The sequence below is a fragment of the Acinonyx jubatus genome, chromosome B2 (assembly GCF_027475565.1).
Source record: "Acinonyx jubatus isolate Ajub_Pintada_27869175 chromosome B2, VMU_Ajub_asm_v1.0, whole genome shotgun sequence".
NCBI classification, from domain to species: Eukaryota; Metazoa; Chordata; class Mammalia; order Carnivora; family Felidae; genus Acinonyx; species Acinonyx jubatus.
The window spans coordinates 68,532,296-68,676,474 of record NC_069385.1 but is presented as its reverse complement, the minus strand read 5'-3'; the positions used below and the strand labels follow the sequence as shown (position 1 = coordinate 68,676,474).

Below are 144,179 nucleotides of genomic sequence, written 5' to 3'. Positions count from 1 at the left end.
TGTGGAACTGTAACACTGACACATGAGTGGCCTCCCTTTTCAGCAGCTTCCAAACTGGCCACAATCTCATCAGCATGCAGAGATGACAGAAACCAGTCCCTCAGGAAACCCCCCAGATATGTCAGAACACTAGATTCAGGTCCACTCTTTTGTTTTCCTCCTGAGGAAGGAGCCCTAATGTGGGAGGTTTCCTGTTGGCTGCTCCCAAGATGTTGCATAGAAGGTAAAGTATGACTGGGTGAGCCAAGTGTCATAATTTTTTCTTATCCATTTCATTGTAAGCTCTTCTTGGTTTTATAACGGCCTATGTGCTGAAGCTACTCAACTAGTCTCTAAAGTCTTCACAGAAGTATTCTGGTCTGTTTATGTTATAAACCCTGTGTCTCTGTGGGAGAAAGAGGACCTGAGCCTCTTAGCCCAACATTTTGCTGACCTGATTCAAAAATACTTCATTACATTTTGATTTTGTGTACAGAAGACTGTATACTTTGCTACATTCAGAGTGGCATTTTTAATAGGTTTAGGTTATTTGATTTTTACTCATTCACAAGACCAGGAAAAATATCATGAAATAACATGAAACCTATTTCTGGGTTCCTTTTCATATTAAGAAACTATATTGCAGAATTACTGAGGCCATGGGTTAAAGAACTTTTAGCTTATTAGGATTATATACTTATATTTACAGTTCATTTTGAAACTGTTCTTAATTGAACATAAAGGGATTTTCAGATTTGATATATTATAAAATGTGTTGCATTAACAGTTTCAAAATTTCTTTATTGCTTTTGGCATGTGAGAAATTGCCGTGATGCAATGGTAGCCCTCACATGTGTTATCAGGAAAGCTATCACAGTGAAAAGCAAGGAATAAAAGAGAGGGGTAAGTTACAACACTTAGGGTAGGGCAAAAATGGGTAAGGAATACATGACTTAAATTTTCAATCTCTCTCTCTCTCTCTGTCTCACACACACACACACACACACACACACACACACACTCACGCACATGCAAGTCTTTTTCCTCAGTGGTGTGGTCATGAGTACCAGAGGTGAAGTTTGAGTGAAAGATCTCAGTAAGATGAAAAGTGCATGGGGCCAATGATACACACTTGCTCCATTAGAGATATACATGGATAAGTAAATTGACAGGTAACTGACTGAGTAGGTATGGTTTTAATAGGGAGAGAATTGAAGGAGCAACAATGTGTATTTTTAATGGAAGGCCTAATTAAGATTTCATGAATATTGGGTGTCTAGGGAATTGCATATGCTCTATTGTATATAATGCATATATATATATATGTGTGTGTGTGTGTGTGTGTATAATTTATATATTATATCATGAGTACATGAATATTTGGTGCTTCATGCACTTTTAGTGTATCATGGATATTTTATTTGATCTTTCCATCCATATCTATTTCAGACACATGCCTTTCTTTATCAATGCACATGTTTCACAAGTTACTAACTTATTTACCTCTTATCATCTTTTATTTTTACTTATCTCATTTGTTTTTGTGACTTCTATAAATAGAATTTTATATTGTCAATAAATACCATAAATGTGCATTACACATTTTTTTTGGTGGCAAGAGTGGTGGTAGAGGTGATGTAACCATGTTTATTCTAATTCCCAAAGAACTAGCTACAGAAATAATTAATAAGGAAAAGGGTGATTTCCATAAGTTCTTATACATCATCAGTTAAGAAATGGGACCCAGAGAGGAAAGTACCATGACCCCTCTTTTTAAACATTTCTTTTCAGACCCCTCTTTGTCCTATATTGGCAAATTATACTCTTCTTCTTACCCAACCCACATACCTTGCCTCATCTTTCGGGAGCATATTCTGGATCTGAACTCTGGCCAGACTTGTAGCCCTAGTCACCAGGAACTTAGGATGTAAAATGAAGGGTGAGGAGAGCTAGTGGTTGTTAAATGGCTATAACTTGTCAGTCACAATCTGGTAATATTGCCTTGTTAAATCTTCACAACTAGTTAGGAATGGGCATTTTTTATTCCATTTGTAGGTTTAAAAACTTTATAAATTTACTTGCTTGAGGTCACATAATCACAAAGAAATTTAGCAAATTTTATTTGTCATTTTTAACTTAAAATTTTTTTTTTAACATTCAGCCAATTTTGAAGCTAGAAGTCACTGATACCAAATGCTATGCTCTTTCTGTTTTCTTTTTCCAGATTTCTTGTCTGTTTTGCCAAGGGTCTATGTTGAAGCCCCTGGCTTTAAAACTGTTTTTAACAGAAAGTAACCATTACTCTACTCAGACCTCCTTTACATCAAATTAAATTAAAGTGGACCACTGTGTGTGCCATTTCTTCAGTTTCCCCCTTCCACTCTGCTAAAATAGATGGTAATTAAATATGTACCCTCCTGATAAATTATTTAATGTTCTTTTTTTCCCTCCAAGGAAACATTAAAACTGATTCCAATTGAGGTTTTTCTAAAGATGATACAAATACAGGAATTTAATACAAAAAATCATATATATATATATATACACACACACACATACATATGTATATATATATACATATATATACACACACATATATATATATACATGTATATATATGAATGTGTTTGTGTGTGTATATATATATATATATATATATATTCCTCTTTAAGGAGACCATTATCACCTTTGGGTCAACATACCATGCAGTCTGCAATTTACTGTATCTTACAAAAACTAACCTGGACACAACCTCTTATCCTTTATAAGAACACACCTGAACAAAAATAACAAAGCAAAATATCAACCCCTAAGCCCACCCAAAACCAAAAGCAGTGAGTGTGAGCCTAGAAGTTCCAAATTCACTTGTTCTCATTGAGATCTACACAACAAGAATCAGAAGATCCACCCCATCTGTCTCACATGGCTGCTGTGAGATTCCGAAGAGATCATGTGAGTGAAGGTAATTTATAAAGTGTAGATTACCACAGAGAAATAGAGTACATTTCTTATAAGCACACTCACTGCAACTCTTTCACTTCCAGGTAGATCCCACAGGTGACTAGTTACCATCACAATGTTTTGTGCCCTGGGTCTTGGAATGTAGAAACATTGTTTCCACTCTAATTGCATTTGATCAATGCCATCGGACCTCCATTCCAGCCAAACATGAGTCTCCTCTTAAAAAATATGTCTATCATACTGTTAAATACCAGTCATTCTAGATGTTCATTTTTTTTTCCTTCAGAAAAAAATAACTCCTCTTAAAGTCACAAATTAAAAAAAAAATTGAAATGTTGATTTGGGTCAGTAACGATCTTTGTGAACACTACATTCTCACCTATTAAGTAACGAATGCATATAATGTGTATCTTCTTTGTGCCAATTTCTGAACATGAAGAAGAAAGAGACATACACCTGTGTAGAGCTCTTTGTCTAGTTAAGGCATGTGCTATTATTACCCATTGGAGCTGAACCATACCAACCCAGGAAGGGTCAGGGAACGAAAGCCCTTTGTAAACTGAAATTCTTAACCCAGCCATTATGGGTTCACTGACAGAAAGTTCCAAATTCCCAAATCCTTAAAAATAAAAAAAAAATGTTTTTAAATGTCACATACCATTCATCATTCACCCTTGTACCCCAAAGCGGGAGATCCTTACGCTCACTCATTCAGCAATCATGCACGGAATACCTGCCACATCCTAGTCTCTGATCTAAGAGCTGGGAATAAAACGAAGCACAGGTTACATTCTTTTGTTTTTAGAAAGGTCATAGTTTCACTCTTTTGTGAAAAAGGAACTAGCAATGAGATAATGCATGAGAATGTCTGCTTTTCAAAAAGTGTAAATTTCTATATAAATAGAAGGTACTGTTATGATTAAATAATTGAGTTACGCAGAAGTTTTCACCCTTAGAATTGGTTATAATCAGATTAGCAGAAAATATGTTTGTGGAGGGAAAGGAAACCCAGACATTACAATAGCATTTATTGAAATATCTTCTACTCTTTTGTTTAGCCTTAGATCTTAGTTAAGATTAAAAAGCCTTTGAAAATTATCCAAAATACTTAAATGTTGAGAGCAGGGAGACTCAGGCTAAATTGATAAGCCTGGTCAGATTAATTACTATAAAAGTAAACCCAGAAATCAATCATTTTGTGAAAAATAAATAAACTTCATTTTTAAAAGTTTTATTGGCCGACTCAGCTACAAACCACTTTAGTTCTAAAGGTGTTTACTGACAAATTACTTTCTTACCTAACTTTAAGCTTTTAAAAAGTGAAAAGACTCTATTATACTGCCATTCAGTGTGATTTAGTGATCTGTGTTTCCTACTATAAGTAATCAACATCTCTTTTTGGCTTGTTTGCTTTCCTTTTGGGGTGAATTTAAATTCAAACTATGCATCTCTTTTTTATTATTCCATATGTGTTCACAGAAATCAGCTACAGAGGCACTTGCTGTCCAGATGCATGGAGAATGCGTACTGAGTGCTCCCGGCCTTCCTAAACACTGCTTAGGTGCAACATTTAATTCTGCCTGTGGGGGAAAATGAACTTTTGGTTATTTCCTGATGCCTCATCATTGTCACTGTTAACCTGTCACATCAGATGGATACCTACCATGGCTGCATAATCTTGGAGAATATAAGTTCCTTCCCACATCCCATCACTCGGAACGACTTCTTGCAATAGCGTCAGGGTACTAAAAAGCCTAAAGTGCCCGTCATCAAGCGGGCTAATACCCTGCCTAACAATGACATTGAAATGGTGTCTGAGAAAGCATCCTGTGAGTGGTGGTCTCAATTCCCAACGCAGCCATCTTGCTGGTCTCCCTGGAATGTGGCTCTCCGGAAACACTAACGGTGCTGCTGCAGATAAACTGTCATCGTTTGCTTCAAACTCAATTCCTCCTGGATGTTCTCCTGCTTTCAGACATGGCGACAGGCGTTCTCAGGGGCAGTCGGCTCTGGCCTCCCTCAATCTACTGAGCACTTCTGTGTATTGTTTCCTCCACCTCCCGTGTATGTGCTACTGCATTTTCCTAGCTGCCACTTTGTAGTGCATGTCTTCTAGATAGCTATTTAGAACCTGAAACTGCAGTGTGGTAGTAAGTGTAAATTAATAAATGCAGTTTGGGACAAGGCTAGCCCTTCCTTCGAGCACTACTCATGAGGGCAGGAAGTTAGGTGTGGACACAGAGGTCAGAGAACAAAAGCAAGGTGGATCACACCTGAGAAAAATAAGTATACAGTGCACACAAGACAGTACATGGTGTCTTTCCATAATTTCAAAGCTTATTCAAGTACTTGACTTAAGATGTTAAAGATCTCTGATAAAACATTTAAACCAATCTACTGAATGTGTGCAGCCAATAAAAGCCTTTCTATACACGAAGTCTGGACATTCTAGCAAGAACAAACTCAGTAAGTATATATCTGGTTTGGATGCTCACTAGAGAGGGAGATGGGCTGGTTGTGGCAGCCTTGAGAGGTAAACAGGCATCTGGTGATTTCGCAATAAGGGGGGGAGAGAGTTGAAGGGTATAGAATATGAAAATTATATGAAAGATTACAAGAAGAAAATGAAAAGAGATTATTTTAGCCAAATTAAAATAAAAATTTCCATTTATATCAGTATGTCAATAAGCATAAGGTATTGTTTCCAAATTTCTCCACAGGTTTTGATTCATGGTTCCTTACTGCGAATTTTATTTACAGATCTCATGATCAGTAAACAGACAAGGATGGGACCAGGGTGGGAGCTGAGCAAATTGTAGAAGCAAAAGCAGGTGAAAATAATAGGTAACATTTGGCAAGCCTGAGTAACAACAAAAAGCAGGAACTAATTTCAACCTGGGGAAGGTCTGTTAAAAGCTTCCTCCAAAATTTCAGAGTAAGATGAATGAGTGGAATAGTGGCCAGTGGCTTTACTGCAGATTAGGTAGTTTGGACTAAATGTGATAAAGAGAAGTATGTTCTCCACGGCCATATGGTACACAAACTATGTTATGGAAATAATTTTGTTTGGATCCAACTACTTATCAGGGGAAATAGTCATGTTAACATTTATAACACTCTAATACTATCATACTGAAATCAAGATGCTTATGAATTTCCTTGCGACTGTTCCTCCTTATTGCCATACAAAGGTGTGGGGGAATATTCATTGTGTCAGAGTCAACGAATCTGTAAATTGCTTTGCTTCTTAGTGCATGAACTACAAGATTCCATACACTTTTGTATTTTGTTAAAGACAGTGAAATGTTTGCAATTAGTTTTCTGATATCTGTGACATGGATAGAGTTAAGAAGAAAATAGCCTGGAATCAAGATAGTCTAGTAGGATTCCATTGCTTAAATATATTTTTGTGCTTTCATATTTCAGAGAGGACTGTCACCCAAGGAAGCCCTTCACACAGACAAGCAATAGGGTCAAGGTGAAAACAATAGCAACTCTCAACTGAACTCAGGAAGGTAGGTTAATTTTTGCACAACTGTATGGTATATTGGTATTTCAATAAAAGAATTGCTGAGTTTGGACTTTCTCAACTGAATTCTGAAGTTGGATTGCCATGATCAATTTCTCAGAAAAAGAAAAAAAAAACATCTTTATAGACGTTTAATGCAGATTGATGCATGGAACACCGAAATAGATCTTCACAGAATTTCTCATCCTCCTTGAGCTTCTATAACCAAGAAGAGAGCATCTCCAGTGGTAAAAATAAAACAAAATGCAAATTCATCATGGGAACAGTAGTTTTATATACAAATCAAACTGATTTTAAGTAAGAAGAACATCTGTGCAAACAAGGTTGGAAAAGGTAATTTCAAGGCTACAAAGGAAGAGAAATATGTTGATTGGATTTTAAAACAGAAATGTTAAATGTGTTAAATACACCTACTGTAATGTGAGGTGTATGGTGTAATTTAACACATTTATTTAATGATTTTTTTTTGAGAGAGAGAGAGAAAGCACATATGAGCAGGGGAGAGGGGGCAGAGAGAGAGAGAGAGAGAGAGAGAGAGAGAGAGAGAGAATCTTAAGCAGACTCCATGCTCAGCACAGAGCCCAATGCGAGGCTCAACCCTTTAACCTGGGATCATGACCTGAGCTGAAATCAAGAGTCAGATGCTCAACCAACTGAGCCACCCAGGTGCCCCCAGTTTATTTAATAACAATTTGCAGTAAGCCTAACTAGAAGAAACATCTATTTTTTTTCTTACTTTTTCAATATTAATGTTAAGGAATATTTGACAAGTGAGGAAATAAAAAGCACATTTTTTCAATTCACACATTTATCTGAGAGCCCACTATGTGGCAAACACTGTACTAAAAGACGGATTTTACTATGTTTGACTCCTGTCCTACTAGAAGTTATAATAAAGAGACATATAAGTAACTTACTGTACTAGAGGGAAAGAAGAAGCCTTGAGTTCACTCAGAACATAGTCCAGGGATACTCAGTGCAAATGTAAAGACAAAATTGGAGGCAGTGGAGGTTCCAAGCCAACTGACACTGATGTTTAATGAACATTCAGCAAAGAAACCAATGAAGGCCGTAAAGAAGGAATGGCCAAGGAAGTAGGAAGACAGAAGAGAACGACATCACAGAAAGTAAGAGTAGGTTAAGATTCAAAAAAGATGGAGTATGCCAACATACTCTATAGCACCATGTGCCAACAAAGGCCAAATGAGTAAGGAAAGAAGATCATAGCTGAAGATTAGACGTCAGTAGTCACTGCTGGCTGTAAAAGAAAAGTCTCAATGGAGTGAGTACTGGTGGACAAGGTTAGATTGCTCGCTATCGGAGAGTGGATGGTAAGTGAGAAACTGGAGACTTAAATTTGGGTGGTAATGAGATCGGTCAATAGCTGTATAAGAAAAGGGATTTGGGCATGTTGGTATAATGTGGGGACCAACCAGAGAGAGGAAAAATATAAAATACAAAAAAGAGAGAAATATTAATCCTCACAGATGCAGGAGGGGATAATATGCAATGTCCACCTGGAAGGGTCGGCAAAGGCATGGGAGCAGGAACTGCCCTTTCACTTAGATGGGAGGAAGAGATAAGGGGCAGAGGGCAGATGAAATATATCTGCTGGAAACAGGGAAAACGATGTTTTCCCAAATTCGAAATTTAACACATCAAACAAACATGCACCTTACTACAACACAACAAATTCCGGACACTTCACTTTTATTCTTTTCTGCACACTTCATTTTTTGCCCGATTGAATAACGAATCATGACATCAGCTGACCTGTACCTTGTATCTGATCTTTGAAATGTTAGCCTTTTTCCAAATGGCTTGTAGCTTTTCCTGTTTGTTCTCAGACTCGTATGTTCAAACATAAAAATAGCACAATAGTCCTGTCATGGTGAAAATAAAGACCTGCATTAAATTTTACCTCTTTAGTATAAAAACTGGTGCCATGCTAAATCTTCTGGGACTGTGTAAACTGGATATATATTTTACCTGACAGCCCCCAATCCATCTGCCTATTCCTGGAGCACCTCTGCCTATAAGTTTTATTCCTAGCAACTTTTCTGCTGAAAATGATCAAATGAGAGCCCATTAATTATCTAAAATAAATAAATCAGTATAATTCAACACATAATTTGAAATACATTCATATTTAATGCATGCCAATAACATAGCACAGCATAGTCATTGTAGACTAATGAAAATCAAATGAATTTTCATTAGTATTTACTAATTATAATTTTTAATATAAACGTGTGAAATTTTTCATTAGTAGAGAAGCTTATGCAACAAAGAACACTTTAAAAAGGAAAAATAGTAAATTTATTACAAAATGAAGTGAACATATCTTCCAGCAAGTCTCTGATAATCTCTCCTAGAGTTAAGTAATGTTCTCCATGAGAAATTTCAAAGTGATGAAGGAAGGCGTTCTTGTTAATACGTACTTCTTACACTTAATTTATTTTCTTTTGGCAGCATAACTTTTATGTATAAAGTTCAACAAACCATGCTGAATCATGGAGATGGTTCAACAAGTCATAGACCAACAAATAGGCAAACTCTATTTAGAAAACTGATTAAAACCTCTTCCAAATGCATCTAAGAAACATCAGGTCTCACTTTTCAGAGTTGCTTTGACTCTCTTCAGGGCAACGGAGTTCTCTAAAACCATACAACAAAAACCAAAAGGAACATGTATCTCAATATTTCAATGAATATATTAATTAATAGTTTTTCTTTTAAAGTTATGTGACCTTGAAAAAGTAAATTATTTGTATCTAAATCTTCAATATGTACAGGGAGGAATTGAATGAGTCCCTTCATGGACACTTCCATTCTGCAATTAAATGGACCTTTAGTGTGTAAAATATTTGCAATTCATGTTAAGGTGGATTTCATGAAGTGCAAGACACTTGAACAACTATAAAGGAGGAATCCTGAGCAATGTGCCATCTACTTGTGTCCCCTGTGACCTGCTCTTAGCTGTTTTTATCTGGTTACCAATAGACACAGGGTGTTACACAAATCTTTGGGTTTGAATTCTTTTAAATGATTTTTTTAAGTTTATTTATTTATTTATTTTGAGAGAGAGAGAGAGAGAGATGTGGGAGGGGCAGTGAGAGAAGGAGAGAGAGAGAATCCCAAGCAGACTCCACACCATCAGTGAAGAGCCAGCTGTGGGGCTCAAATTCATTAACTGTGAGATCATGACCTGAGCCAAAAGCAAGAGTTGGTCGCTTAACTGACTGAGCCACCAAGGCGCCCCTAGGTTTGAATCGTTTTTGTAGAGTTGCCAGTGTTCTCAGAGTAACAAAACTGTTAGCTGAATGAGATCATCTAGCTAGCTCTACAAAGGCTTATGTAATAGGGAGCCTGGTCAGTCAGGTAGAAAGGGAAATGGAGGAAATGAGGTTGGAGAAGTAAATAAGATGCAAATTACCCACGTGTGTGGACTCCAATTTCAGGGGAAATAGTAATCTAATCAGTTGTGTGAATTTTTAGGAAGGCTAACTCTATTTCCAATTCAATATACACAGTGAGCAAATAAATTGACTTTCTTTCCTTCCAAAATCTCACTAAATGATACTGCAAGTGTAAACAAAAAGTAATGAAATCATAACAACACTAAAAATAAGAAAATAATAGAATGGTAGAAGGGAAATTTAATTAATTTTTGATGGGCAGAGAGCAAATGAGATCATATTTATAGAAAAACTAGGATGGTAATGGGGTATGGATATTATCAGGTTCATGAAAGAGCAGTTCACAGAATAGCTAGGACTGCTGGTCTCCTTTCTCCCAACTAAAGCCTTGGAAAACTGATTTTAAAGCAGAGTTAAATAATAGCCTTGGGGAAGCCCCTGATGGAATATTTGGTCTGATTTAAAGAAACCCGCTTTAATTTGTCTTGAATCATTACCACAAACCCAATAGGAAAACATCAGAAGTACCACCACCCAAAGAGTAATATTTAAATATTCCATTTCCAGATAAAAATCCTGTTTAATTTGGCATTTGTGAAGTAATATGAATATAGGTAATCTCTGACCATGCCTTCTAAAGGGAAAATTCCCTGCTATGAGACCCATCTATTTGTACCAATCCCAGAGTGTGCTCTCCCATGGAAGGGGAAAAAAACAAAAATGCAAACAAAAACAAAAAACTTCTGAGTTTAAGAGAAAAGAAAAATAAAGAAGGAAGGGAAGAAAGAAAAGTAGTAATGATAATAATAACACTTTATATGCTGGCTACTTAAACTAATTCAAAGATTTTGGATAAGATGAACTGTTAATCCTGGGTACTCTACTATTTGAGAAAAAAATAACAAGAAAAAGAAGACTCACTGAACAAAGAGAACAGCTCACACCAGAAGAAATAAAAATAATATAAGAAACTGAATAAACGTTAGAACTCAATTCCTCTGAGTATCTTTAGAGGTATATAATAGAATATTACTCTCATGCAAAAAAAAAAAAAAACCTAATAGAAGACATCACATGAATTAGATACAACGAAAATGTTTTCGGAAATTAGTCAAACAGTTTTAAAATAAAAATAAATGACTAGTAAACCAAGTTGAATACCAAGTTAATAATTTCAAAAAGGACCAAAATAAGCAATTGCTAATACAAATCAAAATGATAAAGAGATGGAATGTGACTAAAATATGCAGAAACATTTAGAGTAAAGTCAGAAAATCCAAAACATATTAATAGGAGGTATTAAGTGAGAAAACAGGAAAAGTGGGAAGAGAAATAATTACGGTAATATTAGAAGAAATAAATCCTACACAAATAAAAGGCATAGGTGTATAGGCTGATAAAAATCACTATGCCAAGCATGGTGAGCAGAAAGAATACATGCCTTGATGATACATCTTGATGATAGCTGAGAACTCCGAACACAATGCAAAAATCCAAAAAGCTTCCAGAGAATCAAAATGAGATTGACACCAAGCTTTTCACTGGTGATTGAGATGGCAAGATGACAATGAAACAAAATATTAAAATTCTAAGGGAGAAGTTTCTAAACCTAGAATTCTATTCCCAACTGTGGCAAGTATGCCATATAAGTCTTTTTAGATTCTTTAGGACCATTTGTAGCCATCATGGCTGTCACAGACAATATGGGAACCCACAGTTATCTAAGCCAGACAGATCAGGCAGGCCTGCCTAGAGTTTTAGCCTGTCCATCATTCTCAGACTTGAATAAAGGCAAAACGTCTGCTTTCCTCAGCAGCTGCCTAAGGAACTATGCAATAGAACCCAGAAGTATAAGTGAATGATCTTCCCTGAGGGCAAATTTTGACTAATTGGAGAAAGGAGACAGGAGAAAGAGCCTGAAGATAACACTGTCCTCCTTCTTTCTTCCAGTGATCTGTTTTGGGTCATAGTTTGATGCACATGCAAAGCTTTTGCTGCTAGTTATGATGCATATAGATTTGCTTTTCATTCCTCCTTACCTCATTCTTGCTGCCTGGGATGCATTTGCACTTAAGTCTTGCCTCAGGCTCTGTTTTCTAGGACACATACCTGTTAATCTAGTGTGACATCACAAAATTGTATACAAGAAAGTGCCCAGAGTTTTGTTTCACGTTTTCTTTTTTTAGAGAATGCTCATGAGAAAGAACTATGCCAAAATACCAATAGAAACAACAAAAATCAAAGAAAAAATAATCTATATTCAGGAAACAATAAAAATAATTCTGAAATGCCAAAGAAAAAAATACCAGTGAATTAACTCCACTATTTACATAAAATGCATTTGATATCAATTAGAGCAGGAAGTAGAGGAGTCCATGAAAAATGTCTTCAAGAAGAAAATATGTTTAGTTATACAAACAGTATAATTAATAGTCTGGAAGATTTTAGTAATAAGAAGAAAGACAGTTTAAACTTGAAGATTAACAAAAATCTGTACACGAGTCCAGCTTTATGCAACACAAAAACGACATAGTTTTGAATAATGGGTGGGGTAGACGTAAAAAATATATGTTAGAACCTGATGTCTAAAAACATTCTTTTCAAATAGCACAATTTTGGGTTCATGGGATTACATTTACTTCACTTTGTGCCAAAATATTACTTGAGGTAGTGTATACGATAATACATCACATGCTGTTTACTATCCATTATTTTAGAAGGACCCAAGAGAAAAAGCATAAAATAAGGGATGACAGTCACAGAAAAGAAATCAAATATGGAGAGCTCTGAGAATGTTAAGAAAAAAATGGTATACCAACGAAGGTGAGAAAAATATAAGGAAAAACGGAGGTAAAAGTGCAGGCATGCCAATTTCCATCTGACTCACAGCAGGTACTTTAACCAGAGACTCACAAGTTAAAGTAACCAAAACATAATGAATCAATACATTAAAGAATAAGCATCTTATTTTCATGTTTAAAGACAATACAATGAAGAACCAAAAATAATAATACAACAGAAAAATTAGGAGTGGAATGTGAGAAAAGAAATTAAGTAGTATGATTTTGCTAACTTTTTCATTTATAAAAGTAGAAAACTAATATTTATAGCTTAAAATGATAAATCAGTAAGCAGGTATATACATTTTTTGTTAACATTTATGGTGATTATCAGAAGAAGACTAAAATTGAAATTGCCATAGTCACTTTCCTAATTTAGGTGACTTTTCTTTTAATGAAATAAAAAGAAAAGTTAACTCTCTTGGTCATGTGGAAAATGGACTTAAAGAAAAGATTCAAAGATAAGAGATGAGGTGGGGCACCTGGGTGGCTCAGTCGGTTGAGCATCAGACTTCAGCTCAGGTCATGATCTCGTTTGTGGGTTCGAGCCCCGCATCGGGGTCTGTGCTAACAGCTCAGAACCTTGAGCCTGTTTCAGATTCTGTGTCTCCTTCTCTCTCTGCCCACACCCCCTCCCCCCCGCGCCATGCTCATGCTCTGTCTCTCTCTGTCTCTCAATAATAAATAAACATTAAAAAAAAAGTTAAAAAAAAGATAAGAGATGAGGTATAATGTTATTTCAGTAGTTAAGGTAAGAGATGCTAAATGCTAAAAAAGGAAGTAGCAGTTATTTATCAAAAAATAAGAAATGTATTTCATATTAAAAGATGACACACTTAATCTGAAGCTGGGAATACAAATGAAGCATCTCAGGATACTTCTCACTTAAAGGTCTCCATTGCCATCATTTTCGATAAATAAAAGGATTAAAAAACAAGAGCATATATCGATGTGTTGAGGGTAATTATAAGAGTTGGAGGATGGAAAGAGCTTAGTAAGTTTTGTCATTTAGAGCTTGAAGTGTCTGGGAGTATTTCAGTGAAAAAGCCATAGGATTTATGAGTCTGGAGACCAGATCTTATTTTAAGATGTACATTTGATGCTTACAGAATATTAGTGGAAGTTAAAAGCCATACTAATGAAGATCACATTTAGTGAAGATATGATGTAGTCAGGGCAGTCAAGTACAGAATCCTGAGAGACAATGACTTTGAACATATAGGCATTAAAAGAGGATTCTAAGGGCACATAAACTTTGAAGTAGTAATCATCGAACAAAACATGGGGTCAGAAATGACTGGCTTCAACACTTACAGCAAGGAAAGATCTTTGAGAAAGAGTAGTTAAAGTCACAGGGAGTTAACTAAGAAAAAGAGTAGAAAATATCCACTGGCTTTGGCTTGTTACTGATGACTCTAGCATGAGGAGTGCCACTGGAATGACCAGATATTCCTGAGTGCAAGACAAATGTGTGCTGAGGTAGTAAATGGGAAGTACTCAGAGAGCTTCATTTTAAAAATCAGAAATTAGGGGCGCCTGGGTGGCGCAGTCGGTTAAGCGTCCGACTTCAGCCAGGTCACGATCTCGCGGTCCGGGAGTTCGAGCCCCGCATCGGGCTCTGGGCTGATGGCTCAGAGCCTGGAGCCTGTTTCCGATTCTGTGTCTCCCTCTCTCTCTGCCCCTCCCCCGTTCATGCTCTGTCTCTCCCTGTCCCAAAAATAAATAAACGTTGGAAAATAAATAAATAAATAAAAAATAAAAATCAGAAATTAATAGAAATAATAGAAATGCTTATCTATTAATACACTGAGGGAAAAGGAACTAATACTGACTTGAGAACAAGGAATTGAAATTACACAAGTGAAAATATGATAAAACAAGGCCTATAAGAGACCAGAAAGATGACATTTAGCCCACATCTAAGCATCACCCTTTGGCTCCCACATCTAAGAATCACCTGTGACTTCTTTTTCTCTGAGACTCCTAAGAAAAAAGTATGGATATTATTGAGTGGGTAATACTTTATCGTTTTTTAATTTTATGTATCTCCAACAGCCTAAATTTTCTTAGCACTGCTGAAGATAAGAACAAGTGCTAAGCCATAGGGAAGAAGTAAGGGATAGAAATTATTGGAATAACTTGGTGATGGAGAAATGATAAATGTTTGGAATAGTTTCTCTGGGGAATGAGAGATGAAACTGCCCAGTGTGAGGTCTAAAGAGCTCAGAGTTAATGAGGACCCTGCTGGGATCATGGATTCCATATTGCTAGTGACAGCTTGACAGATAATGAAATTTCATGACATAACATTGCATAGTCCAGCTGCAGGGGTGGGGAAGGTGGATGGTTAAATTGTTCTAGACCCTGACTTGATGGCTTACTCCAGTGTGGTAAGCAATCAAGGAGGCAAAGGAGTTAAGGATACTGGCAGGAAAGAGGTTATGTGAATGCATTGTATGTTTTAGTTTGAAGATGGATGATAGCCAAGCGAGAAATGATAGATTGAGAGGGAAAAACAAATAAACAGAGTTGAAGGACTGAAGAGCTTCTTTAAGCAGAAGAGGGGCTGTGGTAATAAGGAATTGAAGGCTAAAAAAATCTGGTGAAAGCATGGAATATATGGCATTTAATATTTCAGATGATGAAGAGTATTTCCAGATGATGATAATGTTGAGGAAATTGTCAACAGGAGTGGGTAATAGAAGTTCAGTGGAGATTAATTGAGTTAGAATTTGAAAGTGAAAGATTTTGAGATGGCTGTGTTGGACATGTTTTTTACCAAGATGTTGAAAGTTCCCAAGATTTAAATACACAATACGTATGCAACAAATAATCTCTTCAATATGATAAAAAGACTTTCAAGTATTAAATTGCACCAGGTATTAAATGTTGTAGGAACACACATTAGTTGCTACAGATTAAATATTTGTGAACCTCCAACATTCATATGTTGAAAACCTAATGCCCAAGGTGGTGGTATGAGGAGATAGTGACTTTGGGAGATGATTAGCTCATGCATGTGGTGCCCTCATGAATGGGATTAGTGCCCTAATAAAAGAGGCCCCTGAGAGCCACCCTGAATGAGGTATTTCATTATAGCAGCCTGAACAGACTAAGATATTAGTCTTAAGTATACTAATAACAATTGAAAAAATATATATATATACATATATATATATGTATATATATATATATATATATATATATATATATATATATATATATATAAATCAGAGAAAACCTCTATATATACCTTTTCAAACTAGAGTGGAAAGAACAACTATGTCTAGAATTTGTTTGGAGAAATGTACATTTTCCCTAAAATTATGTAGACTGGTATTTCCAAGACTACCCAAGTTTTCTACCTATTTTAAGTGTAGAAGGTGATTTTAATTACATTCCTAAGTCTACCTGAAATCAGTGGAATTTTATTCAAGTTGCATTGGCTATATTATAATTATATTGTATTTTTTCCATTAAATTGAAATATGTCTTGTTACTCTTTTCCACTCAGAGATATTCTAGGAAGATTGAGAAATTATTGAAAAAAAATTTCAAAGGTTTTATAAACTAAACCGTTACTCTATGTGTATCCTTTTCCAGTATTTCACATTTTACATCTTTACATCCTTACATTTTACATCTTTTCTACTGCCGTTTAAAGCCATTTTTCATTCATCCATATGCTGATCATTAAAACGTGTGCTACATTCTAATAATTATCCCTTGAATTCTTCAAGTCAGAGGAATAGAATATTAAAATTAAAAGTTATATCACAGATGACAACATGTATTGCCATAAAAGTTTCAAGTATTTTTTTTATTCAAGCTTATAATTACTTGACTTTTACCATTTAAATGACAATTGAGAAACTGGAGTGGAAGATTAAAAATGATCTGATACATTTATACTGCTTAGACAACAAACAATTCATATCGTTCAGTAGAAAATTACACCTGTCTTAAGAGCAGACTAGGTTCATGAATTATTCAGATGATGGGCTTGACGCTGTCATTGGATGGTCAAAGCCTGCATTGAAGGTTTTCAGATAGAGCCATAGAGGGTAAGGGATCATATCCAATAAGGATACTATTATTAACAAAGTAACATTCACCCCTCAACTTCTTCTACTCCTTTACTTCCACTCTGACACATCAATTCATCACACCTTCCTTTATCTGTTAGATTGTGAGAATTTTAGTCCCAAGGACAATTTTTCAAATGTTATCAGTGATCGAAAACAAGTGGTTATAATGAGAGTAGATTTGCAATCTTCAGTGTAGCATTTACAGCTCTGAATGCTATAATTATGAAGCTATCCATGTGTGTGCTTTCATAATATATTATGACAGAAGATTAAATTCTAAGTAAAGATTATTCCCCAGTACAGTAGTGTAAAATACGACTTTTCTCCCTTTTTCTCTCCACAATATTCCAATTGGAGTTTGGCCAACCGGAAGCCAATGAGGACTTAAAAAAAATCTCCATGCTTGTTAGCACTTTCATGTTTCCTGATGTGTTTCTCCACAACGTTAGTCATTTATAAAAATGTCTACCATGGGGTACATAGGAGGTATGGTAGTGAAGTAAGGGTCAACACTCCTAACATAAATTCATCAAGCACCCACAACATGAATGCTACTATAAAGGTGAAAAATTGTATTATTGGGCCCTTTATCCACCAGACATTTTAAAATGTGGCATTTTTTTTTATCATTCCATTTCACACCTTTAATCTAGTAACAAGCATTGCCAAATGGAAAGTGCAGGAGGACTGCCTTAGGGCTGGTAGAGAACTGTCATTTCACAATGAGACATGGTGGGGAAAGTGGCTGGTGAGTAGCTTCTTTCTCATTGAACTTTCATAAGCAATGATCACGTACATTGCCTTTTTAGTCGCTCGTAGGTTTAAAAGGGGAATTCAAAGACAAACTTAATCATCAAACCATCTGGTATAGAGTGGATTAACTCCCAGACAGGTTTTGAAATTCCCATGCGCCCAAATGTTGGAAAACATTGTATTATTAATTTGTTTGGTGCTCCCCCGCCCCTTAAAACTTTTTGATGAAATGCTCTGGGGAAGAATGAGGAGCCAAACAGTTTAAAAGAGAGAGAGAGAGAGAGAGAGAGAGAGAGAGAGAAAAAGAAACTACATACTTCACTGAATAATAGTTCTATGTGCTAGATTTTTGTAGCACAGATTTAGAATTTTCTTTTTAAAAGGAATCTCTTCCATACAATATTTTTTACCTTGGGAATTTCCCGATTTTCTTAAAGAGGATGTATGTACGATACCTGCCTGTCTGTGTATCTGTTCATTGTGTTCACTATCCCTTGCAGTGATCCGTATTTTAATTGCTTCCAAACTTTGTACTAATAAACAAATGAACCATGTGGTGGTAGCGTTGAAAGAAGTCCAAAACTGAAGAAAGAAAACTTCGGTTAGAATCTCATCTCCATAATTGGGAAAACCCACCTTTCCCTTTGCCCACCACAAACGCTCCCTTCCAGGCTCTCCAGAGCACTCTGTCTTCTCTCTTCTCCCAGTTTTCCTCATAAGGTCACCACACGTGCAAACCCAGCATCCTGAGTGTCCCCGGGTGGGCTGTACCATCTGGTGTCATTAAGAACAAGGAAGCACTGTTCATCCGGGAGTGCAATCAGACACTTTATGTTGCTGCAGCTGTCATCCCAGCACTGTGGCTTCCTGCCATCATGGCTGCAGGGGCTAACTTTGGCTCTGGGAGGACTGGCGTCCCTGGAAGAACGCACCTTGCATACACAACCTCCCCCCACTCCTCGCTCTGGACAGCTGGTTTCAACACTTGGCAGACGGATACAGATCACGATGAGGTGTAGGCAGTCGACGTTATTTCTCAGTTTGAGGGATTATGGTTCTTTAAATTTTGGAAACGTCACCAAAAGCTGTTTGATCTTCTTGTCCCTAATGAACTAAGTCACTGATGAATCACGGATTTTCTAAGGTTTGTTGAATGTGTGTTGGCCAGACCCATGTCAAAACTTCAGTTCTCCCCTGGACCCAGGAGCCCCAGAGTCTGCTTAAGCTTTGGGGAAACCCTGCTGTCCAAGGAGGCCCTAGAGATTTGGAAGAGTCCTAATCCCTTGGTTCGAGGACTTCCTCAACTATACAGAATAAGGAGGAAGGCACAGACATGGAAGTGGTGCTTAAGGAAAATAGACTTAAAATTCCCACCACCTGGGCAGCTGTGGACACAATCTTGGTTCCAAGAGTGCAGAGTGGAAACTTCCACAATGGATCACCTTTAGGCCAGAGGATACAACGTTTAGAAGATAAGATCATTTCTTTGCCAAAATGATTTGTTAACAGCTATAATTTTTATAGAGCTTTTCGCTTGTTACTGATTAAGACTCCAGCCTAATCTCTGTGACCTCACTTTAAAAAAATAATATACAAGTGCTGGCTATCGCTACAGTCTTAGAATCCCTATGGAGTAATGGTACTTGTTCAAAGGCTCTCAGCTCCATGGGGCTCTCGCATAAGCTCTTCAAGTCCCCTCATTTCCGTACAAGAATACTGTATTATTCTAGACTCCCCAGGGATGATGTAACTGTATAGCCCTTCGGAGAAGCGTTGATTGCAAATGAGGCCACAGAGTCACATGACACAGACGCTGCGTGTTAGATCAGTACACTGTCCCCATTCCAGAACTATAGATTACTGCTAAGAAGAACTAAGAAATACATATCTGAGCATCGCTGCCTGTTTATGTGTAATGCTGTTATATATTTTGTGAATACCAGTTGTTTTATTTGTTGCTTATAGCAGACAGGGATATGTAACTCGAATAATGTAAAAACTGTCAAATTGCTTTATATATTAGATATATGTGGATCTTGTTAATTAGACATAAAATAAGTAATCTTTCACTTCTGGAGTCAAATAATATTCATTTCATGGGATAGGGAAGACAGTTGATATTTCTTTTGTCTTTACTTTTTAGATTGTGAAGCAGTTAAGAAGAGGCTTGATATGTTCTATAAGGCTAATTTCTGGCTACATAATCTCAGGAAGCAGGATCATTTTCCTTCAGATGACAGTTTAAGTAATTGGGAACAAATTTAACAATTTTCACACTAAAACTGGATCCTGAAAGGGAAAAAACAAACGGAAATGAAAACATTTTGGTAATCCTAGTGTTTGTGACAAGTCCTGAGCCACACCGCATATGTTGTGGTTTTCTGGAAATGTTGGCTGTTGTGCAAGACAGCAGTTTTTATGCTGTTTTTTGTTTTTTGGTTTTTGGTTTTTGTCCAGTGTAAATGTTGGCTTTTCTACCAGAGTAAATTATGTTAATATGTAGGTACTCTTCATCCACAATGTCCAAAAGGTACTTCCAGAGAATTTGAATCTCATAGCTTATACGTTCAACTTTCTGTCTGTGGCACAGTGAAAAAAAGTGTGATTATGGATACAAATAACACTTGTATATAAACCCAGAGCACCCCCCCCTTTTTTTTTTGCACTCATTATTTGTACCTTTCATTTGAAACTCAAAAATGACTTTTCTCTGCTAGTCAAACTTCTAGATGGGTAGGTAGAATATCTCCAACCAGTAATTTTTTTGGAAAACAATATATTTTATTCTTCCAGTTTTCTATACAGTGGAGGATATAGCAAGCAGATAATCCGATTATTTTAAATTAATTATTAAGGTATACATTGTTGGTTAAAGGAAGATTTGGTAAACGGAGATTGGTGTTCATTTGGATTCCCACATACTAACAAAAAAAAAATTCCAAATGTTAAACCAGTGGCAGTAGCCTAAGCAAGACAAACAAGTGAATAAAATTTAGAAGATGTCATTTTTAAAAATTATGAAGCTACAAGCGTCTCTCCGAGAACATAAGTACAGAAATGTGGTCCAGACACTTAGCAGGAATGGGATAATATCATCAGGACAATAGGCAATCATTTTTTTTTCTTTATTTTTCATTTCTTGATCTCTTTCTTATGTGCTTTATTTTCCTTTCTTCCCATAAAACAAATTCCTCTGCTTCTCATTCTCCATGACAAGCAGGAGATAATCACTCTACTGTTTTCAATTTACTTCTCCTTTCAAGAAGCCGAGACAGAATAAACTGGAATACCTTAGCTCAACTTGAAATTCCCCCGATAAGGAACCTGGGAGGTCTGCTTGGATCAGAGATCTGAGCCTGGTGACTGAGTGGGAGGTGTATTCAAGGTACACTAGGGAACCTCTGCTTGAAGAGGCTAAAGGGAACTGAGCCACATTGTCCCCCCCTCCTCAAATTCCCTTCACTTAAATGCCAAACACCCTTCCTTCCACCAGGTACAGTTCATTTCATTAAATGGAAAGGTGGCTAAATCACACTCAAATTTATGTGAAGTCACTAATCTTAACTTGACTTTCTCGGTTTTCATCTAAATAGAATGGCAAGCAAACTCCAGTAGAGAACAGAAGCTAGCATTCTGGTCAACGGCTTCTCTCTTTTTTTAAAATCACATGGACCCACAGGAGGGGCGCCTGGGCCCCCAGTCAGTTAGGCATCAGACTCTTGATTTCACTTGAGGTCACGATCTCATGATTTGTGGGATCAAGCCACATGTTGGACTCTATGCTGATAGCATGGAGCCTGCCTAGAATTCTCCTTCCCTTTCTCTTTGCCCCTCCCCTGCTAACACATGCTCGCTCTCTCTCTCTCTCTTCCCGTCAAAAATAAATGAACATTTAAAAAAAAACAACACATTGTCCAACAAATGAAACTCCTCAACATTAATCACTTCATGCAGCATATTTTTATTCATTTGTTTTATTTTATTTATTTATATAGTTATTTATTTATCTGTTTATTTATTTATTGGAAACAGAGAGCACAAGCAGAAGACAGGCAGAGAGAGATGGGGACAGAGGATCTGAAGAACACTCTGTGCTGATAATAGCAAGCTCGATGAGGGGCTCAAACTTAAGGAACCATGAGCTCATGAGATCGTGACCTGAGCCGAAGTCGGACACTCAACCAATTGAGCCACCCAGGTGCCCCATCATGCATCATATTTTTAAAATCAAGATATCAGTCTCGTTTAAATTTAGCTTAGCTTAAATTAAGATGTATACTTTTCTTTTCACTTTAGTATCTACTGAATTATTGACAAAAAGGGCACTTAGAAATCCGCAATAGTATTTCCTATAGTAGTTACTATGTGTGAAATATAAACAATTTTCCCTTTCTAGCTCCATTATATTTTTGCTTATTCTCTTGTCAAATAATTCATTGCACCTCAAATATCCATGAGGCACAGTGTAGGGGACTCAGAGTTTAAAAATTGACAAAACAAAGACCACATCTACATGAAATTTACTTTGCAATGGAAGGTGATGACAATAAAAATAAAAACATGTAGAATTGATTGAACATGTTAGTTGGTGATAAGCATGGTGAAGAGGCAGAAAGCAGGATTTAGGGTAACAATGTGGGCGAGGTGCCCACACCTCAGAAACAGACTAAGGATGTTATAAGGATGTCAGGAACAGCTTCTCTGAAGAGGTGGCCTCTGGGCACAGATCTGAGGGAAGCTGGAAGGCTCGAATAGTTCCTTGACATCCTCATGGGCAAAGGCCCTGGAACAGGACAGTTTCTGTTGTTATGAGGAAGTGTGTGAGACCAGTGTGTGAGAGTCCAGTGAGTGAAGGGAGAGAAGAGCTATCAAAAATGAGGGTTGAGAAGAAGGACAGGAAGGGGGCCAGGGTCAGCTTTTTGGTACATGTACAAGAAGCCATTAGACAATTTGGGGTGGAAAGGATACAATATAACTACTGCTTGTAAAACAGCCTTTAGTGGGGCAAGATTGAATGATGGGTGACCAGCCAGGTCATTACACTATTTCAGGTTTGCAGGTTTGAGGTGCTAATGGCTTGGAGTAAGCTGGAAGGAGTGAAGGTTGATAGCCATCGTTATGTTCAGATCAAAAACAGATCTGATAGGTTTGTGTAGAGTGTGAGAGGAGGAGAGGACACAGGGATAGGACCAAGGAATTTAGCCCGAGCAACTAAGAAAACAGAAATTTCTCACTGAGATGAAACAGACCGGGTAACAAGTGGGTTTGGAAAGTGGGAAGCATGTTGGATCACAAGTGGCACTTAGATTTGAAGCAAGTACATACACATCTACTAACTTGACATGAGAATGAACTATCTACATCTGTAATGAAAATTTGTAGACAACACAACTCAGTACTATAAATAGTAATTAGTGTTGACAGCTATTAGAAAAATAAATTAGGATTACTTTTTTTTTAAATTAAGATTTAAAATGTTATCTGTAATGCCACTGCTTAAGAGGAAGGCTTATGAAGAATGAGGAAAGTAGTGGTTATATTACATCTAGGGACCTAATAAAATATTAATTTTTAAAAATTTTTTTGTTTTATCTTCTGAACTCTACAAATATTATATTTTTCCTATTGGGGCACGTTTATTTTAATGTTAACTTCTTATTGTAGAAGACTTCTCCTTCAGAGTGAACCCAGCCTGTCTTTGCTGGTTCTTCCCAATGCCCCAGGCTTTAAATCCAAGTGGTTCTTGGGACCAGGGGCAGATGCCCACTGGTAAGAGCAGATGAAGACCCTGAGAGAGGCAGGAAGGTGTGATGGCACATCTGGTGAACTGTAGGCAGCTAAAAGGTGTAGTTGCTATCAGTTTTAGCCCATTATTGTCATTTAGAAAACGAGAGGACATATTATAGCTAGTCCTTTGACATTTAAAAGAGAAAAATAAACCTACCTATTTTAAGAAAGCATATAAAATATTTCAATATTTAAAGGTAAGCTGAATTTTTAAAACACCGTAAGATCTAAGCCAAACATGATAAATTCAATTCCTAAACAGTTTGCAGCATCTGCTGTAAATTGGTGCCCCTACTCCCTCAGAATGTTGATTTTTCTGTGTTATTAGTGTCCACTGAACATTAGATTAAAAAAAAAACTTACAAACTAAACATATTCTCATTAATAGGTGGATGGTTTATCCCTAGAGGAGAAATTGCTCCTGTTATCCCAGGAAGATAATGAAAGGAAAGAAATACATAAACAAATAGTTAACTATTCATTGAACAATTTTATGTGTCAGGTACTACCATGCTGATCTTACCTACATTATCTCTTATAATCCTTAAAATTAATGAACCTAAAAATTAAATGGCTTTCCTAAAGATATGTGGCTAGTAAGTAATAGGCTGGGCATTGAGTACAATTCGTTTAATTTCAAGTCTCACATATGTAACTACTATGCTGTATTGCCTCCAAGAGATTTAAGATATCCAGTTTCCATAGTCTTTTGGCCAAGTTATTTCATGTAACAAATGATCTATTTTGGACTTAACAACAACAATTTTATTATTAGAGTGTATGTTGTTTTTCTGATACTAATTTTCCCCAACTTTAGCACCTCCTAGTAATGTACTAAGGAGTTGGTCTGCTATAACCAGAGGCTAATTTGGTGGGACAGTGAGTACCTTCCAATCTGGGAAGGGCTTGAAGAGGTTTCCAAACCAGCTGCTTTGATTTGAGACTTCCAAGCAGTCATTTTAATTCAATATCACCTCAGAACGTATGATGTCAATAGAGTTAGGGTTTTAACTTAATGGGCTTTTCTCCCCTGCTTCCTTTTTTTTTTTTTTGTAGGTAATAAATCCTACAGAACAAATTCTTTGGCAGCTGATGTTGCTTGATTTTGTTTACAAGTAAGTAAGACTGTTTTCACTCAGCTTTTGAATTTTGACTTTTCTAGTCAAGTGAAATGTGGAACAAAAATGTGGAATTTTCCCTTAGGTAAGAATGTATTCTTCCACACAATTTTTATAGTTGTTTTGAAATGCATTATTATACAAAATTCTACATAACACATATATGTAGGCTTAAAGGAATTTTGAATAAGCATGGATAGGCACCCACAACCTGGCTTAAGCATTGGAGATTACTAGTACTTGGAATCCCCATGTGTGCTTAAACAATTACATCTTTCTCTTCCCCAACTACTGTACTCATTCCCTAATAGATAACCACTGTCCAGACCTTCATGTTAATCTCTCCCTTACTCTTTATAGATCTGTAGACTATGTAGTTCTAGATGATACTTTCGCTTTTTGATTGTTTACTTTTGCCAATTTTTTGAAATTTATACAATGGAATTATTTTTCATTCATTCACTTATGTCTTGCCATTTACTCATTATCAGCTTTGGAGATTAGACACGTTGATGTATGCAGTTGTACTTCATTTACCTTCATTGCTTTATAATATTCCATTGTATGGACCTATATCCATTGTATTCTAGATGGACTCTTGGGTGATTTCCATTATTTTGCAATTGTGAACAATGCTGTTAGGAACGTATATGCATATATGTATGCATGTATATGAGTGTGCATATATCCAGAACACATGTGCAAGAATTTCACTAGTTTATAGAAATGGCAAAATTTCTAGGTAATAGTGTTCACAGAGTGCATGAGCCATATGCTCTTGCCAGATATAGGTATGATTTATTTTGTTGTATATTTTCACCGGTATTAGGTATTTGCCAGTTTAGCGGTTGTGAAATGATACCTTATTTTGGTGTTAGAGTTTCATCTGGTTACTAATGAAGTTAAAGATAGTTTTAAAACTATCCATCAAAAACCATTTCCAGGGTGCCTGGGTGACTCAGTCGGTTGAGCATCCAACTTCAGCTCAGGTCATGATCTCACAGTTCCTGGGTTGGAGACCCGTTTTGGGCTCTGCGCTGACAGCTCGGAGCCTGGATCCTGCTCCATATTCTGTGTCGCCCTCTTTCTTTGCCCCTCCCCTGTTCGCGCTCTGTCTTTCTCTCTCTCTCTGTCAAACATAAACATTACAAAAAAAAACCAAAACATTTTCTTCTACCTAAATTACATTGTTTAGAATTTGCTTTAACAAACATTTCAAGCATTCAAGCATTTTCAAGCAAGAACGTGCTTACAAAAGCATTTCATTCTTTACTTATCTGAAAATTACTCTACTCTTGTTATTGAAAGATAATTTTATTGGGTATAGAATCCTGGGTTGAAATTATTTTCACTTAGTGTATTTCAGAAGAAATTCACTGTTTCAATCTTCTTCTTTCATTATTTCCAAGTTACTACTAACCTGATGGTGTTTCTCTGCGTGGTCTATTCTCATTTATGTATTTTTAAGATAGTTTCCACTTTATTGATGTTGTACATTTTCATTAATGTGCAATGTACAGTGTGCATTTTTTATTATTATACTGATTGATTTTTTGAATTTTGTTTGTTTTGAATTTGCTATTAAAAATTCCAAAAACTTCCTTGCCAATTACCTTAAATATTATCTTTGAAGTTCTATGATCCAATTTTAGAACTTTAATTATTCATATGTATTAATGTATAGAATGTATTAATCTATCCTTATGTTTTATAACCTTTATTTTATTTAAAAAAACACTTTGTTTATCTCTCTCTACTGCATTCTGCAGAATATTTTGCATATGTGTTCTCATTCACTGTGTAATCTATTGGTTAATGTGTTCATCATATTTTAATTGATACTATCATTTAAAAAATTAAATTTTTTATTTAGTTTTTTTTCAAATGAAACCATTTGGTTCTTTTAATAGTATTTTGATCCCTGCTTATATTTTCAAGCTCTTAAATATTTCTTTAAAGTTCCTAAATTTCTTATTTATTTTTTATGTTTGCTAATGCCAGTTATCTGTGGTATTTAAGAGTCTGAATCTGCTGTTTGCTGTTTCTACTGTTTTTCTCTAATGGGGATTTATTGTCTTGCATGTTTTATCCTCTTTAATTGTGTGTTGCTTGTTTTCCTTGGACTCTCTTGCATTGGTGTTGAATTTGTCTAGAGAAGGTGTGCCTTTTTTTTCCAAAATTACTTGATACACTGCCTACCCAGGACCATTTTTAATTAAAGTAGGCTTGAAATTGTTTATTTCATGGTTGGTAGGGATTCACAATGTAAACCTGTAAGTTGACAAGCTTGTATATTCTCTTGGAGAGATATTTTCTCCCTCCACCTAGGACCAAGATCAGGATCTGCAGAAGGTTGAGGTAACCCTGTTACAAAATTTAAAAAGTCCTGGAATGGCTCTGAGACTAAATGCTTCCTTAAGAGAGGTGTCTTGCTTGCTTAGTCCCAACCCGGACCAAATCAATTCAGGAAAGTCACTCTAATGTCCCTTCAGTGTAGCACAGGTAAGCTTGAGGCTTTATCTTCTGTTTTCTATGCCCCATGCAGCCACTAACACAAATATTCAAAATCTCCAGAGTCACCTACAACCCTCCAGATACAAGCCTGCTTTAAAAACTGCTTACTGTTCCAAAAAAAAAAAAAAATGCTTACTGTTCAAAGTTACTATTTTCACTTTACATTTTGCTCTGATTCTAAAATATATTTTTAAATAATATTTTAACAAGCAGTTGTTTCATTTAAGGTTGCCATTTAGGCTATCCAGTATGCCATAGTCCCAGAAATAAAAATCACATTTTCCTCTATAAAAGTAGTTGGATAACTATATTTTTGAAGTTATTCTTAAAATAAAACACTAACAAGAAATATTACCATACACTTATCATAGGATTGAAAAAAAAGTGAATTTTTTACATTCAAAGGAATTTACTGAACACGTGTCATTTTCCCATGGTTTAATAAACAAAATCATTGTCCATATGAATAAGACTCAATCTGTTTTTTAGAACATTCTTAAAAGTAACAAAGTGGCTATGAAACACAGGTCTGCTCTATGATTAATGAAAATGATTCTTCCATTTACCCTTTCAGGAGGTTTAAATGCATTTAAAAATGAACTTGCAAACCAAAATGAATATTTACTTGGAAAAAATATGTGAAAGCAGTTATGCATGAAGTTGGACTAATTCCAAGTGCCCTGAATTTTGGGGACGTCTTTTGTATCCTTTGATATTGTGATTTACATTAAGAAATATATATTTGGCCTTTGCTCTGTTGTTTCTGGCACAGAGCTCCTAAAGCCCTTGGATTTCTTAAGTGATGAGAAAAGGTTCTTTTGTTATGTTAATGAGATGACTTTTGGAAAGCTCCTGGGTAACTTGAGGATGGGGGCCGGTTGCCAGGAAAAGTGACCATGTGATTACAGGGTTGGAAATTTTAGTCCCACCCCTGACCTCCAGGGATGGCAGAGGGACTGGAGATGGAGTATAATCACTAATGGCCAACGATTTGATCAATCATGCATACATAAGGAAACCTCCATCGAAACCAAGAAGGTTAGGGTTCAGAGAGCTTCCAAATTGATGACCGCATGTTGGTGCTGGGAGCCTAGTGTACTCAGAGAGCAAGGAAGCCGCTTCCCCTTTCCCCATCCCTTGCCCTAAGTATTTCTAACATCTGGCTGTTCCTGAGTTATATCTTCTTATAATACAATGGTAATCTAGTAAGTAAAATGTTTCTCTGAGTTCTGTGAGCCATTCTATCAAATTAATCAAACCCATGGAGGGGGTATTTAGCACCTCCCATCTGTAGCTGGTGGTGAGACGCGCAAGTGACAACCTGGACTTGTGATTGCTGTCTGAATTATGGGAGTGGGGAGCAGTCTCATAGGACTGCAGTGAATCTTGTAGTGGAATCTGATGCTATTTCTGGATAGTGTCAGAATTGAGTTGAATTGTATGACACCCAGCTGATGTCGCAGAATTATTTGTTACTGTGAGGGAAAAAACCTTGACATTGGAGCTGGAATTGGTGATCAGAATAATAGTCCTCATGACTATTTTTCTTACCTCTCAAATTATTCTTGTTGAAATGCCTGAATGAGCAATGCAGCTTTCTTAAAGTAAATAATTCCTTCCAATCTTTGTGTTATTTTGCCGACAAGAGGCTAGTGTTCTAATGGTCTTCTGACTATGGGCTAACAAATCTTAGTCCACAATGCTAGTCTTAAATTATTGACATGTTGATATTTAAAAGGAGCTGATATTTCAGACATAGAAAAACCAGTTACTTTGTTTGCCTAATTATAAAGAAGTTTACTGTATAAACTAATTATTTATTCTTTAAGGCCAGCGTGGTGAATCTTCATAGGGTCTAAATAGTTCCTTTGGGACTAGTAAGTATTAACATATCTTCAAAAGTTTTCTAAACCATCAAAAAACATTGGCACTCAAAAAATCTGTCTCATTATTTTCCCAAATACGGAATATGCAAACCTCCTGCATTTTCCTATGTACTGTAGCTATTTTCCACATATGTGTGTGTTTAATTTGCTTAAAGAGTAAATAAACTTCTTCTGTGTTTCCTTTTAAGACGGAATCATGACTGCTATGACCATTCAAAGGTTCTCTCAACCACTGCCTAAGGCACAAATGTCCCAAAGCCCTTCGATCCCCAGATTGTCAATACACTAGATCTAGTCACAGTGAAGAATCCACAAGGCTCATCCTGTGGCCTGATTTTCACTAAGGGCAAAGAGCAGGTGCAGGGCTACATTTCTGACTGCTTGGCACCTTGTTATTATTTTTATGAATAGTCAGTGCATCAGGAGCTCTACAGGGATCCAAGCCTTTCCTTGAGCCCAATCAAAAGATTAGTGTGATTCAGGCAGAGATTGAATCTGCGTGGAAAATTGTCCATGCTGAGTTCTATTAGAAGGCACTGCGGAGTGAGATTTGTTACTAATCACAAGGCAAAATTACAGTCTCTTGAAATGAGAATCCAGTAAACAAAATAATAAAAGTCATTTTAATTATTAAATGACAGTGGTACAAATTATATGCCATTTATCAGTGGCATAATGAAATACAGTAAATAGAAAAAATCCATATGGTCTGTTCACTATAATTTAATTTTGCCTGATGTATTATTTTAATGATTTTTAAAATGTGACTAATTAACAAGCTGCTAATCCCCCTCAGAAACCAATATCTATATTTTGATACAGATGCACCATTTTTATTAACCAGTGCTTTATGTTGACGGAAGACACTGAAAACTCTGGAAGGTCTTCTTAACACAGTCCAAGTTATCGGTTCCTAATGATGCTAAGTGATGAATTGCTTCAAGTTTAATAGAACAATCAGGGCTTAGTGTTTCCATTATCCTTGCCAACACACTTCCCATCCATGCTATTGTTGTGCTGATTAGCCAGCATTATTTGTAAAGACTTTGTAAATTGTAAGTCGGAGATAACAGGTGATTCTTTCTTGTTATTTGAAAACCAAACATGTTTGATAATTTTTCAAGTTTGCACAAACTATTTAAATGTCAATATCATTTTACCAAAAGAATGATGAGCAGTTCCACTCAGTAAAATTGGATGCAAAAATGGCTCTTGAGAACTGACCAAGTGTAAATTTTACGTGGTACTTGCTATTTGTGGTTAAAATCTGTTCAGTTTAAAATTTTATCTATTATCTTCCTATCCATCTATCTATCTAGCATCGTCTATCTGTCTTGTTAGGCTCTGGAAATAAAAACTTCCAACGTGTATGTAAATTTTCAGGAAATAGATTGTAATTAAAAGTGTAAAATGACCTTTTGGTGATTAGTATTTGTTATCTTCATGCTTTCTGTGGCACACAGAAGAGGGTCATTAGAAACATATCTCATGTTTCCAAGGCTTTAGTGTTTAACCAAAACACCCCTTACATTAAATACACCCTATTCTCCTCTTCATATTTTAATAAACACATATTAAATGCCTAGCACATGGTGGGCTAAAGTCATTTCTACAAGATGAAAATGCTCAATAAATACCCAGAGGAATACTCCAAAGAAATCTGGTTTTTCATTACAACAGAAAGATTCCTTGTCCTAAAGAAAATCATTTTAGTAAGAAATGTTCTAACACTATTGCATTTTATTAGATAATCCAAGAGATTAATTCAGTACCTTCTCACTGCAGGATGTTTTAGAATAGATACGCAGGGAAGAGTGTCAAGTGGTAATTGTTATACTCTCCTGAATCCCCATAAAGTGCAACATTCCATTGTCAATCTAAGACATCTATTTTTGGTGGGGATAATATTTCATTGGTGTTGCTCAGTGTTAAGGCAGACTGACAAGTAGAAGTTCTTTTTTTCTTTCCTTCTTTTGTGTTTCTATATCCTAAGAAGACAGCTGATGATTTTTTTTTCCTGTTGAAAACTCTTAAGAAAAGTATGCTGAAGAGGGAATTGAACTGAATTAAGTAATGGGGAGATGTTTATAAAGAAAAGGCAGTATTACTGTCCCATTATTTAGAATGTTCAAAGCACATTTTAGAGTTGTTGGAATCTTCTTGTAATCAAGGCACACAATGGAATTAACATAACTGATTCACCAAATAAAGTCCCTCTTGCTTTTCTTTTACACAAGAAAGGGGAAAAAAATGTTCTAGGCTCCAGAAGTGAGGCTGAGATACAATACTGTGAGAAAGGGAGATGTTGAAGTGAGAAAAATGGAAAGCAGAATGCAGAAGGGGAAGGAGGAGAAAAGATGACATGATTACTGCAAGTTATGTGTAAATTAAAACATAATTTCTGCAAACTGACACTTAAGAAAAAATGTACAAGTTACACACTGGAAATGAAAAACTGGCAGGGCCCAGAAATATTGGCTGTTATTAGTTCATAATAAAGGATTTTATTCAGATTGTTTTTATATTTGCTTCAAATAAAATTTAGAATCGTTTATTTTTGCAGTTCTGTCACCGAAACTATGCACGCAAACGATTTCAGTGGAAGTGTGAGCTACTTTTTATTTCTTTTTGAAAAATCAGCATTATCACTAGTTCTTTTACTTTGTTGAATAGTTTATAAGAGAATTCATGAACATTGTTTTCTCAAATCATTCTAAAGATAATTTTACATGTATTAGCTTATACTTTGCCTTTTAATTTTTTTAAATTAATTAATTAATTTTTGAGAGAGAGAGATTTTGTGAATGGGCAACGGGCAGAGAAAGAGGGAGACAGAGAATCTGAAGCAGACTCCGGGCTCTGAGCTGTCAACGCAGAGCCCTATGCAGGGCTTGAACCCACAAACCTTAAGATCATGACCTGAGTCAAAGTTGGACGCTTAACTGACTGAGCCACCCAGGCGCCCCTATACTTTTAAAACTCATATCCAAACTGCAGGAGTTTAAATTTCTTTATGGCATTCTATATTTATATAAATATAATGTCTGTGGTTATATGTGAATATGTATCTTTGGATATTTTTCTCAAGGAAGCTTTTTTTTGTAAGTCTCTTGTCTTTTATAAAATTCCTTTTGCATTCTCCTTATAACACCTGGAAAAAAAGCTCTTAAAGAAGTATGATATTTCAATTACTTTAAGTACATACAACTTAGATAATGTGAACACGCGCTGAGATGGCCCCTAACTTGAACTACAGGGTTCTAGCATTGTATGTGAATTGCCCAGAGGGTAATTGCCATCCCATTTTGCGGACACCAAGAATTTAGATAACTTGTCCAGGTCTCATTGCTGGTAACTAGGCTGGCACGAAAGTAGTTGTTTTTTTTTTTGTTTGTTTTTGTTTTTAAGATCTACTGAAGTATAATTGACATAAAATAAACTGCACATAGTTAAAAGGTACAATTTGATAAATTTTGACAAATGAATGTATCTGGGAAGATAATGCCAGTTTCCACCACTCCCAAAAGTTTCCAACCCTATCTCATTGTAATCCCTTCCTTCTACTCCTCATGAACCCCTCCCCAACTTCTGTGCCCAGGTAATCTCATTCACTTACTGTCATGATAAATCTGTTTCTGCTTTCTAGAACTCTACATAAATGGAATCAAAAAGTGTGTACCTTTTATCTTGCTTCTTTTATTTGGCATAACTATTTTGGATTTATCCATGATGTTATATTAATTGTTCGTTTATTTATATTTATGAGTAGTATACTCCAGTGTTGTTGTACCCATTTGCTTGTTGATAGTATTTGGGGGTTTCCAGTTTTTCGCTAATAAAAATAAAACTGCTTCAGCATTCTCATACAAGTCCTTTTTATGAACACATGATTTTATTTATTTTGAGCAAATATTTAGGAGGGAACAGCTGGATCATACGGTAGGGGCATATTTAACATTCTAAGAATCTGTCAAATTGTTTACAAAAGTGGTTGTACCATTTTACTCTTCTTACCAGCATTGCATGAAAGGTCCCGTTCTTTTACTAACACTAGATATGGCAGTCTTCTTACTTTTAGCTATTCTAGTAGTACTCATAATATCTCACTATGGTTTTACTAGCATTTAATAGTGAGTGATGGGGCGCCTGGGTGGCTCAGTCGGTTGAGCAACCGACTTCGGTTCAGGTCATGATCTCACAGTTCGTTGAGTTCGAGCCCCACGCCAGGCTCTGTGCTGATGTCTCAGAGCCTGTATCCTGCTTCTGATTCTGTGTCTGCCTCACTCTCTGCCCCTCCCCCACTCAAGCTCTGTCTCTCTGTCTCAGAAATAAATAAACATTAAAAAAAATAGTGAGTGATAATGCTATACATTGTTTCACATGCTCTTCTGTCAATATTACTTCTTTGGTGAAGTGCCCGGCTCTTTACCTTTGCCCTCTTTTTTTTTTTTTTTGATTGCATGTTTTTGTAATTTTGAGTTTTGAGAGTTCTTCATAGATTCTGATATCCCATTTCGTCCTCAGATACATGATTTTCAAATATTTTCTCCCAGTCACTACGGTTTTGATTTTCACTTTATTAACAGTGTGTTTCAAAGTAGACATTTTTTCCTTTCAATGAAGCCAATTTATCAATTAATTCTTTTATAGATTATTCTTTGGTGTCATATATAAGAAGTCTTTGCTGAAGCTAGGGTCCTAAGTCTTTCTCATATGGTTTTATTTTAAAGTTTTATAGTTTCATGTTTTATATTTAGGTCTAAGACACATTTTGAGCCAATTTTTGTATGCAGTATATGTGGATACCTAATTCCTTTAGGACATTTGTTGAAAAGAAGATTCTTTCTCAACTGAATTCCTTTTGTATCTCTGTAGAAAATCAGCTGTTCATGTATGTATTTCTGGATCCCCATTTCCATATGTCTATTTGTCTGTCTTTACTCTGATGTCACATTGTTTTGATTACGATAGCTTTATAATGAATGTTTAAATCAAGTAGTGTTATTTCGATTTTGTACTCTTCCAAAGGTATTTTGGCTATGCTAGGACCTTTGGCTTTCTTCATATAGATTTTACAATATTTGTTACACATATTTGAAAAAAATCCCCCTGGGTATTTGGCTAGGATTACATTGCATCTATATGACATATTGGGAAAAATTAAAATCTTTACAACATTGAGTGTTCTGCACTACAAGCATGGCCTATCTTTATTCAATTCTATAATTTCTTTCAGAAATTTGTTGCTGCTTTTAGTATAAAAGTTTTTCCCATGTCAGATTTATCTCATTTTGTACATTTTGATGTTACTGTGTGCAACATTTCAAATTTAAATTTCTGATTTCTGTTGTCAGTATTTAGAAATACTCCTGATTATTACATAGTAATTATGTAGCCCCAAACTTTACTGCACGTAGAAATTAGTGCTTGTAGCTTTTTTTGTGGTTTCCATCACATTGTCTATATAGACAAACGTTACATCTGCAAATAAAGACAGTCTTATTTCTTTTTCTTTTCTAATATGGATGCCTTTGTTTCTTTTTCCTTGCCTACTGAACTGGCTAGAGGCCCCAGTATGGTGATCCAGGAGACTCATGGTTTTTATTCAGTCTACTGAAGAAGTAGGAGTAGCTGATGTTGCAGGTGAAGTCTGAAGGTAGACTACTGGAGAAATCTCTTGCTCGCGGGAGGCCAATGATTTATTCTGTTCCGGCCTTCAACTTACTGGATAGGGACCACGCACACTATGAAGAACAACCCGCTTTTCTCAAAAGTCCCCTGACTTAAGTGTTAATCTTACCCAAAAACACTCTCACAGAAACAAACACACAGACTGTTGTTTGACCAAATATCTGAGCCCCCCACAGCCCAGCCAAACTGAAACATAAAATTAGTCATCAGAAATGATCTAGAATAAATCTTCTTAAGGCTTCTGCAACACCAATCCTCTTCAGCTTTGTGTTAGCTGACATACGCAACCTGTATAACAACTCTGGCACTCCACTCCTCCATTTTTCAGCTCACTTTTCATGTTGTATGTACCTACTGTTACTTTCTCTGTTTGTGACTTCCTTATTGTGTTGTCCAGATTCTTACCACAACGTTCCTTTCTGAGAAGACAGATGATTTGCACAAAAATCATTTAGGTAATCCAAGATGTTCCTCATAAGTTTACCCTATTAAAGACATATACAGTGAGTGGGAAGGCCCTTAGAAATTACTGGTCATTTTTGAATTGTGGAAGGCAACTTCATTTTAAACAAGGATAAACTTTTGGGTGCCTGGGTGGTGCAGTAGGTTAGACAGCCAACTTCAGCTCAGGTCATGATGTCACAGTTCGTGGGTTGGAGACCCGTGTCGGGCTCTGTGCTGACAGTTCAGAGCCTGGAGCCTGCTTTGGATTCTGTGTCTCCCTCTCTCTCTGCCCCTCCCCCGCTTGCAGTCTGTCTCTCTCCCTCTCAAAAATAAATAACGTTAAAAAAAATTTTTTTAAAAAGGTTAAACTTTTAATTTGCTCTTTTTATAGCTACTCATTCGGAAATGTTTGAATGAACCTAGTAACCATACTTTTGGAATTAAAATTTAACAAAAAAAACTGAGTTAGTCAGGAACTCGGCAGATATATTGTTTCTCAAAATTAAGTGTTTGGGGTGGGGGGAATGATGTAACTTAATCGACATGGAGAAATTTTACTACCTGTGAAAATAATCATTTAGATATTATAGCAAAGAACAAAAATAGCAAAGTCATCCTCCCCCAAATGGGTTGATCACTGTGGTAACAGAAACACAATTTTTTCCAAAAAGGGAATTTATTTTCTGTCTCTAGACCAGATCACTGCTAGCAATGCTGATAGATGTACATTTACAAAACAAACAAACATAGATATTCAAATTGTATACAGTAACTTCTTATGTTTTGTGGAAAAAATGAAAATTTACATCAAAATATATCTCAATGTTCAGAATATCTATATATAAAAAATATCTTATTGGTTCTGTTTCTCTGGAGTACCCTAACAAGAAGAAAGATATATATACCATATGCCATTTTCTTCCTTTATTGTTATATATATATATATATATATATACATATATATAAAACTAACTATATATATATAACAATAAAACTATATATATATATATATATATATATATATATACACACATATGTGTGTGTGTGTGTGTGTGTGTGTGTATAGCTAGTTAGTTACTTAGTTAATGTGGCTATTGAGGCTGTAAAGTCCCAAGATCTGCCAAGTGACTTGGAAAGCTGGATACTCAGGAAAGTCAATGGTAGTTTTAGTTCAAAAGCCAGTAGGGTCGAGAACCAGGAAGAGCTGATATTTCAATTCAAATCTGCAGATAGACAAAAGCTGATGTCCCAATTTAAAGGCCATCAGGCAGGAATAATTCTCTCTTACTCACGGAAAGGTCAGCTTTTTTATTCTATTCCGGGCTTAAACTGATAGATGAAGTTCAGCCACATTACGGACGGCGATATGCTATACTCAGTCTACTGATTTAAATGTTAGTTTCATCCAAAACACTCTCACAAAAGCACCCAGAATAATGTTTGATCAACTATAAGCATAACTTCAGAGATATTGTGGGTTTGGAACAAAGTGAATATCACAATAAAGTGAGTCAAATAATAATATTTTTGGTTTCCCAGTGCATACAAGAATTGTGTTTACACTGTACTGTAGCCTACTAAGTGTGCAATAGCATTATATCTAAAAAAAACAATGTACACACCTCAATTTAAAAATACTACTAAAAAATGCTAACCATCATCTAAGCTTTTAGTTAGCATTATGTTTTTTCCAGCGGAGCATCTTGTCTCCATATTGATGGCTGTTGAGTGATCAGGGTGCAGGCTGCTGAAGGTTGGCATGACTGTGACAATTTCTTAAAACAGGAAAAAAAATAAAGTTTGCTACATTGGCTGACTCTTCCTTTCATGAACAATTTCTGTGTAGCATTGATGCTGTTTGCTAGCATTTTACCCAGGGTAGAACCTCTTTCAAAATTGGAGTCAGTCCTCTCAAACCCTGCCACTGCTCTATCAACTAAGGTTATATAATTTTCTAGATCTACGTGATCATTTCAACAATCTACACAGCATCTTCACCAGGAGTAGTTTCCGTCTCAAGAAACCAACCTCTTTGCTCATCCATAAGGAACTCTTTCTATGTTCAAGTTTCATCGTGAGGTGGCGGCAACTCAATCGCATCTCCAGGCTTCCCTTCTAAATCAACTTCTCTTGCTATTTCCACCACATCTGCAGCTACTTCCTCCAGTGAAGTCTTGGACCTCTCCATGTCATCCATGAGGGTTGGAATCAACTTCTTCCAAACTTTTGTTAATGTTGATATTTTGACCTCTCCCTATGAATCAGAAATGTTCTTAATGGATCTAGAATGGTGAATCATTGCCAGATGGTTTTCAATTTACTTTGCCCAGATTCATCGGAGGAATCACTTTGTATGAAAGCTGTGGCCTTATGAAATAGATTTCTTAAATAATAAGACTTGAAAGTAGAAATTACTCTTTGATCCATGGACTACAGGATAGATTTTGTGTTAGCAGGCATGAAAGTAACATGAATCTCATTGTACATCTCCATCAAAGCTCTTGGGTGATCAGGTGCATTGTCGATGAACAGTTATATTTTAAAAGGAATCTTTTTCTGAGCAGTAAGTCTCCACAGTGGGCTTAAAATATTCAGAAAACCATGTTGTAAACAGATGTGCTGTCATCCAGGTTTTATCGTTCCATTTACAGAACATAGGAAGAATAGATTTAGCATCATTCTTAAAAGCCCTAGGATTTTCAGAGTGGAAAGTGAGCACTGGTTTCAAGAAAGTCACCAGTTGCATTAGTCCCAAACAAAAGAGTCAGCCTGTCCTTTGAAGCTTTGAAGCTGGGCATTGACTCCTCCTCTCTAACTGTGAAAGTCCTAGCTGGCATCCCCTTCCAATGGAAGGTCGTTCCTTCTACATTGAAAATCTGTTGTTTAGTGTAGCCATCTTCAGGGGTTATCTTGGCTGGATTTTCTGGAGAACTCACTGCAGCTTCCACATCAGCACTTGCTGCTTCACCTTGCACTCTTGTATTATGGAGATGGCTTGCTTTCTTAAACCTCATGAACCAATCTCTGCTAGCTTCTTCAGACCTTTCTTCAGCAACTTCCTCACCTCTCTCAGCCTTCACAGAACTGAAGAGAATTTGGGCCTTGCTCTGGATTAGGTTTTGGCTGAAGGGAATGTTGTGACTGGTTTGCTCTTTTATTCGGACCAATAAACTTTCTCCATATCAGCAATCAGGCTGTTTCACTTTCTTATCATTCATGTGTTCACTGCAGTAGCACTTTTAATTTCCTTCAAGAACTTTCCTTTGCATTCACAGCTCGGCTCTCTGGTACAGGAGGCCTATCTCAGTTTTTAACATGCCTTCCTCACTAAGCTTAATTATTTCCATCTTTAATTTAAAGTGAGAGACAGAAAACCCGCTTCGTTTTACTGTAACTGTTGCAGGCCATCACAGGATTATTAATTGGCCTAATTTCAATATTGTTGTGTCTCAGGGAATAGGAAGGCCTGAGGAGCAGGCGAGATATGAGGGAATGGCTGGTCGGTGGAGGAGTCAGAACACACACAGCATTTATTGATTAAGTTCACTGTCTTCTTCGGGTGCAGTTTGCAGCATCTCAAAGGAATTACAATAGCAACACCAAAGATCAAGGGTCACGGATCACCATAGTAAATGCATAATAATGAAAAAGTTAGAAATATTGCAAGAATAATCAAAACATGACACAGGGACACAAAGTGAGCAAATGCTGTTAGATATTTGGCACTGAGAGACTTTTCTCAATTCAGGGTTATCACAAACCTTCAATTTGTAAGAGCTCAATGTCACTAAGCACAATAAAGCAATAAAGTAAAGTATGCCTGTGGTCCGGCCCATCACGCTGCCTTTGCGACGCAACTGTGCTGTTCCCTTTCCTCATGAAAACACAGCTCCATCAAAACAAAATTCCAGGCACTCAAATAACTATGTAAATAGGAAAAATTTTGAACAAATTTCCTCATGAAAACAAAATTCCAGGCACTCAAATAACTATGTAAATAGGAAAAATTTTGAACGCAAATCAGAGGATCCGGATTTTAGTACTATTGTGCCATTGACTACCTCTGTAACATAAAGAGAACTCATCATTAGACCACACCCACAGCTTTTATGTTTATTTGAGTGATAGAACACTTGAAACCGTCCCGTGGTCTAAGGAAAATCATGCTTTGTAAAAGTATTAAATTTAATTCCGCTAAATAGGAGCTCTTTTTTTCCAACAGACAACATGACTCTAGTATAGGTTGGCAAGTCTGTCACTGCCACAAGCAAGCAAACCCCAAAATAATCACAATATTGAAATACATATTCATTCTGGTAGAGTTGTGTTATTGGATTTTGCTGCTTGATAATTTACTGTTTACTAACTTACTAAAAGACAGTACTAAAACACACATGATAGATGTGTCAGACAGGTACTGAGTGTTTAAGGAAATAAACATGGGAGAAAAGATAAAATCGAGACTATTTATTTATTAGCTCTTTTCCCCTTACATATTTGGAAAAGACTATTATTTGAAGTGAGAATATCTACCTCAGCCCAGCTCATAGACCATTTGGAACTTAAATTGAAAACAATAGAAGAGATGATTTGTGAGTTATAGTCTAGTCCTCTCTCTTTTTTTAATGTTTATTTATTTTTGTGAGAGAGAGAAAGAGAGCATGCGCGCATGAGCGGGGGAGGGGCAGAGAGAGAAAGAGGGAGACACAGAATCTGAGGCAGACTCCAGGCTCTAAGCTGTGAGCACAAAACGTTGAGGTCCAACTTTTACAGTTAAATGAATTAATTAAAATGATCTTTACCCCAAACTTCCGTCAATTCGTCGATTAATTCAAAGTATGTTTATTGTCAGAAAGGGTTCAAATACAAGGCACCAATAAAAATGCAATAAGTGTATTTAGTTCGTTTATTTTCTCTCTGGTGTACATTCAAGGAGTAGATTTAGTCATTCTGAGGTGAAAAAATATCATCATGCTGGTAAGCACTTTCAGCTTTTCTATCAGCATCACAGGCTACAACCACTTAAAGCTGAGGAGTAATCCTCATGTCTATTGGACTTCCAATTATACCCAGTCCTATCCCATTATGTACAGCTACTTATATGTGCCTAATCCCCATGACATTGTCCTTGGCCCATGAGCATTCAGCAAGCACCATGAGGCTTCTCAGAATACTCTTTCCACTTATTCTCAGGGTGCTTGGAACACTTGAATTCTTTACAGCCTACTCATGGGTTTCCAGCACTGACACAGATCTTTTTGCAGCCTCTGTTCTTCCTATGAAAAATATTTGCCTGCATCGAGCTCTCTTCATGATCTGTGATCCATCACACCCATCACTTGGACCGTCCTTCCTCCTCCTACCTTTCATTTTGCCACTCAAGGATAGACAACGTCTACTTTTAGCTGGATTGTTTGATTTTGTTTTGCTTTGCACAAATGTCTCTCTTTAAGGAAAAAAATTACTTAGGAGTTTCTTTAGAAAGCAGCATTTAAATGAATAGTATAGCTCAGAATTAAAATACACAAATCAGGGTCCAGCTGGTACAAATAACAAGTTCCTGATGGAGAAATAAATGTGGAAAGCTGTGCACTCAGTTCTCTCTTACTGGTGAACTAAATTAACGGTGCTCAGGTTTGCTGGCCCTTTTCATTCCTAAATCATTCTTTAAGAAACCCACAAATGGAGTTATAGCATCTTCACAGAAGTCCAGCGGAGCCAGCATGCTGTCTGAAGTAATGTTCTCACCTCTAGAGAAGGGAGTGGGCTTTTTGAAATTAGCAAGGTTGGCTTTGATATATTCTCCTGCCTGCCATAAAAGACTCCACTTCATCTGGCTTGTGTTCTTCCTGCCTGCCTCTGATTGATTTCATGTAATCCTGATGTGCTCTTTGTCATTGCCTTTCATGAAGCCAATTTCCTGCAGGTGGTAGTTCATTGCTTTATCATAATACAATGATATCTTGTGGTATCTTTTTTTTCTCCAGTCAAGCTGAGGCATTATCTGCAGAGATAAAAAAAAATATATATATATATATATATATTTTTCCCCCCTAGATAACATTTTAGATATGTCACCTCATTAAACCTCTCTAAGCTCTTTTGATAGGTTGCAAATGTTACCTTGTCCATTTGAAAAATTGAGAGATTGAGACTTTGTAAGTTGTACAATTTGCCTTTAAATTGAAGAAAAAGTGTCAGGGATTGAAATAGTATTCTGGAATCAAATTCCAACTTTATTTCCCTTTTCCATTTGGTCAAGGCCAGAAAATTTGTTCAGGAAATTAGTCATTGCTCTATGACAGAAGACACTGGATATGTACTAGTGTTCCCACTTATTCATTAAGTCAGCAAAATTTTCTAAATTCTACCAACCTATATAGATTGCTTCTGACCCATCATGACTCCAAGATATAATTTTTCATAATAGTTTATTTAGTACTCTTGCTTATGGAAAACACAGCAGCCCATACCTGACATATATGTATACACAAATTTGCTATATAATTCACATGATTATCTTACACTTGTGAAATGAGCATAAACAGTCATATAATATTAATACATATGTCTTAGGCAGAAATTCTCCTGGTAGTATGGTAGATAACTTGAAATTCTGTCTCACCCCAAATTTTCAACACATGAACGAAATATAATTACTAGTTTTATAAGATATGTAACTGGTATATGCTACACCAACCCAGTCACTATGGGGACAACTGGTTCACTGTGAGACCTGTTACCTTCAGTTTTCCTATTAAAGCTGTACAATTTATTTTTTTTCTCCTAGTTCTACTGAGTGAAGGCTAGTAGAAAAGCAATACTCTCCATCAAAAGCAAACTACTTATTCTGTTAGCTAGAATTTATAGAACCTAAGTGGCTTTATTACACTATCTCATTGAGTCTTTCTCCTAGAGCTCTAATATTCATAACTATGGTATTCTATGAATTCATTTATCAACACATATTTAGAAGCAAAGTTTATGCAATTTGGTGTATAATCTTAACAATTGGTTACATCAACAGCAACCGAGAAAAAATATAAGCTTATATTTTTGTTGTACTCATTTCCATTTTAAAAATAAAAAAAAATTCCTTAATTATTATATATGTCTATATATTACCCTAATACTAATGACTCTGTTATGAGTCACCCAAACAAATCTTCATCCTCATGGAAAAATTTTGATTTGCCTCTGAAACATTAGTTATTGATAAATGCAAAGATAATACAAATGAATATTGTTACTTCTCTCTTTCATGTGTTGTTTGGTTGGTTATATGTTTTCTACTGGATTTGATCTATTTTATTATTTTTTAAATGCCAGTTTTTTTTTTAAGTTTAAGTTTATTTATTTATTTATTTATTTAGAGAACGAGAGAGAGCGTAAGTGCACACGTGCCTATGCACAAGCGTGTGAAGGGCAGAGAGAGAGAGGGAGAAAGAGTGGGAGAGAGAGATAATTCCAAGAAGCTCCACACTGTCAGCGTGGAGCCTGATGTGGGGCTCAAACCCACAAATTGTGAGATCATTGTGAGATCATGTGAGATCATGACCTGAGCCAAAATGAAAAACCAGATGTTTAATCCACTGAGCTAACCCAGACACCGCAATTTTATTATTTCTTATAATTATGAATACACTTACACATTACCAAAGGTCATTTAACCAATCAGCCAGTGTAACATCATCTGATAGAGTAATATATTTGGATACATTGGATTTTTTTAAAGATGAATTTTGAGGGCTAATAGTATGCATTTATTATTATTATGAAATATCAAAACAGTGCTACTAGAAAGTGAAGGACTTTGTTATTTCATATTTTAATTTATTAAGTTTATTGCCTATTATTAGAATATCTATTTTAAGAGAAGTTGAAAATGTACTAATTTCCATTTTTTTAAATTACAAGAATAAATAAAATTCTAATTTAGACTATGAGAGGGTATTTTTATTTGTTTTTTAAATTTTTATTAAAAAATTTTTTTTACTGTTTATTTTTTATTTTTTGAGACAGAGACAGAGTATGAACAGGGGAGGGGCAGAGAGAGAGAGGGAGACACAGAATCTGAAAGAGGCTCCAGGCTCTGAGCTGCCAGACAGAGCCCGACGTGGAGCTCAAACCCACCAACCATGAGCTCATGACCCCAGCCGAAGTCGGACGCTTAATCGACTGAGCCACCTGGGCACCCCTGGTTTTTAATTTTTTTAATATTTATTTATTTTTGAGAGAGAAAGAGACAGAGACAGAGAGACAGAGAGACAGAGTGCCAGCAGGGAAGAGGAAGAGAGAGGCAGACACAGAATCTGAAGCAGGCTCTAGGCTCTGAGCTGTCAGCACGGAGCCCAACGCAGGGCTCGAACCTACGAACCGTGAGATCATGACCTGAGCTGAAGTCAGATGCTTAACCAACTGAGCCACCTAGGCTCCCTGAGAGGATATTTTTTAAAGAAAATTTGGTGGAGGGAGGCAATCATGAATGCAAAGAGGGTAGAAGAAATGGGGAGAGAAGAAGAAAAGGGAGATAGGTTGAGAGAAAGCTCATCCAAAGGAAGTTCCTTTTGCTAGGTAGAAGGAAATAATTTATGAGATGAAGTAGCAAAGGCCTAAGACTGTGTCAGCCAGAAACGGGTGTGCATTCATTCTCTTGAATGAGAAAAGACTGTCAAAGATCATTTAAGAATTAGAAAAGAAGGATGAGTTAATATTAACAAGGTAGAGAAAAACTTTTATTTCCCTTATTTGGGTCGAACTGAAGGAGACAGAACAGAGGTAGGAAGGATGGCAGAGAGAGAGAGAGTTCCAAAAGGTCAGATAGAAAATGTGTGGCATTTTTACTGTGTATTAATAATAACAAATATGACCTAGATTCTCTGTGGTATGATTTTATAATAAGATAGGGGTGAAGTATATATTAGTAACTCCAGGGGATGAAAGAGCAAAGGTTATAATAAAAAGAAATATTGGTAGACCAAAAATGAAGAAATTCCTCCTTTTGTTTTGTTTTGCTTGTTTGGAAAAGGTATTATTGAATAGCTGCTAATTAGCCTCAGCCACTGATATCCATCTGCAAACATTCTCTCAACTATTCCACTAGGATGTAGACCCAGAGATGAAGTAGAAGAGAGAACAGACACGAAATATTCCAGAAAGATAAATCTTTTCCAGTCCTTCCAGCCAAAATATCTTATAAATTTGAAAGCATCAAGATTGATTGCCCTTGATCTTCAGCCACTCGCCAGCATAAAGGATATCACATTGAATTTCAAAGCCTCTCAAAGCTTGTGGAGCCACAGTATTCTCCTTCCCACCCTTTCAAGGACTTGTATTTACGAGAGTCTATTATCAAAGGAAAACATGCCCTCAGACAAGCGCAGGGAAAAGGCACCCAAGTGACCAGGCAATTCCCCATCTTTCTCTTTGAGCCTGAGATGTTAGCTCAGAGCTTGAGGAAACCTCTGTGCTTTCTGGGAACGTAGCCTCTCTGGGTAGTTCATTTGTTTTCTGCGCTAGCCTAAGCAGACCTACCTCTAGCAACTTAACCCACTAAAAACAAAACGAACAAACAAGCAAACAAAAAAAAAAAATTAAAAAAAAGAAGACAAACACAATCTGTACCTAGTTTTTACGTATAAATATTTTCACCTAAATCCTAAAACTCGATTCTAAACCTCTCACCATTTTCCTGCATGCTTGGTTAAGATGGAGGTCAGGCACTAACTGTTTAATTTTGATTGGCAAGGCTTGCATCCATTTTTGCTGCTTGAGGATAGATTAGATGACCAGGAACAAGATGAAGAGAATCATATGGGGCCAGTCCTTCAGTGTGTCGGTGGCAGAGAAAGGCGGCAAAGAACCTGATTGCTCATGTCTGATTACTCAACTGTTTTAATCTCCTTAGATTTCTAAATTAAATGCCACTCACTTCCTAAAAAATTGAGATCTGTAATTTACAAGTTAGCAGAAAAGTACTGTTTTGTCTTAATTGTTTTTAAATTATTCCCAAATCCCCTCTGGTTATTAAACTGTATGCTTCTGAATTTCTTTCCATCTTCAAGATATGTAAACTAATTCTAGTATGTTGGAATTGGGCAGCTATGATCATATTTAGCTTGTTCTAGGTATTTTTTATAGTGTATTTTCATCATGGAAGGTATCTTCTAGGCTTTGTCATCTATCTTTCCATAATTGTCTTCTCCACCCATCCTTTATTTAACACAGTGGTTTGCTTTAACACAATGTTACTTTATCAGTTTCGTTATAATATTCTCAAGGAAAAATTAGCAAACTTATACATGGAATTTCTTATGTTAAAACATCAGTTTTGTATATAAAGATAGAATAGTGTGGTCTGCTGAATCGCTACTAAACATTTTGAAAAATTCTTATATCCGGCGGAAAAAGAAATGACACAGTGCATGAGCCATTCTATAATTAATTACTACCTGGTGAGATACCAACCAAAAGACCAATTATATTTCTATGTTAGTTTTCTAAGTTCTAGCTTATAAATGTACCATTTTGGTCATCATAATTTCTATTTTGAAATATGGTATGTAATCTATCTATGTTAACTGTAACACCTATAAATTCAAACAACATATGAAAATAAGAAGGTCTCTTTTTCTCTGTAATAGTATTGATTTTTTTTCCTAAGGTAAATAAGAGACTTTCTAAAAAAAAAAAACAAAAAAAAAAAACCTGTATTTTAAAGGGAAAGAGAGTAAGGTTTATAGACCTGCAATAAATTGATCTCTGAAGAGAGACACATGCTCTTTAAATACTTTTCTACCATAAAAACAATTCCCCATAAGAAAAATTCTGTAATTTTTTTTCGCAAAAAGAACTATTGTCTCTGCTCTTCCTATTAAGAACACAATCCATTATTTTTGTCTTACAACCTTCTTTTCATCTCAGGTAGATGCAGACTGATTTCATAAGCCATCATTTGAGTGTGGGCATTATAATCTTCAGTACTCTGATTTTACCCATTAAGAGTATGAAAAACCTGTGGGAAGGCTTTAAAATACTTTTTCTTCTTAAAAAAATCTCTTGGAGTTCACAACTCAGCAAGAGCTTAATTAAAACCAATAGGGAAAAATTTTTTAAATGTTTAATGCAAACTACTAGTTTTGTCTTTCTAAAACTTCTATTTCTTCACACCCTTCTTTTCTTCAGGAAGCATCTCTTAAGAGTGTACTATATGTGTGGCCCAATATTAGGCAGTAAGTTGTGTTGTTAAGCAAGCAAACTATGAATCTAAAAGTGATATTAAAACCAGGCGAAAGTGACCTGCTTTCTCAAGGCAAGTCCATACCAAGGGGCCCCAGGACTGCTGCTCTTGAGCTGGCAAACTTGAAGCCACGTGATTACTGTGGCTGTAACAGTTATTCCTTACAAGCTATAAGTTTCCTTTCTCACATCTCCACATGGTTCTTCATCTGCAATAAAGCACTTATTTTATTACATCCATATTTGTCTCAAAAAAAAAAAAAACAGATGTTTTCAATACCATTATTGGATAAATTTTGGCTAAACGAAGCCAAAACAAATCCTGCCATTGATCTCTTGTGAACTTCTGGGCCAAGGTCACAGTGCTCTGGGGTTTATCTTCCTGGTACAAGGGTATGAGCTCATCTTTCAGAGTGTGTTAACTTCCTTTAGGGGTGCAGAACACCATATGGCACACAGAGAAAGTGCTGAAGGAGTGACACATAGTGAATCTGTGTTTCTAAACCTTGTCACTTGGGAAGACTCAAAAACAGATTCCTAAGTCTCTCCCAAATGGCCACATCATAATCTCCTGGGATGTGTCCACAAATCAGAATTTTTTTCAAACTCCCCAGCTGACTAGATTGATCAGGCATGCTTGCAAAATACTACAGTACAAGCAAACGAGAGAAGTTGTCTTAAATACTTTCTGGGGAAAGCATACTTTATAAATAAAAGTGTTAAAGTTTGTTAGAACTGACACACCTCGGATTGGAAAGGTAAGTTTAGGCTTGAATGACCCCAGTAGGATTTTAGCAGCTTGAAACTGAGGTAAAGTCTATACTGAAGTTTCCCATGAAATAGATTAGTAACAATCATTATACGTTCACAGAACTGAGATACACTGCCGTCCTCTTCCCATGTCCACTAAAGAGGGAGGGGTGTTGGGGCACCTAGGTGGCTCAATCAGTTGAGTGTCTGACTTCGGCTCAGGTCATGATCTCATGGTTCATGGGTTTCGAGCCTCGCCCTCAAGTCAGGCTCTGTGCTGACAGCTCAGAGCCTAGAGCCTGCTTCGGATTCTGTCTCCCTCTCTCTCTGCCCCTCCCCCACTTGTGCTCTGTCTCTCTCTCTCTCTCTCTCTCTCTCAAAAATAAACATTTTTTTTTAAAAAGAGGGAGGGGTATAGGTTTGTGAGGGTTCCACAATTTAATGTTTGTCTCCCACAACTGAAAAGAAAAGGTGACTAATTCAAAAATGATGAAAACCCAAAACACATCTCATCTGATGCTGTGGGCTAGGTGACAAAAGTCATCTCTGGTAAATATTGTGTTATTTTATTGTGGTAAAACTTAAAAATGATTTATAGTTCAGAAAATGATTTTGCAAGATACATGGATAGAACCCCATATCACACACCCAAATCCTGCCAGGAAGAATGTTTATCTTGCTTAATATAGTTATGGCATATGTCCTTTAATGAAAATCATTTGGTCCCTTCTAGACAGAAAACTAAAAGAGGGGCTCCTGGGTGACTCAGTTGGTTGAAAAACTGACTCTTAATTTCTGCTCAGGTCATGATCTCAAAGTCTGTGAGACTGAGCCCTCAGCGTGGAGCCTGCTTGGGATTATCTCTCTCCCTTTCTCTCTGCCCCACCTCCTCTCTCTCTCTCTCTCTTTCAAAATAAATAAACATTAAAAAAAAATGTAAAACAAAAGTCCCAGTCTACTCTCTAGATAGAAAACTCAAAAAGTTTGTTGACATCACTATAGTTTGCTTATAAAATATGTACTTCCTAAACAAATTCCTTAGAGATGGAAAGTATCAATTTTAATAATTCCTTCTTTGAAAAAAGTTAATAATTGCTGAGGCACAATACTTTCAGCTTTAGAACCATGTTCTATCATAGTTGGTTATACCCAAATGCATCAGATAAAATTATTCTTTTTCTTATATGTTTTGAAAAGTATTTATGACTTTCTATATGCACTTTGTATTTCCCACTGTACAAGATTTTATAGTTTAATAACTTGGTTCCTATTTCTACTATCAGAGACTATACTTTTTTATCCTTTCACCTTTTTATTATTTTCCTAGGACTATATTAAATCTGCCAGTCTTCAATTCAGGAACTATTTATTGAGGTTGTGTTAAGTATCACAACATTGTACTAAGGCCTTGGGACACCGTGATGGGTAAAACCAACCTTTAAAGTACTATCTTGATGATGCTTCAAACTGAGAAAAAATATTCCATGTTCAAAAGCTTTTGGCTTAATACACCTCAAAAACCTCATCATTATAGGAACTTAGCATTAAAAAGAACTCTTAATATCAAACACATGAAACCCACATTCACTCTGGACCATTTGTCCAACCCAGGCTTGAAGATTTCCTTCAATAGGGACTCCTTATTTTAGAAAACCTCAGCTGTTACAAAATGACTTTTAATTCTGAACTATAATTGATTTCCTTAATATGCTGACCATCGATAATAGTTGTTCTTTTCAAGTAGCATAGGAACAAGATCATCTGTCTTCAATAACCTTTATGACTTCATAAGCATGTTCCAAAGCATTTCCTTTTATCACTTACTGTATTAAACTATTATTATTATTATTATTATTATTATTATTATTATTATATTTTGCTTCTTTCTGTCACTTTCTTCTACTTATTTTGAGAGTTACTGATTGTTAATACTGTTTTTCTCCTTCATTTCCTGTTTTCTAACATCTGTTGGAATGAATAATTATATTTTATTAGTCATTTTCCCCTTTACTGGTTTGAAAGTTGTATCTTTCAATTTTATCCTTTTTTTTTAATTTTTAAAAAGTTTATTTACTGATTTTGAGAGTGAGAGAAAGACAGAGAGAGAATCCCAAGCAGGTTCCGTATTGTCAGCACAGAGCTCAACATGGGGCTCGATCCCATGAGCCATGAGATCATGACCTAAGGCAAAATTAAGAGTTGGTTGCTTAACTGACTGAGTCAACCAGGTGTCCCTCAATTTTATCGTTTTAGTGGTTATATCTCTGTCATGTGTGAGCTACATAAGAGAGGTAGAATACACTGCTTCAAAAATCCATGATCCACCCTGCATTTCCACTAGCATTTTTCTTCTACCTTATTTTAAAATGCCTACTTTAAACTAAAAAGCAAAGAAAGCAACAGAGTGGAAAGGCAACCTGAGGAATGGGAGAAGATATTTGCTAACCATGTATCTGAAAAGGAGTTAATATTCAAAATATATAAGGAGATTTTACAATTCAATAGTAAAAAAAAATAAAAAGTAACGAGTAGATAAATGGGCAAAGAACTTGAATAGATATTTCTCCAAAGAAGACGTATATGAGATGTTACATCACACCTTTAGGGTGGCAATTATCAAAAAAAACCAAAAGGTCCGTGTTGGTGAGGATGTAAGAGATTGGAACCCTTGTGCATTGTTGGTGCATGTAATATGTGACACATGGATAAACCTGGGGAACAATATACTAAGTGATAAGCCAGTCACTGTAGGACAAATACCGCATGATACCACTTACATAAAGTATATAAAATAGTCAAACTCATAAAAAGGAGAGCAAAATGGTAGTTGCCAGAACCAGGGGGAAGAGGGCAATAGGGAATTGTCGTTCAAAATGTGTGAAATTTCAGCTTGTGTAAGGTAAATATATTCTAAAGATCTTCTGTATAACATTGTGCCCATAGTTAACATAATTTTCTGCACTTCAAAATTTTAGAGGGATGATCTTATGTTAAGTGTCCTTACCATCATATATATACATATATAATATATGTACATATTATATATATATGTACATATATTTTATATATTTTTTTGAGAGAGAGGGGGGGTGCATGTGTGACAACATGACTGGGCACATGAGCAAGGGAGGAGCAGAGGGAGAGGGAGAGAGAATGTTAAGCAGGCTGTACCCCGGGCTTGATCTCAAGACCGTAGATCATGGCCTAAGCCAAAATCAAGAGTAGGACACTAAACCTACTGATTCCTCCAGGTACACCATAATATATATTTTTAAGCTACAGATTATCATTTTTAAAAAAAATATTTGGTAACTGATTTCATTTAGAAATGCTTATCTTTTTCTTGTATACCATCTCATTTGTTTTTCTTTTTATTTTTTTTAAATTATTTTTTACATTTATTTATTTTGAGAGACAGAGCACAAGTGGGGAGGGGCAGAGAGAGAGAAGGAGACAGAATCCGAAGCAGGCTCCAGGCTCCGAGCTGTCAGCACAGAGCCTGACACGGGGCTCAAACTCACAAACCGTGAGATCCTGAGCCGAAGTAGGACGCTCAACCAACTGAGCCACTCAGGCGCCCCTCTGTTTTTATTTTTCTTTAGCAGTTCTTTCAGATAGGGTATGAGACTAGTAAAATATCAATTTTTTGTGTTTGAAAATGAATATTTTACCATTATTGTTAATTAATGTTTTGTCTGGGTTTAGTATTTTAGGTTGGTCTTTAATGCTTCAAAATATTAAAGGTATTTTTCATTGTCCTCTGGTATTTTTACATTGCTGAAAAGCATGCCATTGTTCTAATTTTCATTTCTGTGGAGCCAATGGAACATTCCCTTTGAGGCCCCGAGGTAATTTTTTGTTTGTTTTTGGTGTTCTCCAACTTCACAACAGGTATTTGAATATTGATTGTTTCCATTTACTCGTTCAGGACTCAGTGTTCTCCTGCAATTTTTCTTTTTAAATGTTTATTTATATGTTTTGATAGAGAGAGAGAGAAAGAAAGGGACAGAAAGGGAGGGAGAGAGAATCTCAAGCAGGCTCCACACTGTCAGCACAGAGCCCTATGCTGAATCTCAGAACAGTGAGATCATGACCAGAGCTGAAATCAAGTCAGTTCCTTACCTAACCAAGCCACCTAGGTGCCCCCTTCTGTAATTTATCTTACTTTTCAATGATCACTCCTAGAAAATTCTCAGCAATTTTCTTATCAAATATTACCTTTTCTTTGTTTTTTCCTTTTATACATTCTCTTTGACCTTTGTTACATTTTCTCAGCCTTCTCTTACATTTTTCTTATATTTATGGTGCTTTATTCTGAGTGATTTTCTTAGAACTATTCTCTAGTTTTCTAGTTTCTATCTGCTTCTCAGTTGGCTATTTGTCTACTTCACCATTTTGCCTTGACTAATGTTATATTCATTGTTTTGGAAGAACATTTACAACATGCCTGTAGTATTTCTCATATTTGCAAAGAATTTTGTTCACAAAGTTTCATAATTTGCCTTTGACAATTCTTTCAGATAATTAATAAAGTTGGAAACATTCAAGAGAAGACCAGACGTTGACCCAGAGATCATTAGAGGTTTTATTTATAGTCTATATATGTTAGTGAGGTTTTTGAAATAATTATGGAAGTACAGGGAATTTATTTAGGGTTAATGCTAAATGTATGTTCCCTGCTAGTCATTAACCCTCAGGCAATATCTCACTCCTAGGTCATTAATGTAATTATAAGACAAACATATAAAAACAGCATAGGTGTACTAGTATATATATTTTTGTACTTAGGTGGCATTATCATAATTGGTGTGTGTAGGGTATTTCTGGGAATTTGCGATTAACTCATCCCTTAAAAATCAGTTGATTAGATTATCTTTCATTTTCAATTCACGTTATTATAATTAACTTGTGCTTATAAGTACAGTTCGAGTAATGTGAGAGTATCAGAAGTTGTTTTCAATTATAAACTTCATATTGTAGTTAAATTGGAAGTTTACTATTAAATTGAAAACGCATATTATTAGGACCATCTCATTCTGATGGAGAAAACTTCAATGTGCCATTTCTGCTAATCATGTGGAGGTACAGATGTTAAAGAGGAAAGAAATTGTTCTGATAGTTCATACCATGTGTCCCAGTAATAATATCTTAACTTGAAATTGTTTTAGATATTTTAACAGCTGCTGGGTCTCTGATTGGGTTTGAAGCTCCCCTCTGACTCCTGCTACGATAGTTCAAGCCGAATGAAGTCAGTAGAACCTCCCCACAGCTTTTCTTTTAAATTGCATTACAAGGCAGAGAGCTGAATGATTGCTGTATATAAGATCTATCACTTATTCCCACCAAATTAACCCTCCACCCCCACCTTCTGCCATTTGGTCTGTGCTTCTATTGCCTTCTGATGGATAATGTTTAGCTTTTCTCTGACTTTCAGTCTAGTGTTTCCTGTGGGTATGCTGGTGCGTATGTTTGCATTCAGAATTTATTACATATCTTTTTAAATATTAGTAGCATTATCTTTTAGTTGATTTGTGGTAATTTAAAATAATAAATGTTTGTTTTTTATTCAAAATGCCATCCAAGGTAAATGATGTAGGTCATAGTGGTCAACCTAATCACCAAAAGCATTGACTTGATGATCCCCTGAATGTAAACCATACACTTAGAACCTGGTGGCTCAGATTTTATTTGAACTCTGTCTATTTTGAACTCCACAATCATAAATTATCAAGGAAAACCAGGAATTTAGAAGAAACCTAAAAGAATGCCAAGAAAGGCCAACAAATTAAATCTACTGGACAAGAAGTAAAGGCTACTAGACAATTTGGCTAGCAGAGAAAACAAGGTGCACTGCATGCAAAGAGCTTGTTCACCAAAGTTATATATCCACAGAAAATAGAGACAGAGAGCATGTAGTAAATAAATAGAGAAAATCAAGGATATTTCAAAATTGTCTCTGTTTCAGATTTGAGAAGCTTTGCCATTTTGGTTTTGTGATTTCAGTCTTGGTTTTGTGCATTTATTCCTTAAACCCATGGGACATAGTTACCTTGGTTACTGGAAGACTAAGTTTCTGTCTACTGCCCCATTGAAAATAAGCCCAACTCCCAGGATCAATGAATTCATACTGTAAATTGTGCTCTATGTTCACAGAAAAACAGAACAAGTTGATTGTGGTAAAGACCAACAGATTTAAAATATGTTGACCTCAACTGGAATCCTGTTTCTGCCACCTACAGTCTGTGGGATCATGGGCAAATCACTCAATTTTTTAATTCTTTCATACATAAAATGGCAATAACAGATAACTTGTAGAACTCTTAGAAAATTGATGAGATGAGGGGTGGTGCCTTCTGAACTATAAAAATACATGTATAATTACACACTTTATGAAATAGAAGGGCAATCTGTGGAGTAAAATATTTAGTATTCTACAAATAGAGGAAGTAAAAGCGTTGTTGCACATTGCACACATGAACTTACAGAAGCTTTGGAACCATTTTCTCTGCAGGTCATGAACCAGATGGTAAATCACCATCTGTTGGGGATGGTTTTAATGTGGCAAAGCTAGAAGGAAAGGCTAGCTAATTTTTCAGATTCTTTTCCAGCTTTATATATATATATATATACATATATATACATATATATATGTATATATATATATTTAAATATTTAATAGCATAAAGGTATTTTAACTTTTCCTCTTTAAAGGTAGCTATTATTAGAGATTGTGAATTAATAAATACCTTAGTAGAAGTGCTTGGTAAAAATAATTTCTAGAATGTCATTTTTTTTCCTTTTGTTTTCATATATAAGTTTTACTTAAGAATAAAAAGAATTATTTCCAAAATACTAAACTCTATAGATTGCTACATAACAAGTTAGGGTAGACAGTGTCTTTCTCATTGTGATCACAAGTCAGAGATATACATTAGCTAAAGCATTACCCTGGCCATTACTCTGGATATAGAACTTCAATAAAATTGAGGTAACACAATGATAAGAACAGATGTGTCCAAGTATCTGTCAGAGTCATGCTGAAATCCACAGCTCCCCAAGATGCAAACTACAACTCTGCATAGTTTTTTCCCAGAAGAATACCAGCTTAAGGATCTGGGGTGTGGTGGTGAGGAAAGGGACATCCATACTTTATCCAATAGTATAGTTTACAATACATACAATATACAGTATGAATATTAAATGTGTCCCAATGTTTTCAGCTTGAGTCCCAGTGATCCCAGTTCCATGACAAGCATTATTTCTTCTCCTGGTGCCTCCCAACTGCACTGATGCTGCTACTGCACCATTTCTGCTACCACAGTGCCACTGCCATGGATACCTTTTTGGTCAATTCCCAGGCTGATGTGGGATCCCTAATTAGACATTCACCTTTCTCCAGGATGCACGAGGTCTTCTGTCCAACTTTCTAGAGTCCCCATGCTATGGTTGGGTCTTTCCTGGATTCTGGGTGTTCTATTGGAGTCAGCTCATGGAATTTTCTTGTTGAGCTTCTATCTTGTGCTTTTGCATAAATTCTTGGCCCAACAAGGTAAAAAGTCTTTGGGAACACAACCCCCAAATTTTAAGCTCCTTTTCCGTATTCGTTCCTCTGGAGAGTATTGGTGGGATCTACTTCCCTTTCAGTCCCCAACATGGATTAAGAGCTTTTGTCAAGACTTTCCTGTCCATTACAGATTTTCTCCATAGGGTCTTCATATTTGACTCCCTCCACCCCATATCATCTTACAGCCTCTTGTGTTTAGGGTAACTCTCTTTACATATATATCTATTTACCCTAAAAATTTATCGATTTGTAGTTCTACATTTGCTATACTACAAATACCTTGTTTACTACCCACACATGATATCTAATTTATCATGTCCTAGTTTCTTCCCAGGAAGATTTCTGCAAGACCCTGTTGGAAAGGTGTTCCTTACTGATTTATTAGTTACTATTTTCTGATAAAATTTAAGAATGACTTTTAGGGAGCCTGGGTGACTCAATCGGTTAAGCAGCCAACTCTTGATTTTGGCTCAGGTGATGATCTCATGGTTCGTAGGTTGGAGCCCCACATCAGGCTCCACTGACAGTGTGGAGCCTGCTTGGGATTCTCTCTCTCCCTCTCTTTTCCTGCTCCTCCACTGCATGCACACTCGCTCTCGCTCTTGCTCTCTCTTTCTCTAAAAAAAATTAATTAATTAATTAACTTAACAATATTTTTTTAAAAAAAGAATCAATTTTAAATAATGCAATAGATGGGGCACCTGGGAGGCTGAGTCAGTTAAGTGTCTGACTTCAGCTCAGGTCATGATCTCTCAGAGCCTGAGTTCAAACTCTGCATCAGGCTCCATGTTGACGGATTGGAGCCTGGAACCTGCTTTGGATTCTGTCTCACTCTCTCTCTGTCCCTCCCCCACTCACACTTTGTGTCTCTCTCTCTCTCTCTCTCTCTCAAAAATAAATAAGAATTTAAAAATAAATTAAATAAATAACAGTAGAAATTATTTTGATTGTATTGATTATTAATTTCATAGATATTAATTTAAAACCTACCAAATGTTAGGTACTAATTCAGAAATATAAAATTTTTTAAAAAGGACCCTGTTATCTTTCCATAATGTAATTTTATAAAATTAATGAATCCATAGTTCTAAATAAAATCTTTAGTCAGGGGCATGTGGCTGGCTCAGTTGGTTGAGCACCTGACTCTTGATTTTGGCTCAGGTTATGATTCCAGAGTCATGAGATCGAGCCCCACGTCAGGCTCTCTGCTGAGTGTGGAGCCTGTGTAAGATTCTCCCTCTCTCTCTCTCTCTGTCTCTCTCTCTCTCTCCTCTCTGCCTCTCTCCTCCACTCATGCTCTCTTTGTCTCTCTCTCTAGAAAAGTAAAACAAAACAAAACAAAACTTTAATCAATGGGATTAAAGTCCACAGTAAGTGCTTCCTCCCATCCTCACCCCGGAGCACAAATGTCCAGTCATAACTGATATTTTTAGGTCTCCACTGACACTGTCAATAGTTAAATGCCCCTTACCTGGCATTTGCAATTACAATCTGATGAAGTTCTGGAGTTTCACTAAATTTATTACCAAAATTGTCATCAAATGATTAATTGACTGGTTCCTTCCAAAACTTATTTTTTGCTCACAGATCTACTGTCCAGAATGGTAACAAGTGGCAAAATAGGGTAGGGCAGAAAGAAGCTAAGGGTCTGGGTAATCCACACAGTTGGACGATTACTCTTCATATGGTATCAGTCTGGGATGTGATAATGCAATTTTGCTGATCTCCCAGTTCTATGGAAAGAATAGTTCTTATTATTGGACTTGACAATCTGTTCCTCTTTTCTTGCCAAAATATACACACAATTTCAGGGGTGGGGGATATCTTCAGGAACATTCACCTTAACATATAAAACTCATTTCATTTTCATTTTTATTTTCTGAGTTGCTTTTAGAAGTATTTAAAAGTATTGGAAGTACTTAGAAATAGTTTCTGTGCTTAGTTATTCTACATTATTTTGTTAGCTTTTCTCATTATAGTCTAAAATTTTTGGACTTGCCCTGATGGCTATTCCAAATAACACAATTTGCTTGGTATTACAGCTCTATAAAATTGCATGTGTTTTTCTTCTAACAACATTAAAACCATTTCTCTATCAAGTCAGTATATGATATTAAAGAATTCTGAAAATTAGTTTCTATAAATCAGTTTTCATCAGTTTGCCCTCTCTATCCTCTGCCTCTGGTTTAAAAAAATCACGGATGTTTGGGGTGCCTGGGTGGCTCAGTCCGTTAAGCATCTGACTTCGGCTCAGGTCATGATCTCACAGTCTGTGAGTTCGAGCTCCGCAACAGGCTCTGTGCTGACAGCTCAGAGCCTGGAGCCTGCTTCGGATTCTGCATCTCCCTCTCTCTTTGCCCCTCCCCTGCTCATGCTCTGTCTCTCTCTGTCTCAAGAATAGATAAAAACATTTAGAAAAATTAAAAAAAAAAGAAATCATGAATGTTTTAATATGTTTGCTTGTGATGCCATGAACAGTGTCATTTTCAATGAACACAGGAGTCACTGTAGTATGCAGATTGGTTATATTTATTTAAAGAATGAATCAATTATTCACTGTTCTACAAAAGTATAAAATAAAGTTTCTGCTAATAATTTAATGACTGACAAGGTACATACACGTACACACAAACATGCCCACCTCTACACACACCCAAAGATGAGGCACTTAAGTTTTTACCTGAACACAGAAAGAATTAATCCAGGTCTCTGAAAGCAAAGAAGCCCATGGTGAACTCCATTACAAAAGCCACATTATTCTAACATAAAATAGAACTTGACATTTGGCCTAATTATACTCTTCAAGTCTTTAATATTCTGCTTATCATTATGGATATTTAAATAAAGAAAACTCTGATACCTTTTGCCCTTTTTATGTTTCACAGTCTTCTTTGAATTAAAGAGGAAATTAAAGTTTTCTCAAGGAAAAGTTTTAATAGATAAATGAATAATATATAAAATTAATAATGCTAAACTTCCTCCTAATATTTTAGAGCAAGGAATTTTTCTATTTTAAGAAAAGCATCTATTACCCTTTCTCAAATATCTTTTAAAGAGAATAGAGTAACAAATGAGTTCTTAGGATTCCTTGCAACTTTGAACTTTGACTTATTCAATCCTAATCATCTATACCAATTCTAGAACTTTCTTCATCCTTTTTCTAGATATGGCTTAGTATTGTTTTAATGGATTTACACAAATCAAAGAGTAAAGTGCTTTCCAGTGATTCATCTCATTGGACGTGGTTAAGTGCGCAGGGAAATACTACATTTCAGACTGCCAGTTTGATTTATATAAAAGAACATAGAATCACTTACTTAGGTGTTACATCAGTGAGACAGCCAACTGAGATCAATGCTTTTGGCATGGTAGAATTCTATAATAATTCTAAATTTCCATAATTTATTTTAGAGTTATTGAAATAAGATTTCTTTTTCTTTCCTTTTCCAGATTTGTTTTTATTTTTTTACCATATGATTTTATTATATACCAGAGCACTCTTCTATAATATTTTCAATTTGAGTAATTTTTATAAAAAAATAATTCAGATAGAAAAAACATTAAGTGACAAGTGGTTTGTATGATTAAATTGTAAAAATTTTTCTTTACACATGGAGAAATTATTACAGTAAATAAAAAGTTGGTAAACTTTTTATTGATGGGTTCAACCAAGGTACGAGTGAAGAGTGATTTTTACTTCAGGGGTGTAAACTAAACATAATTATTTTAATTCACACCCTCTATAATTGGGCAGTTATTAGTTTTAATGCAGAGAAACAATAGATTAGTATAATTTCTGCTAGATTCTGTTTTAAAGTAAAAACATAATTCTTGCCCTGGGGAACTCATTCTTTATCATAGTTTAATTATTTAGTTCTCTATTATGTATGCCCATACTAATTGTTAATTATTGATTATAATTTGATGATTTCTAAGTTAGCTTTTCTTATGAAAATTGTACCTTAAACTCAGCACATCTACCATTATACTCATCATCCTCTGCTACATATAAAGCAATATCTTCTACTGCCTTCACTGTACTTGGATGCACTTTTGTGTTCCTACCTTCTATGCCTTGAAACCTTACAATCAACATACCTCTCCTGCAGAGAACATCTACAAAGTTGCTGAGACTTACAAAATGTTTCTCTGATCCATCTCTCAAATGTATTTCCTCCATCCACTATTCCCCTTTTCCCTGCTTCTTCTTTAGTTTCTTTTTCCTTTGACTAAAGCAAAGAAAATTAGTATTCCCAATGTTGGCTTTACTCCACTATATCAATTCTATATTCCACCATCAGATTAATATTCCTGAGTCATAGTTCAGATAAGTAAATATCCAATTCATTTGGGTCATGATGGCTATGCTCAAATTTACACACTTTTATGTGGCTTGTACAGCCACTATCATAGTCCTCCCGCATAGTAGACTAATTATAAATACACTTGAAATGAATAAATGAAGGGATGAATGATGGAATGAAACCTCTCTTCACACTAACACGTTTGATTATATCATAGCAATAAGTATATTACAGATACAATTATATAAATGCTGATATTATAGAACCTCTTAATGTTTGGGGGTTTTTGGTCTTGTTCTCTGTTATGTAGCCCCACATCAAACAATGAATGTTAAATGTTTCGTATTCTTCAAGGCTCAAATGAAATTTTTACCTTCTCCTTGATGGTTTCTAAGATGATTGCAAGTAAAGTCAAACTTTGCACCCTTGTATTTCCCTTGCCATGCACATCATCACTGTCTTCCTTGAAGAGTGATTTAGGTATGCAATCTGAGTGTTCTGCTTCTACTACTTTTATACATAGTCATATTGACAATAGCTTCTGGATTCTACTCCTGAGTGCTTACCTCACCACCACAAAAATGGGAACCTTCCTGCAAAATCGCTATTCCCAATGCATTTCTAGATGTCCCCAAAGGTATGCACACCGAACTTACTAAATCCAGTTCATTCCCATTCCCAGACAATATTTGACATGATCTGCCTTTGCTGGTTCAGCTTACACTTATTACCACTTAAAGAAGCCCACTGTTCATGCCCATTTTGAGAAAAATACTGAGTATGTATTTCAACTTCTCAAGGCTCTCAAAGTTTCTGATCTCCAGAGGTCAAATTAGTGAATGGTCTAGAGCCAAAAATGGAAATAATGATCTCCCCCTAACTCTAGGCCTTGCCCACATCTGAACTTTAATAATGCAGTACTGTTCAAGTATGAAAGCTCTAGTAAAAAAACAAACATACTTTTATCTTCTAGCCCTAACCCACTCACACCAAGAGAACACTCAGCCCAACAAAGGCAAGATTAGCTGAGCTTTTCCTAGACCAGATTATTTTGCAGGACAAACATCTCATGGTCTGCAAGCTATCAGGGCTCATGCCAGCCCAGAGCCTGAAGCTCACTGAAACTTTGCTTCCCTAATTTTCTTTCCAGAAGATGAGGCTTTCATCTCCCTCTCACAGCATCAGGTTATTTCAGGATTTTTCTTACGCTGACTTAATCAGTCAGTTACATCTAGGTAGCGTAATCCTTAACTTAGTAACCTGTTTCCCATTTCCCCTTATCTTGATCTTTTTCTCTAAAGACTGTGTGTGAATGGATGACTATTTCTAAATGAATTTATCATACCTTTGATATATATTTTTCTGTATTGTTCATTCTGCCCAGCCCTAGACCTTCCAAATTTCTCCTTTCACCATTTTACCAGTATTTTTTGTCTCTCATTGTTCCCCAGTAAACAACGTTTTCACCCGCAGTAGTCTCATTGCTCAGTCCATAAAAGGTAAGCATCTGTCTCTACTCTCTACAATTCTCCAGAACTTTGCGAATGCTCTTTCTCTTGCTACAAATGCTCTTTCTTCTTCCTCCTTCCTCCACTCCACCCAGAGTCTGTTCATCCTTGATGATATCCTTGATATGGTACTACGTATCATCTTCTCTGTTTTGCCTCTACTAAGCCACTGAATGCTTTTGATTTCTTATCATAACGAGTGTATTTTTTATTCAAAATAAAAAAAGAAAACTCTGTGGCAGGGTTTCCACTGTATGCCTCTTTCATATTGATTATGACATGATGTGATGACAAATGCTCGTTAAATGGAATGGGGCCAATCCATAATAAACTTATTTGGGAAGCTATCCTAGGATGTGATGTTTAAAAGTTTGTAAGCCTAGACACTTGTGGCAGGACAGAACATAAGGGATGTGACCAGAACCTGGGGAAGTAAACTCAGGAGAGTATTCCTGGTATTAGATGCTGATTTGGATGGAAGTTGGAAGATCATAAACAGTTTAGGCCAATGGTTGGTTGTAAGAGGCCCAGGATAATAGCAGGGGATGCCCATGGGCAGGAAGAAAGGGAAAATGACCCTGCGGCAAAAGTTCTCAGAGGTCCTGGCACGGAAAGAGGAAATTCACTCCTGATGCATGTGCTTGAAAAAGACAAGCTGTCCCTCTTCTTCAAGTTTGAAAAGCTATCAAATCAGAAGACTGAAGAGAAGAAATTATTTGAATTTTCATTTCCCTCACAGGCCCTAGAATCATATAAGACACTTACTAGGAGCATTGAGAAATGTCCTCTTTTGAGACAGAAAAGCCATAATTTTAAATTTTAAGTTCCTAGCAAGAATTGTTTTTTGCATTTTAGGCAATTTTCCATTAGATCACAAGGTGTCAATATAGTTATTAGAAACCAAATATGCAACCTAGATAGACGAATGGATTCTATTTTAACCCTGATCATTCCCTCAGGAGTCTGGATAGCTCTTCCGAGGAAAGGTTACTTCTTTTAATTATATTTAGTTTTAGAATTAATATTTTGGAATTACTTCTGGCTTCTAGAGCCTATTCTACCTTAAAACCTTATGGGTAATTCTTATTTCATAAATAAGGTGGAAATCTTGTAGCATCAAAGTTAAGGAAGAAAATAAAATCATGGAACCTAATAGCATGGCCAAAATGTAGATGTGCTTATTGTATTCGTTTTCTAGACCTTCGATACCAAAGCCTCACAAACTAGGTGGCTTAAAACAACAGAAATGTGTTGTTTCACAGCTCAGGTGGCTTGAAGTCTGAAAGTAAGGTGTTGACAGAGCCATGATCTCTCTGAAACCGTAGAGACATCCTTCCTTTCCCCTTCCTAATTTCTGGTGATTTGCTGGCAATCTTTGGCATCCCTTGGCTTGTAGCTGCATCAGTCTTACCCTTCATCTTCACGCACATTCTCTCCCATATCTCTTTGCTTTCACATAGCCATCTTCTTCTTTTTTTTTAATATTCATTCATTTATTTATTTTGGGGGGTCAGAGAGAGAGAGAGAGAGAGAGAGAGAGAGAGAGAATCCCAAGCAGCCTTCACACTGTTTGTGCAGAGTCCAATGGGGGGCTCAAACTCACAAACCGTGAAATCATGATCTGAGCCAAAACCAAGAGTCTGATGCTTTAGCCGACTGAGCCACCCAGGTGCCCTTACATGGCATCTTCTGATAAGGGCACTGGTCATCTTGGATTAGGGACCTACCCCACTGTAGTATGATCTCATCTAACTTAACTAATTTCATCTGCAACAACACTGCTTCCAAATAAGTTCACATGTTGAGGTCCTGGAGGTTAGGATTGCAATATACCATTTTTCGGTGGACACAGTTCAATTCACAACAATTAAAAATCAATGGAGCTGAGTGACCCACTGTGTTTACAAAGCTACAAGGTTAATACTGATATGAAAGTTCTAAACATATTCAACATTTTCAGCAGCAGATACAAAGGCTGTAGCTCTGCAGGGGAGGGATGTTGATGGAAATAGGATTCTTTGGGATGAACAAGCTTTCAAATTATAGAAAAATTTTGGAGAATAGGATGTTCTATATTTTAGCTATCTCAGTGCTTTAGAAGGAATACATATTCAGTAAATTATTATTTAAATGATATTTCTTTAGTTTCATATTGACCATATTTCTCATATTTCTTTTGGGGCTTAAGAAAAAAGAAGTCATGCTGAAACTATGACATCTTCTGCCAGAAATAACTGCATATAAAATCTACAAGGCCACCAAACAAGAGGTTACCATGGGAAGATAGGCCAAAATAATAAGATTCTCAAGCTAAGAATAAATGAATAACATCTATGCTACTTTCATTACTTTTGTTCCCTGTGACAAAGATAAAGTTAATTATTCAGAGATAGCAAAGAAGAGTGTTTATTAAATGTGGCATGCTAGATGCAGTTCTGGATTGCAGTATATGGTGATACTAAAGATCAAGCAACTTTTAATCGGAATCAAATATAATTTTTAATTGAGTCCATTTATTGCACACGTGAGCTGTATTGAAAATTCTCTCAAACCAAAAACTCAGTAAAGATTATTGCAGTTAAAAAATGAATCTAATAAGCTGGACCTTTTGTGTTCTTTGCTCAGATTCCTTTCAAAGCGGTAACGTTTTAAATCAGTCATAAATTACCTTTGTTAAAACTTAAAAGTTGATTTAATGTTAAATATATTTCTCTTTATAAATTTGTCCTCTTTCTCTTTGACCTCTAGTTTGTTTCACATTCTTCACCTTTGTTAAAAATAATCTATTGATACACTGTGTCTATGTGATGCCATGACATCTGAATGAAAGATTTGATATTTGTCATCCACATGCTTTGCTTTCTTGATGCCGTCTGGATATTTGGCCTTGTACTTACAAACCATCTGGGTTTGTTACTATACTCTCCACTTTTCATCCAGATGTTTTGGCATTGTGTGGACAAAGCATGTGGTATTGTCTATAAAATGTAATTGCATAAACGTAAATAACACTATGTAAGCAACTAAAGGAGCAACATTTTCCCATGTACAAATCTTAACATTTTCTCCTCAGTAATACAGTCGGGGAAAGAGAGATTTTCCTTGCTATGTTTGAAAACTTTAAATTTCATTTCTGAACAATAAAAATCAACTGTAAAATGTTCTATCAAATTCAAAGGAAATTTCTAATATTTTCATTCCTAACAGAAAAATCTGTGATTTAAGGTATTTGTAATTTTATGTATAATTAACTTACTAACTTGAATTTGTTATATCTATGGAAATCTGACTGTAAAAGTCATAACAAAATATATTTAAATTCTTCCAAATTAAATTCAGTGTTATAAGAAAAGTTATCTAAACCATATTTTATAAAAATCTGTTGTAGAAATCAATCATACACACATATATATTTTCCTTAATCATCTACTTAAATCTCTAATACAGATACCTATTTTCATAATTCTAGTACCAATGTACCTATACATCTTGTACTAATGCTCTAGTAGAGAAAAAAAATAGGATACTACTCCAGATTACCACAGCAACTAATATTTCTGATTAGATTTACTTTCAAATATCCATATTATTTAACGCGTGAAGTTTGTATGTTGTATAATAAGCAAGCATTTCCAAAGAAAGAACAAGGTAAACGTCAGCTAATCAAAATGTGATAAATACATCCTAGAAGCTTCCTGGGGTCACTTCTAAATTCTTTGCAAACAAGTGAGAATATATAATCTTATGAGTTCACAGTGCATTTTGGCCAAATCTTCATGTGGCATGAGAGTCTCATTCAACTGGCTCAGTGCATCTCTAGTGCGATAGGTTTAATTCTGGGTCGAGAATTTAAGGGAGGTGGGTGATAATAAATATGAGGAAGACATTGCTTGAGATGGGCATAGACTGGAAGCCCTAATTTATAAAGTATTTCCGAAATCAAATATTTAGCTTGAAAAAGATAAGATTTTCACATTAAGAGAGAACAGAGAAATAATGAGAAAATATTCTTCAAATACTTAAGAGTTATAATAATTAAAAGATATTAGAAATTATTTATGTATTCAAGGGCACAACTGGAGCTAGAATATTAAAAAATAAAGTTTGCTTCAATACAATTGAAGAACTACATGATTTAGGGAGTGGGCTTCCTGTCGCTAAGAGATTCATGTGGAAACTCAAGTGAAAGTTGAGAAGTTGATCAGATGATTGCTAGGTTTTGCTCAAAAAAATGTTTAATGTTTTCTGTGTCCAAAATCTTGTTCAACACATAATTGATGGTTAATACATAGGTAACGAATAATTGAATGAAGTCTAAATGTTTCAGGTATCACTGTTCTAATTAATCAAGCAGATTTGTTATGATCGTAATTTGGCCATTTGCACCCTCCAGGGCACTCCAATTGAATACAATGTGAAAGTTACCTTTTGGTTTGTACAACCAATGGGCTCTTTTATAACCTAATTATCTAAGACAATCCAGGTAATATGATTTTATGTGGTGGCAAAATTTTGAGGTCTGTGTGTAAGATAAAATTAGATTCACAATTAGCAAAGAAAATCCACTACCTTAAAGACCAAAGTATTGTCACTCAAAATCCAACAAAGAGAGTGTTGTCCATGGCACTAAAACAATCTGTTCAGTTGAGTAACAGATGAAGTAGCTGGCTTCCATTTAGGGGATATTCTGAAATAAAAACACTCATATTTTAATCTTTACAATAGGATTCAGTTTAGCAAGATGTGCCCAGTCTAGGAGGGCCTTGAGAATGGAATCTCATGGTTAAGCACCATGTTCCTGATCATGCTTATTCAGGAAAGATGCACAATAAGGGGGATTGACCACATTGCATAAACATGAATTGCTATTTCTCTATCTCCTTAGCTAAATAGTTGATTTTGTTTAAGCTAAATATATGCATGAAAAAATTTTACCCAATCACCTTTAAAAAATGTAATTGCCTCATTGCTATCTACAGGAACTGTGCATGTTTCTCCCAGTTTCAGACCCAAATAACTCCCATGCACACACAGTCATATTGCTTAACCGGAGTCACCAGGCTACCATAATGAAGATAGAGTAGTCTCATTTGCAGAAGATTTACACTTGATTCATTTGAACAGCAAAGAGAAACTTTTCCCTGTCACAAACATAGAAATGAACTTTTTCAAAGGATTACAATTCCAAAACTCCTCTCCCATTGAAATATTTCTTATAATCCCTCCTTTTTCATAAACTCCTTCATAAGTATAAAAAAAAAATCACATCCCCAAATAAGCAGTAAGGCTATTATGAAGGGATACCCATTTATCCATGAGGTCTCATCCTGAGCATTTTATTTTCCTTTTTTTGATATGTTATGATATTTAGCACCAGACAATCATCCCTTAATAGGTTGTCATCTCAATCAGTGCCCTCTCTACATCTTGTCCCAGGATATATTCCTAAGAGTTGTATGAGTCCTTCCCACATGCAGCATCAAAATATCAAAGAAAAGGCAAAAACTAAGCTTAAATAGATCTTATATCACATAGAGGAGCAAGATTTCAATTCTAATTAATTATTTTCCAAATGCAAGAGAAAACTACAAATTGTTCTTTTTTTATCTTTGTTCTCACATTTTTTTAAATTTTATTTTTTATTTTTTAAAATTTACATCCAAATTAGTTAGCATATAGTGCAACAATGATTTCAGAAGTAGATTCCTTGGTGCCCCTTACCCATTTAGCCCATCCCCCCTCCCACAACCCCTCCAGTAACCCTCAGTTTATTCTCCATATTTATGAGTCTCTTTTGTTTTGTCCCCCTCCCTGTGTTTATATTGTTTTGTTTCCCTTCCCTTATGTTCATCTGTTTTGTCTCTTAAAGTCCTCATATGAGTGAAGTCATATGATTTTTGTCTTTCTCTGACTAATTTCACTTAGCATAATACCTTCCAGTTCCATCCACGTAGTTGAAAATGGCAAGATTTCATTCTTTTTGATTGCCAAGTAATACTCCACTGTATATATTGTACCACATCTTCTTTATCCATTCATCCATAGATGGACATTTGGGCTCTTTCCATACTTTGCTTATTATTGATAGTGCTGCTATAAACATGAGGGTGCATGTGTCCCTTTGAAACAGCACACCTGTATCCCTTGGATAAATGCCTAGTAGTCCAATTGCTGGGTTGTAGGGTAGTTCTATTTTTAGTTTTTTGAGGAACCTCCACACTGTTTTCCAGAGTGGCTGCACCAGCTTGCATTCTCACCAATGTAAAAGAGATCCTCTTTCTCCACATCCTCCCCAACATCTGTTGTTGCCTGAGTTGTTTATGTTAGGCATTCTGACAGGTGTAGGGTGGTATCTCATTGTGGTTTTGATTTGTATTTCCCTGATGATGAGTGGTGTTGAGCATTTTTTCATGTGTTGGTTGGCCATCTGGAAGTCTTCTTTGGAGAAGTGTCTATTCATGTCTTTTGCCAATTCTTCACTGGATTATTTGGTTTTTTGGGTGTTGAGCTGGATAAGTTCTTTATAGATTTTGGATACTAACCCTTTATCTGCTATGTCATTTGCAAATATCTTCTCCCATTCTGTCGGTTGCCTTTTAGTTTTGCTGATTGTTTCCTTTGCTGTGCAGAAGCTTTTTATTTTGATGAGGTCCCAGTAGTTCATTTTTGCTTTTGTTTCCCTTGCCTCTGGAGACGTGTTGAATGAGAAGTTGCTGCGGGCAAGATCAAAGAGGTGTTGCCTGCTTTCTCCTCGAGGATTTTGATAGCTTCCTGTCTTACATTTAAGTATTTCTTCCATTTTGAGTTTATTTTTGTGTATGGTGTAAGTGGTCCAGATTCATTCTTCTGCATGTCGCTGTCCAGTTTTCCCAGCACCACTTGCTGAAGAGACTGTCTTTATTCCATTGGATATTCTTTCCTGCTTTGTCAAAGATTAGTTGGCCAACGTTTGTGGGTCCATTTCTGGGTTCTCTATTCTGTTCCATTGATCTCAGTGTCTGTTCTTGTGCCAGTACCATACTGTCTTGATGATTACAGCTTTGGAGTATAGCTTGAAGTCGGAGATTGTGATGCCTCCTGCTTTGGTTTTCTTTTTCAAAATCGCTTTGGTTATTTGGGGTCTTTTCTGTTTCCATACAAATTTTAGGATTATTTGTTCTAGCTCTGTGAGGAATGCTGGTGTTATTTTGATAGGGATTGCATTAAATATGTAGATTGCTTTGGGTAGTATTGACATTTTAACAATATTTGTTCTTCCTACCCAGGAGCATGGAATCTTTTTCTGTCTTTTTGTGTCTTCAATTTCTTTCATAAGCTTTCTCTAGTTTTCATCATATAGATTTTTCACCTCTTTGGTTGGATTTATTCCTAGGTATTTTATGGTTTTTGGTGCAACTGTAAATGGGATTGATTCCTTGATTTCTCTTTCTGTTGCTTCATTGTTGGTGTATAGGAATGCAACCAATTTCTGTGTGTTGATTTTATACCCTGCAACTTTGCTGAATTCATGGATCAGTTCTAGCAGTTTTTGGTGGAATCTTTTGGGTTTTCCATACAAAGTATCATGGCATTGGCAAAGAGTGAGAGTCTGACTTCCTCCTGGCTGATTTAGATGCCTTTTATTTCTTTGTGTTTTCTGATTACAGAGGCTAAGACTTCCAATACTATGTTGAATAACAGTGTCTTGTTCCTGACTTTAGGGGGAAAGCTCTCAGTTTTTCCCCATTAAGGATGATATTAGCGTTGGGTTGTTAATATATGGTTTTATGATCTCGAGGTATGCTCTTTCTATCCCTATTTTCTTGGGGGTTTTTACTAAGAAAGAATGCTGTATTTTGTCAAATACTTTCTCTGCATCTATCAAGAGTATCATATGGTTCTTGTCCTTTCTTTTATTGATGTGATGATCGTGTTAATTGTTTTGTGGATATTGAACCAGCCCTGCATCCCAGGTATAAATCCCACTTGGTCGTGGTGAATACTTTTTTTAATGTATTGTTGGAGCTGGTCGGCTAATATCTTGTTGAGATTTTTGCATCCATGTTCATCAGGGAAATTGGTCTATAGTTCTCCTTTTTAGTGGGGTCTCTGTCTGGTTTTGGAATCAAGGCAATGCTGGATTCAAGAAAGAGTTTGGAAATTTTCCTTCCATTTCTACTTTTTAGAACAGCTTCAAGAGAATAGGTGTTATCTTTTCCTTAATGTTTGGTAGAATTCCCCTGGAAAACCATCTGGCCCTGGACTCTTGTTTTTTGGAGATTTTTGATTACTAATTCCATTTCTTTACTGGCTATGGGTCTGTTCAAATTTTCTATTTCTTCCTGTTTCAGTTTTGGTAGCGTGTATGTTTCTATGAATTTGTCCATTTCTTCCAGATTGCCCATTTTATTGGCATACAATTGCTTATAATATTCTTTTTTTATTGGTTTTATTTCTGCTGTGTTGGTTGTGATCTCTGCTCTTTCATTGTGGATTTTATTTCTTTGGGTCCTTTCCTTTTTCTTTTTGATCAAACTGGCTAGTGGTTTATCAACTTTGTTAATTCTTTCAAGGAACCAGCTTCTGGTATCATTGATCTGTTCTACTGTTTTTTTGGTTTCAATAGCATTAATTTCTACTCTGATCTTTATTATTTCCTGTCTTCTGCTGGTTTTGGATTTTATTTGCTGTCCTTTTCCAGCTCCTTAAGGCATAAGGTTAGGTTGTGTATCTGAGATATTTCTTCCTTCTTTAGGAAGGCCTGCATTGCCATATACTTTCCTCTTATGACCGCCTTTGCTACATCCCAGAGGTTTTGGGTTGTGGTGCTATCATTTTCATTGGCTTCCATATACTTTTTAATTTCCTCTTTAACTGCTTGGTTAGCCCATTCATTCTTTAGTAGGATGTCCTTCAGTCTCCAAGTAGTTGTCACCTTTCCAAATTTATTCTTATGGCTGATTTCGAGTTTCATAGTGTTGTGGTCTGAAAATATGCACAGTATGATCTCGATCTTTTTGTATTTACTTAGGGCTGATTTGTGTCCCAGTATTCTGGAGAATGTCCCATGTGCACTGGAGAAGAATGTATATTCTGCTGCTTTAGGATAAAATGTTCTGAATATATCTGGTAAGTCCATCAGTCCAGTGTGTCATTCAAAGCTATTGTTTCCTTGTTGATTTTCTGATTAGATGATCTGTCCATTGTTGTGAGTGGGGTTGAAGTCTCCTACTATTATGTTATTACTATTGATGAGTTTCTTTGTGTTTGTGATTAATTGATGTATATATTTGGCTTCTTCCACATTTGGTGCATAAATGTTTGCAAATGTTAGGTCTTCTTGGTGGATAGACCCCTTGATTATGGTACAATGCCCTTCTGCATCTCTTGGTATAGTCTTTATTTTAAAGTCTAGATTGTCTGATATAAGGCTGGCTATCCTGACTTCCTTTGTTGACCATTAGCATGATGGTTCTCCATCCCCTTATTTTCAATCTGAAGGTGTCTTTAGGTCTAAAGTGGGTCTCTTGTAAACAGCATATAGATGGATCTTGTTTTCTTATCCATTCTGTTGCCTTATACTTTTGATTGGAGCATTGAGTCCATTGACGTTTAGAGTGAATACTGAAAGATATGAATTTATTGCCATTATGATGCTTGTAGAGTTGGAGTTTCTGGTGGTGTTCTCTGGTCCTTTCTAATCTTTGTTGCTTTTGATGATTTTTTTTCATCTTTTCTCCCCTTGGAGAGTCCCCCTTAAAATTTCTTGCAGGGCTGGTTTAGTGGTCACAAACTTCTTTAATTTTTGTTTGTCTGGGAAACTTTGTTATCTCTCCTTCTATTTTGAATGGCAGCTTTGCTGGATAAAGAATTCTTGGCTGCATATTTTTCTGATTCAGCACACTGAATATATCCCACCATTCGTTTCTGGCCTGCCAAATTTCTGTGGATAGGTCTGCTGCAAACTTGATCTGTCTTCCCTTGTAAGTTAGGGACTTTTTCCCCTTGTGGCTTTCATGATTCTCTCCTTGCCCGAGTATTTTGTGAAATTGACTATGTTGTGCCTTCTTGATGGTCGGTTTTTGTTGAATCTAATGGGGGTCCTCTGTGCTTCTTGACTTTTGATGTCTGTGTCTTTCCCTATGTTAGGAAAGTTTCCTGATACAATTTGCTCACATAACCCTTCTACCCCTATTTCTCTCTTTTCCTCTTCTGGGACCCCTATGATTCTGATGTTGTTCCTTTTGAATGAGTCACTGATTTCTCTAATTCTTAAATCATAGTCTTTTGCCTTAATTTCCCTTTTTTTTCCTGCTTCATTATTCTCTATAAGTTTGTTCTCTGTATCGCTGATTCTCTGTTCTGCCTCATCCATCCTTTCTGCCTCTGTAACCATCTGTGATTGGAGCTCAGTTACAGCATTTTTAATTTCATTCTGGCTATTTTTTACTTCTTTTATCTCCAGAAAGGGATTCTATTTTTGACTCCAGCTAGTATTCTTATTATGATTCTAAATTCTGGTTCAGATCTTGATTGTATCTGTGTTGGTTAAATCTCTGGCTGTCGTTTCTTCATGCTCTTTCTTTTGGGGTGATTTCCTTTGTTTTGTCATTTTGAAGGGAGGAAAGGAATTAATGAGGTAGAAAAATTAAAATTAAAAAATTAAAAACACACGCACACAATAATCGAATAAATGATGCTAGATCCTACGGGTGTTTTGGTTTGGGTATTGAAAGTGGTTTCACAGATTAGAGAAAAAAAATGATGGGGGCAAAAAAAGAGGAAATCATTTGAGAATTTGAAAAAATGAATACACTGAAGTAGACTAAAATGAGATGATGGGAGTAAAATAGAATTTGAAAAAATATACACAGAAGTAAAGAATGCAGTAGAGAAAATTAAAGAAAAATATTTTTAATAAAAATTTAAAAAATATGAATTTTTTTTCTGTATCCAAGAAAAACAAAAAGAAATGAAAAAGAGAAAAAAGGTAAAAAGAAAAAAGGGAAATCATTTGAAAATTTGAAAAAGTGAATACACTGTTGTAGACCAAAATAAAATGATGGAAGTAAAATAGAATTTGAAAAAATTTACATAAAAGCAAAAAATATAGTAAAAAAATTAAAGAAAAAATTTTAATAGAAATTGAAAGTAAAAATGAAGTTTTTTCTTTCTGCTTTCAAGAAAAAGAAAAGAAACAAAAAAGAGAAAAAAGAAAGGAATAAAAAAAGGAAATTGTTTGAAAATTTGAAAAAGTGAATACACTGTAGTAGACTAAAATAAAATGACGGAAGTAAAATAAAATTTGAAAAAATACACAATAGTAAAAAATATAGTAATAATATTAAATAATATATTTTTAATAAAAATTGAAAATAAAAATGAATTTTTCTCTTTCCGTTTTCAAGAAAAAGAAGTGTAAAAGAGAAAAAAAAAGAAAGAAAATTGAATAGATGGACCTGCTAACAGATTGAGGTAGGACTGAAATTACTTCCTTTTCCCCTAGAAGTCAGTCTATGTAGCACTTTATAGTCCATAAACTAAGCCAGCGGTGAGACGTCTTCTTGAAGAGTGAAGTTGGCCCAGTTGGGTGGAGCCCAGTGTAATGGCTCCACTCTCCACTAGATGGCGCTGCTAGCCTACTGGGGTGGAGTGTCGTGGTGCTCTTAGGTGTGTATGCGCATGCGCAGAAGCGGTAAAAATGTCACCACCCAGCTACCAGTCTGTTCTCCCGGATTAGCAATCGCGCACCTGTCCTTTGTCTTCAGCTTTCATCTACTCCCCGCTTTTTCACTCTCCGTGTCCAGGCCCCAGGCTGTACCTCTCTCCCGAGTTCTGTCTCAGATGCGGCCGTTTTCCCCCGCCCCTTACCTCTGAAGGACTGAGGCTTTGACCCGATCCGCCCCTCTGCGGGAGGGTCTCACTGAGCAATGGCCGAATGAGCAGTGGCCGAATGTCGGCTGCACCCAGGAACGCTTGCTGGACCCTGATGCTGCCAGTGCCCCGAGACTGCGGCCAGGTTCCAGCCCGCCAGAAAAAGTTCGCGAGATAGTGTAGCAGCAGCATTTCAGGGATTATGGAAAATCACAACACACATCTGGCACCAGGCTTCACCCTTAACGACCTTGTTCCAGCACCAGTGAAATGTGGCCATTTTCTGGGGTCTGCTGGGACCAGGTGGCTCCAACAGTCTCTACCAAATGTCATTCCAGCAGTGGAACCGCTTTTCCCGTGTGGCTCGAGAATGTCCCAGACCCCACTCTGTTCCTGGGGATTCGCCCTTCCCACCAGAGCACAGCCAGGTATGGCGCTGCAGCGTTGCAGCCTTTGTTCTTGCCTTGTTTACTGTCTTAATGGAATTTAAACCCTCTCTTCTCTCCTTTCTCCCTTTTTAGTTTAGTCCCTGAGGCAGTTTCCAATTTTCCACTTTCTCTCCAGCTGCTTTTGGGGAGGGGTGCTTTTCCCATATTCTCTCCCCCCGACCCCATGTCCATCTTCTCTCCGCTTGCAAAAACACCTCCCTTCCTGCGCCTTCTCACTCCCCAAATTCTCCTCTCCACGACATGTACCTGCTGAATTCTGTGGTTCAGGTTGTGCAGATTGTTGTGTTAATCCTCCAATCAGTTTTCTAGGTATGTAGATGGTTTAGTGTTGGCCTGGCTGTATTTCATGGACACGAGACACACAAAAAACTTCATGGTGTTCTGCCATCTTGGCTCCTCCCCCTACAAAATGTTCTAAGATGGAAGGAAGAGCACTGGGCAATACTACAAATAAGAAAAAGGCTCCATCCAGATGGGCAAATTGCCCTATTCAAAGAGAAAGGACACAATCAATTCACTGAGGCAGGAGTGAGATTTCCACTGTGTAACTTTGCCCTGCAACTAAGGAGACAGACAGTAAAACACTCCACTCTTTTTTGAGTACTTAATTATTAAATTTGATAATTAATCTATTTATTCAACTATTATTTTTGAAGTACCTTCTACATGTCAGACAATGTGCAAGCACAGGAAAAACAGCATTAAGTAAGATAGATTTGGTCTTCATTTGCAACAGGCTTGGATAGTTGTAAGATCTGATGGGGTTAAGTGCATTGGACCAGCTAGTGGACCACTCCAGCAGACAAAGTCAATATCCTGCTTAGGCACCAAAAATCAATCTATTAGGAGAAGGATGCTGTTGGTTTTGGATGAGCTCTTTATTCTCTCTAGAAAACCTCGAAGAGAGACAGGGATAATTGAAAGAGCATCCCAAGGGAGACTCAGGTTGACCTGCAAAAATGGCCACCGGTGGGAGATCTCATCTATATTCTGACGGAGTTTGTTAGGAGATTGAATGCCATTGTTTAGCACATTTTTCCAACCAAATTGTACATATCTAATCTGCATATGATTTTCAAAATAGCAGTCACCACCACTCACTGAAGAGAAAATTCTCAAAGTATTATTATCAATGTCTATCAAACTCTTCAGTGGTAACTGAAACAATGTGCTTTTTGATTTAGGAGTTAACAGTTGGTCATGTAAGGTATCAAAGAAGGCACTTGAAGTGGTATTAGCAGGATCATTGAGATTGATAAAAATTGCCTGGTGGAGGCCATCCAATTACTGCTTGATAGCGTAGAACTCTTTTGTATGCTACATGCTCTCGCTTTGAATCAAGTTTAGTTTTTTTCCCCAATGTATGTATCTTTGTTTGTTTGTTTGTTTATGAAAGAGAAAGAGGCAGAGAGAGCGAGAGACAAAATCCCAAGCAGGCTCTCTCTGTCAGCACGGAACCCAACGCAGCGCTGGAAGGTAAGAATCATAAGATGATGACCTGAGCTGAAACCAAGAGGTGGACGCTTACCCAACTGAGCTACCCAGGCGCCCTTCAAGTTTAGTTTCAATTCAAAGTAAGGCAAGGCCTTGATCTGCCCAGATGTCACAGAAGGTTGTACTGCACTGGACATTGTAAACATTCTGGTATTTTGAGGGAAAAGTCATCCTCCTCATATGGAGAACTATGATATAATGTTCAACATAAGGCAATGATAAGGATAACAAAGGGTGTGCTTAGATGTTGTCTCCACAACATAACACTGGGGCACAACTTGGGAGAAGAAATAAAAATGATCAGAGTTATTATGATTCTCTGAAAAATGAAACATTATCACAATACTGAAGGCCTGCCAAAGATAAAGAAAAGAGAATGTTTGAGGGCCTCTTCTACATTGCTGTAGGGGTCTTGGAAGCTGAACTTTCTTGGCTTCAAAAGGACTGTTTTTCTGGTGGAGGAAATAATGAAAAATATTGGATTCAAAATAAAAGCTGACTGCACCAGGGATTTGCTCCCCCATTCTGGCTCCATTTCCCTTGACACTTTCTGTAGGTGTTTCAGAGACTTCTAAATTGGTGTCTGAATCTGTGCATGACCTATGCAGTCCTCCTCAGGTATTCATTTGACAAATATTTACGTGTTCATACTGCATCAGGCACAGTTTTAAGCAAAGAATAAAATACAGCCATTTGCATAGTGACTGCTCAAGGCTTACTTGTTGATTGGATGTTCTCTGGGTCTAATCTTTCTCCTCTATAACCTGTTGATATCAGTCATCACCTTACAGAGTTGCTTTTTAAGTCTTTTCCTACCACTGCTGAAGCACTAAGGTGACAGTGAGCATCACTTGAGTAATCATCCTAAGCTAGTTTAGCAATTTTGTGAGAGATGTTTTTAATTTTTAAATCTTCTTTCCTTTTTATATTTGTTATGTTTTTACCATAATGAAGACCACAAAGAAAACAAAAACAAAACAAAAACAAACAAAACTAGAAAAAAAAAAAAAAGAAAATGTTTCTTCACTGTTCCCTCCAGAGTAGCTTACTTTACATCTGTGGGTCCAAAATTCTTGACCCATTGTAAGATGAGGATAACAATAGCTATCACGGTTACCTACCACAAAAACCAGTGTAAGAGAACATTGGGAGAGTATATATCACAGTACTTGAGATGTTATAAAACACCATAGAAAATTATAGAATATTATTGGTCATTTGAAATGCCACAGAACAATCAAATACGTGTTAGAGAGTGATGGGAATCATCAGACCTTTGCAACATCTCCGTTTTGACTTGTGACCCTTCCTGTTTTGCCAACTCCCATTACCACCCTGTGCTTCTTTATACAGAAATCATTCGCTCAACTCTCAGGTCTCAGTTGAGGTGTCCCCTTCCCCAGAAAACTTCCTTTGCCCTTCCTGTCCCTGATTCATAAAGAACAGTCACCCACCTCCATAGGCAACAGTGCCCAGTTCCATCAGAGCATATCAACCCTGACTCATCGTCACATACCCTTCCTGGGCTCCCACTAGAATGACATTAAATCCACTTTTATCTTCTTGGTGTTCTGCAGTTAATTACTTACTCAAAATGAATATTTTACCCCCCTACTACGCTGCTCTTATTGTTTTTAAGGATCTTTTCTTTAGCTGGTTAAAATTTACTTGTAATTTGATTAAAATCAAGCTTAGGCAAGGGGAGAGAATAATGGAATGTCATTACCTATAAAGTGCTTCTCAGAGCTGCCTGAGTGGCTCAGTTGGCTAAATGTCTGAGTTTGGCTCAGGTAACGACCATGCAGTTCATGAGTTCAAGCCCCACTTCTAGCTCTGTGCTGAAACTCGGAGCCTGGAGCCTGCTTTGGATTCTGTGTCTCCCTCTCTCTCTGACCCTCCTCCACTCGCTCTCTCTCTCTCTCTCTCTCAAAAATAAACATTAAAAAATTATAAAAAATAAATTAAAAAAATAAAATGCTTCTCAGTAGAAGAAGAGATCATCATCATTATTGATAACACGTGCATTTATAAAGCACTGATACTTTTGGGAAAAGTGCCTAAGTTCAATACACTTCAAATTTCCATGTTTTCTACAGAAAAAAATTATCAAGAGAAAAGGAGGTATCACGTTAACCTTAGGCTGTTTACTAACACGTCAAAGTCTTCATAATCTTGAGAAAGCAACAGAAATATGTTAATTATTTAGCTAAAATTATAACACATTATTTTTATTTTTTTATTTTTTATTTATTTTTTGAGAGCAGGGGAGAGGGGCAGAGAGAGAGAGAGAGAGGAAGAGAACGAAACATAAGCAGGCTTCATGCACCATGAGGTCATCACCTAAGTCAAAATCAAGAGTCAGAAGCTTTATTGACTCAGCCACCCAGGCGCCCTCCCCCACCTTGTTTTGTTTGTTTGTTTTGCTTTTGTTTTTGTTTTTGTTTTTGTTTTTTTGTAAAGGGAATTTTATGTCACGTTTACTGGGTCCTCCCCCTCCAAAAAAAAAAAAAAAGAATTTATATCTACCCAGAATCTCAGAATATGACTTTGTTTGGAAATGAGATCTTTGCATAGTTAATTAAATAAGGTGACATCATAATGGATTAGGGTAAACCATGACAGGGAGATGGTAGCCATATGAAGATAGAGTCAGAGATTGGAGTTATGCTACCCCAAGCCAAGGAAAGCCTGGGACCACCAGAAGCTGGAGGATGCAAGGAAGATTCTTCCCTAGAGACTTTTCAGGGAGCATGATACTGCCAACAATTTAATTACAGATGTTTAGACTCTAGAATTATGAGAGAATATATTTATTTCGTGTTAAGCCACCTGGTTTGTTTTAAGCCACCACTTTGTTATGGCAGCTCTAGAACACTAATACGCCATGCTAAAGACTTGTGGAGACTTTGACTGTGAGATTGTCGGGACCACTGTTATGGTGACTGGCTGAGCAAAATATGTAAGTAAGTACATAAAAATATAGACAATAAATAAATACAGGTTATTTCAGAGAAAGCCTCAAGCACCTGATCAGGTAGATAAGAAATGTCTTTCTGAATTTTAAGAAGCTAAACAGTGATGAGGGATGAACAGAGGGCCTTCAAGGCTGTGAAGGAAAAACATCTGCAATCCAGAAAGTGAAGTTCAGCCAAGGACTAAATAGACACCATTTGGGCGACAGGAACAAAGTATTGCAAACAGAGAACACAGGATGATTCTGTTAAATTTGTGCACCTGCGATTCTGTAGTGTTCTAGAACGCCAGTCGTGTGTATAGTCTTTTCAATGCTAGTCTTTTGTCTTTTTCACAGGTATTTCATCTCCTTGGCTAAATATATTCTTGGGCATTTCATTCTTTTTGATGCAGTTGTAAATGGGATTGTTGTCTTGATTTCTCTTTTTGATAGTTTGTTATTAATGTATAGAAATGTAGCAGATTGGGTGACTGGGTGGCTCAGTTGATTGAGTGTCCAACTCGTGATATCGGCTCAGGTTATGATCTCATAAATTGTGATCACATGCTGATCATGGAACCTGCTTAAGATCTCTCTCTCTCTCTCTCTCTCACTCTCTCTCCCTCCCCCCTGCCCCTCTCTCCAGCTCACGTGCTTCCTCTCTCTCTAAAGTAATTTAAAAAAAGAAAGGAAACATGACAGATTTTAGTATATCAATTATGTATCCTGAAACTTTAATGAATTTATTCCTTCTTAAAATATTTCTGTCATACATATGTCAATCTTCCTTTAATTCTTCATTTTATCCACTTTTTGTTATAAATGATACCTTGAATGATTTGTTTTTTAAGTTTTATTACTTTCCCTTTCTTTTTTAATAATATTTTTTTGATGTTTTTTTATCTATTTTGAGAGAGAGAGAGAGAGCACACGTGAGAGATGGGCAGAGAGGGAGAGAAAGAATCCCAGGCAGACTCTGTGCTGTAGAGCCCAACAAGGGGCTCGATCTCACAAACCATAAGATCATGACCTGAGCTGAAATCAAGAGTCAGACAATTAACTGGCGGAGCCACCCAGGTGCCCCTATTATTTTCTCTTTCTGTGGTCAAGTTAATATGAACGCTTTGTGGAAGTTTAAAAATTAGCTTATCAGGATATTTTCTCTATCCTAGAGTGTCTTTCAGAAGCATCAGTTTTAAGCATTCTTCCTTACCATAACTGCTCCTCACCCCCAACAATGAGTCTGGTCCATTGTTTGGTCGTACACAGCATGACTCAGAATCTGTTCTTTAGCTCACGGTTGTGGATTATGAGAATGGAACCACAGCGGCCCACAGTGTGTGGTGATTCATGATGACTCTGCTATAAGAAGGACTGATAATATATCCAAGGTAGATCATGTCTTGTTTTTGACTGTATCCTCAAAGACTTAACACCTCTGGTCTATTACGTATCAGGTTCTGATAAAGGAATGAGAGATCATTTAAGAAAGGATTATAGGGTTGATCTTTGTAAAGACAGACAGTGATCTGGGTACTACTTGGAATTTTTAGAACTATTAAATATAGGGACAGGGCTTGAGCTCCTTGTCAAGATAATATCCTCATGGTATGTCTGAGCCTATTGCACTGTCAGATCTAGGTTTGGAAATAGTACTGAGCGTTTCAGGGCTGCAGTAGGTAGCTATTTTCAACAATTAGCAGAGTGAAAGAAGATAAAAAGGGAGATATGGAGTCTCGGCTTCTTGCTGGTTTGAAAACCCTGTCATGAAAAAAGTTATACACTACAAAGATAGAGCAGAACTCAGAAGTTCCATGTTTATCAGTAAATTTGTAGGTAAACTCAGAGGTTCTCTTCAGGGACTTGACTGAGGAGGTTAGTTTGATTTTACATTGATAAATGAAAGGTGGTGACCCAGAAATTCAATGTGTACAAGGAGAACTCCTCAGAAAGAGGAACAATGAATTAAATAAGATGAACTGAAATTATCTGGCATGGCAGGTATTGTCTATTTTCATTAACGTGTTTTTAGGGCTTACTGAAAACACACACTACACTAGGCACCAGGACACAAAGCCTTCAGGGACTTGCTGCTAAAGGAGTTATGACGTGTGACAGGATTATAAACAGCAAATTGCAACAGTGTGATCATTCATTCATCCATTCATGCATTTAGGCCACAAATGCTCATTAACACCTTCTATGGGTCAGACATTTGTACCAGGCTTTGAGAGATGGAAAGACATGGTCCATGACCTCAAGGAATTCATAGATAGTGAACAAATAATTACAAGTGCTCTCTCTAAACAACTAAAAAGAAGTGCAGCATGCCATAGGAAGATTTAACATGTGAACAGACCTTATCTTGGTGGCTGAATAAGGTTACCTGAAGGAAGGCTGCATAAGTTGAACCAGAAGGATAAATAGGAGTGAAAATTTTGGGGAGTGTCCAAAGCAAAGGAATAGCATGTAAAAGACCTACATTAAAAAATATAAACTTCTAGGGACCCCTGGGTGGCTCAGTCGGTTAGGTATCCAACTTCAGCTCAGGTTATGATCTCATGGTCCACGAGTCTGAGCCCTGCATCAGGCTGCATGCTGACAGCTCAGAGCCTGGAACCTGCTTCAGATTCTGTGTCCCCCTCTGTCTCTCTGCCCTCCCCGGCTCACACTCTGTCTCTCTCCCTTCTCAGAAATAAATATTAAAATTGTTTTAAATTAAAAAAAATTATATATATGCTTCTAAGGGTGCATGGGTGGCTCAGTCAGTTAAGTGTCTGACTCTTGATTTTGGCTCAGGTCATGATCTCATGGTTGTGAGATTAAGCTGTGTGTCAGGCTCTGTGCTGGGCACAGAGCCTGCTTGGGATTCTCTCTCTCTCTGCCCCTTCCCCATTCTACCTCTCTCTCTGTCTCAAAATAAATAAATAAACTTTAAAACAAACTATAAACTTCTAGAACTGAAATATATTCTATTTGACTTAACCGTATATTTTTAAAAAGATAAGGGAGATAAAGGAGGCTAGGTTGGCAGGCAGGTGCCAAATCATGCACCTTAAAAACTTGTTAAGAATATGTGCTCTAATCTTTAATTCTTTTTTTTTTTTAATTTTCTTAATGTTTATTTATTTTTGAGAGACAGACCATGGGCAGGGAAGGGGCAAAGAGAGAGAGGAAGACACAGAATCTGAAACAGGCTCTAGGCTCTGATTTGTCAGCATTAGAGCCTGATGTGGGGTTCTAACTCATGAACTGAACCATGACATCATGACCTGAGCCGAAGTTGGACACTCAACCGAGTGAGCCACCCAGGCGCCCCTAATCTTTAATTCTTAAAATCTAAATCCGTATAAACAATAAGCAACCATTGAACCAAAGAGGTGTAAAATGACTACATGTGCATTTTTAAATGTCACTCAAGGTGCAGTGTAAGATCTGAGTTCTAGGGAGTCAAGAGTGGAAGTTGGACAACCAGTAATGAAAGTATTATAGTGTCCATGAGAGAGATGATGGTTTAGACAAGGACAATGGTGCTAAGAGAGAAGCAAATGGCTTCAAGGGATATTTAAGAGTTAGAATTTAGAATTTTGGTGGCTCATTTGGTTAAATGTCCAACTCTTGGTTTTGGCTCAGGTCGTGATCTCATGGTTTGTGAGATCAGGCCCTGTGTTGGCACTCTGCATGGAGACTGCTTGGGATTCTCTCTCTCTCTGCCCATCCCCTGCTCATTCTCTCTCTCTCTCTCTCTCTCTCTCTCTCAATAAATAAATAAATAAACAAACAGACATTAAAAAAAAGTAACAGAATCTTTAAATAAAAAAAGTTAGAAGATTGGTGACAATAGATTGAGCAGATTAATGATAGGGAGACTAGAATGATTCTTAAATGTCTGACAAACAATGGGTACCTGCTGTGCTACATGCTAAAAGAGGAGAGGAGTTTATGGCATGTTAAAATGATGGTAAAACAGCAGAGCCATGATCTGAACAGGCAACTCCAGGCCAGTTGGTGCAGCATCAGTCTAAACTGCCTATAGGTGCAGAGGTAAATCCTAATTTTCCACTTGTGGAATTGAAGTCTTTTTTATTGTTTAATTTCCATCCCTTTCTTCTGTGAAAGCATCTTTCTTCAATTTATAAAATGTTGCCATATCACCCCCAAAGCTGCAATGTTTATACTGACCTCACTACTCTGGTCTAATGAAAACCATCTGGGATTTTTGAATGTAGGACTAGTATCTAAGTCAATCCCTCTCAGATGGAGGTGGACATAGATATGAACCCTGGAGGAATCGACTGCCATTTCCTTGTTGCAGAGGAAGATGGTTCACGTAAGAGAGTGGGAAACGGGATGGGGACATTACCACTCCCTGTGCAGAGCAGCAGTAGCCACTGGAGAAACCTAAATGATTTAGTGAATGTTGTGTATGTATTAGTTAGAAAGAATATTAAAACACAGACACACAGAAGCATAGAAACTTATGGTCTGAAATGAAAGATATACCAAACTATCTTTAGCCCATGTTGCCAGAAGAAGCAAAGGTGACACTACTAATGTAACAACATTACATTGACTGGCATTACCTGCTTTCCCCTCTCTGTTTCTTGATGTCTCCCTGATATATTAAGAAAACAAGAAGCTCTACTCTTGTTCTGTGCTACTCAAGAAATTTCTCTCACCCTTAAGGATTATTTCCTATACATCCAGATTTTGGTGGTAACCTAATTCATAACATTTTTTTTATTTTTTTAATGTTTATTTATTTTAGAGAGAGACAGAGACAGAGCACGAGTGGGGAAAGGGCAGAGAGAGAGGAAGGCACAAAATCCAAAACAGGCTCCAGGCTCCAAGCTGTCAGCACAGAGCCTGACGCGGGGCTCGAATCCTCCAACCATGAGATCATGACCCGAGCCCAAGTCAGATGCCTAACTGACTGAGCCACCCAGGCACCCCTAATTCATAACATTTTTAAAATGTGTTATTTATTTTGAGACAGAGAGAGAGAGACAGAGACAGAACACAAGCTGGGGAGGGGCAGAGAGAGACGGAGACACAGAATCTGAAGCAGGCTCCAGGTTCTGAGCTGTAAGCACAGAGCCCCACATGTGGTGGGGGTGGGGACTCAAACCCAGGAACCTCAAGATCATGACCTGAGCCGAAGTTGGATGCTCAACTGGCAGCCACCCAGTCGCCCCCATCATAGCTCTTGAACATAGGAATGATTGTGTACGTTGTGGTTTGGGGGACTATCCTATTCTTAAAAGACCTCAAGTTCTACTCCAATATACATGATTTTGGAAAAAGTTAAACCTACATAAAAATAGCTAAATAGGAGAAAGAGCTACTGATTTACATTGTTGCTTTTAAGTCCTGGAGAATATATAGAGATGCACCCCATCTAGCAATGATCACAACTAACCCTCTTTCCCAAGTTTCAACCTGGTTTAGGAAAAATGGTTCACTTTTTTTCCCTTGTACATACAGATCATTTCAAGATTCTCATGGAAAAAGTTTTATTCATATATTGCCACTTTTAATAGTTTGGGCTATCCCAGGGCTACCAAACTTGCTGGGAATTGTCTGCCTTGGAAAATCAGTGAGTATTGAAACCAGCCTAGATCTCAGCTGACCTATCCAAAAATAGTAACAAAATCACAGGTTCTGCTCAGCACTTGTGTTTATTTAGGCAGCTATGTGACTAATTGGAAATGAAATGTGCTCTAAGTTAAAATACATCAGATTTCAGAGATTTCAGCTGAAAAAAATAAATTAAATAAATGAATAAATAAATAAATAAATAAAATCATTATTTAGTTTTCAATATTGACTATATGTTCAAATAACATTTTAGATATATTGGTTTAAGTAAAATATATCATTAAAATTACAACTATTTTGTTTTACCATTTTTAATGTAACTACTAGAAGGTTTAAAATCTTTGTTTTGAATTTATGTGTCATATTATATTTCTATTGGACTGTCAAGTGGCTTTTTGCAAGGGATTAAGTGGAATTATCACAGATTTTTAAGTATGTGTTGTGGGAAGGGTGCGTCATGACAAGATTTGTTCTTTTGGTTTTTTGTTTTTTTTAGAAATTAAGTGACAGAAGCATATTTGGATAAGGGAAAAAACAGAAACATGGAAATCAGTTATCTGAGTTTTATAAGGGTCTAAACAAGAAATGACAGGAAACTGAACTGTATTTGTGTCCTGGAGGAAAGGTAATGGATTTAAGATGTATTTTTGGTTTAGGATTGGGAGCACTTGGGGTTACGTTAAATGTTTTGATTTAGGAAATTTGGGGAATTAAAAATGTTATCTCCGGTGTCTGAGTAGATGTGGTAATATGATAATGTCTTTAATGGAAAGACAAAAGACAAAAAAACAAATTTCTTATATCCCCAAAGGGAACAAAAGAACTGACTTGAGAGTGTCAATGGCAATTAGTCAACTAAAAACCAACTGTCCTACAATAGCTTCAAGTAGTTCACCCCAATTTAAAATCCTAAATGGAGTGAAAGAATTTAGTAAAACATCTAATAAATTTCTTCTTCCCAGAAGAAGTTTCTGGGAAGAAATTGGTAAAGCAGAAACTTTTCCCTAAAGCAGAATTTCTTTCTTTCTTTCTTTCTTTCTTTCTTTCTTTCTTTCTTTCTTTCTTTCTTTCTTCCTTCCTTCCTTCCTTCCTTCCTTCCTTCCTTCCTTCCTTTCTTTCTTTCTTTTTCTTTCTTTCTTTCTTTCTTTCTTTCTTTCTTTCTTTCTTTCTTTTCTTTCCCTCTTTCTTTCTCTCTTTCTTTTTTTCTTTCTTTCTTTCTCTTTCTTTCTTCTGTATAAAGAAATAGTATAAGTGTGATATACAAGCTAACTAAATATAGTTACATTATTAGAGTTGTAACATCATAAATGAGCCATTCAGACCTGTAACATAAATAAATTAAACTTTCACAATGGGTAAGTTAGAAAGGGGAAATAAATATGTTCAAAAGTGGCTACTTCTTGCGGTGCCTGGGTGGTTCAGTCAGTTAAGCATCCAACTCTTGATCTCAGCTCAGGTCATGATCTCATAGTTCGTGAAATCGAGCCCTGTGTCAGGCTCTACACTGCAGAATGGAGCCTGCTTGGGATCCTCTCTCCCTCTCTTTCTGCCCCTTTCCTGTTCACGTGCTCTCTCTCTCTCTCTCAAAATAAATAAACTTAAAAAAAAAAGATAAAAAAGAATGGCTACTTCTTTAAGTCAAAAATTCAAATAATTGCAATTAATCTCAGCAGAATTATTTTTATAGTTTATGTTTCCTCATATTACTATGTTGATTGGATTGAGCAAATACTATGTTGAATCCCCAAATGTAATATTGAAAGAAATATTAATTGCTTCTCTCATGTAATCAACCAATATTTGTCCTGTACCTACTATATGTGCTGAACCTTTGGGATACCATAGTGAGTTGAACAGACTTATTGTGTCTCATGCAGTTAGTAGTTTAAGCTTGAGAGCAAAATCATTATTTGTAGTATGTTTTATAAGTGCAGTAATGAATTTGAAGTTGCTATAGGTGTACTTAGAAGGGGCATGTAATCCAGGCTTGGAGAGTGTCTGAAAAATCAAAGTCCTCTCTAGAGAAAACAACATCTTTATTGAGAATCAAAGGAGTAGGATTAAGCTAGTTAATAGTTACAGGTGGAATGGAATGAGGACAATGTGCAAATGAGCTAAGAGAGAATGTGACATATTCTGGATTTAGGAAATTGGTGATTTAGTTGAAACATTGAGTCTATAACATTGGGTTGTCATTCATTTAAACTGGAATGAATGGGAATCACATTAGAAAGGGCTTTCTAAATCGTCGTAAGAGTTAGAGATTTTCGCCAAAACCTTCTATTTTCATTTTATGCCTTTGATACTGTTTATTTTTAAAGTACATGTTCCCTTTTTAATAATAAAAATTCCAGTAAGAACAAATTACATAACTTCCAAAAAGATAAATCTCCATGTATTAACTTGGACAGATGTCTGGACTTATTTTTAAAGAAAACAACTGGTTGTACCACAATTTGTACAAAATAAATTATGCCTTTGTATGCAGAGAAAATTTCAGGAAGGATAGCCACAAACTGTTTCTGGGGAGTGCAATGACTACCTCTGGGGCATACATTTGGGTGAGTTTGATGGAGGAAATGTATGCAATCTAGAATGATTGAGCGGGTGTAGAAAGAAATAAGGAAATGTTTATCGTCCCTATAGTGAACAAGAAAGAAGAAAAAATGTATTGCAACACTTTAAATATGGTAGAATTCTAGGTATTATTATTACTGACAAAATTTTAATGGATTAAATAAGCCCATTAAAAACTAAATGGCAAAAAATTACAATAGATTTTAAAAATCCAGCTAGCTGGTGTCTATAGGTGACACATAAAATACAATAACAGAAGTAAAAAGAAAGAATGTGAAAGAGAAATTTTGAATAGACCTCTAACAAGTATAAAGATTGAATTAGTAATTTATAAAACTTTCTATAAAGAAAACTTCACTGGTGAAATCTACAAACACTTAAAAAACACTTAATTCCAATCCTTCACAATTTCTTCCAAAAAAATAGAGGGAATACATCTCAACTCATTCTATGAGGCCAGCATTATCTTTTATCGGAGCCAGATAAAGATAGCATATGAAAATAAAACTACACAACTATATCCCTTATGATTATATGTACAAAAACTCTTGACACAATACTAGCATACTAAGTCCAGCAACATATAAAAAGAATTATATACCGTGACCAAGTAGGATTTATTCCAGGAATGCGAGTTTTATTTAACCTCCAAAAACTGATCAATATAATACACCATATCAATAGAATAAAGGCCAAAAACCACATGATCTTTTCAATGAATACAGAAAAAGTATTTTACAAAATTGGATACCCTTTCATGATAAAAAGATTAAAAGAATGAGGAGTATAAGGGAACTTAGTCAATCTGATAGAGAGAATCTCTGAAAAACCTACAACTCATATCATACTCCATGGTAAAAGAGTGAATGTTTTTCCCCTACAATCAGGGAAAAAATACAATAAACAAATAAATAAATGTGTCTGTAATCATCAATTGTATCCAATATAGCACTGGGAGTTTAAGCGAAGGCAATTAGAAAAAAAAAAAAGTAATGAAACACAGATTGGAAAAGAAGTAAAACTATCTCTTTTTTAATGTTTATTTTATTTTATTTTATTTTATTTTATTTTATTTTATTTTATTTTGAGAGACAGAGAGAGCGCATGCACAAGTGGGGGGGGGGGCAGAGAGAGGAGAGAGAGAATCCCAACTAGCCTCCATTCTGTCCACGTGGAGCCCAATTCAAGGCTTGATCTCACGAACCATGAGATCATGACCTGAGCTGAAATCAAGAGGCGAAAGCTTAACTGACTGAGCCACCCAGGCACCCCAGACATAAAACTATATTTGCCGATAATATTATGTTGTATATAGAAAATCCTAAGATGTCCTCAAAATAAGTATCAGAACTGAGAAACATACAAGATTGCAATATGCTAGATCAATATAAAAAAATCTACAGAATGGTAGAAAATAATTGCTAACCACATTTCTGATAAGTCACTTATATCCAGAATATATACAGAACACCTGCAGCTCAACAATAAAAATGCATATACCTAACTTAGAAATGGCTAAAGGATACAAAAAGACATTTTTCAAAAAAAAAGATAAACAAATGGCCAATAAGCATATGAAAAGAGGATTAACATCATTAGTCACTTGGGAAATGAAAATCAAAACTGCAGGGAGATACCACTGCACACCCACTAAGGTAACTATAGCAAAAAAAAAAAAGGAAAAAAAAAAAAAAGAAAGGCAGACAATAATAGGTATTGACAAATATGTGACTAAATTGGAAGCCCCATACATGGCTGATGCAAATGTTAAATGAAGCAGCTGCTTTGGAAAACAACTTGGCAGTTCCTCAAATTTTTAAACACAGAGTTACCATATAACTCAGCAATCTACTTCCAGATATATTCCTATGAGAAATCAAAGTAGTGAAATATACACAGGCAAAGATTTATACATGAATGTTCATAATGCAGTGTTATTCCTAATGGCCAAAATGTGGAAACAAACTAAATGCCTATCAACTCATGAATGAATAAACAAAAAAGATATATTAATGCAATTAAATAGGATGTGGCAACAATAAAAAAAGGAGTAGTGATATATGCTAAAACATGGATGAATCTTTAAATCACTTTGCTAAGGGAAAGATGCCAATCACAAAGACCACATATTGTATGATTCCATTTATACGACCTGTCCAGAACAGGCAAATACATACAGAAAAAAAAATGGGTGAGTGGTTGCCTAGAACTAGAAATGGGGGTAACAGAAGTGTCTGCTAATATGTGTGAGATTTTCATTTGGATCATGAAAATGCTGCTGTGTTCAGAGAACTTCCTTAAGCCTTTACCTCAGGATAAATTTACTAGCTACAAATTCTCCTAGTTTTTCTTTATCTGAGATCGCCTTGTTTTCCCTTCATTCGTGAAGAGTAGTTTTCATCACATTCTACATTGACAGTTCTTTTCTTTCAGCACGTTTGAAAGATATTTGAAATTGGGAATATTGAAAATATTGAAAAATGTTGAAAAATATTGTGCCACCTCCTTTTGGCCTCTACGGTTTCTGGTGAGAAATCCACTGCTGTTTAAACAATGCTACCCCCATATACCCCACCGACCCTGTAGATAAGGTATCATTTCTCTCCTACTCTTTTCAAGATTTTTTTTTCTTTTATCTTTACTGTTAGAAGTTAGACTATGATGTGTTTTGGTTTGAGTTTCTTTGGGATTATAGTGTTTGGGATTCACTCAGCTTCTTCAATCTGCGTGTTTATGTCTTTTGCCAAATTGGGAGAGTTTTCAACACTAGACACTAATTACACTTACCCCTATATTTTAACATAAAAAGACTAGCATATTCTCTTAATAGTGGAAACTAAGTACAGATGTTCACTGTAAGTACTCTTATTTCACTTAGTGCTGGAAGTTGCAGCCAGTGAAATAAAGCAATAAAGCAAATAAAAGGTATATTGAAATAAAACTGTCCTTGAGATGACATGATTGATTACCATCTTTGAAGAAAATCTCAGGTAATACACAAAACAAAAGAAAACCAAAACAAAAATCTCTCCTAGAATGAATAAATGAATTCAGCAAGGATGTAGGGTGCAATATAAACATACAAAAATCAGATGTATTTCAATATGCTAGCAATGAGTATATGAATAACCAGAATAAAAATGCAATGCCATAAACAGTTGCTTGAATAGAATGTAATACATATAAATCTAACGATATATATATGAGTTGTATGCTGAAAAGTAAAAAAATGTTGATGAAGAAATAAAAAAAATATTTAAACAAATGGAGAAGCATACCATATTCATCAATTGGAAGACTCAGATAGTAAAGATATCAATTATATGCAAGCTGATACACTGCTTTAATGCAATTCTTAAAAAAAAAAAGATGTGTCTTGTCTATATCATGTAGATATAGACAAGATTTTTCTAAACTTTATACGGAAAGGTAAAGAAGCTACATCAGCTAAAATAATTTTGAAAAGAAAAAAAGAATAAAGTGAAAGAAATCAATCTTCCTGATACCAGTACTTATTTTCTAGCCATAGTAATCAAGATTGCAGTATTGGCTGAGGGCTAGACAGATCTATCAGAGGAACAGAATAGATACCCTGTAATACATCTACACAAATATGATGAATTAAAAAAAATAAATAAAAACGTTTTAAAATGTTTATTTATTTTTGAGAGAGAGAGAGCTAGCAAGTGCACACAGGCAGGGGAGGGGCAGAGAGAGAGGAAGACACAGAATCTGAAGCAGGCTCCAGGCTCCAAGCTCAGCACAAGAGCCCAACGCGGGGCTCGAACCCATGAACCATATGATCACAACCTAATCCAAAGTCAAACACTTAACCAACTGAGCCACCCAGTGACCAAGTGATTTTTAACAACAGCGCAAAAACAGTTCAACAGAAGAAAGGTAACCTTTTCCATCAATAGTGCTGGAATGACTAGATACCTATAAACAATACATTCACACATATACCTTACTTTAAGCATCACACCATACAAAAATGACCTGAATTGTTCTAAATTCTTCACATCCCCACAACACTTTTTCATCTTTTTTGTTTTTTTAATTAACAGCCATCCTAAAGATATCTCATGTGGTTTTGATTTGTATTTCCCTGATAATTAGTGAGACTGAGAATCTTTTTTATATACCTATCAGCCATTTGTACATCTTCTTTGGAGAAATGTCTACTTGAGTCCTTTGCCCAGGTTTTTTTTTTAAATTTTTTATATTAATTTTTTTTTTTTTTACATTTATTCATTTTTGAGAGACAGACAGTGAGCAGGGGAGGGGCAGAGAGAGAGGGAGAAACAGAATCAGAAGCAGGCTCCAGGCTCTGAGCTGTCAGTACAGAGCCCAACATGGAGCTGGAACTCATGGACCATGAGATCATGACCTGAGCTGAAGTTGGACACTTAACCGACTGAGCCACCCAGGCGCCACTCTTGGCCCAGTTTTTTAATCAGGTTATTGGATTGTCAGCGTTCCTTATGTTTAAGAAATGAAACCCTTAGCAGATTATGTTTTACAAATATTTTCTCCTATTGTGCTGGTTGCCATTTAAAAAAAAATTTTTTTTAATTTATTTATTTTGAGAGAGAGAGACACAGACTGTGTGAGTGGAGGAGGGGCAGAAATCGAGAGATTGAGAGAGAGAATCCCAACCAGGCTCTGCAATGTCAGCATGGAGTCCCACTTGGAGCTCAAACTCACAAAACTGTGAGATCATAATCTGAGCTGAAATCAAGAGTTGGACACTTAACCGACTGAGCAACCTAGGCGCCCTTGTGCTGGTTGCCTTTATACTCTATTGGTTATTCTTGCGCTGTGCAGAAGCTGTTCAGTTTGATATAGTCCTACTTGTCCAATTTTGCTTTTGTTGCTTGTGCCTTTGGTATTTATACTGGTATGCCGGTTTATATAAAGTTATCAACTCACCAAAACCTAAAGTCTTTTTTTCCTTCCATCCACTTGCTCTCCAGCTTATAATAAGTCTATCAGGATAAGCAGGTAGGACAATTAAGAAAATCTGCAATTTTTTAAAATGTCTTTATTGTTTTCATTTTTTGCTACACATTCTCAGCTTAAGAGAAGAATCACTAAAGTAAACTGGGCAAGTTAGTATTTAATGAGCTGCCATTAAAATTTTTTGAGATCAAGTTAATTTCTAAGAACTTATTTTTTTTTAATTTTTTTAATGTTTATTTATTTTTGAGACAGAGACAGACAGAGCATGAACAGGGGAGGGCAGAGAGAGAGGGAGACACAGATCTGAAACAGGCTGCAGGCTCTGAGTGGTCAGCACAGAGCCCGACGCGGGGCTCGAACTCACGGACGTGAGATCATGACCTGAGCCGAAGTCGGACGCTTAACCGACCGAGCCACCCAGGTGCCCCAAGAACTTATTATTATTAAGAAAATAATTTCAAATTATATATGTATATATATTATATATGATATGTATAATTCCATGAGAATTAAATGGGATGATTTCCATATGGAATGCATTTATCAAGCACTACTATAGTTTTAGATACTGTCTGCACTATTAATGTTTTCTCTATCCAATCCATAGACAAAATTTAGGACAAGTATCTTGACGTTTTAGATAATATTCTGTATTAGTGTGTTGAGTTTGCCATAACAAACACCACAGACTAGGTAGCTTAAACACCAGAAGTTTGTTTCTTACATTTGTGGAAGCTGCCAGTCCAAGATCAGGGAGTCTACAAAGTTAGTTTTATTCTGAGGGCTCTCCTTGGCTTGTAGATGGCCATCTTTTCCAGTGTCCTTGCATGATTGTCTCTCTCTGCATGCATGTGTCTGGGACCTCTCTTTGCATGTCCTAATCTCCTATTAGTATAAGGACACTGGTCATATTGGGTTAGAACCTACCCTAATGGCCTTATTTGAACTAAACCATCTATTTGCAGGCTCTGTCTTCAAATGTAGTCACATTATGAAGTACTAAGAGTTAGCACTTCAACATGTAAACTTTGGAGGACACATGTTCTGATATCTTCAGTCACTTGCCATAAGAAACACTAACTCAGTTTAGTAAAATTACTCCTGGTTTATGGTAATAATCATATTTTTAAAATGAATCTGAAATCACAGTATTACTTCCTCCTATAATTAGGGCTATGAGTGGCCTGGCTTCTGAGAGTAAGAAAAGATGAGGATCAGGTCTGCTTCTTGCTTTTCCCATCATGAATCCTACCTTTCTTCCACATCTTCCTAACTCTAGCTTGTGATTTTATCCAGGATTGTACTCACCATTTATATTTCTCAAGGATGAATCATGTCCCAAGGCATGTGTCTCTAAAACTTCAAGACACTCATGCCATGTTCTCTGAATGATTTTTAAAAGTCCATATTTTGGGGTGCATAGCTGGCTCAGTCCATTAAGCATCCAACTCTTGATTTCAGGTCATGATCTCATGGTTCATAAGATCAAGCCCTACTTCAAACTCCATGCTGTCAGCAGAGTCTGCTTGGGATTCTTTCCCCTCTATCTCTCTCCATCTCTCTCTGTCCCTCCCCTGCTCATGCTGTCTCTGTGTGTGTGTTTCTCTAAAATAAATAAATAAACCTTAAAGAAAAATTAAAAAAAATAAAGGGCCATCTCTTGACTTGGGATGAGAAGGGACTCCACACAGCCCTGTCTGTTGGAGGTGGAGTTGAGACTCACGTGACACTAATAACTCTTCTAAAGATCTTCTGCAAGTGTATAGTCCTCTTCAGTCTTCCTAGCCTCTTTCATAAACTGAAAGTAGTAGTGCGCTGAAAGAAAAAGAACTAATATTCTGATTTCTCATTTTTTACATCCTACATAGTGATCTCACACCTTAGAGTAGAAAATAGCATTTTTTCTTTGGGTCTTCAAAGTAATTGAAACATTAGAGGTTTTATTTTAAATAACTTGCTCCTTAGCTATTATCATGCCATAGGATTTGTGAATTTTTCCAAAATAAATGTTTTTAGAAGGAATAAAATAAATAGGTCATACTTCTTCCCCTTGCCATGCAATCATATGTCTAAGACAAATGTACAAATAATCAAATTAGTATGTAATAATTTAAAGTTATAGGAAAATTATTGGTTAAAATGGAGCTAAAAGACTCAAAATACACATAATTCTTGAAATAATTTTCTTTCAGAATTAAGAAAGATAGAGATTGCCACAGATTTACTATGCGTACAAAGATTTTACCTCTTCTAAGTCATTTAAGAATAGTAAGCATCATGGAAATAATTGGAAGCTTAGCTCATGAATAAAATGATGCTTTGATATTCAGTCTCCCTCTGAGGTGAATTTAGAGGGTCTGAATGTTCATATTTAGAATGCAAGTTAGCAGTTGCAAGGACCCGTAACCAGTGGCAGAGATGGAAGACGAAGCCACGGTCTTGCCCCTTTCTGTTACTGAAGGCTATGTGTCTATATAGAGGCGATGGTGCAATGCACAGATGGTTAATCAATTCCTAGTGTTCTCCTCTATCTGGCAAAATGCCACTCAAACTCAAACTCAAAATGACACTCAAAAAATGATAAAATGGTAATTTGGCAACCCAAGGCATCTGTTATACACTCCTGTCATCAAAGAAAAGAGAGAGTATGTCCATTTAATTACTCGTTCACTTACTCAATTCACACAAAAGCTACCAAGCACCCATTACATGCCAGACAGGCATGAGACACTATAGTGCTACCCAGAAGCATGTCGAGATTTAGAGTATAAAGTACCTTGTATAAGACAGGTAACTTGACAGGCATTTGTAACCATTTTTCTCATTTAATTCTGTGTGTGTAAGCATCATGCAAATAACCTGCTATCTAGAGTCACTGATATCTTTAATCCCTAGGTTCAGCATTGTTCCGCTTCTGGATTCTGACCAAGAAAGACCATATTCAGAAGGTCAGTGGTGATGGTGGAGATAGGCATCGAGAGTTATCATTATTACTATAAGGCTGCTATTTTGTACATCAAGAGAAAACCTCTAGGCAGCTCCATGGTCACTGAGCCATAGCATTCCCTTCATACTTGCAAGGTTTGCTTGACTCTCATAACTGGGCCTGTCTTAGTCTCCTGTTTATATTCCAGCCTCCTGTGTACATAGAGTTTACTTTTAGGAGTTCAAAGTCAGGTGGAAGAGAGAATCACATCTTTGAAAATCGATGGAAAGAGGTGTGAAGATAGAAAGATAAACAGATGATAGATAGATAGATAGATAGATAGATTACACTTAAGTTTATATGTTATTTATATATTGTTCCATTGAGCAAGAGGTAACTGTGTGGTGAAGTCATCAATACTATAAACTTTATGGTTGCTGCTGTGATTGTTTTCTAAAAAGGAGAAATTTAAAAGAAAATAAACCTGCTAAAAGAGAGTGTTCTCTAGGCAACATAACAGCATTTTAGGATTAAATTACCTAATATTTTCTACCTAATTGCAGAATTCTATAGCGACCATACAACATACATTTAAAATGTATGTGAGGGACACCATTCATTAAAAAACAGGAAAAAGTAGTGGAAACTTTATTAAAAATTGACTAATAGGCACTTGAGATAATTGAAATGACAGCTTGTTTTGACAGCTGCAAGCAAAAATCTACTTGTTCAAGACAGTGAGTGTAAATCTTCTTAATTTCCAGAAAGAAAAAATGATGTACAGGTTTAACTTAATTCAGTCAGCTCATAAAGCGTAATAATAAAAGGCAACTCTTCACCTGACTAGTGAAATTCTGGTAATTGGAGGTCCTGCCAATCACTGCCCGGTGGGGCTGGATGTGAAGACCTTTGAAGGCCCTCAAGTGGAAGAGTTAATTTCCTCCAAGATCCTCGAGGAAACGGAAATCAACCCAGGAGCAACCAAATATCCCCAGAATAACCTTTTAAAATACCACTTAGTATCAAATTTGGAGATCATGAAACACTTCCAGAAGTGTTTGTCACCCAAATCTCCGAACAAATAGAAAGAAGTGAAAGCACATTCACCATCTATGCCATGGCCCCATAGGTATTTTGTAAATTATTCTGTAAATGCTAAAGAATGAAATTTAAAAAAAAATAACAGAGGTAAGTTTTCTAATCAACAAAACAAGTCAAATCTCAGGTCAAGAATAACCCATGTAACGTTAAAGTGCACCAGTTGTCCTTAATTAGGACATGGCCTCTTTATTTTACTACATTTATATTCATAAGGGAAATAAAAAGGGGAAACAAAAGCAGTTTATGAATCAAATCATGGCTTTTTTAACTCACTTTATATCCGATTAAAAAAGGAAAAGTGAAACTTAGCTGTCCAGCCTCAGGATCTGAGCTACATGCTTCCCTGATGTGTTTATTTTATTTTATATTTTATTTTATTTTATTTTATTTTATTTTATTTTATTTTATTCCATTTCACCATTTCATTTCATTTCATTTCATTATTTCATTTCACTTTTAGATTTAAATAGTCATTTTATATGAGACACACCAGTTAAGAATTAAATTTCATGTTTATCAGTTTTAACTATCCTTTTGCTAAGAGAGTATACAACTGAACCTACCAAAAACTAAAACCAATTCATGAACGGGATGTGATTGTGTATTTTTAGATTTTATCTATACTCTATGTGGGAGAGTTTGGTATAAAACACATTTGTTTAAAATGTTACAGAGCATAGAATTGCCAGGAACAATTTAAGCTCCATAAATGTTTCCTCTAAATTGAATCCAAGATGGCTGAGAATCCTATAACACTGTGTGGAATCCAATGCTTAGTTTTTAAATGAAACAATTTCAAAAATTGGAGCACTGCCATCATTTACAGCCATCAGGATCACTGTCATACTAGCGAGCCTTGATTTTTCTGCTCATTCCTAGTTCACCCACACTGAAAGTTTTACTTGTAATCCACACAGTGAAGCAGAAGGCTGAAAAAGTGCGTGGTTTAGATCATTTCAGTAAATGGTCTTTTCTGTTCACAGGTAAATCTATTCCCTTACTTAAGCCATAACCTTTTGACCTTAGAAGTGAAAATGTTCTGTTAGTTAAATTTCTCAAGGCTTTTTAAATCACTCTGTATTCATTTCTTTGTTCATAGTTAAAGATTTACATTGTATATATTTAATATCTTATATATAAACAAGGGCCATAAATTATTGATTGCTTAACATGGCCCATGAATGAATGCACTTTTCTCAAAGTAGACTGATTTTATTATTAACAGAAGAGAACCAACCTAAATCCTTAATGTCTGTGAGGTGTTACACAGGAAAAATGCTTTTAAAGTTTAATAACAACAAATGGGAATGTGCATTAAGTTAGATTGTCCCTGGTGAAAGTGCATTCCATTCAAAACTTTTATTAACACAAAGAGTTGTGTTAATATATTAAATGGTGTTAAAATGTGCAGTCACATTTATAGAGATATTATAATACCTATTTAACCATTACTCTAATGATATAAATTAATTTTTAAAAATTCAAAAGCTAATATTTGTTTTAAAATCAAAAATGGAAAGTAAGAGAACAAATTAGATGTAGATAAGTACATGTATAATACATAAAGATGAACTAAGGAATTTAATTGATGCCAAAAACAATCTGGAAATTCCAGAATGCAGAAATTGACTGTTGCTTCAGATTTAAGGTGACAGTAAAGATCAGATACAGAGGGGAGCCTGGGTGGCTCAGTTGGTTGAGCGTCCAACTTCGGCTCAGGTCATGATCTCGCAGTCCGTGAGTTCAAGCCCCGCGTCAGGCTCTGTGCTGACAGCTCAGAGCCTGGAGCCTGCTTCGGATTCTGTGTCTCCCTCTCTCTCTGCCCCTACCCCACTCGTGCTCTGTCTCTCTCTCTCTGTCAAAAAAAAATAAACATTAAAAAAAATTTTAAAAAGAGATCAGATACAGAGACAAGTGAACCCATGGAATGGGGAAACTGTATCATTTAACTGTATATTGTGTCTAGTATGTAAAATGAGGAAAGGAGATGGATTCGCATTGAAAGATAAAGTACATGGTGGGCTAAAAATACATTCTAGGGAAGGATTGCAGCAAAGGTGAAAGACATTCCTCTACTGCAAGCCCGGGACACATGAAAGTGCAAATAGGGAAACTCAAATTCTTAACAAGTTCAGAGATAGTGGAAGTGGACCATCGTGATTATTAGGAACAAGGTTGGCCATTCATAATAATAATTATTATTGAAAGAAACAGCTGGGCCAGTCAGCTTTTCTCCCTAGTTTTTCCTTTCCCACTTTTCACAGCCAATATAAAGAGGCAGGCAGCAGTAACATTAAAGCTAAATGTGGAGGAAAACTGTGAAGATAATAGCAGACTTGCCTGGGGAGGTTTAGAGTGGGTGTGCCTTCAAGAGAAGAGGTAAAAGGATTGACATAATTTTAGAACTCTACAACAGGCACAGACAAAGAAAAACGAGCAAAACCTAGCTATTTACAAAACAACAGCATACTAAACATTTTTATACTAAAATAAAGTTTGTTATTATGTTTTCACTTTTACTATGTATGAGATATAGGTCTAAATATTTTATATGTAACTTATGACAACCCTATGTTGAAGATTCTATTATTTATATTTAGCAGAGAAGAGGCACAGAGACATAGACTAACTTCTACCAAGTCATGGAATTTATCAGGGCAGAGCCAGGATTTGAACCAGACAGACTTGTTTCCAGAGCCAGTGTGCTTAACTCTGTGCTACTTCTCCTTTGTGATGCTGGGGGAGGGACAAGTCCAAGCCTGTCTTCCACTCTCCCTACTTTATTTCCTGAAAATGAATTATGCATGCAACAGCCCCTTAAGGGATCCCAAAGTCACTTTAAACTTTCTTTTACAGGGAAGGAAACTTTAGGAAGTGAACCTAAAACTCTGCCCATGAACCCCCTTCTTTGGCGAACCCAGTTCATTTTATAGCCATGAATGACTTAGAAAGCATTATTTACTATTTAATGAAAAACAACAACACAAAAGAGAAGAATAAAGAGAAATAGAACTAGTGAATATCCTCACAGGAAAGTGATTATTTAATACCAGAAGAAAAACACAGTAAAAAATATTCATATTATCTCCTGGTATATAAAAATTTAACAGCTTATTTCATACATAGAATAAATAGATGCTTCTATGGAAAAGGTGCAAAGGCACAACAGAGAAAGAGGTGTTGAAATTTAAAATGTGACTGATATTTTTTTTAAGTCAGTAAGATTGAAAAATAAAATGGAAATTTCAGAAGGTCAAATAAGTGATCTGGAAGATCAAAATGTGGAGATTTCTCAGAACAGGGGAGAGGAAAAATATATAATTATTAAAAAAAAAGAAATGAGAAAAAACTTAAGAATCAAGAAAGGGGCGATTAAGGATGGCCAACAACCACTTAGGAATGCCAAGAAAAATAATTAACCCTAACCCTACCCCAAAATGGTATTTATTACTATTCAAATGATATCTATTACTATTAAAAACTCAATACTTAATGAGTGAAATGAATGAATGAACACATATTTGCTAGTTGGTTAAAATTTAAAAATTTCAAGAATGAAGTACAAAGCCTACCAAAAGAGAAAAACAAAATGAACTAGCAAATACACAGACAACGAATCACATAAAAAAGAAAGAGAACCATTGCCTTCAAACTGGCATTAAGAATGCCAGATATAAAAACACATTGGAGCGGGGCGCCTGGGTGGCGCAGTCGGTTAAGCGTCCGACTTCAGCCAGGTCACGATCTCGCGGCCGTGAGTTCGAGCCCTGCATCAGGCTCTGGGCTGATGGCCCAGAGCCTGGAGCCTGTTTCCGATTCTGTGTCTCCCTCTCTCTGCCCCTCCCCCGTTCATGCTCTGTCTCTCTCTGTCCCAAAAATAAAAATAAACGTTGAAAAAAAAAAATTAAAAACACATTGGAGCAAGGCATTCAAACATCTAAAAGAAAAGTTTCTTGAAGGTAGATTTTTAGACTGAATTTCTCATTAACAAAGAATAAGGAAAAATTAAAACATTTTAATACATACACTTTAATATGTAACAAAAGCTTGGCATCCATGTGGAATTTAATGAAAACATATCCAAATATATACAGCATATTAAATGAACATTCTAAAGAAAAATGTAAAATATATGAAACACTGATCTGAACTCATTATCCCATGAAAGACATCCAAAGAGGATAGCTGTACATGGACCTAGCAAGTAATTCTTGTTTAAACTAAAACAGGAAGATACAGGCTTCTTGAATAATATATATCTTTAATAAGAAAGTGGAAAACATGCAACAAATATTTTATTAAGGGGCCGCCTCCTCCTGTATCTTTTCTAATGGCAACAAAAAGGCAGAATTGCAAATTAAAGCTAAGAAAAACAAAACAATTATGACCTTAATAAAAAAAACTAGAATATGATATGGTTCTGAGCTGTTGAAGGGAGAATGCATCTGACACTGATACTTTGAAAATTCTTTGAAAAGCAAAGTTTAAGGGAATAGGTTATAAATCCCGTTCTAAAGACCCATAGAATAGAAATATTTGTACACTTATAAATGTTTAGTAGCTTTCACAATTCAGTTAATCAATAGGTAAACTGCATTGAAGATTTAATTGTGGGAAAATAAAAACAAAACAGATGCAACAATTCTGAAAACATCAATGTGAAGACACAAAGGAGAGGAATAAGAAAGAGTAAGGAGGAGGGAAGTATATCTATGCTAATTTCCTTACTTTGCAAACTATGAAGTCATTAGAAAATCTCTAAAGAACATGGATTAAGGAACTAGAAGCGTAAAACAGAAGATTAAATTTACCACTAAATTATTTAAAACAATAACAGGGGGACAAATCATAAGAGACTCTTAAATATGGAGAACAAACAGAGGGTTGCTGGAGGGGTTGAGGGAGGGGGGATGGGCTAAATGAGTAAGGGGCATTAAGGAATCTACTCCTGAAATCATTGTTCCCCTATATACTAACTTGGATGTAAATTAAAAAATAAATAAATTAAAAAAAAAAAAAAAAGAAACTATAGAGGTGCCTGGGTGGATCAATTTGTTGGGTGTCTGGACTTAGGCTCAAGTCCTACTCTCACCCTTTGTGAGTTGGGGCCCTGCAGAGGGCTGTGTGCTGACAGCTCAGAGCCTGGAGCCTGCTTCAGATTCTGTGTCTCCCTCTCTCTGCCCCTCCCCCATTCATGTTCTGTCTCTTTCTCTCTTTCAAAAAAAAAAAAAAAACATTGAAAAAAAAACTATAAATGAGTGGAGATAGTATTGGTAGGCTTGTGTGTGAATCTTCTCATTTTATATACTGTCTTACTTTTTGAAACTGTAACTACAGTTGCCCTTTGAACATTAAGGGTTTGAATCCAGTGAGCCCCCTTATAGGTGGATTTTTTCTCAACAAATACAGTACAGTACTGTAAATGTGTTTTCTCTTCCTTACGATTTTAATAGGACTTTCTTTCCCTAGCTTACTTTTTTGTGAGAATATAGCACACATGACACAAAAAATACAAAATGTGTGATAATTGACTCTTTATGTTATCACTAAGGCTTCTGATCAACAATAGGTTATTAGTAGTTAAGTTTCTGGATAGTCAAAAGTAGTATGTGGATGTTTCACCATACAGGAGGTAGGATCCCCTGACTCCTAAGTTGTACAAGGATTAATTACACATGGATATACCCACACATACATACTAGTGTACATAATATATATTTTCATAATTATCTGGATAATGAAATCTAGAATACTAGCTAGTATAACTGCAAGAAAGAAAAGTTCGCCTTTAGCAAAACAGCATTGTCTCACCTGACCAAGAAGTACGGAGACTAATGGGCTGGAGCTGGTTCCTCACATAATGTCATCAGTTCCTGACTCATTATATCTTGGTATGTATAACTTTGATGATAAAAGCAGGATGTGTCCACATGGTGGCAAAATGGCCACCAAGAACGCCAAGCTTATGTTTAATCCGTCAAGCAGGCCAACATTCCAGTAGTCCTGTGATAACCCAGTAGCTCCACAAATAATCCCAATACTGACTCTCCTTGGCTAACTTAATGGAAATAATAGTAAACATGTATTTTATCATTTACTAGCTGCTTGATGCTGTTCTAAATCTTAGGGAAGAGAAACAACTAGCACAGGTTTTTATGGTTAGTGAATGTTAGAGCTTGGATTTGAACTGAAGCGGTTTTACTCCAAATCTGATGATTTTAATCAATATTCCACATATCATATCTGAACTGATTGCTGTAATCTGTTCCCCAGGCCTGGGTCACCTGTCTACCTCTACAGTGGAGTGAGGTCAGTACCCCTAAACTGTATGGACTGAGAATAAGACAGGATAGTTCCTCCAAAATTGCTAGACAGATTAAAAAGTACTTCAAATGAGCTGGGAAAGAGAGAAAGAGAGAGAGAGAGAGAGTAAGAAGAAAACAGATGAAGAGTGTGAAGCTAAAAGAAGAAACCAATAAATGAGGGAGAGGGAAAAGGACAGAGAGAAGGAAAGGGAGAGAATTAGGGAGAGGGAGAGGAGTATATACAGGCTGGTTTCCAAATGGTTTTTCAGTGTCTGATTCCAAACCCTTATGAGACACTAATCCTCTTCTGACATTGGTTCAGTGATAAAATAGACCCCCTTGTCATCCAGTATTTTTTTTTTTCTTTTTCTTAAGCTAGTTGAATAAGCCAGTGTTGATTACATTATTAGAATTTGGTCTTGGCTCTTATAAGTTTGTAAGGGATATGCCCTTTGGAGTAGAATATGAGATCCAATGAAATATTTGTATATCTGTTTCAGGACTTCTTGAATAAATCTTTTTTCAGAAATTAAAAATAATGGAAGCAATAGTGTTAAATCTGTGTAGTGTGATAAAAGTCACTCTCAATTGTTCATTTACTCTACCATTTACATATTCTGTGTTTTTACATTAAGAAAAATTATATTGGAATATTCTATAATGATTTTAAATATTTGCAAGTTAAAGAGAAATGAACTATCAAGCCGTGAAAAGACAGTGGAAGAAAATAAATGCATATTGCTGAGTGAAAAAAGCCAATATGAAAAGGCTACATTGTGTATGAATCCAACTATATGGCATTCCGGAAAAGGCAAAACTATGGAGATATAAAAAAGCAGTGGTTGCAAGAGGTTGGAGTTGGGGGAGAGATGAATAGACAGAGCACAAACGATATTTAGGGAAGTGAAAATATTCTGTATGCCATATTGATGACCCTATGCCATTGTACATTTGTCCAAACCCATGCAATGCACAACACCAAGAGGAATTCTAATGTAAACTATGGCCTCTGGGTGATAACGATGGGTCAGTGTAGGCTCATCAGTTATAACAAATGGAGCACTCTGGCGAGGGATGTTGATAAAGGGAGGCTATGCATGTGTGGGGGCAAGAGGTATTAGAGAAATCTCTGTAGTTTCTTTTCAATTTTGCTGTGACCCTTAAACTACGCTGAAAAATTGTCTTAATTCGTAAATAAACAAAAGGGAGTAGGCAAGCGAGTGCAAGTGACTTTTATACCTTATCACCAATACAAGGGAAACATAGGCACGTCGGGTCTATCTGCAATTTTGATGTATCAAAGAATAATGCGTGGCAACATGCTGTCTGGTGCTTTTCAGCAATTGGATTGGAGAGTTAGATATATCTACTCTGAATTCCAAGTCTTTCACTTATTCGCTAGGGAATCATATAAGTTACTTAAGTTTTGTTTATATTTTAGTTTTTTTTCCGTCTGCAAAAGTTGACATGAAGGATTGTCATGAAGATTAATTAAGATAAGACATATAGCATATATAATCGTAATTCAAAATAAAGTCTTAAAAATGTTTGTTGTTCTAATTTTCATGAAGTGAAGTGTAAATTCACAATTTATTCCTAAGCAAACAGATCCTTTAATAGAAAAAAATAAATTCCAAGACTAACCTATATCAGGTCGTGTTACCACACGTGTTATAAACCAAACAAAAGGCAAATTAATATTTTGTGTTATTTGTCCTTGTATTCACACATTCTCTCTCTCTCTTTTTTTTTTTTTTTTAAGATTCTGATTGAGTGGATTTGATGCAGGGTTTGGAACCTGCATTTTTTTAAATTTATTTTTTTATTATTTTTAAAGTTTATCTATTTTGAGAGAGAGAGAGCACAAGTTGAGGAAAGGCAGAGAGTGAAGCAGAGAGAGAATCCCAAGCAGGCTCTGCACTGTCAGCATAAAGCCCAATATGGGGCTCGAACTCACAAGTGTGAGATCATGACCTGAGCAGAAGTTGGATGCTTAACTGACTGAGACACCCAGAACCCCTATTTTATTACTTTTTTTAATGTTTATTTATTTATTCTTGAGAGGGAGAGGTAGAAAGCAAGCAGGGGAGGGACAGAAAGAGAGGGAGACTGAATCCCAAGCAGATTCCATGCTGTTAATGTGGAGCCGATGTGGGGCTCGAACCCACAAAGCATGACATCATGACCTGGGCCATAACCAAGAGACAGATGCTTAACCAACTGAGCCACCCAGGTGCCCTGTATTTGTGCATTCTAAGTTTTAAATTGCAGCAAGGTGTAGATAGACATAATGAGAGAGAGTGGAGAGAAAGAGCGAGACAGAGAGAGATCCTGGACATCCTGAAGAAGTCATTGTGAAGGCTCCATCCTACTGAAGAAAAATAACCTCACTCTAGTTACACTGCACATTTAACCTTTAATTTTCCCAGTGCAAAAGGGAACGCTAAATATTTCTATAATATATTCATTTCATTCTCTCTCTCTCTCTCTTTTGATTCTGTGAAATCTACCATAGTTTATCACTTGGATTGTTTCATTATCTCCTTAGCATGCCTCCCCATCCCCATTCTTGATTCTTCTAAGCCCTTCTTTATAGCTACATTAATCCCAAATGGAAATGTAATCACCATCTCCCCTGCCTAAAAACCATTGCTTTAAGAATAAAGAATATTATCATTAAAATATAAATCTCCTCATTGTCTGATCCCTGCTCTTCCCTGTTTCCTCCTCCTCTCTCTCTCTCTTTCTCTCTCTTTTTTTTATGTTCAGAAAAATAAAGTACATTAAAATGTTCTACTAATGATTTTAAATATTTAGGGCAGTCTTGTACTAATGACACTGTCAATTTATTACAATGTTAGTCAGGGTACTGAACTCGGAGACAGTTACCCAAGAAAATGTTACAAATTTGTTCCTTCAATTTGAGGCACATGCATTGTATGCCTTCCAGCTTCAAAGTTTTTGCACTCCGAGGACATGCTTATTTCTCAGCCCGCGTTTAGTTGGAACAGTTTAATTGCATTAATAGGCCAGACAGATCATTGGATCATCTACCCCAAGAAGTCACACAGTCTCCAACAACCCATATTTCTACTTTCTTTTTTACCTCTCTGTGACACTGAGATCTATCAGACAAACTAGCAAACAAAACAACTAGTAAGAAGTAAGATTCAGTCAACTTGGTCAAGGGTTCAGTCTGGTCCACAGAATTCAATGCTGAACTTGCTCCATTTTGAGATATAAAATGAAACTGTGAAAACTTCAAGAAAAAATAATCCTTAATTTTGTTACAATAGATTATGTTTTAAGTTTCTAATATAATCCCAACCTAATGACTAGAAAACAAAATTTTAATACTAGTAACATGAATAAAAGTGCAAAGCATGATAGAATATCCATAAGTAAGATGGATTAAAGTGGGTAGCTGTCTGACTATACATCTGGTGAAGGTGGAATTTTAAAAGAAGTGGATAGCATGGGATCATTATATATCTCAGGGTGTAATATCTTGAATGCAAATTTTGAATAACTTGGATATGTGGCCAAAACTGAAATACGCATTTTTCTCTTTTGAAAGGCACAGCTGTGGAATTTAAAGATGAGTTATAGGACTTGTGTTCCAAAGTATTTGAGAATTACAGCCAACATAACTTCAAAACATAAACCGATATAAATATAAGGAAGGAATCAAGCATTTATCCTGCTTTTCCTATATGAACTATAGAACTGGGTAACCGAAGAGTAGATGAAGGGAAATGTCTCATCATGAGAATATTTCAAAAAACCCAGGAAGAAAGAATGACAGAATTTCAATTTCAACATCTTTTAAATTCTAATTAATTAAAGGATTCAAGGATTAAGGGCTTTTAATTTTATCAAAAGAGACAATTGGTCATTAAATACCTCCCGTGATTCCTCAAGGGGAATACAATACCAGGTATAAAGCAGATTTGAAAAAAAAAAAAAAAAAAAAAAAAAAAAAGCTAGCTTGAATGTGATTAAGCCTCTCAACTCAATTACAAATTTGGAGAAAAAGTAGTAGAACAAGTTAAACTACAGAGGAATGCAATCAGTTATATCCTATAGGACAGATAACCTGGGCTCTTTAACAAATAGATTTCAGGAAAGAGAAATGATGGAGGGGATTCTATAGATTAAAACAGGGGTGCCTTGGGTGGCTCATTGGTTAAGCGTCCTACTCTTGATTTGGCTCAGATCATGATCTCACGGTTCATGAGATGGAGCCCGAGTGGGACTCCGTGCGGACAGCAGGACCCTACTTGGGATTCTCTCTCTCTCTCTCTCTCTCTCTCTCTCTCTTTCTTTCTTTCTCAAAATAAATAAACTTAAAAAATTTTTAAACGAAAATACTTAAAAAAACCAGACAAAACTAAACTTTGATGTCTATCAAAACACAGTAGGATGATAAAGTAAGGAGGTAGCTACTATAAAAGTTTAGAGAAATAACTCAGAGAAGAGAGAAGGGGCTGTGATTGGGCCTACATAGGGACCCTTGGGATGGCTTGGGAGGTTTTATTCCTTGACATGAATGGTGTGTAAAAGAATATTCACCTTTTGATAATTAGGTAAACTACACATTTGTTTTATGAGGCTTTCTATGTTTCTTATTTGAGAATAAGAATTTTTTTTTAAATAGGTCTACTAAGAGCAGACAGAGGAAACAAGTTATTTTGATATAGTCTTGAATTTGGGATCAAATTATAGACTGAGTTAATCCCTTTAATTAGCAAAATACTGAGTACCCTATCCCTAATAATCTGTTTTGTTCCAAGGGTCTAGATTGGTGTTTACAAGATGTGGCATAGCCCTAACTCTTGTTTTAATGTGAAAGTACTTTGTGTTTTCTATTTCCTTTGTTTCTTTAATTAAAATGAATATTCATGAGTTGAAATTTTAGAATTTGGAAAGTTAATTGGGATAGCTGCTGATAATAAGGGTTAGAATGGAATATATACATAGGCTGGTAGGCTATTAAGATTTTTAATATGTTCCGCCTATCTCCACTGAGAATTATAAAAATTATCTCCAGATTTAATAAAGTACCTTAAACCCTTCACAGAAAAGCATATAAATGCGCAGCGAGCCATAACAATAACAATGATAATATGTCCTGTTGCCCAAATAAAACCATGGTCAGTTGACCAAGACTGATGAATTTGTTTACAATGGGAAGATTGAGATAAATAGAAGCCTAAAGGAAACAGCAGAACGAATAAAAGGGAGGCAATTTGCCACCTTAAATATCACAGGAGTCCAGGAAAGCTGACAATTATTAGGTACGTTAAATATTACTAATATTTACCCAAATGTTGTCTGCCTAACACCTGAATCACTTACGACACAAACAATCCCAGACATAGCTGGATTTAGAGACATGTTTATGTAACAATTTCAAACTTGATATTTTATACCAAAATTAAACATAAAATATGAATGTCTTTTAAGAAGTTTTAACTAATAAAACCTTCTTTCATGAGGAAAATATTTCATATTCAAAAACCATTCAAAGGAACCTAATAAATCCTTATTTTTCCTGTAGCTTCTCTTTGAAAATTGTTTCAACTGATGAATCCACTAAAATATGTATATGTCTATACACGAGTAAAATTTGCCATAGACATGTTTTATATGATAAATACAAGGCAAATGAATGCCTCTTAAGCCAGAATAATGTATTTGGTCAGAACAAGCACAGGGGAAGAGAGAAGGAAGTTGATTTAGAACACCCCTGAGTTATAGGCCCGGGATTGGACCCATCAGAAGAAGACTGCTCATATCCCCACATCAGATGGCAGCAGCATCAGTTGACCTCCCAGGCCAGGTGTGGCTGTGCCCAGCAAGCTGGCTTCAATATCTGAACACAGGGCCTCCATGGCTCTTGGTCTTACTGAGACCTTCAGAAAATGGCCCTGTTTTTCTTGTTTAATCTGGTCTTGGATGGGGCGCCTGGGTGGCGCAGTCGGTTAAGCGTCCGACTTCAGCCAGGTCACGATCTCGCGGTCCTTGAATTCGTCAGGCTCTGGGCTGATGGCCTGGAGCCTGTTTCCGATTCTGTGTCTCCCTCTCTCTCTGCCCCTCCCCCGTTCATGCTCTGTCTCTCTCTGTCCCAAAAAATAAATAAACGTTGAAAAAAAAAATTAAAAAAAAAAATCTGGTCTTGGAAGCAGACCTCTGCCTGAGGCAACATTTCAAAAGAGCTGTTTATGACTCCTCTGGCATCTTTCTGTCCTTTCCAGACTCTCCTTCATCTATGGAAAATCCCTTCTCTCAGTTCTGTTTGTAAGAAACTCATGCTGACATGATTTGAGATGAGAAAAATTCTTAAAAGAGTGGGAGACATACTGGTGAGCCACACCAAATGAATCATCACATATCTTAAAGAAAAGGCCTTTGGGGCACCTGGGTGGCTCAGTCTCTTAAGCATCCGACTTCGGCTCAGGTCATGATCTCACAGTTTGTGAGTTTGAACCCTGCATCGGGCTGTGTACTGACAGCTCAGAGCCTAGAGCCTGCTTTAGATGCTGTCTCCCTCTCTCTCTCTGTCCCTCCCCTGCTCACACTCTGTCTCTCCCTCTAAAAAAATAAATAAACATTAAAGGAAGGAAGGAAGAAGAAAGAAAGAAAGAAAGAAAGAAAAAGAAAGAAAGAAAGAAAGAAAGAAAATTTAAAAAAGGCCTTTAAAACCAGAGTATTATAGACAAGATTATAGCTAACAAATCTTAAAGGAGAAGAAATGTTAAAGAGAAAAATCAAGATACTGGTCATGAATAGCTTTGAGGGTTGCCTTGATTTTACTTAAAAGCAATAGGTAATTATTTATATTAATAACATAAGATTATTAATATCATAATATCAATGCTAACAAAGAGAAGTGTTATATCCTAGAAATCTTTTCTGAGACATGAGAATTGTAGAGTCTTATTCATTAATGCTGTTCATTAACAGGATTGAAAACTGGCAAATGTGAAGGCATCTAATAGCTGTGGATGTTTCGGGACATGTAAGCCTTTCATTTGCACATTGCTCCATTTCCCAACCCTTTGCTCTGCTTGGTATTTTAGGAAAATATTCTCTCAGTACCTTGGACAGCTGAGTTTGGACTAGTTCTGTAATGGGCATACTGGAGGACATAGATAGTTTCTCATTATTGCTCTGCCTTACAGCTTGCAGAGGAAGTTGGATCTCCCTCATGGCCCAGATCCTACCTGGGCAGTTTAGGCACATGGTCTGACTTCCATATTCTGGCTACTCCACTTTTCCTTTAACCATTGGGATTTTCCACCTTCCTACTCTTGCTAGTCTGGTTTGCCTACTTGCTTTAAATTGTCTAGTTGGATTCTCGGTTCTTTCTTCAGATCTAATTTATTCAAATTTTGCCTGATTTAATTCTCTATACTTTGAAAAACCTATCATGTTTTCTGTTCTCCTGAACAGAACCAAAGGAATTCAGAAAGTATTAAAACACCATGCACCGTCTGCATTCAATGAAAAGAGGCTTAAGCTATCAAGACATCATTTGAAATAATTCAGCTTATTTTGTGTTCCCATCTTCCCAGTCCTGCTGCAAATCAACATAACCACAGCACCTTGCTGGGGAAGAAGAAACACAATGGACAGTGCATGTCCCACGTGTAATGCTACTCCCTAGGGCTCTGCACTGTATGCACTCACACCAAAACCATGGGGGAAGACAGCATCCAGGCAATAATAAAGATTTGATGGAGGAATCTCCAGGCTGTCCATGCTGTGTAAATATTTCTTTATGAAAGAAAGAAAGAAAGAAAGAAAGAAAGAAAGAAAGAAAGAAAGAAAAGAAAGAAAAAGAAAGAGAAAGAGAAGAAGGGAGGGAAGGAGGGAGGGGAGGAGGGAGGGAAGGAGAGAGGAAGGAAGGAAGAAGAAGCATGTATTTACTTTACAAAGTATCCTATTTCTGATGCAAAAGGAAAAAAAAAATGGCTGATGGTAACATATTACCTAAAGGAGAGAAATTCCACTAGATGCCAGAAAGATGGACTAAAATAGGCTCAGAAAGCTTGAATTCAAGCCCTAGTGTTAATCTTTACTTTCTGTGCGAGCACAGGAAGCCAGAAAATAGCACTGAACTTCACTTTCCTCATCTGCGAAAGAGGAATAGTAATAGTAATGCCTATCTTACAGAGATGTCCTAATATTTAAAAGTTACATCCTCCTTGTCAGCTATGTGGGAGTTACTTCTACCTGAAAATGGAGCTATATTTTGCCAGGGGGCAGGCAATCACTTTCAGTACCTCTGGTGGCCTTTCTGTGAGAACAGAGCAGGTGGCAGAGCAGGTAAATGAGATTTTGAATCCGAGGCTAGTCAGTGGAGGTATCAAGTGAAGAGAAGTGACAGGAGGGCCCGGAAGGGAAGGACACCGGGAGAAAAGCAACAAGGGCAGAAGGAAAGTGGTTGGGAGAAAACCATTAATGAGATAGCAGGAAACTCTAAAACAGGGAGCAGAGTCTCACTCAAGGCTCTTTGCTTTGCCCCACCATCTACAAACAGATTCCTAATTTTGAGAAAAGGTTAAGAAAGGAAAAATGGAACTTAGAGCAAGAAGAGACCAGAAAATTTAAGGTCTCCCCTTCCACCTGGAAATTTGTAGGAGTCTGAGTGAGGACTACCGTTGGCCTCGAATGCGGGTTGATTCCAATTCATTTAAGTCTCAAAGAACAAGGAATCTTGCCAGATAGGTCTTTATATAGAGATGAACCAGTTTCACATGGGAGAGCACGTGACAAACAGTGCAACACTAGACAGGACTCATTGTTTGTAATGAATGTTTTCCTCAATTAATTTGTAATGGTGATTTCAAAAGCTTTCCTTTGTTTAAACCTTTCATTAGATAAATGTTTCAATGTTTAATTAGTAATCGTCAGGCTTCTATTCTGTGTAACCGTTTTACACATAGTAGATTACAACACTAAACCCTCCCTTGGTTTTTAAAGCACTCATCAAATAAAAGTACATGTAGGACATTGACGGTGCCATAATCTAGGCATCAGGCAGTTTTGTACCATTATAGTTAATTGCATCTTCGTTTGACTAAGAGCCACTCAAATAAGTACCATTCAGATGTCATTTTCAGAGAAGATCCTGTTTTCTTTCCCTGACTGCATATTGGTTAGGGAGGTTGCTTTGTAAGCGGTGTGCTTGACTCCATATCCCAGTGAGTCTGTCCCAATAATTGCTTCATTAATGGAAGATCACTTGATATTGGATATCTTCATGTAGCTTTAAAAGTCTTCTAAAAGCAATAGGTTCCTCAGTGATATCAAATTTTACGATCATTGCACCTGTAATAGAAAACGCATGTAAAAAAAACAGTGCCTGTCCAATCTCTGTATTGGAAATGCTTGTCTTAATTAATATGCATTATTTTGAAAAAATATACCAGTTAATATATAGTTTGTTAAAATAAATGTGCATTGCATTTAGACAAGTTGTAACTCCATGACTGTGATGTTTTGACTACAATGAGAACCAGTAGAATTTAAATGAACCGAATTTTTTTCCTTATCGATTTTTTCCCCTTAAACACAGGCAAATATACAATGTAATATCACATATTTCCCCAAGTAGCTTTCTCTTTGATAATATTTTTTGAGGAAGATCAAGAAGCAATACACAGATTGTCATTTCTACATTTTCTGTATTTCATATGTTCTTTTTTGAATCACGACTCAGGTAAACACATGGTGATTTTCCCTGCCTAGTTGAAAGATACATCTTCTAAGTCTAGTGATATTTGGCATTTTAATATTTCTTATCAGCGATGCCATACAACCAAGTAAGCTTGGTTACCTTTAAAACTATTTCATGTTTGGAATCAGCTGATCACGGATATTACTTATTCTTTTGTTCATTTTGTAGTGATGTGAGATGACAGGTATCCTTTTTTTGATGGAGTAGTGGTTTTCCAGCAAGGTTAACTGTCTTGGGCATATTCTATAATGTGAATTTTGCTTTTAAACTTCCCTTTAAAAACATAGAAATAATTTCTATGACAGAAAATCTCCTTTAAGAGTTTGAAATATATTTATATTTCATTTTGGAAGGGATTAAGCCAGAGGTATGCTTAGGGCTACAGCGTGCTAGAAATAATTCACGTAATGTACTTAATTAGAATGACACTTCCTAACTTCTTAGCAATTTTCTATCTCTCTTCTCTCCCACCATCATCCCCTTCTCATTCTTCGTACCAGGATTTATTTTTCATCCCTTTATGAGGTTATGTCATTTGAAATGAGTAAATATTTGCACGTCTTTTATGATTGGCAAAGTATACTCAACATGCTTGTGAAGCAGTAATTAGCAAGGTACATGACTGTCTGTTAAGAAATACTGACATATTTTTAAAAAATAAATCCAAGCAGCATATCACGTCTCACATCTCTGTATTGGGAGTTACCTTCTAATGGAACAGCTCCCTAGACTAAGAATGTCACAGCAAAATGCGAATTAAAACGCAAACAATTTTGCACCATGGCTCTGCTTCTAGTATCTATTTAACTCTGAGCTTTTCTTTTTTCTTTAAAAAAAAATTCATGTTTATTTATTTTTGAGAGAAACAGAGAGACAGAGAGACAGAGAGGGAGAGACAGAGCACAAATTGGGGAGGGGAAGAGAGAGGGAGACACAGAATCTGAAGCAGGCTCTAGGCTCTGAGCTGTCAGTACAGAGCCGGATGCGGGGCACAAACTCACCAGCTGTGAGATCGTGACCTGAGTGGAAGCCAGTCGCTTAACCAATTGAGCCACCCAGGTGCCCCAACTCTGAGCTTTTCTATGCTAAATACATATTCTCCTCACATAGTTGAAATTAATATCTTATAAATATAATCAGTAAAAGGATTTTCATCAGAACTAAAATTATAAATGAGAATATATCTTAACTTTCTCTTAGTACAAGAATTCAAATAGTGTTCAGTAAGCCTGAACAAACATGTTTGTTCAGGAAGCTGATTCCCAAGCTGCGTGTCTGCTTTCTAGTGATAGGAATGACTTATCCTACAGGTATATACGCATGTGTGCTTTGGAGTGTATTATAATACATATCAAAGTAAAGGGTCAAAAACATCTCAATTTCTTATGATGAATTTAAAAATTCAGTTTCTTTTAAGTATGTACCTCACTTCAGCAACTTTATACTGGGAGAATTTCAATCATGTCTTCAATACAATAAGATTCATTGACTTTCACATTTCTGTGGGTCACATATCAGTTTTAGCTATGTCTGTGAACGGTATGATCAATGGTACATTCAGAGGTTTTGTTTGTTTCTTTGTTTACTCCTTAAAATCGATTTATTATATTACAAAAACAGGGTCTCCAAAGTTCTTGCACACAAAGTAATATAGCCACATAGTGAAAAACAGAAGTAACAGAAGGAGAAATAATCTAAGAAACACAGGGGATGAAAAATGGAATGTATTTGGTTGACATTTGAAATGGGAAAAAGAGTCAATGAGGCAGAGAGATTCAGAAAGTTACTTCCAGAAGAAGTAGAGAAAGTTTTCACGTTGACGCCAGTAAGATTATGTCAAGGGACCTAGAGAAAGCTGGTATCATGCCTCAAAGGGGAGCTGGCTTGATGGTCTAGGGAATGAAGCTTTTATACATGTTCAGGCAAGTGTCTGGAATACTTTTTTTTTATATTGAAGTATAATTGACATACAAGATCCTATTAGTTTTAGGTGTCTGTCGTAGTGATTGGATTTTTTTATATATTACAAAAGAATCCCCATGATAACTCTGGTTATCATCTGTCACCTTACAAAATTATTACGATGTTATTGACTATATTGCCTATGCTGTACATTATAGCTGCATTAATTAATTTGTTTTAACACTGGAAGTTTGTACCTCTGAATCTCCTTCACGTGTTTTGCCAGGCTCCCAGTCATAGAGCCTCACACCATTCTCAGCCATATAGAAAAGAAGATCGTTTACCTGAAGACTTTATACTACTTGAGATAGATGTGAGGGCATTGAAAAAAGAGAAGGCTTTCTTTTGGGACCTGCAATATTTTTGGAGAACAAAATGAATCAAATCAGTTTGTATTGTTTACTCACTACATCTCTGTAGCTGAGCTGGGTACGGTTTCCTTGGCATAGAGTTTACCTCTCGCAGGAAGCTCATTGGATGGCCAGGCGTCTTTATTCCACAAGCCACTCCTGCCAAATTGAAGAATGGAGTCAGTTATTTTCACAAGCAGCCTCCTTGAGCATGATTAAGGTCTCATGCATGTATCACAGATAGGTGGACCAATCTGGGTTTCCTCACAGGAAGAAACAGATGCTCTAAATTAGCCCTGAAACTGAACTGGAATTTATGTTCATTATAAAGAAAAAGCACAGATAACTAATTCATTAAAACTTACAGAACAATGGTGAATAGGGCAGTATTTAGGTATCATTTATAAGGTGAGTAACCGATTCTCCTTGTTCTCAGATATGTTATTATTTTCATATTCACAGATATAATAACCTCTCCTGGGTTGAATTCCTTGAATATAGCATGTTTTGAAATGTTTTAGAATCTTTTATTTTAAAGGTTACAGATTAATATGAGAGAATTTCATCTACTAAATAAGCAGTATAGACAACACAGAACCTCTCAGTTGTCACGTGCATCTTAAAATCTGTAACTTCCTTCCTGTTTCAAAGTTAAAATATATATACACCTTTAAAGTGTCAAAGCATATATTCCCTTTCCCACCATTATCCTCTAAATCACCTCTCTCTAGCTCTCTGTTTTTTCTTGTCATCGTGTGTTCCCCACATATGGCAATATCAATGGAATCTCTTTTATCATTTTTTTCTCCCTTCACTGCTCACTATCACTGTGGAGATCAAATACATCTTCATCTGTGTAAATTGTTCATCCTTAAATTTTTTTTTATATCCTTTGCAAGTGTAGCCTACTTTTGATCAGTGAGGGGAATGAGTCTCTATCACCTTCTCTAACATAGTTTTAACATTACAGGAAAAAGAGTAGCTGAATTTTATATCACTATCGCTTCACAGTAATATTCTTTCTATCATAATCATTTGTTGTTTGGACTTTTAAAAAAGCCAAAAAGAAAAGTTAGCTTTTTCATATTATCCCTATTATCATAAATTAATTTTATAGTGCTAAAGACTATGGGGTAAGTTGTAGTATACTGTTAAGTAGGAAGTACTACATGCTGCCAACTTTTACCTTTTCTTCTTTATATGATTTTGAAAATCCAGATTTTATTTTTTAAGTTTTTTTATTTACTTTTTTTAAGTTTATTTATTTATTTTGAGAGAGAGAGAGAGAGAGAGAGAGCGAGCATGAGTGAGGGAGAGGCAGAGTGAGAGAAAGAGAGAGAGAGAGAGAGAGAGAATCCCAGGCAGGCTCCTCACTGTCAGCCCAGAGCCCAATTTGGGGCTTTATCTCACAACCTGTGAGATGATGACCTGAGCTGAAATCAAGAGCCAGACACTCAACTGACTGAGCCACCAGGTGCCCCAATCCAGATTTTAGTTTACTTTTTAAGTGTTCCCAAGTTTTTATTTAAGTTTCAGCTAGTTAACATGCAGTGTAATATAAGTTACAGGTATAGAACTTAGTGATTCATCATTTCCATATAACACCCAGTGCTCATCACAAGTGTCCTCTTAATCCCCATCTTCGATTTCACACATCCTTGACCCACCTCCTCTCCAGTAACCATCAGTGTGTTCTCTATACTTAAGAGTCTGCTTCCTGGTTTTGCTCTCTTTCCCCCCACCTCCCCATGTTCATTTGTTTTGTTTCTTAAATTCCACATATGAGTAAATCATATGATATTTGTCTTTATCTGACTGACTTAGTTTGCTTTGCATGATGCTCTCTAGCTCCAACCATGTTGTTACAAATGGCAAGATGTCATTCATTTTTATGGCTGAGTATTATTTCACTATACACACACACACACACACACACACACACACACACACACTACATATTCTTTTTTTTTAATTTTTTTAAAGTTTTTATTTATTTTTGAGACAGAGACAGAGCATGAGCAGGGAAGGGGCAGAGAGAGAGGGAGACACAGAATCTGAAGCAAGCTCCAGGCTCTGAGGTGTCAGCACAGAGCCCGACACGGGGCTTGAACTTACAGACTGCAAGATCATGACCTGAGCCGGAAGTCGGACGCTCCACCGACTGAGCCACCCAGGCGCCCCTAACACACTACATATTCTTTATCCATTCATCAGTTGATGGACATTTGGGCTCTTTCCATAATTTGGCTATTATTGATAATGCTGCTATAGGCATCAGGGTCCAGGTATCCCTTCAAAGTAGTATCCTCTGGGTAAGTATCAGATTTTAAAAATACGTCCACTAAGACTCTAAATTATCAAATAGTCTGCTGTATCTGGCTTCTTTTACATGGGATTATATCTTTGAGGTTTATTAAATTTATAACATGCATCCCTATTTTATTCTTTTGAATTGCTGAATAACATTCCATACTATGGATAGACTACAGTTGGATTATTCATTCACCACTTAATGGACATTTGGATTTTTTCCAGTCCTTGCCTGCTATTAATAATGTTGCTGTGAACATTCACATACACATCTTAGTATGGACCTATTTTCATTTCCTTTGGGTAGATTCCTAACAGTGTAATTGCTGGGTTGAATGCTAAGTTTATGTTTAACTTAAAAAAAAAAAAACAACTGTCAACTGTATTACCAAATAGCTGTACAGTCTTGTATTTCCACCAGAAATGTATGAAGGTTTCAGTTTCTCTGTACCTTCTCCAATACTTGAGAGCTGAAGTGTAGAAGTCTTACTGCCTCAAGATGTTTGACCACCATCTATGATCTATCACTGTTTGAACATTTAGCTATGCAGACATAGAGGTTGCCCTTAGGAATCTGGGCTTAAAACTAAAATCAAGAGGGAAACAAACAAACAAACTCAGAGCAAAAACATCAATAACCACACATTGTAGAGGAGATAATACAGATTTTTATCCAGGCAAGTAAATAAATAAGCAAACAAAAATACAAACAAACAGACACAAAACAACAGATTAAGGAGTGCACTCAAAGTTCAGGATGTTTTTTAGAATCTCTCTCACTTTTGTTTACTGTTGGACCCCCTGCATGTATATTTTCAGGTACCTTCAGCCAAGGATTTTGTGGGTAAGTTTGGCCTACTCTGATCTCTGCAGTATATTAGATTAGGATCAACCTGAAATTGGTGGGAAATCAATCAAGTCCCTATGGTTGTCACATCTACTGGAACTCCTAGTTAAATCACTCACTGGGTTGCAGGTCTGTATTTGCCCACACAGACCTGCAACCTATACCTAGCTGAGCTTCTGGCCCACATTGTTGGCTTTTCCATTTATGACAAGACTCCAAATCAACTGAGTGCTCTCTTGCAGGCGGGCTGAAGGTATTGGTTTCAAGATCTGCTTTGATTGAACTTTCTCACCAACAGAAGGGGACAGGAAAATGGTAGCAATCTCAGGGAAGCATACCATAGACTCCTGCTGCTCCTATGCCATGTTTAATATTTTCTTTTATAAACTCTCCTCAATTTGTCATCTGACTTTGATTTCAGGAGTGCTGAAATGATTTTTTTTTCAGTTTGTCTACTTTTATAATTGCTTTTTGAGAAGAGAATTTGTTGATGCCTCCATTTCATTGTGCTTCCAGAAGTTAATCTTCTGGGTTTTCTTTTATCTTTCCTAGAACACATCTCCTGAAATCATCTATGAAGACGGGGGTCCAAGTAAATTATGATTAAATATGATGGGCAAAAATATGTTTACCTCTGTATGCTTTCCTTAGAAATGACATTAAAGTGATTAAAATTATCTAAAAGTCTAAAGAGAAAGAAAATGGAGGAGGAGATGATAGCAGATAAGTGATGTCAGAGGAACAGTGGACTCAGCAGGTGACAAAAAACTGACACATCAGATTCCAAGGCAGAAGTTAACAGGTAGCAGGTGATTTCTTCTATAGAACCCAGAAGATGCTCAGGAATTTGAGGGGCCAGTTACCTGGAACCCAACTGCTCATCAACAGAGGAGTAGATGAGTGGGCTCTGATATAATCTCAGAAATGAAATTGGCATCAAGCAAAATGAAGTAACTATAATAGATAAATATGGAAACATTTTAGTAATATATACGTTAAAGGAAGTATGAGATTATATAGAGTTTAAGGTTCCTTATAAAATTAAAATAAACTTTAAAAATACACATATGATTATATATGTATATATATCATAGGTGTGTGTATATATATATATATATATATATATATATATCACGTGTATATGTGTGTGTATATACACACATATATAAATAAATATAAATATAAACATATAAATATAAATAAATATATTTCTCACAGGTAGCAAACTATGGCCTGAGGACCAAATCTACCTTTTTTGTATGGTTGTTCCTTGAGCTAATAATGGTTTTTACAAACATAGTGGTTGAAAACACATTTTGGTATCCATAATACAGATTTATTGGAACATAGTCAAGCTCATTATTTTACATTATATCTATGGCTGCTTTTGCAGCATAATAGCAGAGTGAGTAGTTGGGACAAAAATCATATGGCCCATAAAGTTATATTCAGCCTTTTACAGGAGAAGTTTGCCAAACTCTGATACAGACAGACAGCTGCATAGATACAGAGATACAGATGCAGAAATACAAAGATACATAGAAACACACACATATGTACTCATATATGTACACATATAAGGACGTCAAGCTTAAACATATAAATGTTTATATGTTTACATTTATAATTTCATATACGTATATTTAAATGTATAAATGTAAATGTTTTTATTCATAAACATATAGACATTTATAATGCTTATAGATAAGATCATTACAATTATGGGACTCAAGAAAGTAGTTGCCTCAGATGAGGGAATATCAAGAAATGGGTTGGAGAAGGGTCATATAGCTGGATGTAAGTTATTGTCAAGTTATTTGATTTTTATGTTTGTTTGCTTATTAAAAATAGACAGACAGATAAATAGATAGATAAAAGAGATAAAAGGCCCAAGTGTAAACCAAAGATGACATTGTTTCATAATAAAGGAATATGATTAACCCAATTATGTGCTCATGACAACCATTTTTTAAAAATTTCTTCATAATTAGCAATTAACCCTCTCAATATCCTTGCCCACCTTATACAATTGCGAATTACTCCTCCCATCCAAGAAAAAGAAGTTTTACTGTTTGGATAAATGGAATAAGAAGTACTACATATGGCTAATGTTAGGGAAGAGGAACCAAATAGAAAGTGGGAGAAATAAAAGAATTGGTCTCTTTTTTCTACTCATGTAGCAAACTTTTTGTTCTCCAAACATTGAATGACTAATTACTCTCTGGCAAAAATTGACTAGCATTCCCCTCCCAACAACAAGAAATCCTGTAGATATGAACCCTTGGTGAGAAAGGTAGTGTATTAATTTTCTGTTCCTGCATAAAAAATTACCAGCAACTTAGTGGCTTAAAACAAGACAAATTTAGTAAAATGGTGCAGTCTCTGTGGAAAACCAGGCAGTGGTTACCCCCCAAATTAAACATAGAACTACCCTAATATCCTTCAGAGCCACTTTTGGGTATATAGCAAAAGAAGTGAAAGCAAGGACTCAAGCAGGTATTTGCACACCTATGTTCATAGCAACATTATTGACAGTAGGACTGAAGTCTACTTGTCTTTCTAGCTGTCAGCTAGAAACTGCTCTCAGCATCTAGAGGCCACTCAATTCTTTTCCACGTGATCTGTTCCTTCTCAGCAAGACTCTCTCATGCTTCAAATCTGCCTGACTCCTGTTTATGCCACCAACTGGAGGCAAAGGTCTGATTTTAAAGGACTGATAAGATTAAGTTAGATACACCTAGATAATTTCCCCATTTTAAAGTAATGGGTTTTTACTTCAATTATATCTGCAAAATCCTTTTTGTATGTCATGTAACATAAATACAGGAGTAACACCAGGGAGTAGAGATTCCTGGGTGAGGGGGCGGGGGCATTCTATAATTCTGTTTACCACAAGGGGCATCTTGTAAAAAAAAAAAAGAAAAAGCTATTTCTTGGCTTGGCTTACTAGTAGATGAGCCCTGCCCCATACATAGTATTTCCAATCAAATTTTTAATCCTCATACAAAGTGTCATTGAAGATTTGAGGAATGGAAAAACAAAAGAAAAAAAAAAAAGGAAAAGAGTTTTTAAATGCATTTTAGAACACAGAGGCAGTGAACAAAACAAAAAAAAACAAAAAACTATCATAAAATTAAAAGGATGAAATTATTTAAAACACATAAAGTTCTTAAAACCATAACTGGAACTTTAAGTGTTCAATCGATTTAGGTCACTATTACCATTTTATTACATTCATGAAATAAGAACGTTGAAACCATAAAAAAAGGGACACTCATAGACCAACAAAGAATTCATACATACACACATATCTAAGAACATAAGTGAGGTGCCTGGGTGGCTCAGTCAGTTGAGCATATGACTTCGTCTCAGGTCATGGTCTCAGCGGTTGATGAGTTCAAGCCTTGCATCAGGCTGTGTGCTGACAGCTCAGAGCCTGGAGCCTGCTTCGGATTCTGTGTCTCCCCCTCTCTCTCCCCCTCCCCAACTCATGTTCTGTCTCTCTCTGTCTCAAAAATAAAATAAACATTAAAAAATTAAGAACATAAGTACATATATGAAATATATACATATCTATCTTGCATATATACATATCTAACATAGATATATAACATGTATATACATATCTAAAATATCTATATCTATATATAAAACATATTTAAAGAAGGCATAGAAGAAAAATAATGCTGAGGAAAAATTACCTAAACTTATATATAAAAAGCATCATCATCAACAACAACAACAACAAAAAAAAAAACAAAAAAGAGACAAAAAAATCCAGAAATTTAAAGATAAGGACAATAAAGAAACTGTCTAGGAAATATAAATTTTAATAGGGAAATTCCAGTCATAGAGAAAAGAGAAAACCAAGGGGGAGAAATTATCAAAGAAATAATATATGGATATCATCTCTGTTGTTGGGGCATGAGTTTCTACATTGAAAGGTAACAGCGCATTTTAATCAACATAGTAGAATTTTAAGAGCCCCATTAAAATACCTTACATCATTAAAATTCAAAATTCCAGGAATATAGGAAAGATGCCAACATATTCTAGGGACGAGAAGTGGAGCGGGCAAAGATTTGGGAATCAGAATAGCATTAGATATATGAGATATAATACTGATATCTGAAAGAAAATGGAATTATGCTTTCAAGTTATTGAATAAAACAACTTCTCACTTAAAATTTTATATTATGCCAAAAGATGAACCAAGAGTGATGGCAGAAAGATATTTCACGCCTGCAAATTCTTAACATGTCCTTTTCCAGGAGGTTACAAAACAAAATCCAAGGGGAACAATTAAATCAGAGAATGATGTGGACTCAAGGGAGATTGTCCAGTACAGGAATGAAATGAAGGCTATTCCTATCCAAAGGCAATTTTAGGAAGGCCGCTGGGCTACTCTGCATGTTAGTACTACAAGTTTTATGGGAGCCACATAGTGGGCACAAGGAGGAATGTTTCCCCTCCCATGCCTTCCTTAAATATTGAAACTGAAAAGATTTTTGATATGATGATACAAAGTGGAATTCTTAAAAATTCTAAGAGTAATATTATTTAATATAAACACAAATTAAATTAAATTAAATTAAATTTGTTAAATTAAATTAACAAATATATATCTACTTGTTCCATTTTCACCCAAAAGCCCACATTTGTTTGTGTTTTATATTTCCTGAGAAAACGTTCTCATCTATACTTACTGACCATGGACCATGTTCTTCTTTGATACCTGAGTATTGTGGCGGTTGATATATCATCATTAATTAAAAGTAAGATATCACAGGTGCAGATAAAACTTCAATTAGCAATTTATGTTACTAGCTTTAAACAAATTAAACTCTTAAAAATCTCTAAGAAAAAAACCATTCAATATAATTTTAATTAGTAAGAATATTTAATTTAAATTACTTAATCAAAATTTTCAGTGTTATTAGCATAATGTTTACTGGTCTCTTCAGCATTATTTTTCTATGAACTCTGCATCTTTTTTTGGATATTTTAATAACGAATCTTATTTTAGCTTTTAGAAATAATTACACGTACACGCGTACACGTAAAAACGTCTGTACCTACCTGCATATCCCTTAATAACATATGTTTATTCAATTTCAAGGGCAAGGAGTTGGCACCTGGGAAACTCAGGTTGAATGTCCAGTTGACAATCTGGAAATGTCATCAGGTACTCTCGAAGAATGTTTTCCAAACAGTCAAATCTGTTTTCCACTTCTTTCCAAGTTGTTGGCACTTGTCATCCTCCTCCAGTAAAACTAAATCCTTTTTCCATTCACCTGGCTTAGTATTGCCTCACAACATTTTCTGTCCAGCTGCAAGAAATGTTGCCTCTCCCAATTGCCAATTATTTCCTCAGCCAACACATTTTCCTCCATCGCTTCTTTACAATACCTTACTCTTATGTAATGCTTTCTTAAGTAGGCTGTCAAAGTCCTTCCAAATATACTACCTCATTAGTCTTCTTGATAATTTTATAATGAGCACAGGCATGGACAAACCCAAATTTGTCAATGAGTTGGATTCTCAAAAGTCATTTGGATGTTGGCTGTTTGGAACCCAGTGACAAAATACCGAGTTTGGATCTCAGTACAGTCTAAATATGCTTTCATGCACATGTAACTAAAGTACAGTTCTATATGCGTGATGCTATACAGATGACCCTGTATGGTTCATGATGTTTCTGCAGGATTACAAATCAGTTGGATGATGAATCCAACTGGGGATTCCAGAAAAACATTTTCCTCTGCTGACTTCCTGGCAAAAGAGTTTGGAAATTCTTCATTCAATACTACCCAGTTCTCATCTTTATACTGCATAATAGGAGAATTTGGAGAAGGGCTGATCCAGGGTTCTGGTGGAATATGGGAAATGAATGTGGAAGCAAAAAGGTAGCAGTGAGCTGCAGAAGTTCTGGGGCTAGGTTTTTTATCTTATGAGTTCACTGCCTTGTTTTTTTTTAACTTCTGGCTTCCCAGGATTTGGCCCTTATGTACTATTTTCACCACCAACTACTTGACACTTTCTATCAAAGTTTCTCACTTCCTTCGTTCACGGTGAACTAGAAAAAAGTATGTACTCTCCTTCTATCTTCCTATGCATGCCCACAAAAACACTTTGAAGATAGTGTAAATTTTTCTGGTAAATATTTAAAACATCAAGGAGATAAAGACAAATTTCATAAAGGGGAATGCACAGCTGTATATTGGTGGTCATGGTGGCTATGATATACATGAAATATTGGTATAATGCTGTTCTATTTTTTAAATAAATGCCCAGCCTAAATATTTCTCTAAATATTTTAGAGAAAAAACTCAGCCTCTTTGGCACATTAGCACAAAAGAAGTGCAGATCCTGAAGCCATGAGAAGGGAAGAAATTAGTATTTATGGTGAGGACAGGATGAGGTCATCCATCCATGGAGTTGAGTTAAGAAGAGGTAGATACCACAAATGAATCACCCCTAAGTAGTTTTGAAGACAGAGGCTGAAAGGAGAAAGAGAGAATGAAAGAAAGAGAGGAGAGGAATTTTGTATATGCAAATCAGTAAGTAAATGTGCATTGAGAAGGGCCTCAAGGTAGAGGGTTCAGGACTTAAAGTATTTAAGGGGCATATAGTAATATGGAAAATGGGTAGTTGCTAGATGTGATACTCACAGGGTCCTTATAGTTCCCTCTTGTTGATAATTTTCTGAATTTTTCCCGTCACAGAAAAAAACTAGAATTTATGTTCTGTGGTAGAATGTTGTTTTTTTTCCACAATTTTCATAGCTGATGTCATATACTAGCAAGTTTCAAGTTCTGGAAGTTCTAATTATTTTTGTTTTGATTTTCTTTTTGTGAAACATTGTTTTGTGAGGCTGAGAATTTGGGACATTATGCGCAGGCATAGTGAAGCAAACTCAAATGCAAGAAGGGTGAAATACGATATAGACAGTGTCCTTTACCACTTCTTTCTCTGATGCTATGTCACTGAGGGAAAAGAAACAGATAGCCTTATGTAATTTCTTCCCCTTTTCTCTTATAGCCATTCCCTTACCAAACAATTCACCCTGTCATCTGGGATACCAAGTGCAAAAATATCGCTAGGTGTTTTTTGTTCGTAATAACAAACAACGTTTGTTTCTAATAACAAGGGTGGGGAAGAGGAGAGAGAGACGAAGCAGGAGTCTCAGCCTTTAGAGTTTGAGGAAGAGTTTCTGTTCCATGGATCTTCGGTGTTTATTCCCGGGCTGAGTGTCAAATATTTTAAACGGGGAAGGTCTTGGAGGTTACCTACTCTGATCTCTCATTGAAGCGATGAACACAGATCACTTGTGTAACACATGGGAACGGTTTAGATATGATTCCCAGAAAGAAATTGCTGCAAGAAATGGTTTTTTCCAACGGCTTAATGGTTTCACCTAAAAAATAAACAAATTTGAAAAACGAAATCATCTACAGAGAAACTTCTTTCTCTAAATTTCATGAATTTACCATTAAAAGTGACTGGAATCCTCAGTAGATATCAGGGCTTAATAGTAGTAATCAGAGGTATCATTAATAATTATATACTAATGCTCCAGTTGGTACATAAACACATGATTCCTGGTCAGTAGGTATAAATGAGGCATAAACAAGCACATCTGGAAGGTTCCGGATACATAGTAGGTTGATTGATTGATAATAAGTAATGGATCACATTTGGTCATTTGAATTAATTTGGAAGGGAAGTCAGCTATAAATAGATTAAAAGTAGAATGCTTAAATATTAAGAGTAATTAGTTAAGTTTCAATATAGTTTTAACAATGGAGCTGGAGACTTTGTAGGCACTCAGAAAATCTGATTCTGCATGCAGATGTGGATATTCTAAAGAATTAATTTATTATGTATAAATTCATTCTAGGAGAAGTACCACATAAACTGTAAAAATAAAAATAATGTTATACACATCTGTTTTTTAGAGGATATTCATCTTGCAATACAGCTTCAAACATTTTTTAGTCTAATCACATTGCTTAAAATCAAACAATGGAAACCCTGTCTTTTAGTGATTTTTATGCCTTCTTTAAAGGAAAAATTTTGTGTATGAAATTTGATAAATTGAAAAATTACTCCAATTATTAAAAAAAGGAAACTATAAATGGATATCATCACCCACTCTCCTTTTTATATGGATCATTTGGTTAAAGAATATTCGTATCTGTGTCTCTTGTCCAGAGTTCTATTTTTTTTAAATTTTTTTTTTTAGGCCTTTTAGACAACACTGCAATCTATAAGCATAGCATACACTGTAAACTGATGATGTGTTGGCTGTCATAGAATTGCTATGAGTTTGGTTTTTGTGACCAGGTCACTGTCTATGTTTCAGCATTGAATTTCAATGCACATCTACTCCACTTAAAAGTCTTTAGAGCATGGTGATAAAGTGCTAGGAGCATAGACTGTCTAAACATAAAAATAGAGAAGCAAAAATGTGATACTTCACCCAATCCATTTACCTGCCAGTTTAACAGTGTATCTCATACTTTGTTTTTATTTAAAATATGTAAGAGTTTGAGGTTTCTGTAGGATGGATGGCATATATATATATTCATATTCATATTCAGAAATATATATGTATATATATATATATATATTTCTGAATGGTGCAATATTATCTTCAATGAATCATTAGATGGTCATGCCATAGTTTAGAATACGTACCTGGAATGGATTGCAGTACAATATTTGGGAGGTCGTTGCCTGGTGTTGTCCTTTGATATTCCAGAGAGGTTGCCTTTAGCCTGTTTAACTTCCTGATCCTTGCCAGTATAATATAGACCTTGCCTTATTAATATAGACCTCTATTGTTGCTTTTACATAAATTAACATTTTCCCTTCCCAGTAACCACATAAGGTAAGTAATATTAGTCCAACTTGACAGATACAGAAACCACAGCTCAGGGAGAGCCCATAAGCTGCTTCAATTAACTATTTGAATCTAGATCTTCTGACTCTACAGAACATCTTATTTTCTTTTTCTTTTTTAATGTTTATTTATTTTTGAGAGAGAGAGAGACAGAGCGTGAGCAGTGGAGAGGCAGAGAGAGAGAGGGAGACAGAATCCGAAGGCTCCAGGCTCTGAGCTGTCAGCACAGAGCCTGATGCAGGGCTTAAACTCACAAACTGCAAGATCATGACCTGAGCTGAAGTCAGACGATTAACTGACTGAGCCAACCATGTGCCCAGAACATCTTATTTTCAAAATGCCATATATATTAGGATGATATTTTGATTTGAATGTGAAGATGTGATTAATTGGGTTTTGAGTCATTTCTAGAGTCATTTCTTTTTGTTTGCTACTTTCCTGCCAACACGGAGTGAAAAATTTTAATGCTTTGAAAAAAGGAATTAGCAGCACAGTCTAAGTTTGTAGCAATAAAATTCTTATGCAAAATCAAAGCAGAGTAAATATGTTTCTATGACACATGACTTATATTGATGCTTCTATGATGCATGATTTTTATAAAAAATCCTTGTCCCTGACTCTACCGTGATTTAAAAATTTTTTTTTTCAACTTTTTAAATTTATTTTTGGGACAGAGAGAGACAGAGCATGAACGGGGGAGGGGCGGAGAGAGAGGGAGACACAGAATCGGAAACAGGCTCCAGGCTCCGAGCCATCAGCCCAGAGCCTGACGTGGGGCTCGAACTCACGGACCATGAGATCGTGACCTGGCTGAAGTTGGACGCTTAACCGACTGCGCCACCCAGGTGCCCCTCTACCGTGATTTTAAAGCATATATGTTATAGAATGTTAGTATATCTTAATTAAGTGATAGGTTGAATCTTAAGCTAACACAGTACTATCAGATGCAAATATTCTCTTGTAAGGAATACTAAGTGTAATTTCTAGATAGGGAGGTTGTATTTGGAATTCTCGGCATCTACTATTCTCCCACTGTCAAATGGATCATTACATTTTCAACACTTAATTATCTGTTCACCTAAATTGTGTCTTATTTAACTTGATCATTTAAACTGCTAATGTGACTTTTTTATGTTCATCTTGTCTCTATATAAATGAACTGCTATTTTCTAACTTGACTCTGGCTTAACAAATGAAATCTGAAATTTATAAAGTGAAAAGGGAAAAGCAGAAACTTTCCTTTTCTTTTTCACTTGTAAACGAGAGTGGTTCTCAGTAACTTAGCCGCTAGACCTTGGCATATTCCTTGGACTAGGCATTGGGTCACTCCCATTTTTCATAGCTTGTCACACAATTAACTAAATCATTAAAATGGAACTAGTCCATTGTGACAAACCAAAAAGACTAAGAGCCTGCCTAAGGCGCTACACCGTGCGGCTGTTTAAGAAAATTCCATCTCTTCTAAGTTAGTGATGGATAACGTGACAAAAATATTCTGATTAAATTCTAACTTTGGAATACTTAATAAATTAGTAACAGCATTAGAAGTGCCACTTACATTCACCTGTCAGGGAGGAGCACTGCCGTGCTGATCTTTCTGCCCTTTGTCTGCCTTCCCAGGAGCCGCTGGCAGCTGAGGGGGTCACATCTTATGAAGGTGCCAGATGACAGCGAGGTAAGAGATGAGGTTCCTTTGTAATGCCTCTGTACTTATTAATTTTTTCCCTTCAAATTCAGAGTAATTGAAGAACACAATGCTTTCCTTTGACAGATTGAAGCCTAACATCTTTCTTCTTCATCATCTCCTGGTCTTTTTTTTTTTTTTATCATGGAAAAATTATTTACTTTTATTATTTTAGGGCACTTCTCAGGGAGGCGTTTCACCATAGAAAACAGATGTGTGGTTTGAAGCAATGTTTAAGATGGATTTAAGCAAAATTATAATTTCTCGAAAGATTGCTGAACGACAGCTAACGTTTTTGCATGTGTATTTCCCACTAGGGTTTGTGGCATATGCAAGTATGAAATGACACATTTATTTATTTTTTTAACATAGATTAATTAAAACTAATTTCAATCATTGTTGTAATTACTTTTTAGCACGGTTATTCATATATTGCTGTAGATTGTATGTTTTTGCTCACAAACACTTAAAACACTCGCGTGTAAAAATCATACCGTACTAGAAGTTACAATATTGAGGTTTTAATCCTGGTCTTTTTTTTTTCTTTTTTTAAGTTTATTTATTTATTTTGAGAGAGACAGAGCATGAGCGGGTGAGGGGCAGAGAGAGAGGAAGAGAGATAATCTCCCAAGCCAACTCCTCACTATCAGCATGGAGCCCAGTGTGGGGCTTGAACCCATGAACCGTGAGATCATGATCTGAACCAAAATGAAAAGTTGGAGGCTTAAATGAGCCACCCAGGTGCCCCAATGCTGGTCTTAACACTAGCTACATGTGTGAGCCCCACCGGGCACTTTACCTCACTAGATCTAAGTTAAACTTTTAGTAAAATAAGGGAATAGGTTGATCTTTAATTTTACCCCCCAGTGTAACCACTCACAAATATCAACACTAATGATGAATAATTAAAATACTGCATTACTAACTTAAAGGCAAATATCTAGGTCTGTCATATATAATTTTTATTGTTTATATATCTAAAAATTGGGAATTTGTACAGGTATATCAGACAACTTTATGAAGTAATGTGACTAGTGAAAGTACCTAATTTGGTTTCAGGAGAAGATATGTTGAGATCTAACGCGAAGGAGAATGGCTTTTTTTCCACAGTGGTGAGCCTCCATTTTAAAGTCAGGGAACAGATCACTGAAGCGTTTCCTCTATTTTGATGAACAACTGTGCTTTTCTTTTGAATCTATTATTCTGATCTGGAGTGATTTCCCTGCCCTTCTCAATACTGGTCTTGAGTTTCCTAATCTTGGGTTACACAACCTGTATCTATTCTCATATGGGTAGAACATTGGCTTCATATCCAGACCCACTTCCAATGGTTTCTGTTTTTTTCCTTTTTAGTTTGCTTTCTTTGTATGCTTTCCCTATCCCAACATGACTTCCGTATTTCTGACCATGATGATAACTTGACAACTATCTTCCTGATTTATATAGTGGCTGAGGAGAAAAAAAAAAATTAAATTCTATCCTTGGGTAACTCCAATTCTGGATAATAACAATGATATTACTACCACTAATGGAACTACTACTAATGGTAGTAACGGTCATAGAAAAAGTTCACAACAGGTTAAATTTAGCAGCCATTTTCTCACCCACCATACCACTCACACTGACCAGGTGAGGACATTTCCTTCAACTGAGTCACCAAGTAATGTAAAAGGGACTTCCAACACTATATACCTATACTAAGTTACTAGGTTAAAAATAGAATGTTCAGTTAGTTGTGAAAAGAAGAGTATTGTGATTGTATTCCGGAGAGTGAAAAATCTTCTGAATAACTATGCAAGTCCTCAGGAGAAAAACATTTTTTACCGTCAAGTGTTTCCAGACACTCTCCAGGGAATTTATGACTCCTATTTGCATTGTCCTTTTCATCACAGTATAGTTAGCATCCAAGTTTCTTTATTTTTTATTGTTTTGTGTCTCTGTACTGTAGTGTAAGTATACATTGTGTTGTATTCATCTTTGCATTCTAGTCCCAACACAGGATTGGTCACGTAATTGTTATTGTTATGGTTGTCGAATGAATGAATCCACATTGTTGGAAAGGCAGTCCAATCATCATTTTAGAATAAAGCCTCAAACAATTGTTGAAAATTAATTATGTTGGGGAATTGTTGTAATTTATGTTGAGACATGAATTCCCCAGCATAATGCAATCAACAAAGTAGGTGCATAATACATACGTATTGAATGAGTGTATAAATTAATGAATAGATGCATAAAATGTAACAACTAAAAAGATTCCAGCCACCACCAAGATTAAAAAAAGAAGAAAGAGAGAGGAAAGAAAAGAAAATGGAGGGAAAGAAGGAAGGAGGGAGGAAGGAAGAGATGGAGACAGAGAGAGAAATTAAGGATGTTAAAGTTTTGCTTGGCAGCAAGCAGCAAAACTATTGAAATAGAATTTTATTAATGATTATTTGGGTATATCCAAAACAAAATGCAGAGCAGTAATAGCTTTTGAAATAAGATGCATATAATTTTAATACCTCATAATAATAGAAAAGGGAAGCAGGTTGTCTAAGAGGACCCCAGACTTCTATCTATCTTGCTAAACTAGACCAAATGGTTGTGCCATTCATGGAAATGGGAGCTTCTAAACAAGAGTCAGTTTATGCAGAAGGATCAGGAGTTTGACATTAGATGAAATCTGAAGTACCTTTGAGACAGGCGAGTGGAAGTGTTAAATAGCCAAGGGAGAGGTGGAGAAAGAAGAATGTAGGCATGAGAGGTATTGGCAATTAAATGGTAATTAAAGGCATAGGAAGCGATGAACTGGAGTAAAAAAAGGGCACATGTTGAGAAGTCCTTATCTATTCATTTAATTGTATACCATTTCATACTATGTATACAAAACTATAAATTAATTACTCCAGTTAAAACGTTTCTGAATAATCAATGAGATTTTATAGACATCTTTTCCCCCTCTGCTTTTTATTTCCTATTATTAATATTTAATATTATTAAAACTTAGATAAATATCTTTACTCCCTCAAATCTTTGCGTACCCTCCCAAAAGTAAAGGTTTGTTTTTTTTTATGTTAAACTGATTTCTTTCTGCATTCATGTAATTTGTTTCTTATGTAAATTCATGTTTTACATACATTAGCACCAGCCATTGGAGGGGAATTATGGCATCACCAGCTCCTTATTCTAAAAAATGCTACTTTTTAAGGATATTAAAATTCATTGCTCTTAAGCTAATAATTCCATTTGTTGTAAAACAAACTAAATTGGAGAAGCATTACGGCGTCTGGAAAAACATTAGTTAAGGCAACAAAATAACATTCTTTAAAAAGGCTGAATCTCACATTCAAAAATCCATCGGGACAATAACACCTTTCTGTTTATCCAGAGTTGGAGCTTATTCACTATGTTACACTCCGAGCTGACTTTTCCACACCTCTTTCTATTTTGGTTCTTGCCTTCATCTTTAAACAGTCCCCTTGGAAAGGTAATTCTTCTGATACAGAAAAACAACAAAGAGGGGCAAAACGTGTGGAAACATTTTCAAGAGTTGATGTTGTCTACAACCATCATTGATGATAAACAATGGGATTTTTCCTTCCCCGAGAAGATTTTTTTTTCTGAAGCTTCCTCTTTGAGATTTTTAGATTTAAAGAAAGTTTCTCAAAAACCAGCTGTAATGTGTGAGAGCTAGGCCACCCACAGTTATTTTCAGAGAAACAAAGAATGGAAAATACCTAAGAAGGACACTGAAATGTGCCAGTATTTCAGAATTTTCATGGCAAATTATCAGTGTAAGTTTTCTTCGATTCCCAAATTCTCTCATGCTTCTTCAGATGGTGGTAATTCTTCTATTTAAAAAATCCGGTTATTTGTATGTTTGTTCACAGTTTGCTGAAAGTAAGCAAAATTAGTGAATAAAATTAACTATTTACCCTCTGTATCTTCACTATACTGTCAAATTTCCGATGACTTAATTTTGTTACATTTAGTCCAGCTTTTTATTTTATTTTTATTTTTGAGTTCTCTGCAGCAGGAGTCTGGCCTGAATTCCCCAGGTTTCAATCCCTGGAAATGAAAGTTTATAGTCCTTTTTTGGTCTTTAACGTTGCTGGATATCTCTGCCGCAATGGAGAGTGCTGATTTTCTTCTAAAAACTATCTATTCATTTGACTCCCATGGCAGTATTCTCTCCAGGTTTTCCACATGTCTCTGTAGTATTTTCCTCTCGTTCCCCCCACTCCCATTGGGAATGTCGATACTCTCCCATCTACTTGCTCTTTAAATATTGTTAATACTTTCGGTTCCCACCTTGGCTTTTAGCATTGCTTCTTTCTATTCCCTATAGATGATTTCATTTCCCTCTTCACTTTAATTATTGTCTACCTGCATGTAGATAACTTTATTTCTCGAGCTCTGATTTTTTCTGAGCTTTAGGTCATAAGAATATTATTATTATTTACTTTTGGTCATAATGTCATTTGGATAGCCCACCTTCACTTTCACTTTGCCATGCCCCAAACCACTCTTCCCCCTGCGTTCCTCACTTCCGCACACCTCGCTCACCATGTCAGAATCATAGGAGCCACCCCAGAGTCCTGCATCTCACACTCCCACATCCTGCCAACTTGACCATGTAAATACAAAGATTACTTCTGTCAAGCTCCACCCTCATGTTGACTGCCCAAGTGTAGGCTTACCATTTTTCTCACCTTATTTTTTCCAATAGTTCCTTACAGGAATCCTTTGTTGAAGTACCCAGTTGTAATATCAAGACATTCCATGAATTACCATACCCACTTATCATCCATAAAAAATTATCTCATTGCTAAAATAATACAAAGGTAAAACAGTTTATGTTATAAATCCTTGAAAGTAATACACATATTAATTCTAAGTTTATTGTGTTCAAGAAAGGTAAAATTTTGATAAAGAATCATGCTTAATAAATTGTTCAAATTTTATTAACTGGAAAATTTCATTCTAGCATAGATAGTGTTACATTTTGGGGTTCCAAAGTATCTTAGGTATATTTTTTGTGACAAGTGGGCAAAAAACATCAAATCATCTCTTTCAGGAAACTTACGTTGTAGTTTCTGGTTTAGCTAAGCAGACTTCCTCTCTTAGGCATACTATATGGAAATTTCCCATTTATGATTTATGTATTCTCTTTCCAAGTGTACTATAAGAAACCTACCCATTTTCTTTTTTCTCTGTTTAGTTCTTGTCCAATGTGTGTTAGGCACTTAGTAAATGTTTATGAGCTCACATATTAGAACCAAATGTATATATATATATATATATATATATATATATATATATATATATACACTTAATGTTTATTTACTTTTGATACAGACAGAACGTCAGTGAGGGAGGGGCAGAGAGAGAGGGAGACACAGAATCTGAATCAGGCTCCAGGCTTTCAGCTGTCATCACACAGCCTGACGAGGGACTCAAACTCACGAACTGTGAGATCATGACCTTAGCGAAAATCAGATGCTTAACCCACCGAGCCACCCAAGCACCCCTAGAACTAAATGTATACTGTTAAGTAAAGACACTAGTTCCTAATCCTTAGAGAATCAAACATGTTAATTTCGTTGACTTTATCTATGTGAATAGCTGTCACTATGTGATATGACATGGGGTGTGTGTGTGTGTGTGTGTGTGGTGTGCAAAACCAGTATTTTACATTTTTCACATTAATGAGGAAAAATATCATTATGTTAAGGCATGTTAGACCAAGGGTTAAAGCAAGAATTCAGTGTTCTGGCACATATTTGTTTATATCATATAAGGACACAGCACTAATATGCTTTGAAGTGATTATTGCTGTGATAAAACACTAAAAAAAAAATTATAATCCAATGTGACACGGGAGAGTGAAAATGTAAATGAAAGCAGAACATGCAGATTGTTTTTACGTTGTACCTGCCAGTCAAGCTAAAATTTTATGAAGAACTGAGAAGCAATTTTCACTCATGTACACTGTATCATGTAGGTCATATTCTTTTATGTAAATCCCTTTCACTGGGGTGTTTAAATTTCAATATAAACATAGTTCTAAAAAGTATGGCTTTTATTTCTTTCTCTCTAATTTATTCTGAGTTTTGGAAAGCAAGTGTGTTATCCAGCATGACACCTGTTAGGGGCACTGCTTGAGTAGGTATGAATGCTGGAGCTGGATCTGTTTTGTGTAACTGTGGTATTGCAGGGCACTGTCCTTCCCCATCGTACGTGGTCCCACACACAAGGAACAGGAAGATGAGACTCAGAAGATGTGTATGAATTCACAGGTGAAATTTTGAAAAAGAAGATAGAAGTTTTACTTTATTCCTTGGGAGAGTCTACACATCCATCAGCGTTAAGCCTGTTTTGTGTCTCATCTTTGCAGAGTTAATTGACAAATTCCACATTTTCACATCCATTTTTTTCCCCAAACACCCAAAGTTTCCTGTTATGAAAATCTCTCTTTGTCAGTTCATTATAATTTTGGACACAGTCTTTGTCCATTAGCCTCTTCTCTTTTTAGAGAAATGTGACCTAGAGCATTCCTAGACTCTGCCAGGATACGCCATTGTTGACTTTCAGCCTAGGAAAGAAACAAAACAAAGTAAAGAAAACATCCCAAATACATAGGATTTATCCCTAATTGTTCTTATGGTAGTAGATCATGGCATGTGAATTAACCATGGGAAACTTCAGGTCATTTACTATTTATGAAAGTTCCATTAATATAGCATATGTTATTTTCATTATTTGAAATTATGTTAAGATAAATGCATGTAGCACACTCCTAATTAAATCTAGTGACTTCTTTTTAGTTCTTAAAATTCATTTATGCCAACATAGACTTTAAAACATTTTGGCATTCGGGACCCAAGCAGGTGGAAGAGTTTGTATTACATTAATCAATATTTCATTTCATAATTATATTATCCCTAGTTGTAAAAGAAAACAGAAATATAAGACAAGGCAACTGAAAAGAGTTCAAGGGTGCCTGGGTGGCTTAGTCAGTTGAGTGTCTGACTTTGGCTCAGGTCATGATCTCACGGTTCATGAGTTCTAGCCCCACATCAGGCTGTGTGTGCTGACAGCTCAGAGCCTGGAGCCTGCTTCTGATTCTGTGTCTCCCTCTCTCTCTGCCCCTCTCCAGCTCATGCTCTATCTCTGTCTCTGTCTATGTCTCTCTCTCTCAAAATCAAATAAACATTAAAAAAAAGAAAAGAGCTTCATGAAGCAGGGGTTTATAGAGGTGAGGTCAGGGTCAAGTGATAGAAAAAAACTGGTGAAGTATCTTATTTCTAGAAACTTCATTCTATATATAAGCATTATTTTATCAAACATAACAACCCAACTAGTACTCTCTCCCCAAATGAGCTTCACTTACAGCCTCTTCATCACAGTTGAAGCCAATTTTATATTTCAAGCTTCTCAATCCCAAAATCATTGAATCATTTTTGATTCTTCTCTTTGTCACACACTGCATCTAATCAATCAGGACAACCTGTTGACTCCATCTTCAAAATGGCCCCAGAATCAGAATGGTTTTTACCACTTCCACTATTCCAATATCAAAGTCCAAGCCTGGATTACTCCAACAGCCTCTTAGTTGGTCTCCCTAATTGTACTCTTTTTTTTTTAAGTTTATTTATTTTGAGAGAGAAAGAGAGAGAGAGAGAGAGAGAGAGAGAGAGAATCCCAATCAGGCTCTGCACTGTCAGCTCAGAACCCCATGCATTGTTGCATCTTACAAACTGTGAGATCATGATCTGAGCCAAAACAAAGAGTCAGATGCTTAACCGATCTAGCCACCCAAGCACTCTAGTACACTTGTTTTTTAATAGACTGTTTTCAAAACTCTCACTGTAGTCAATTTAAAGGGTGAATCAAATCATGTTGCTTCTCCACTCAGAACTTTGCAATGACTCACTTCACTAAAAGTGAAGAAGAAGTTCTTACTTAGCCTATAGGGCTCCACACAACCTGATCCTGTTTCTTCTTTGATTTCACTGCTTCTTCTGTTCTCTTTTCTCTGTGTACTCTGGCCATCCTGGTCTTTTCCTTGAGCAAACAAGCCATATCCTTGTCTTATAGACTTTGTAGCCCCATTACCTTGGCCAAAAATGTTCTCCCAACACTCCTGTCTGAAATTCACATGGCTAACTCACACACCTGTTTTAAGTCTTTGCGTATATGTCATTTGAATATATTATTCTGTTGTCTCTGGCTTTTACTGGCTGTAGTAAAAGATTTGCTACCCATCTAGTTGTGTTCTCCTATAGATAATCCATATTTTTTTTTTCTTGCATGTTGAATTTACAAACTTTTTTTCTTTTGTTTTTAGTGTCCTCCAGTGTCACTACTGTGTGTCCAAGTGTCTCTACCTCGATTGGGGTCAGTCATCCTGAAGTCAGGTATCTCATGAATTCTGAAATATAACTCTGTAAATATTACCTCTTCCTTATTTTCTATTTTCTTCTCTTGAGTTTCTGGTGGAATTTTATTGGAATTTGTCATTCTGTTTTCTATGACTTATAATCTACCTTTTATAGATTCTCATTTTTATCTCTCTGTGTTTTCTGGATGAATTCTTCAGTGTTTACTAAATCTTCAACTGTGGCTAATCTGCTCTTTGATTTACGTACTGAGTGTTTAATTTCAAAGACTGTATTTTTAAATTTTAAAATACTCATTGGACTTTTGTCAAAGCTGACAGGTCTTATTTTAAAGTCTCTACACGAATGTTCTGTTAAACTAAAGTTACATGATAACATGGTGACTGTTTCTGTTGACTTGCTCAAGGTAGATTTTCATGCATTTTCTTATTTCATAAATCTGAACCTGAAAAAGTGTAATAATAGAAGTTGAGAGTTGATGAATAAATGAATTTTGACATGGGACAGAAACAAATTCAGAACTTCTCCAAAGTTTTCTCTCTTGCTATTCTTAGTCTAACCACAAAGGTATTTCACCAATAAAGTCCTGAATGAGAGCAGGTCTGAGGGTAGGTCTGAATGATAGCAGGACAAATCCAAGAGAGACAAATTTCCTTCTGCTGCAGGCCATCTTCTTTTTCCCTTCCCTACTCCACAACTTTCTGCAGAAGTAACTCTTAGTTACCGTGAGCATTTTTGTGGATCTTAGATCTAATTTATGCTGCTTGCCCAAGGCCTCACTCCTTTGTCTGCTTCTGTGATAACAACTCTAATTCTAGGTTACTGACATTAACGATCCTTTTTCCACCTCCCCCAGACTCTTATTGCAGTTTTGGCCCCCGTTGATTTCATTAACATATTTTTCAACTCAACTGTGCATTTATTATTTTTTTGATGTTTTATTTATTTGAGAGAGAGAGAGAGAGGAGTGGGGGAGGGGCAAAAAGATAGGGAGAGAGAGAGAGGATCTGAAGCGGGCTCTGCACTGACAGCAGTGAGCCCATGCAGGGCTGAAACTCAGAAACCTTGAGAGTTAACCAAAATGACCTAAGCTAAAGTTGGATGCTCAACCAACTGAGCCACCAGGTGCCCCTCAACTCTGCATTTAAAAAATAGTTGTTATATATATTTCAGTATTTGTAGGCTCTATGGTCTTCCATATTAAAGTATTACAATATGCTAGATAGTCTATATTCAATGTTCTGTGATAAAAAAAAAAAGAATAATAATTCATAGCCCAATTTATCTCTATATATTTTACATTTTTATCCACTAGCATTAGTAGCTTTGTTCTAAGATTAGGTGGTGTTTATTCAATGAAATCTGGTTTAAAATAGCAGACTCTTATCTGCCTGCCTTCGATTGCCATCGTAGTTAAGTTCAAATATACCGGAACCCCTGTTTTTCTTCAATAAAATAGGTATAATTCTATGAGCTTCTAATTTTATAATTAGTTATCCAAATGATTAATATGTTTATAAAAATAATCTCTTACAAAATATAGTATATAAATATGCCACATAAACAATTGAAATTTCTCATTGACTACTTATAGAAAAATAGTTATTCCACATGCCTCCATGGCAGCAAAGAACATTGGTGCCTACTGCGAATACTTCAGACTAGACAAGAAGACGCAATCCAGTGTGCCTGTCCCTGCATGTGATGGTGTAAAAGTCAGGGTGAGATATCAATATAATACCAAGTTTTAAACCTAACTAAGGGTCTATAAAGGGTGTTAGCAGCAAACCTTTTTTATTCTAAAGGACACTGAGAAATAGGGCAACACTCGTATAGGCTTTTTGGCCACCTGTAGAGTGCCACTAAGAATATTACCTTTTGGGGCACCTGGGTGGCTCAGTTGGTTAAGTGTCCGACTCCAGCTCAGGCCATCATCCCATGGTTCTTGAGTTCCAGCCCTGCATTGGGCTTTGTTCTAACAGCTCAGAGCCTGGAGCCTGCTTCAGATTCTGTGTCTCCCTCTCTCTCTGCTCCTCCCTGCACGTGCTCTATATATCTCTCTCAAAAATTAATGAACATTAAAAAAAAAAAAAGAGGATGTCACCTTTTGACCTTTCCTACAAATACTGGATCCCAACCAGTTCAGGGCCTCGTGTGATTTTATACCTGCTACAGAGGTTTTCAATGTCCTCTACATCTGAAGCAGGTATGTTCTAATAGATTATTCAAGTAGCTGTTCAAATTGTAGGATATGGGCTACAGCTAAGCATTATACACAAAGACAAACGAACCTCCAAACAACTTGACTAGTGGGAAAATAATGTGGGCTTCCCACAGGATGACATCCCTAAAATGACCCTCTTGTCACAGTAGGTTCTCCAGACAGTGTCAGCATAACTGCACTGTCCCTGAGGGATGGGAGTGTGAAGGACAGCCCCAGGCCTTGCAGGGGAGAGGTTTCCTGTACAAAGCCAAATGGCCTGATTAAACCACCCCTCTGTACCTTTAGATTATTGAACGTTTTGTTCTAACCAGCTAAACTGACACTGTAATGGTGCCTGAGGTAATGCTACATAGCTGAGCATTGCCAAGGAATAGTCCTCGCCTGTGTATAAAAGGTGGCAGCCAGCAGGTAAAATGTGGGCTGAATTAGGTAGCAGACAAGGCAGAGCTGAGCCAGAAACACAAAGCGCATTTATTCACAGACCTAGGCTATTCTTCTAGAAAGGCATTGTGGACAAGACTGCTGTTCTCATGCTGATTTTCTCTGTTATCCCTTTACATTCTGACAACAACATTGTCAACAGAAGCACCATCCAACATGGGCACTTCTATGTGTCTGCCCCTTGCCTTGTTTTTGTAACCTTAAACTCTAACTGCTTCCCATTTCTTTCTCCTAAAGAGATACATGCAGAAGGAAATCACCGGGCAAATGCCTGGGTTTGTAAAAGGGCTACTATTCATAATGGAGCCTCGGTATTTTTCTAAGGCTTTACTATCTTTTCTTCTTTGTTTTCATTTATTTTGCATTATATTTGGTATCGATGATAAAGATCCAGACTTCAGTAAGGCAACTTTCCCTAGTGTTTTACATTTACTGACTTAACATTGACGTTGATTACTCTTATCCATATGCTTCAGAATGTTAACCTATGTGCATATTGTTCTCATTTTTGTTACGTGGTGAAATGAACCACTGTTTCATGATGACAGTGGCCAGGTAATTCCGGAGAAGAGAAGAAATGGTTTCACATGCCTTAGTTCTGCCTTCCAAGTGAGATTATAAGCTACTTCAGAGCAGAGGACATAATCCTTCTATATCTTTTCCACACAGCGCTGGCTATTTGCATGCTAGTATCTCTGCCTATATACATTTTCACCTCCATATGCAATCTCTGCTGTACTCCACTGAGAATTTATCCTTCTGAAATACCGCTTTTATCATGAACTCACCTGCTTTAAAACTTTCAATAGATCCTTGAAACCTGCAGGATAAAGTGTGCAATTCATCATCACATGTATCATTTCAATCGTGTTCCTCACTGGTCCACACCCAAACATTGACAAGATTGAGCATGCCTTTGTTGGTCTCCAATACTGGAAGTGGGTGTCAGGGGAGGGCTGCAGTTGGGGATAGGAGGAATAAAGCTCAAAACTGTGTCCAGCAACAGTCCATGCTGGCCTGCAGTGGTGTAGGAGCAGAGGCTGGGGCCGTGGCTGCGAAGCTGGAAGTTTACACGTGTAATTAAGAGCAACCTTGAGACTAAATACTCTGAAGGTGGGTGGCTTCCATTTCCCAAAGCTGGAAGTGGGATGTGAAAAGAAGGACAAGACAGTCCAAGGAACAGTGTTTGGATTATCTCAAAGAGTGTAGAGAAAACAATCATAAATCCTATTTTATAAATTTCATAGCAGACCTGAAGCTTGACTCCTTATTGTTCATTTAGGAAATGCTACTATTTGCTGGTAGTGAGCTCTTGTGTATATGTGTGTTCTTCTGAACAACAGCAAAACTAATTACTTAATATGGAGATTATTGAATGTTAAAATCAAGTAATGCATTTTTCCCAATTTTAGAGATAGCATGGACATGAAAATAAAAATGTTAACCAAGGGGTTCCTGGGTGGCTCCGTCAGTTAAGTGTCTGACTTCAGCTTAGGTCATGATCTCACGGTTCATGGGTTTGAGCCCTGCATCGGGCTCTTTGCTGCCTGCTTCGGATTCTGTGTCTCTGTTTCTCTGCCTCTCCCCTGCTCACGCTCTGTCTCTCTTTCTCTCTCAAAAATAAATAAACATTTAAAAAAGTGTTAACCAAAATGATACTTTGAGAAATGATTGGATATTTTTAATCTGAAATCAAAAAGAATTTAGGAAATTCTTATTATGGTATTTAAATAAATGCGTGCTATTGTTGAATTGTAAAGAAAATAGAGTCATCGTCACCATGATATAAATTAACCCAATGAAATTGAAATTAAAACAAACATAAAAATAGTGGAAAGATACTGAATTATAAGGCAAGATATACATATAATCTTTAGAGACTAACAAATGCTTTCTTCATTTGGAATCTAAAAATTAAATGTCGCACTTGACTATTAAAAAGAAACATAGGTTTATTCTGATATAATTTGTTAACAAACGCACAAATCACATACACCGTTTCTGTTATTTGATTCCTGCTTTCAACTCTCTGGATTGTGTTGCATATGTAGTACTAGCATGATTCAGTTAATTGGTTCGAATCGGCCCTGGCTTCTGCTCTTTAATTGTCTGTGCCTCCATGATTAGTGTTCCTTCTCTATTAGTCTGTCATTCGGGAACTCAAGATTTGTGTATCACGAAGTGATGATAACATAAAGACAGTTTCAAATACAAGAAGATTCTACAGAAATTAAAATGTTACGTTTAAGTCCTATTTTCTTCATTCTCACGAGGAAGGGTACTTTACAATAAACATTTTTGCATTTGCTGCTCTGTCCGATACAGACAAAAACAGACCGCATAAGCTATTTTCTCCTGAGCGTATGATTAATGAATTATCCCCTTATCCCCTAATTGCCATGTAGGGAATGGAGTTGCCTGTGGGAGATTAATAAAAAAATCCTTGAGTGAACAGTTAGCATGGCCTGTCTAATATTTTGTGTGAGTTAGTTTCCAAACATGCAATTACCAGCCACGGAACACTACCGCACAGAACTAAGAAAAGAAGATATACTCAGGAGGCATTTTCCTTATCTGACATGCAAGTAATTGTTTTTGTGTGGGCAATAACAATTTGATGCTGATTGAAGGTTCTCCTTTTTCCTCCTGATTAAAGGTGCTCCTTTGCTTTTCTTTTTCATGAGGCTCAAATCAGAACATGATTATGCAAAGGAATATATAACAAGCCAACAGGTAAATGAGTATCTTCTCCATATTCTCAAAAAAAAAAAAAAAATCACAACTACCGATGGCAAAAAGAGAACATAATGGAGAGAGGGTTGGACCAGGAATCATAATATGGAGGTTCCTTAACTGACCTTCCACTAAGCTCTTTAAGCATCAAACCGTCCAAGTTGGAATGTCACTTAGAAGTCACGTAGTCCAACTTTCATTCAATAGAGGACTTCTTTAAAATATCGCCAAAGGAGGCTTTTCAATCTGGCTCACATCTTGGGAGCTCATCCCCCATAACACAGCCCACTTAAATGAAACAAGTAAAAACTATTCCCCTTTTACTTTTATAATGACTCCTGGTTCTGCCCCTTTAGATTCACATGGAACAAATCAAAACACTTTAGCAATTGCTGAGCCTTCAAATATTTATAAATAACTTTCACAATAACTTGAATTCTCTCTTAAATGTGAAACTCGAAACTTTAGAATCATATGCAAGTCTCCAGATGTGATCTTTCCTTTAAGTGTTACTTCTTTTTCTTTCAGTATTTTATTTAATTACTTTAAAACTCATTAATTTTCAATTACCGACTAACTCAGTAGATTTTTTTTTCAAATGAATTCCATTGAGTCTAGGTCTGCTACATTGTTGTTGAAAAGGTGTGCACCAGGCACCTGGGTGGCTCAGTGGGTTAAGCATCCAACTGTTAATTTCAGCTCAGGTCATGATCTCATGGTCTGTGATTTCCAACCCCGAATGGGGCTCCACAAAGACAGTGTGGAGCTTGCTTGGGACTCTCTCTCTCTCTCTCTCTCTCTCTCTTTACCTCTCCCCTGTTCACTCTCTTTCAAAAATAAATAAATAAACTTAAAAATTTTTTCTATTAAAAAAAAGTAAAGAAAAAAGAAAGGAAAGGAAAGGAAAGGAAAAGAAAGAAGAGAAAAGAAAGAAAAAAAAAGAAAAGAAGAGAAAAAAAAAAAGAAAGGAAAGGAAAGAAAAGGAATGGAGTGCACCAAGATTGGCATGTTTGCTAAGAAAGGTGACCCAAATTACATTATGCCAGGCATTGAGGCTTTTCAAAGCAGTTGCCACAGTTTGAGATCTTTAGTGTTCAACTTGGCATATTTAGAAAAACAATATTTTCAGTGCCACACAGTAGGTTGCACTCACATGTTTATTAAGTTCCAAAGGTTGATATAACATACAAAGCCATTTTCTGCATGTCCAGTGAATCATACAAATTTTTTGAAGAAATTTAAAAAAACTAGACTATGGCCACCTTCTAACGAAGTCACCTACTTTACTGGTATTTTGAAATCAAGAGCAGTAGAGTAGATCTCAGATAATCAGTTCACGAGCTTAGGTTTAGAGGACAGGTTGGAGGGAAGTTCTGACAGCTATTTCATCCAAGTCAATGAGAGGTCTAGTGAGCTATCCCTGCTCAGTAATAGAGTTTCTCTTCCAGGTTAATAAGATTATTCTGTGTCCTGGCTGCAGGGGCTCTCTCCTGTGTGAAGCAGTGGGTACACAACACCAACTTTTGCCTCCTTAAACCCCACTGATGGGCCACTGGGTGGCCCAGTTGGTTGAGCATTGGACTTTGGCGACTCAGGTCACAATCTCCTGATTGGTGAGTTTCAGTCCCACATTAGGCTCTCTGCTGTCAGTGCGTCATCCTTTCAGATCCCCAGTCCCCTACCCTCTCTGCCCTTCCCTGCTTGCGAGCTCTGTCCCCAAAATAAATAAATATTTAAAAGAAATAAATAAGTAAACCCCACTGATGATAGCATTGCTGTTTTCAGACTTTTTTCCCCCCATTAAATAAATTAGGTCTTTTTTCTTTCTTTTTTTAAAGCATTTTAGCTTTTACTGTAATATTGACTTTATTAGTCAAGCTCTTAGACTTCTTAGAATGATACTTTTTCTTCCTGATCATATCTCTGCTAGTTATCTGTTTTAATTAAAATTCAAGATTTAATATGTGTCAATACTTATTTCCATCTTCTTATTTCAACCTCAGGTCCCATACTGAGGTTTTTGTCATCCAGGGCAGTAGTGGACGACAGATTTGTGCACTATTCATAATTTCAAGCATATCCTCTAAAGTCTAGGTCAGTGTCATCTATGAACTACACCTTTTTCTTTTTTTTTTTTTTTTTATGTTGTGATCATGGGCCAACCAGTTAATCTGAGGGATTCAATTTTCAAATCTATTCAGGGAACACAGTAATTTGAATCATTTTAACTATATTTCTCTATTGTGGAGTCTTCTCTTGTTTGGATAAATGTGCAGTTGCACTTAGAGCAATGAGAGAAGATGGAGCTTCCTGTCCATTAGCCAGATTTGCTCTAATTCAAGAAGTGATACTAGAAAATACAAAAACACAACCTGGGCAGACTTTCTAAACATGTCACCAAACAAAGAGTAATATGAAGGAAAAAGGAACATTTTAGATAAGAAGGTGAAATTACAAAGACTGGAGAAATCAGAGCTGAGACAAAGACTAAGAGTGGAGAGAAGGATGTGAATCTTGGCATCATTTCCTGAGCTGTCCTTTAAAGGATTCTTTAGCTACAGATGGCATATACCCTGATGGCTTTAAGTGATAATCTTAAACTTGACACTAATCCTCTTTTGGGGGCCCTCACCTCTGAATGTTAATTTTTCCCCTCTATTTTTAAAAACTGTTTATTTTTTTATTTTGAGAGAGAGAGAGAAAGAGAGAGCATGAGTAGGGGAGGGGCAGAGAGAGAGAGGGAGAGACAGAGAATCCCAAGAAGGCTTCACGTTGCCAGAGCAGAGCCTGATATGGGGCTCAAATGCACTGAGCTGAAGTCAGATGCTTAACCTACTGAGCCACCCAAGCACCCCTCTTCTCTAATTAAAAAACATTTAAATGTTTATTTATTTTTTGATAGAGACAGCGTATGAGCAGGGGAAGGGAAGACACACACACACACACACACACACACACACACACACAGAATCCAAAGCAGTCTCCAGGCTCTGAGCTGGCAGGAGAGAGCTTGATATGGAGCCAAACCCATGAACCATGAGATCATGACCTGAGCTTAAGTCAGACACTTAACGACTGAACTACCCAGGCACCCCTACCCATTTCATTTTTTTTTAAGACAAGTATGTCCTTACATATTCTTTGGTTAAAAGAGGGATGCCTGAAAATTTATTATAATCAGTGAGGCACACACCAGAGATGAAGGTGGTATTGCTTAACTCAACTACATCACTTACTATCCATTTTATTTTCTTAATCTTGAATTGGATTCGCATGTTTTCAGTGGCTTAGACATGGCAGAGAGCAGTGTATGATGGAGGAGAATTGAAGTCATAAGGTCATACAGCAAGTATATTTTACAATTCAAAAAAGTTGAGTTCCTCTGCCCTTCGTTATGCATAGATAATTTATATGAATGTGAAGCAGAACCAGGAAATGCTTCCCATTTGTTTTCCCTTGCCTGAGGTATTGATAAATACCCTCTATGAGCTGGCCCTTGGCAATCTGGAATGTGGCTTAAAGTTCTCCCAGAGTAACTAGTAGTTCCCTCAGGTATTATCTTTCTGCTGAGTATCATTTTGAGAGAGAAGTAGCTAAGATACAAACCATAGTTACAGTGAAAATAAATGTACTGAGTTATAAAGTCTTCCTGGGGATGAGGTAGACCAAGTCCATGTACCTCATGGATAACATTACAGAAGTATCTCCAAATAACTGGTTGATATATTCCATGATGGTCCATTCACCTCTGGGTGAGTTTGTTGACAAGTGTAGGCAAACTGACAGAGATGTGAAAAACAAAAGCAAAAACAAAATATATCCACCAACCGATTCTGAGAAACAGAAGAGAGATTCTGATGCATCATCATATCACTTGAGATTTGAGGATGTCAAAGAGTTCAAACACAAGGAAGGTGGCGGTAAGTGACTATGGTGAGAGGGGATTGAAAGACAGCTGTTGTCAGAATGTAATGCCCATGTCCATGTGAAGGAAATATGCTGG

General features: G+C 36.3%; 1 protein-coding gene and 1 long non-coding RNA gene across 2 annotated transcripts; both read right to left on the bottom strand.

Annotated features, from left to right (window-relative positions):
• Positions 1–36,688: 36,688 nt before the first annotated feature.
• Positions 36,689–130,945, bottom strand: LOC106979073 (tigger transposable element-derived protein 1). The gene is given in 8 exon segments (XM_027056370.1): positions 36,689–36,972; positions 36,975–37,289; positions 37,292–37,566; positions 37,568–37,738; positions 37,740–38,181; positions 38,184–38,307; positions 129,790–129,872; positions 130,840–130,945. Coding segments are annotated over 8 exon segments (1,800 nt in total).
• Positions 130,946–132,676: 1,731 nt separating this feature from the next.
• On the bottom strand, positions 132,677–134,178 carry LOC113598492 (uncharacterized). The gene is made up of 2 exons (XR_003419119.2): positions 133,770–134,178; positions 132,677–132,971 (listed from the first exon to the last, which is right to left on the bottom strand). It is a non-coding gene; the product is annotated as an uncharacterized LOC113598492 (long non-coding RNA).
• Between the last annotated feature and the right edge of the window lie 10,001 nt (positions 134,179–144,179).